At 43.1% G+C, this 120,501-nt stretch overlaps 3 protein-coding genes across 5 annotated transcripts; 1 reads left to right on the top strand and 2 right to left on the bottom strand.

The window, feature by feature from the left end:
* Positions 1 to 7,237: 7,237 nt before the first annotated feature.
* Positions 7,238 to 44,956, top strand: APH1B (aph-1 homolog B, gamma-secretase subunit). Of its 2 annotated transcripts, XR_010022898.1 has the most exons (7): positions 7,238 to 7,395; positions 8,882 to 9,052; positions 18,118 to 18,188; positions 18,982 to 19,104; positions 30,996 to 31,123; positions 34,507 to 35,716; positions 44,584 to 44,956. XR_010022898.1 is itself a non-coding variant. In XM_063089341.1 (6 exons), exons 1-6 carry the CDS (start codon positions 7,283 to 7,285, stop codon positions 34,672 to 34,674), a joined length of 774 nt encoding a protein of 257 aa, XP_062945411.1. In that variant the 5' UTR covers positions 7,238 to 7,282; the 3' UTR covers positions 34,675 to 38,022. The 2 variants fall into 2 exon arrangements, 1 of the variants encoding a protein (XP_062945411.1); XM_063089341.1 differs by lacking the exon at positions 44,584 to 44,956 and having other exon boundaries at positions 34,507 to 38,022.
* On the bottom strand, positions 25,174 to 25,864 carry LOC134373780 (securin). The gene has a single exon (XM_063091802.1). It carries the CDS (start codon positions 25,820 to 25,822, stop codon positions 25,214 to 25,216), a length of 609 nt encoding a protein of 202 aa, XP_062947872.1. The 5' UTR covers positions 25,823 to 25,864; the 3' UTR covers positions 25,174 to 25,213.
* Positions 44,957 to 51,738: 6,782 nt separating the features above from the next.
* CA12 (carbonic anhydrase 12) lies at positions 51,739 to 99,837 on the bottom strand. 2 transcript variants are annotated; one of them, XM_063091562.1, is made up of 11 exons: positions 99,654 to 99,837; positions 94,538 to 94,558; positions 68,814 to 68,993; positions 67,787 to 67,929; positions 65,736 to 65,831; positions 64,840 to 64,903; positions 64,445 to 64,602; positions 63,023 to 63,149; positions 53,810 to 53,842; positions 52,857 to 52,944; positions 51,739 to 52,096 (listed from the first exon to the last, which is right to left on the bottom strand). In XM_063091562.1, exons 1-11 carry the CDS (start codon positions 99,736 to 99,738, stop codon positions 52,024 to 52,026), a joined length of 1,068 nt encoding a protein of 355 aa, XP_062947632.1. In that variant the 5' UTR covers positions 99,739 to 99,837; the 3' UTR covers positions 51,739 to 52,023. The 2 variants fall into 2 exon arrangements, with proteins under 2 accessions (XP_062947632.1, XP_062947631.1); XM_063091561.1 differs by lacking the exon at positions 53,810 to 53,842.
* Positions 99,838 to 120,501: the final 20,664 nt, after the last annotated feature.

Genomic DNA, 120,501 nt, shown 5'->3' with positions numbered 1-120,501 from the left:
CTGCCACTTCACTTGTGCATATTCCCAGTTTCAGCCTTTCCCATTCATCCCACAACCATTTCATACCTTCACTATTCTTCTCAAGCTTCCTACCTCTTTCCTCTCATTCTTGGTAGTACAGATCTTTCACCTCCCATCTCCCAGAGAAAAGCATCTGTCTCAAACCACTTTAGCATCCTCTCCCTCCCTAATCTATAGTCCGTCTACCTTCATCCTCACCTCCTTCCTCACGGCGGCAGAGACATTCTTCCTACTTTGGGCTCTTCTCTGGACTCATCCTCCCACTCCTATCCTGCTTTTCAGGGAACTCACAGCTCTTTCTCTTAGGCCTTCAAACTCTTATCCTGTCTTATTCCTTTCCCCTCAGCATCTTTAACCTTCCCCACCCATTGTCTCATGTCTCTCTTTCACCTACTGCTCTTTTTCCTCTTCTTCCTGTTATAGTTAAGTTTTTTATAGTTATATTGCCTGTAGTTACTATCGTCATTCACTTTTTATTTTCCATTTATTTCTTAACCTCCAGTTTGGCTTCCACCCCCACCACTTCACTGACATTGTGCTTACAAAAGCCCAGTTGCTAAAAGTGGTGGGCAAGTTTCAGTCCTTACCTTGGCTAATAACTTCTTGGCAGTATTTGACCAGTGTATCTCTCCTTCCCAGAAATGTTCTCCTCCCTTGGCTCCTGTGACAATTTTTTCCTGATTCCCACTTTTCCTGAATAATTTCATCCTTTTTCATGGCTCTTTAAATGCTCATAACTTCTGTGGTAAGGCTGAATAATGTCTTCACCCCCAAGGATGTTCATGTCCTAATCCATGGAACCTGTGAATATTACTTTATATGGCAAAAGGGACTTTGTAGATGTGATTAAATTAAGGATCATGAGATGGGAGATTATCCTGGATGATCCAGGTGCGCCCCATGTAATTCCAAGGGTCCTTATGGGAGGGACACAGGAAGAGTCAGGAGAAAATGATATGATGACGGAAGCAGAGGGAGAAAAGGCAATATACCTAGGACCGTGAACCAAGAAATGTGGGCAGCCCCTAGGATCTGGAAAAGGTGAGGAAAGGGATTTTCCACTAAAGCCTCCAGAAGGAACCAGCCTGCCCAATGCCTTGATTTTAGCCCAGTAAGGCTCATTTTGTACTTATGACCTCCAGAACTATAAGAGAATAAATTTGTGCTGCTTTAAGCCACTAAATTTGGGGTAATTTGGAACAGCAGCAACAGGAAATACAGCTTTCAGGTGTGTCTCTAGCCCCAAACTCTGTGCAGAGGGCCAGTCTTCAAAGTTGGTCTGCCTACTGGTCATCTCCTCTTGAATCTACTACAGGTACATCAAAAACAACATGCCTGAAACTGAAACTCAACTCTATTTTTCCCCCTCCCTAGCAAACCCCAATCCCAGGAGGGGAAACCTGTTCTTTCTCCTGTTTTCTCCATCATAATAAATATCATCATCTATCTAGATCCCCAAACAGTCAGCCTGCAAGTCTTACAGATCCTTCCTCCTTCATCTCCTAATCTATACCCTTACCCATCGTTACTGCCACTGTCTTTGCTAAGGCCTCCTCTTCTTTTGCTTAGATTACTGCAACCCCTTCTATCCAGTCTCCCAGTCTCTAATCTTATTTTCCTCCAATCCAGTTTTCACAGATTTTTCCAGTTTGACAGACTTTTAAAACTAGAATCTTACCCTGTCACTGTCAGATGTAATGCTTCGATGGTACTGTAAAATCTTGAATAAAATCTAAACCCTTTTGCCCAGCAAACGAAGTCCTTTGCCATCCCATCTTTCTCCCTAGCCTTAAACCTTGTCATGCCTTAACTCAGCCTTCCTTTGATCCTCACTAGTAACTTCAGTTCCCAAACAAATCATGTTTCTTCATTTTATTTTATTTTTTGCTTCTGTTGCTCCCTCTGCTGACTTCCTACCTCTTCATCTGGCTAACTACCACTTACCTTTCAAGACTCAGTAAGGGTTTCTCTGGGAAGATTTCAGCCACAACCCATCCCTGGTTAGGAACCTCCTGTGTATGCCTAAAATATCACTCACCACACTGGTTCCTTCCCTACTAGGTGGACTTCAAGCTCCTGAAAGTTGGGGACCATGTCTAGTTTTCGTGCCTGCAGTACCCAGTAAGGAACCTGCCACATAGATGTTTTTTAAAAATGTTGAAAGAATCAGTGAATTTCAGTAGTCATCAAAATTAACATGCCTTTGAAGAAAATTAAGCGTAATTTAGGAGTTTGATTCTCCATTTACTTTTTAATTTAAAGAAAGATTTGAAGTAATCTATGAATGCCTCAGTAAGTGCAGTAATAAAAAGAGAATTCTCATTATCTGGTCTTTACCTTACACTATTTTCATCTTTGTTAAACACCTTATCTTATTTTAATCTGTTAGATATCTTATACTATTTTAATCTTTAATTATAGAAGAATTTCCTTTTAATAAGATAAATCACCCAGAATGCTGTTTAGGTGGTGATAAATTGAGTAAACCCTCTCTACCCCTTCATGTTTCCTATTATCAAGATTTAGGTTTTTCCAATATTAGTTCCAGGGATATGTGACAATGCTCTATAGCAAATAAATAAATCATAATGTAAATTAAAATGAATAACTATATATATTTACCTTTCTAAGGTAAAAGTGGTTGAATAATGATATGAAAGAAAAATAGGAATTGCTGTGGTTAAGAATGACAACTGCTGAATATCTATGAACTAAGTTTTTGTTCCTTATGAGTAAATATTGCTCTGAAATTTCAGGGAAAACAAATCTTTCACATAGGTAGCTACAGTAGTCAATAAATTATCAAAAACATCTCAGGCTTCAGTTGAGGCATCTGGATCTAATAAAAAGAGACCTGAACTAGAAATTAAGACCTTCAGATTCCAGGCTGGTTCTGCTGCAAACTAATGGGGCATTTTTAAGGCTTGTTTCATTATCTGTTTGCTTTTTTCCTTTTCTTTTTTAAAAACTATATTGGATGATCCCCAAGTCCTTTCCCAGCTCTAAAATTCTGTGAAACACTGGTAATTTTTCTCATGCAGATCATTTGATATTCTACCATCATTGTAATTTGTCTCTCTGATGTTTAAATAAATTTCCTTTTATGGTTTATAAATTTGGAATACAAATTAAATCAACTTCTTGGCATTATGACCATGGATACTTAGTATAAAGAAACTAGGTAGTTAAGTAATCGTTTATCAGACTTCTTATGACCAATTTTTCCCTCCTTTGTTTTCCTCTCTTATAGTTTCTTACTCTTATATTGCCTTAAAAAAAATTCAGTAGTGAGTATTATTTACAAGCTGGACTCTCGTAATATACCATCAACAAAACCAGTGGCCTTGTAAGATCTGGGTACTTGGGTTGACTCCTATAGAGCCAGTAGCTTCACTCTGTCCTACTACTGTAGACCTTCCTCATCCTGCCCAGCAGGATTAAAACTACATCACTTGTTACTAAGGAAACTAGGTGGGGTATTAGGCTGAATCCCTGCATCCTGTATCTTCCTCCAGCTAGTATCCTGTCTTCTTTCTTCCAAAGGCAAATTTCTCCTTTCTTTGTTTTCTCACCACACATTCATTCAAAAACACTTTTCAGAATGGCTTTTACCCCTACATTGGTTAGCGTCACTAATGACCTCCTTGTGGCTAAATCCAGTGGAGATATTTCACTAGTATTTCACTAGTGCCTTATTTAACCTCTCAATAGCCCTTCTTTCTGACACATTTTTTCCCTCTTGGCTTCCATGACATCATTCTGCCGGTTTTCTTGTTACCCTCTGGCTGCTTCCTCTTCTCTTCGTACCTTCAGTGTTAGTGCTCCGGCACAGGCCCTGCTCTTACTTTACGGACTGTCTAGGTGATGCTACCGTACTCTTAAGGCTTCAGGTGTTCTAAAGAGTCTCAATTCTGGATTTTCAGTCCAGGTCTCTTCTAATCTTGTACATCCAGTTGCCTACTAAACACCTCCATCAGGGATCCTACAAGCATCTCAATCTCAGGGCATCTAAATGGTTTCATTATCATGTCTACTTTCCCATCCTCTCTCCTCCTCATGACTCCACAGCCACCACTTAAGCCAGAAACATCTAGAAGCCATCAACTTGACTTCCTCTCTCTCACTCCATGAAGCTCATTAGTCACCAGATTCTGTCTGCACAATTACTAAATTTCTTAAATTAGTCTGTTTATTCAGACTCCTGTTATTCCCTGATTCCAGCCACCATCATCTTATGCCTGCATTATGCCAAGGACCCCCTATCTGCAATCCCATTTTCCATATCTTTACAAAGCAGATCTGATCATGTCACTCCCCTGGTTAAATCCCATGACCTTAAGTAAACTCTGAAATACATAAAATTGCTTATAATGTCCTTTGTGATCTGGTTCCTGCTGGCCTTTCCAGTCTTATCCTTTGTCCCTTTCCTCACACACCCAGGCCATCCATCTCTGTCCCTCAGAAGTGCCCTGTTTTCTTTCACTTTGAGGACGTTCCCCCTCTCCTTATTCCTATTCCTAGCTTTGCTAACTCCTAAGATGAGAATGGGTGGTGTTATCTTCTTTAGCAAAATCTCACAAATATGAATTGGGTGCCCTTCCCCCTTCCTGTATATTCTCCTAACACCCTATACTTGCCTGTCTGGATTCCCCACTAGCCTGTAAGCTCCACAGAGACAGGAACACATCTATTTCATTGATATATTTCCAATGCCTATCATCGTACCTAATACTTAGTAGGCATTCACCATATATTGTGAATGAATGAATGGTTGAATAAATATAAATCTATCAGAACTACCAGAACACAAACAAAGCTCAAGTTCACTCGTTAGTATATATCAAGTTTGGAGGAATTCTCAGCAGTCTATAGCCATATCCATAGTGGATGCCTGACTCCTCCCCCCATCACCTTTTAAGGATTTAACTCCCAACACCACTTAGTACTTGTTATTTTCAGGTTAACCTCAAATTCCTCACTTGTAAACAGGATTGCTGAAATCAGTATAAAAGTGATTTTTAAAGAGCAATGAATGTATTATATAAATGTAAGATGCTGTTATTATTCAGAGAAAGCTTAAAATAAACATGAATGCTGAAGATGACTATTTTACTGGTGATTTTGACAGTTTTCTAGTTGCTTTCCTCTCTTCTGCTCCAGCAGACATCAGATAAAGATGTCTTCATAGATGGAGGGTCAAACTCATTACATTTTGCTTTGCCTTCCCATATTTCAACTGGACTTGAAGACTAAAATTGAACTGAAATATGGTCAAGATACCATGAATGCAAATTCCCCCAACTAGTAGTTCTGCATGTTGGGGGTGGGGTAAGGATGTTGTTATAGATTATTTTACTTATTACTCATTACCTCGCTTACTTCCAATGTGTTTGAGGCAGCTTTAACGAAGACACACAGATCTTGGTTAAACAGGGGTAATCAAATTAAAATAGAGGTAAAAGAATAATTCTGAAGTTATGGCAGTAATTATAATTTTTTTAAAGCTCAGAAGAATAGTTGTTATAAATGAGTGTTAAATTTAGCTCCCAGCTTTCTGGGAGTCAAGGAAAAGCCTGAATGAGTTAGCTCTTAGTCTGAGCATATAAATTTGTCAGGAGAAACAAAACATTTTTTAGTCCTGAACTCAGTCAGAGTAAAGCATGGATCTGCTCGGAATAGTGAACAATGATAACAAAACAGTTTTATAAAATATGCAGGATAAATGTACATGGCCATTTCTTGTAAATTTCTTAATTTACACCAAAGATACAAGTACATTATGCTTCTGTGAAGGAATTTCTGCCTGGAGCTGAAGTAATGGCACTGCATTTGATAACTTTGATTCAGGACAGAACCAAAAGAATCTAGCTAATGGTGAGTTATCCTATCACTCTGAATTGTTTCCAACTGAGTTTTGATAGGTGCTGGATAAGACAATCTAAAATAGCAGTCACTGGTATCTGAAGAAGTATTCTGTAGAGCAAATGGAAAATATATATAACTGTTTTAAATGGACAAAGGCAACATTTTCCCCTAAGAATTAAATAGCTGTAGTTGTATTATTTGAAGGCCTATTTTCAGAGGTGACCTGGAAAACATCTTCAGTCAGGTCCCAACTTTCGTCTACCAGTTTTTGTCTTTTCAGTGCAGATTTCCAAGAGCTTTATTCATGACTGACATTTAAAAATGGATACATTTGCCTGTGCCAGGCAGTCCTCAAAATAACCCGTAAGGTAAGTATTATTAGTATTCTCTTTCAACATGAAGAAAAATTAATCCTAGATGTGAATGATCAGGAAACTTAACTTTCTGGCTTTAATTTTTAAACCTCTTAGAAATTGTCAAATTAATATAGAATAGAAGTTTATAAGTTCCACTTTTAAAACTATTTCATTCATTTAACAGTTATCTGGTGAGCTCCTTCTAGGAGCTGAGGAAATAAAGAACAGCAAAAATGTCAATGTTAGTTGGAAGTTAAACGGACGTCTGTCAGAGGAGGGAGCAGGGAGATGTTACTATTGCTATAGGGTGGTCAGAGAATGTCTTAGAAAACAACCTTTTTGACGATTTGGGGGGAAAAACTAAAACCTGCTCGCCAAAACAACCCTGAGAAATATAGCTTCCTCCACCACTATTTCATCATTTTACCATCTGTGAGTTATCGTCTGGGTAACTGTTTTCCCAGTCTAGGTTTTATATGATGGAACACCAAGTTCCCGCAACTATGCAAACAGAAAAACGTGCTTTTAAAAAGGAATCCTGCCTCTGTCCTTTATTTGAAAAGGAATCCTGCCTGTGTCCTATGCTATGATTTTCTTCAGGTGATCTGGAATCTTTCCCCGTTCTCGGCGCATGCAGCTCCAAAGTGGGCTGGAGACCTCTTCTCTTAGCCACCTCGCGGCCCGCACCAGTGACCTATCAAGGTGTAACTGTGGTGGCAGAGGCTACAACACGGGCCCTAAAGTCGCCAGCGACCCCCACCTTGAGATCAACACCGGAGGCGCGGACGTCACCAGCCTCCTTTTAGGGCGGAGGAGCGGGTGGTGAGTTCCGGGATCCCAGCCTTGAGCCTTGAGTGCCGCCCCCCGCCGCCCTGCCCCGCCTCCGCCCGCCGTGCCCCCGCACCCCGTCCCCGCCGCGCCCCGCCCCGCCCCCGCCGCGCGCCCCGCCCCCCGCCGTGCCCCGCCCCGCCCCCGGCTCTGACTGCGCGGGGAGCCGCCTGCGTTAGCTCCGGGCCTCAGAGCCGGCTTCCGCGGTCGCCATGACGGCGGCCGTGTTCTTCGGCTGCACCTTCATTGCCTTCGGTCCTGCGCTCGCCCTCTACGTCTTCACCATCGCCACCGAGCCGTTGCGCATCATCTTTCTCATCGCCGGGTGAGGCGGTTGCGCCGGGAAACCCGGACGCTCGGGCTCCCCTCCCCCGCCGGGGGCACCCGCGACCTCTGGCGTCCCCTTCTAACGGCTCCACCTTGTTGGGTTTTGGACAGGAGGAGGGTTGAGGGGGGACAGCGCGACCCCGCTCACTCGAGGATCCTCGCCCTCTTCCGAGGGTCTGCGGGAAAAGAACAAGAGCCCCGGGACCACAGCGGCGGGCTCAGAGGAAGGGGCTCCCATAGTGGGTCAGAGCCCCTGGTGCCTGACTCCTCAGCCCCATTCCTGAGGGTCCGTGAGTGGGCTTCAGTGGGCCGTGAAGCCAGTAACATTGTGTGAAAAAATTAGGATACGTTCATATATGCATCCTTCATTTTTCTGAAGAGGGAGCCCCTCATTTCCCTCAGATTCGCGAAGGCATCTGTAATCCCCAAAGGGTAAAGAACCATTAGAGTCTAGGACAGTAGTTGTCGCCCTGTGCCAATTGGAATCACCTGGCGACCAGGTGCTTTAAAACGTACTGATGCCCCCCCCCCCCCACCATCATCAGCTGAGTCAGAAGGCCTAGGGGGTGGAATTCGGGCTTCAGATTTTTTCTAAAGCTCCCTAGGTGTTCCAGGCATGCAGCCGAAAGGTGGAAACCTGTGAAAACACCGAAGCACCTGACCGTGCATCTCCTCCCGGGAGCTTGGTAAATACCGAACTCTGGCGGCTAATGTCATACTCCCAGTTTTCACCTGTCTGGCAGCTCTTACTGGGACATACCACGTACCCCCGCCCTCCACGAGTCTCACTTGGCACCAGACTAGGCCAGTGATTCCCACTTTCTTGAGCTTCTTCACCTACCACAGCTGTATTGAAAATGCTGCATCGCATGTGTCATTTTAAAAGCAATAGAGCTTCTGGGCTAAAGGTTTGTAAAGCTTGCTGTAGTCATTAGAATCCACTGGAGTGTTGTAAGAACTGGACCTGGAAAACTGATCTCCATCCGAGCACAAGTTTTCAAGCTCTGGATTTGATACCAATCACTCTTTTCATAGAGATGTGGACATTTTTCTGGAAAAGACACTTATCTTTGCAGATATCTGACCATTAAATCCATAATTTCTGGTAACTTTTGAAGATATGAAAATTATAATGGTCGCAGATTGTATATTTTGTTGTTTTGGCACATCAGTGGGCAAAGCATTGAGTAGGAAAAGCAGCAAATAACCGAGTTTCCAACTAGAAAGTCCTGGCAGATGCACTTGCAGATAGCAAGGGCAATGAAAAAGTGATTGTTCGGAAAGCCTCACCAGGGAAAATGCACCATTGGTTAAAAATAACTGATCCAGAATATCAATTTATGAGGGTTTTGTGAGGTTTTTTTTAACATTATTAAAAAGTCAGGAAATCTTTTCCTTCTCGAGCAGGGTTTTTTTTTGCTTTTGAGTCATTATTAATCCTGTACCTATGTTCATTTGTAACTTTGTGTTTTCCTAATTTTCAGAGCTTTCTTCTGGTTGGTTTCTCTACTAATTTCATCCCTTGTTTGGTTCATGGCAAGAGTCATTATTGGCAACAAAGATGGTCCAATACAGAAATACATGCTGATCTTTGGAGTGTTGATCTCAGTTTTTATCCAAGAAGGATTCCGGTTTGCATATTATAGACTTTTAAAGTAAGTTAAATGTTTGCTTTACCTTTTTTACCTAGTTAGATTTGAATTATGATTTGGTAATTTGAAACATTAATATAGTGTGGTAACTGAGGGTCCTTGCCTTCCTACATAGTTCTAAGCCAAGGGATTGGTACATTTCTAGACTGAAAATACAGTATTCTGTTAACTTGTGGTCCTTCCTTCCTTCCTTCCTTCCTTCCTTTCCTTCCTAAAATATTTATGGAGAATTTACTCAGTGCCAGACACTTTCCTAGGCATTGGGAATACATCAGTGATTAAAGACAGAGGCTCTGGCCTCATGAAGCTTATATTATAGTAGGAAGAGACAGACAACAAATGAATGAACAAGAAAATACCAAATAAGAAATGCCATGGAGAAAAATAAGCTAGGGAAATAGTCATTGAAACAACGGCAAGAAAAACTGTTCTAGTTTAGATTTTATATGTGCTTCTCTTTGCGACCACCTAAGGTACATAATTCTTATGGAGATTATGCTTTGCATTATTTTGACTGTATTAGGGAAGATGGGTTTACTGTGTGACAGTTCCTGTAGTTTCAAATCTATAATAGAAAAACATATTTAGAAAAAAAAAGAAAACTTGAACAGGAGCTCCCTTTTTGGACCAGAAGGCCAGTCATCTGTAGGACCCATGGGGGTCTTGCCTGAAACATAGCTTGAACTTGGAACCATATTTTCTTTTTTTTTTCATTTGAGGTTTACAACAAGATGTTATGGGATACGTATAAATAGTAAAATGGTTACTATAGTGAAGCAGATGAACGTATCTATAATCTCAGTTACTTTTTTTTTTTTTTTGCTCTGTGACAAGAGCAGCTGAAATATATTTAAGTAAAATCCCTAATACAATATAATTTTATTAACTTTAGTCCTCATGTTATACATGAGATCTCTAAACTTGTTCATTCTCTGTATCTGCTTTTTTATATCCTTTGACCTGCATCTTCCTATTCCCTCTCCCTCTCTCCCCAACCCCCATGGTCTCTGGTAACTATTATTTCATTCTCTGTCTTTGTATTTGAGCTCGTGTGTGTGTGTGTGTGTGTGTGTGTGTGTGTGTGTGTGTGTGTGTGTGTGTTTTCCTTAATTAACTCAAACTTTTATCATTTCTTTGTGTTGCGAACATTTAAAATCCTCTCTTCTAGGTAATTTAATGTATACAATAAATTGTGAATTATAGTCACCCTACAGTGCTGTGGAACACTAGATCTTATTCCTCCTATCTAGCTGTAATTTTGTATCCGTTAGTCAACCTCTCACTATTCCTCCTCCCCTGCTCCCTTCCCAGCCTCTGGTAATCACCATTCTACTCTCCACTATGGTATCAACTTTCTTAGCTTCCACATATGAGAACATGTGGTATTTCTCTGTTCCTGTCTTATTTCACTTAACATAATGTCCTCTAAGCTCATGTATATTGCCACAAATGACAGAATTTCATTCTTTTTTTTTTTTTTTAGTCAGTTACTGATTCAATTTTTATTTATTTATTTATTTATTTTTTAAATTTTATTTTGTCGATATACATTGTAGCTGATTATTGCTCCCCATCACCAAAACCTCCCTCCCTTCTCCTTCCCCCCTCCCCCCCAACAATATCCTTTCTGTTTGCTTGTTGTATCAACTTCAAATAATTGTGGTTGTTATATCTTCTTCCCCCCCCCCCGGTTTGTGTGTGTGTGTATGTGTGTGTGTGAATTTATATATTAATTTTTAGCTCCCTCCAATAAGTGAGAACATGTGGTATTTCTCTTTCTGTGCCTGACTTGTTTCACTTAATATAATTCTCTCAAGGTCCATCCATGTTGTTGCAAATGGCAGTATTTCATTCGTTTTTATAGCTGAGTAGTATTCCATTGTGTAGATGTACCACATTTTCCGTATCCACTCATCTGATGATGGGCATTTGGGCTGGTTCCAACTCTTGGCTATTGTAAAGAGTGCTGCGATGAACATTGGGGAACAGGTATACCTTCGACTTGACGATTTCCATTCCTCTGGGTATATTCCCAACAGTGGGATGGCTGGGTCGTATGGTAGATCTATTTGCAATTGTTTAAGGAACCTCCATACCATTTTCCATAGAGGCTGCACCATTTTGCAGTCCCACCAACAATGTATGAGAGTTCCTTTTTCTCCGCAGCCTCGCCAGCATTTATCGTTCATAGTCTTTTGGATTTTAGCCATCCTAACTGGGGTTAGATGGTATCTCAATGTGGTTTTGATTTGCATTTCCCGGATGCTGAGTGATGTTGAGCATTTTTTCATATGTCTGTTGGCCATTTGTATATCTTCCTTAGAGAAATGCCTACTTAGCTCTTTTGCCCATTTTTTAATTGGGTTGCTTGTTTTCTTCTTGTAAAGTTGTTTGAGTTCCTTATATATTCTGGATATTAATCCTTTGTCAGATGTATATTTTGCAAATATTTTCTCCCACTCTGTTGGTTGTCTTTTAACTCTTTTAATTGTTTCTTTTGCTGTGCAGAAGCTTTTTAGTTTGATATAATCCCATTTGTTTATTTTTCCTTTGGTTGCCTGTGCTTTTGGGGTCGTATTCATGAAGTCTGTGCCCAGTCCTATTTCCTGAAGTGTTTCTCCTATGTTTTCTTTAAGAAGTTTTATTGTCTCAGGGTGTATATTTAAATCCTTAATCCATTTTGAGTTGATTTTAGTATACGGTGAGAGGTATGGATCTAGTTTCATTCTCCTGCATATCGATATCCAGTTATCCCAGCACCACTTGCTGAAGAGGCAGTCCCTTCCCCAGTGAATAGGCTTGGTGCCTTTGTCAAAGATCAGATGGCAGTAAGTGTGTGGGTTGATTTCTGGATTCTCTATTCTATTCCATTGGTCAGTGTGTCTGTTTTTATGCCAGTACCATACTGTTTTGGTTATTATAGCTTTCTAGTATAGCTTAAAGTCAGGTAGTGTTATGCCTCCAGCTTTATTTTTTTTGCTGAGCATTGCTTTGGCTATTCGTGGTCTTTTATTGTTCCATATAAATGTCTGAATAGTTTTTTCCATTTCTGAGAAAAATGTCTTTGGAATTTTGATGGGGATTGCATTGAATTTGTATATCACTTTGGGTAGTATGGACATTTTCACTATGTTGATTCTTCCAATCCAAGAGCATGGAATATCTTTCCATCTTCTTGTATCTTCTCTAATTTCTCTCAGCAGTGGTTTGTAGTTCTCATTATAGAGATTTTTCACCTCCTTGGTTAACTCAATTCCTAAGTATTTTATTTTTTTGATGGCTATTGTAAATGGGCAGGCTTTCTTGATTTCTCCTTCTGCATGTTCACTATTGGAGAAAAGAAATGCTACTGATTTTTGTGTGTTGATTTTGTATCCTGCTACTGTGCTGAAATCATTTATCAATTCCAACAGTTTTTTTGTAGAGGTTTTAGGCTGTTCGATATATAGGATCATGTCATCTGCAAACAGGGACAGTTTGACTTCATCTTTTCCAATCTGGATGCCCTTTATTTCCTTCTCTTCTCTGATTGCTCTGGCTAGTACTTCCAACACTATGTTGAATAGGAGTGGTGAGAGTGGGCATCCTTGTCTAGTGCCTGTTCTTAAAGGAAAAGCTTTCAGCTTTTCCCCATTCAGGATGATATTGGCAGTGGGTTTGTCATATATGGCTTTAATTATGTTGAGATACTTTCCCTCTATACCTAACTTATAGAGGGTCTTTGTCATGAATGAGTGCTGAACTTTATCAAATGCTTTTTCAGCATCTATAGAGATGATCATATGGTCCTTGTGTTTGAATTTATTAATATGGTGTATCACATTTATTGATTTGCGTATGTTGAACCAACCTTGCATCCCTGGGATGAATCCCACTTGATCGTGATGAATAATTTTTCGTATGTGTTGCTGTATTCTGTTTGCTAGTATTTTAGTGAGGATTTTTGCATCTATATTCATCAAGGATATCGGCCTGTAGTTTTCTTTTTTGGTTATATCTTTACCTGGTTTTGGTATCAGGATGATGTTTGCTTCATAGAATGAGTTTGGGAGATTTGCGTCCGTTTCAATCTTTTGGAATAGTTTGTAAAGAATCGGTGTCCATTCCTCTTTGAATGTTTGGTAAAATTCTGCTGTGAATCCATCTGGTCCTGGGCTTTTCTTTGTTGGGAGCCTTCGATAACAGCTTCAATCTCCTTTATTGTTATTGGTCTGTTCAAATTTTCTACGTCTTCACGGTTCAGTTTTGGGAGCTTGTGTGTGTCCAGAAATTTATCCATTTCCTCCAGATTTTCAAATTTGTTGGCGTATAGTTGTTTATAGTAGTCTCGAATGATTCCTTGTATTTCAGATGAATCAGTTGTAATATCGCCTTTTTCATTTCTAATTTTTGTTATTTGAGTCTTCTCTCTTCTTTTTTTTGTTAGCCATGCTAATGGTTTGTCAATTTTATTTATCTTTTCAAAAAACCAACTTTTTGATTCGTTGATCTTTTGAATTGTTTTTTGGTTTTCAATTTCATTCAGTTCTGCTCTGATCTTAATGATTTCTTTCCGTCTGCTAACTTTAGGATTGGATTGTTCTTGTTTTTCTAGTTCTTTAAGGTGAAGTGTTAGGTTGTTCACTTGCCATCTTTCCATTCTTCTGAAGTGAGCATTTAATGCAATAAATTTTCCCCTCAATACTGCTTTTGCAGTATCCCACAGGTTTTGGTATGATGTATCATTGTTTTCATTAGTTTCAATAAACTTTTTGATTTCCTGCTTGATTTCTTCTTGGACCCATATGTCATTAAGTAGAATGCTGTTTAATTTCCATGTGTTTGTATAGTTTCCAGAGTTTTGTTTGTTATTAATTTCTAGTTTTAATCCATTGTGGTCTGAGAAGATACATGGGATAATTCCAATATTTTTGAATTTATTGAGACTTGATTTGTGACCTAATATGTGATCTATCCTGGAGAATGATCCATGTGCTGATGAGAAGAATGAATATTCTGAGGTTGTTGGGTGGAATGTTCTGTAGATATCTGCCAATTCCAATTGGTCTAGAGTCTTGTTTAGATCTTGTGTTTCTCTACTGATTCTTTGCCTAGATGATCTGTCTAATATTGACAGTGGAGTGTTCAGGTCCCCTGCTATTATGGTATTAGTGTCTATTTCCTTCTTTAGGTCTAATAGAGTTTGTTTTATAAATCTGGCTGCTCCAACATTGGGTGCGTACATATTTATGATTGTTATGTCTTCTTGATGGATCAGTCCTTTTATCATTAAGTAGTGTCCCTCATTGTCTCTTTTGATGGTTTTTAGTTTAAAGTCTATTTTGTCAGAAATAAGGATAGCTACTCCAGCTCGTTTTTCTTTTCTGTTTGCATGGTAAATCTTTTTCCATCCTTTCACTCTTAGTCTGTGTGAATCTTTATGGGTGAGGTGGGTCTCTTGTAGGCAGCATATAGTTGGGTCCTGCTTTTTGATCCAGTCAGCCAGTCTGTGTCTTTTAATTGGGGAATTTAAGCCTTTTACATTAAGAGTTGTTATTGAAAGGTGTTGATTTATTCCTAGCATTTTATTGGTTGTTTGGTTGTCTTAGGTGTCTTTTGTTCCTTGCTTTCTGATTTACTGTTTGTTTTCTGTGTTTGTTGGTTCCTTAGGTTGTAGATAGTGCTTTTGTTAGCTTGTTTTCTCTTCATGAATGCCATTTTTATTATACTAGCGGGTTTAGATTTTTCTTGGGTTTTTATGGCAGTGGTAGTTATTTTTCAGGAACCAAACCCAGTACTCCCTTGAGGATTTCTTGTAGGGGTGGTCGTGTGGTAGTGAAATCCCGCAGTTTTTGTTTGTCTGAGAAATATACTATTTGCCCCTCATTTCGGAAGGATAGCCTTGCAGGGTAGAGTATTCTTGGCTGGCAATCTTTGTCTTTTAGTATTTTGAAAATATCATCCCATTCCTTTCTAGCTTTTAGGGTTTGTGATGAAAAGTCTGATGTTAACCTGATTGGGGCTCCCCTATAGGTGATTTGACGCTTCTCTCTTGCAGCTTTTAAGATTCTCTCTTTGTCTCTGAGTTTTGCCAATTTGACTATGACATGTCTTGGAGAAGGTCTTTTTGGGTTGAATACATTTGGAGATCGTTGAGCTTCCTGGATCTGAAGATCTGTGATTTTTCCTATACCTGGGAAGTTTTCTGCCACTATTTTGTTGAATATGTTTTCAATGGAATCTCCATTTTCCTCCCCTTCTGGAATACCCATGACTCGGATATTTGAGCGCTTATGGTTGTCTGATATCTCTCTCAGATTTTCTTCCATGTCCTTGATTCTTTTTTCTTTCTTTTTGTCTGCTTGTGTTATTTCAAACAGCCCATCTTCAAGTTCAGAGGTTCTCTCTTCAACTTCGACAAGCCTGCTGGTTAAACTCTCCGTTGTGTTTTTTATTTCGTTGAATAACTTCTTCAGTTCAGCAAGTTCTGCTACATTTTTTTTCAGGACATTGATTTCCTTGTACATTTCCTCTTTCAGATCCTATATACTTTTCCTCATTTCATCATGATGTCTAGCTGAGTTTTCTTGTATCTCATTCAGTTTCCTTAGAATTATCACTCGAAATTCCTTATCAGTTATTTCAAGGGCTTCTTGTTCTATAGGATCTAGAGTTTGAGATTTATTAACTTTTGGTGGTGTACTTTCTTGATTTTTTGTATTTCTGGTATCTTTTTTTTGGTGTTTATTCATTGTGGCCGGGGGTTTCACAGTCCACCGGTTTGAGACTAATGACTAACTAGGATGTTGCTGTGGTTGCCAATTTCGTATGGCTCCCTCCGTGACTGCTCAGTTGGCCTCTAGTGCCTTGTGTGTGTGGTTGCCTCGGATCTTGGGCTTCTCCGGGGAGCTACCTTTCTGGTCAGCTTGTACTCTGCTGGGCTGGTGGATCACGTACCACAGGGTGTGTGATCTCTGTTGAGCTTTCACTTCCTGTGCAGGACTTCTCCCTGTTCCGTGTGCTCTGGCCCAGGCTGTTAGATCGTGCAGTGGCGACCCCACCGGGTGTGTGGTTTCTGTCAAGTCTCCGCCTCCCTGGCCGCACGTCTCCCCACTCTGTGCGCACTGTGCTGGGCTGGGGTGTGTCTTCTGCACCCCTCGTCTATCAGCTGGGCCTTCAAGACCCTGCTCGGCACCGCCTCGCCCAGGAAGTCTACCAGGTTTCTGCTAGGCACAGACGACCGGTCTCTCTGGGTGCCTTTGTAACACTATGTAGATCTTTCTCGGGTCTTGTTCACCTTTGTATCCCCCCGGTATAAACCGAGTCTAGCGCCCACCTGCAGCCTGGTCTCCGGCAGGTTCAAGCGGACCTGGGAACTCTCCTACCACACTATTCCCAACCAGAAATTCGTTAGGCTTTTTTCCAAACTGGTGGCCGCATAGATGGTATCTGCCTCCCAGTAACAGGGAGTTTACCTGGGGCCGGAGTCCAGGGTGTGGTGGAGTGACAGTTGGCCCGCCCGTACTTCCTTGCCCTCCTGACACTGGCCGGGGACGCCCCCCCCCCCACCAGCCCCGCCAGAGAACAGTGGAGGGAGTGGGAGCGGAGGCCGGTCCGCAGGCTCTGGAAAGCCCCGCGCCAGGCCAAGCAAGTGGGAGGGCTCAGTGATGGCCGAGCTGGGCGGGGCTGCCCGCACCTGGGAAAATGGAGGTAGCACCGGGGTGGTGAGTGGCCTGGTGGTGCAGGCGGGAGCCGCGTGGGCATCCACCCCCCGAACAGAGCTGTGCTAGGGGTCACTCACAGTGCTGTGCCAGGTCGGGCGCTCGCTCTGTCTCTGGTTTGCCGCATTTCCCAGTTCTCGGCCGCTGCCGCCTCGGGCTGTTCAGTCGCGGCGCGGCTCGGGCGCTCCCAGGAATCTTCTTTAATGCCGGCCTGAAACCTCGAATCCTGAATAGGGCAGCTGGCCGCCTTCAGCGCGGCCCCGGCCTCTGGGGTCCTGTCTGCATCCACAGCAGCCCTGGCGCCGTGTTCCCTGTTTCGAGACTCGCTTTTGCAGCTAAGAAACAGTTCTTTTCTTGCTCCACACTTCAAAGCTGTTGCCTGTAAATGAGGCAGCCTTTCCTGCCGGGGGTAAAGTGGCGGTCACCCCCCACGACCGGTCAGCAGCAGCGGTCCTCCCTTAAGAGATGGCGAGAGGAAGGTCCACAAGTTTCCCGGCTGCCTGAGGCCCAGTGGCCACCTTTTCCACCTCAGCTACTCCGTGCCGCAGCCGCTGCCATCTTGAACTGAAGATCATTTCTTATTGAGCAGTGTTCTTTTCTTTCATTCAGGTATTCATTTATCTGCTGTACTGAGAGTAGCATTTTATTCTGCAAGATATAATAAAAGTATAGACTGCTTTCTCCCCTGAAGCCTGATTGGAATATAAAATAAATGCATAAAATATTTTAGAATCGGAAGATTATATGGTTCGGTACCTTTGTGAGACTTCAGACCATCAGTATTGCAGGAATTAAGAGTAAGGAGAGATTAATGATTACCAACCATTGGTGAGAGGCAGCTTCTTTAAGAAATTGCTGCCTGACCTGGACTTTGAAGGATGAGTACAATTTATGTTCTGTGGAGCGGAAGTTACAGGTAGGGTGGCAGAATAAGTATAGCCCTGGTGGAAGGTACAACATGCCAATAAGGTGGGCATGAAGATATAGTACTTTGGGAAGAGAAAAGTTTCAGAATGGTAGATCTCATACAATATTGAATTAAATATTTGCTGAGCTCAGTAGGTCAGAAGTGTCACTTTTTTCTTTATTAAACTCAATCACTGATGGCTTGTTTACTCATATTTTTCTTTTTTTTTTTTTCTTTCATATGAAAGTCAGATAAAAGGAAAAAGTTAGTTGGAAATTTTGGTTGATTTTAGTTCACTGAAAATTTGTTGCATTTTATTGTTTAAACGGATTCTAAATTTAGAGTATAACCTGATCCAAAGCCTCAGTTAGTGACTGGATTTGAGTATCTTGTGTACTGTACTTTCCTGATATACTGCTTTTTCTTTTTTTAAAAAAATTAAATGTGTGGTTTTATTTTAGAAAAGCCAATAAGGGTTTGAAGAGTATAAACCCAGCTGAGACAGCACCCTCTATGCGATTGCTGGCCTATGGTAAGTTAGAACCACATGGTGTCATTAAGAAAAAAATTAGACTTGGCATAAAAGCCATAATTCTCTTTTGTAACTTTTTAGATTTCAAATAATATTTTATTACTGCATTGGCTTGTTGGTGTATACTATTTGTTTATTTTTCCAGCTTCCTTATGTAAAGGAAAGTGATTACAGGTGACCCTTATCTGTATGTCTGTTAAATATTAGCCAGGTTTGAAAGTTCGGTTTTAACATGTATACACTGTAGCTAACAATTTCTAAGTGTTGTAACTGTTACTTTCTCTTCATGTTTACCATGACTTTGGCTGTACTAGGAGGACTCTTCATATTAATGCAGTTAATACCTCTGCATATTATTTTTTCAGAATTATGTTTAAGGATTAGATCGAGGTCCCTAAGTCAAGTCACCTCAATTTGGCCCAAGAATGATGCCTTACAATACACAGTCACCTCTCAAGCTCAACTCCAGTTCTAAGCCTTAACTCTATAGACTCTGTTATCATAAATGCCAGAGCTTTAGCATCGTATCCTCCTCTGTCCCGCCTATTGTGCCTTTCTAGATCTTCGTTTTCTCTCCTTGTTCATTTCTCTGCTGCATTCCACTATTTGTTTCCTTTCCTCTTCCCCCTTCTCTCATCATTGAGCCAAGCACATGCCTTTCCAGAGCCAGCTGTCCACTACTTCAGCAACAGCATATACACCCTTCCCCTTCAACGAAATAGTCTTTAGAAATTTAATTTGAAGAGAAATCACAGCAGGAAAAGGGTTTAACTGTGTTTTTCTTCCTCTTTAGTTTCTGGCTTGGGCTTTGGAATTATGAGTGGAGTGTTTTCCTTTGTGAATACCCTGTCTGACTCCTTGGGGCCAGGCACAGTGGGCATTCATGGAGATTCTCCTCAGTTCTTCCTTAATTCAGGTATGTGTCTGGTAGCTATGAATGTTCAGGCTTCTAATCTAAATGGTCATTGTTACTGGAGTTCACTGGCTTAGAAATTCCAATGAATAGGAATTTACGTTATGCCTTTTAAAGGCAAAATACTCTTAGGCACTACAAAATGAAGGACCTAAGAAAATAAAAATTATGGTTAGAGTGTTTTAGAATTTTAGAGTGGAACATAGCTTGCATAAAATTTATTTTTATTTTGCTATAGTAATAATATTGCTATATAGTTGAAATATTAAAGTCAATTTTCATAGACTATATAATCTTTTTGTTTTTTATAATTTTATATTTATGTTCAGTATAAACCCTAATCTTTAGTTAATTTGTCATATTGGTGCCTCTTGGGGATAGGCAGTATAAGTTAGTCTTGAAATCAAGAGAAAAAAAAATAATAGATGAGTTTTTTTATTCAAAGATGTGGCATTAAAGAACCAACCCATTTCAAATTGCCTTTTCATCCACCAGCTAAAAATTGTCATCATGATGTAATGATCACAAATTTGAGAGTTGGTAATGTACATATTTAACATAAGATTTCTCCTAAATTCCACAAGAAGACCCTTTAAAAAGTAGAGGGTAAACACACACTGTATTCTTTATCTCAACAACATTTATACCATTGAAATAAGTGAACCCATGTGCACATTCATTTAATTACATCATTATTTGTTTAATATCTTTGCTAACCTCCTTAAGGAGTTTGCCCTCTAGTAGGTGGAATAAAAAAAAAGCAAATAAGCATTTCAGTAACAGTGTAAGGTAGTAATAGAAAAGATATAGAGGTACGGCCTATTTAAAAAAAAAAAAAATTGTTGCAGTAGTTTAGAGATATCCTGCATGCTATTGTGATCTCCAAACTACTCATTCACCATTCTCAGTGGACCCTCTGTTTCCATTTCAGTTCAGGCCTTGACATCTTTTTTTTTTTTTTTTTTTTTTTTAATTTAATTGAAACATGATTGTGCATATCTGTGGGGTACTGCATTGAATATTGACAACCATGTGAATCCATTCTGTATGCAGCCACCGAACTAACCTTCCCTGTTTCAAAAATGTTTCGGTTTTCCAAGGTCTACAGGTTAAAGTCAAGGCCCTTTAAATATGGCTACAAATTAGAGGACAGGAAAGTGTGTTAATGGATCATACTTATTTAATGATGCTTCTGACATAGCAAATTATCTTTTTAAACATTCCATAATTATAATATTTCTGGCAAGCTTTTTCATGGTTATACTGAATGTGTTAAGATTTAAAAACAATTGTAATACTAATAGCAAAAGTCTATTAGAGTCTAATATAAATTAATAAAACATAATCATTGGGGGGATCTGTTAGTGTTACAGTTTTCTATATGTTCTTATACAGACTGTTAAACTGCTCTCTTACACTGCTACAGACCAATTTTCTATTGATCCTCGTTTGCCAGCTTCTTTCACTAGATGGTGCTAATTCCCTTTAGTGAAGTAGGCTGTTTTCATAAAACTAGCTTAAAATTATTCTTTTGGAAGAAAGTAAAAGAAAGATTTGCTAGCAAATTGGGAGTTGTATTTTTAATTTCTATGCATTTAAGGGAAAAAATCAAGATTTAATAAGATATCTTAGTGTCTTTAGCCAGGTTAGGATGGCAGACCCACCATGTTGTGAATATGTACCCATAGAATGAAAGAACAGCTGTTACTTGATCATGTGCAAGTTTCTTATTGTTATAATATCACTCTTTGAAGCATAAACTTTGAATTATACATTTAAGAAATAAATTTGTATTACATTTGAAAATAACCCCAAATTTATATGTATTTGTATTTGTTATATATTACTTGTAACTGCTGTTTTATCATTTATTTAGACACAAGCTCATTTTTAATTTGTCTGTTAAATTTATAAATTTATGTTTACATATTCTATTACAAATGCCTAAATAATAATCAGAATAAGTAAGGAATATGGGGTTACTAATTAGTATATCTATGTTAGTGTGTGTTAGTAAGATATACACTATATGAGAACTATGTGTACATAGGTTTTTATTAGACAGGCATAGTTTATAAATAATGTGTACGTATAAGTAAATTCTTTTTTATTTGTAGTTGTGTAGTAGGCTAGCATTAAATTTTATGAGAATCATTGTCGTTTCTTGCTAATGCTGTATTGAGGTGAAAGTATAGGAATTGAAGTCTTATCCTGTCTTATTAATTTAGTATGTTGGGCAAGTCCATTTGATTATTTAATTAGTCATTCCACAAATAATTATTAAGTGTTTTCATTCAACAAGAGTCATTCCAAGCTTTGAAAATACAGTCCAGTTAATGCTCATACCTTCCACTCATAGTGGGGAATAAAGACAAGCAGCTAATTACAGTAAAGCGTGAGAAATACTGTAGTGAGGAAGAGCCATGAGAGCACAAAGAACAGGCTCTAAGCCATGCTTGAATGGTATTGTCCTTTGCTTTGGAGCATTTATTACAGTTGTGATTAATTGGCTAATGATATAGTTATTTGTTTAACATCTTTCTCTCCGGTAGTGCTAAGCCAAGTAAGTACAAGGACCACATCTGTCTATTCACTGCTGTGTCCGCAGTGCCTTGTGGAGTCCTTTGTTTCTATATGGCACTCAATAAATATTTACTGAGAAATGAAAACTACCACAGTTCATGGAGGAAATGCCATTTGAGTAGAGATTTACTTAAAGGATGAATAATAGCGATGCAGGCAAAGGAAGGGAGTTGTCAAGAAAGGATGTTCCAGGCAGAGGGAGGAGGCTTTTTCCCTCCAGGCCTGGAGGTAAGAGAGACATTGTTGACTGGGCAAAGGAAATACTATACTTCCCTCTAACCCTCAATTTCCTGATCTTTCATGAAGGCCAAAAATAATGCCTAGCTCAGAGTTGTTAAGAATTAAATAAAATTAATTTAGATAATATATATTTAAGTGCTTTATAAACCCTAAAATGGCCTAAAAATATTATCAAGTTAAGAATTTGGTTCTTGGGATGAAAAAACAGGATTTAGAGAGAGTAATTTCTCTAATATTATGTGGAATCTGGGTTTATCACTCTAAATTACCTCCCTATGCTTTAGAAGAAAAATGTCTAACTCAGGAAAAAAGGACAGCTAATATTTTATTTTAAAACTTCCCCAAACCATTTCATTTCTGTTACATTTTCTAGGCAGTGCTCTTATCTAGGTAAGGTTTTAAACTTTTTAGCCACTAAACCTTTCATTAGGCAAAATCAGTATGGGTCAGACCACATGTGGAGTGTTGTGTTCAGTTCTGAGCATTGTGATTTCATAGGAATGCTGAAGAACTAAAATTCATGTAGAAGAACATTGTCAGCATGGTGAAAAGGTCTAGAAGCTGGGTCCTCTGGGATATAATTGAAGAAAGAGGAATATCACGCTTATAGAAAAATAAAAATAAGAGGAATGTGGGAGATGCAATTTCTTGTCCCAATTTGTCATTTCTTGTAATAGAATTACATCCACAAACTTGCATGGCCTCATGGTGGCCAGAGTGTACTTTCCTGCCCTTTGACTTTGAGTTCAGTCATGTATCTTGACTTGGCCAATTACTGCAGATGATGTAAGTCAGAGGCTTAGAAAGCACTTGCATGGTTGGACCTGCCTTCTTGGACCGTGATCATGTGCCATGAGGAGAACATGCCCTGGATAATTAATGTCCACTTTGCCTGTATCCCTGAATGAACACATATGAAGCAGACCTTAGGCCCTCCTGCAGTGAGGAGCCAAATCCAATAGCCTGCAGCAAAGCTGCCCAGCTGAGACCAATGTTAGTCAGCCAAAGCACAGTCAGCCTTTAGACCTGTGAGCATGAGAATAAATCCTTGTTATTGTAACCCAGTGAGTTTCTTTTTTCATTCATTCATGTTTTTGTTCACAATATTTTAAGAATAATCTCTATAATGTAGCAGTTTGTTAAAGGTTTGGACTTTTAAATGAAAGCTCTTTGCAAGCCAGACTGTCTCAATACCTACATTACCAAATTCCAAAGTAGTAGCGAAATGATCGACAATAGAGCTTAATCCGCAATTCTTTTCCTTTTCTGGATTGATTAGAATCTTAATTATCATAAATTATCACAACTAACTGCCACTGTTTATGATACAGTGACATTCCATTTGCTGTATATGTTGTCAATTTTGTCATCAAATATATATTTTTCATTATCTGTTTTCATTATATCAATAGTGTAACTGTCTTTCAAGCTGTTGAAATAACTGATAACAGACAATTGTACATCTTTTCACTAGACCTTGGACTATCATGGAATCTAGTAGCCTGTGGAACATCATAAAGTGTGCACATCACAGGCGTCAGTCTTCAGGCAATGTGTAAATGGGCAGCTCACTGTATTGCTTCACAGTTCTTCCCTGAAAGAATAACACAGACTGTGGCTCTAAGCCTTGATGGCTCTTCTAGATATGTTCGAGGCCACCCTCTGAGTCACTGATGTGCTTTTCTTTGCCTGGGTGAGTGGCTAGCCTCTGCTGACTACCTTTTGGTTCGGGCAGTCAAATGCCTTCTGTTTCTCCATCCTCTGTAGGCCTTGTTTCTTTTTCATATGTGAAATGGTCCTTATTTCTTCATCCACTGCTGCCTTTAATTTTTGGTGTTTTTTGGGTTTTGTTTCTTTTTCTTCAGTGAATTGTACAAAGATTTTTTTCATAGCCTTGATGAACAGAATACTACCCTGTAAAGATGATTTGCGTTGGACAAAAGTCATGTTTTTTGAACATTATCCAGTATGGTATCTTTCTTCATTCAGCCCCAAAGGAATATATGTTTTGTCCACTATATCCAGTATTTATTACTTGAAAGGGAAAAAAACCACCCTGTTTTCAACTTTATTGTTCAGTCTAGTCTTCCTCAGCAGCCTCACCTTTATCCCACACAGCTCCATGACTGTGTTGGGAAGGTGTGCTGGGAATCCTGGCATTTACCAACCTGCCCTATGCCCACTTCTCACTGAGGATGTTCTTCATTACTGGGACCACCTGCACCAGTTCACTCTTCTACCTCTCCACAGCTCTGCTAAACAGAGTCATAATGTTCACATCAGGGCCCTTGCACTGCACAACTTCAGTGAAAATTGTTCACATTGTAACATGTTTCATTGGTGTACTGGAGGTTTTCCAACTCTATTCCTGGAACAGGTTTTAGCCAGATTTTCCAGGACCAAATTTTTATTATGCTATGTTTAAATAGAAATCTTGGTGATTCTTTTGAGGAAATAATCAACCTTGAGGTTTACTTTAAGGGGTAGATCTATTGGATTTTATCACCTTTTTCATTATTCTGAAGTCCTTGCCAAAGACTTATACTTGAATTTTTGTCTGAGATTGAAGTCCCTTGTTTCAGGTGGTAAGCTGCTTTTCCATCTCAGGGACTTTCTCCTTACATTAAGTGGAACAACAACTTGAAATATTGCTGACTTTTCATCAGAAGTTCTGAAGGAGAGAAGACAGTGGTATGACATCTTTAAAGTGGTGTACCCCTGCAGTCTTCCTTGTCTCAGTTGATGCAATTGATGCAATTCCATCCTTCTGGTTGCCCAGGCCAATTATTTCATTGGAGTAATTCCCGATTCTTCCTTTTTTCTCATAACTCACATCCAATCCAACTGCAAATCTTATCTCCAATTTCCATTTAAATATCCATCTAAGTTCTTATGGTCTTGGTTTTGCTTTAAAATGGCATCAGGAATAGATTGGATTGAGAACTGGTTTGAAGCAAACTTAAAGAAAAGGTAAATCTGATGGTGTTGAAACTATTGTAGGCCAGAGACAAATACAGGAAGGTCCTAATTAATTTCACAAAGTCAAGGAAGCATTAATAGAAAGTAATAGAACCCTGAGAGTCCACATTCACTGCCTGAAGCTGAGCCCCCCATTAGGGAATTGTACCCCAGTCTCCTGGGAGCACTTCCTTGGACCCCATGCTCCCAGTGGCAGCTCCAGCCAATGAGTTTTGATGTGGTATGTTATGCAGCATTTTTTTTTTTTTTAATCTGTCAAAGAAATGCTTTATTAATACAAACACACACAAACTATAAAGCACTAAGGAATTTAAGTATCTATGTCATAGCAAACAGGTGGCAATTCAACATCCAGGCTCGACAGAATGCTTGAAGGAGACTGCAACAGATTAGACTCCCATGGCCGAGGGACCATCTTCACAGGTGAAGGGGGGCCCAGCTGAAACAGCTTTTCGAGTTCTCTGTCCTCATCAAGGATCATGAGAGGCACTCCATTCAAGGGGAGGTGTGCAATCTGGTGCTCTTCGGGCAGATCAAAACTTTCAAAATCTAGAGGATTGAAGGGAAAGAATTTTTCAATTTCTGGATAGGTGTCATCTGAGGCAGGAACAGAGCTTTTTGCTTTAACAGTCTTCTCAGTCATGTTTTTGGCAGAGATGGTTGGCTGTTTAAGTTTGAGGGGTCGATTAGTTTTTACCGACTTTTCTGTAGCTCTGTTGACAGTTCCCAAAGCCTTTCTAGCAGTTTTAGGTAAGGCTGGTGGAGCATCAAACATTTTGCCAACACGTGGTGTTGAAACCTGAGATTTCCCATCTAAGGCTTTGACTGAAGGCCCAGACCCCAGCTTCAGCCCATCCTTAGGCGCCACGCGGATGCCTGGTTCTCCGTTTTCCTTATCAACAAAGATCAGAGTAGCCATTCTGGATTACTCGTTCACTCGCGTTGCTCTCAACAGCCAGACCCAACCAGCACTCCGCCGTTATGCAGCATTTTTGCAAGAGTAGCTGACTAATACGTGGAGTTTTAGTTTACCACATATGGGAAAAAAAGGGTTGACTTGTATTTCTACAAAGAGCCTTCTTAGTATCATACAAGCAGGATTTCGAGAAGGATTTCTCAACCTCGGCACTGTCAACATTTCTTTGTCGAGGTACTTTCTTGCATATTGTTGAGTGTTTAACAGCATCCCTGGCTTGTACTCACTATATGCCAGAAGCACCCCTCTCCCATAGCTGTGGCAACCAAAAATGTCTGCAGACATTGACTAATGCTCCTTGGGGACAAAATCACCCCAGTTGAGAATCATGAGTTAGAGGAAGACAGATTTAGGTTCAGTTTGAGAAGGAATTATCCCACAGTGGCCCTTTAATGAAGTAAGCTCATAAACTGGAAGTATTTGAAGTGGGCCCTGTGAAATTGATTTTTTCACTGCGTAGAGGACTGGATCGGACAACTTCTAATGGGACTCCCAATGTTAACTCTCCGCAGTGATGAGCTAATTTTAGGAGAGTGTTTCATCATTCTTCAGCATTTTCTGGGAGAACTTTAAACACAATCATATCCATGGCAATCCATTCAGCTTATAACAATGCTTCAGTAATATTTTCATAAATATGAAATGCTAAATGTATTTGAATAGTCATTTAAGTTGCTTTTGGGATATCTCCGTTATGATCTTGTTGGTATTATGGGACAATATTACACTTTCCTTGCTGCCATGTAATATGAGATGGTTTCAAATGTATTTAATCTTGGAGGATGTAATTTATTAGTAATATATATACATTTATATTACAAACCAGGTCACAGAATTCTCTTATTTTTTGAAGTGAAAATTCTAAGTTAAATCCCTATTAGGGAAAGGCATTTTCAAAAACATTAATTTACTTTTGTGGCCTGACTCCTACTTGTGCTAAGTGATTGAGGATCTCTCAAGAATCTAGAGTTTCTGCAATCAGCATGGCTGGAGTAGAATATCCCACTGCACAGAACTCTGATACTCCAGGCCCTTCTAATACTTAGAAAGAGAAGCCAAAAGTCCATTTGTGTTTTCATCCTGCCTCTGGGCCACTGAGGCTAAGCCTTGTCTTTGGGGAGTCCTCCTCTATTACTGCCACTACAGGCAGTAGACCTTGGCTCTCTCTGACCTAGTTAGAGGTATCCTGACATTGTCTGGGGAAGCCAGATGACAGCAGTTTCTGTGCTGGCAAGAATCCAGTATTAGCATCAGTTGCTATCTTAGGCCATTTTCTTTCCAAGGACAGAAAAGTAGATATTAGGAATGAGGGAGAGAGGGACAAGTGTGCAAATGAGGATATTTATGCATCTGTGTGCTAGAGCAATAGGGGTATATTCAGGAAGGGTAAGAGAGCCAAATGCTAAATGTTGCCTCTCAAAGATAACATTGGAACATTTTGCTTAGAATTGGTTAGATTGAAGCATTCTCTACCAAGAGATTTGACTTAGAAGATTATTAGAAGAGGAAATCCATTATCAAACTAGACAGCTATAGTTGTCACAAATAGATGAATAGTACTTGTTAGAATTATTCAACTTTCTGATTAGGGTTCCAAAAACATTAGAAATTATGGAAGATCCTTTCATTAATCTGGATTATAAACTAATTTTAATATTCTTATGGTTAACTTAGAGAATTTTTTTCTACTTTTAAGACTATTAGAACAAAGCAAATTTTAGGATTAGATTCATTGAAGGACTTTTAGAATTTTACATTTAGGAACATGAACTGAAAAAGATTTAGTAATTAAAAGGTAGTACGCTAGAGATACTATTAGCGCATCTTCATTTCTAGTTGGAATTAATTTCATTTATTAATGAGAAATATCAAAATACGTGATACATGAATACATGAAAAGTATCAAAGTACATGTATGTGGCAGAATGGTTTAGATATCTCAGTCTGGTTTCTCTTGGACCTCTTACCAATTCCAAAGGGAATAAACAATAAATCCTAGTATTCTAACATAGCACATTGTGATAGTAAAGGCTAATGATGACCATTGAAGCCAGCCAGAAACTAGTACAAGCTGTATAAATAAGCAGTAAAGTAGGAATGTAGAGTGTTTTAGTAAGTGTCTGAGAGATCCCCTTTAGATTTTGTGTTAATAAAACAGTAAACTGAAAGGATGGGGCAAGGTTTCATGAGACTGTGTTTTGTGTGTTGTGATAGCCCCAGTGCCTGGCCCATAGTGGGCACTGAATAAATGCTTGTGTGGATTAATGATAAAGGGGAGGAAGAAAATAAATGTAAGAGTAAACAAAGTAAGAGGAAGAAATAATCTGCAAGAGTGAAGACAAGTGCATTTTGGAAACAAAGATACCCAGGAAACTTGGATAAATGTGGTAATTACTTGCTGTTTTACCTCACTCTCTCACCTGATAGTACAACTCAGTAAGGACCCTGGCACATTCATCTTTGAATCTACAGACCCTAGCATATAGGAGCTGCAATTTATTGAAAAGCTATGGTTTGCCAAGCACTGTTCTTCCTTACAGCAACCCTGTGAGGTATGTTATCCCCAAAGCTGCATAGTGGAGCTGGGATTTCAACTCAGAATTGTCTGACTTCAAAGATAATGTACATAATAATTTTTAGGGCAGACTGGGTACTCAGTAAGTGTGTTGAGTGTAAAAGAAAAAGGCAGGGCAGGAAGGAGAAGGGTAGGTATCAGGAAAGAATTCATTGAGGAGGTGGCATTTGAGTTGGATCTTAAATAAAAGTAAGATTTGGGTATGGTGAAATGGGGCAGGATGGTGAGGAGGAGTTTTCAGGCAAAAGAGGTAATCTGTTCAAAAAGAAAAAAGAAACACACACACACACACACACACACACACACACACACACACAGAGAAGTATAGACAAAGTAAAGAAGAGTTCTGTTTTTCCGTCATAAGGATGCATTTGAAGACTAGTAGAGGATATGTCAAGGCAATTTGCGTCCAGATTGTGGAGGGTCTTGAATGCTAGTCTGAGATGTTTGGACTTAACTTTAGCAGCAGAGAAGTCCATGAAAGACTTTAGCAGGGAGAACCAAGAAATATGGACCTAAAATTTGGGAGCAAGGTCAGTGCTATTGATGTCTTGAAGATGCTTGCCTGAAACTCCCAGAATAATGGTCTTTTGGACAAGAATGAACTGAAAATTCCATTAGTAAGAGCATTTTCCAAGTAGTTGAACTCTCGGAGTTGACCATAAGAGCATAATTGGCTAGTCTCAATATTCATGGTAATGCATGAAGAGAAAGGCAAACAAAAGCTGCCAAACAGATGACACATTAATGATGTCATTACTTTCCCTTGCCATTTGATTGACATCAAAGTGGAGAGGAACGGGTAAAGGGGCATGAAAGTCAACTGCAGTGTATATTGAGAAGTAAAATTTAAAAAAGAAAAAAGAAAACAAGAAAAAAAAGAAAAATGGGGAAAAAATTAAATTAAAAAAAAGAAGAAGAAGAAAGAAAACCCTTAGAGCATGAACGCTTTATGAATTAGAAAAAAATCAGTGTTTGCATTTGTGTCAGTTTCTGTCTTGGTCTTTTCTGACATAGAGAAACTTTAAAACTTAATTCCTGGGCAACCTTCTCCAGGCATCTGTCACCAGGGGAGCTTCCCTTTCCAGGATCCCCACTGGAAATAAAATCATCATTTTAGTTTAGTCTGCCATAGGCTCAAAGTTTTAAAAATTATTCCTCTTCTTCCTCTTTCGTTAAAATTTTTACTGTCACTTACTGAAATGATGACACTGTTGCACTAGATGTAACAGCTTGCTTTCTTCTAACCACAATAGTTATGTCTTTTTAATATTGTTTTGCATGTTTTTTACTTCTAGTATATGAAATAATGTGCATGTTTTCCCTGTATTTGTTTTCACTTCACATTATATTCTTGAGATCATTTATATTGTAGATAATATAGTATTCCATTGTGTGAATACACTGTGATTTATTTATACATTCAGGTAACAATGGACATTTTTTGTTAATACAAATGGTGCTGATACAGATATTCTTGTACATATCCCCATATGAAGATGTGCAGGAGTTTCTCTAGAGCAGTGGTTCTCAAATTTGATATGCATCAGAATCACCTGGGAGGGCTGTTGAAACATGATTGCTGGGCTCCCACTGCTATTGTTTCCGATTCTGGAGGTATGGGGTGGGTTCCAGTAATCTGCATTTCTTATAAGTTCTCAGGTGCTGGTGATCTATTGATTTGAGAACTAACTGCTTTGTGGTATAGATATAGTTGTGGAATTACTGGAGTGAAATAAAGAATGGAAGTTTTCCACTTTTATTGGTAATGCTAGATTGTTTTCCTGCCAGCAGTGTGAAAGAAAATTGTCAGATTGAATGTTTGCCTGTCTGATGGGTGTTAGTGTACCTTCTTATGTGGCTGAAAAAGGAAATCTGTATCTCTTTTTTTCCATGTTACAACTTGCAGAATATATGGAATTTGCTCACTTTAAAGAATGTTATCCAGGACATAGGACTTAAACACACACACACACACGCCTCACACACGTAGAAGCAGTATCCCGCAGAAAAACCTGTGGGTGCTGATCAAACTTAGTGCCAGTTGCTTAATAAGAATCTTAGATAATATTGTGATTTTTAATATTTTGTTCTTCCATTGACCTTTTTGAAAAAGCTCTGAAAGGAAATTTTACTTATGTGAGAAGAGAAGACTGGTCTGAGCAGAAGATATTCCTTTTAATTGCAAAAGATCTCCTTAATTAGTGTGGAAGGCTAATGGGGAAAAGCTGGCTAGATTTTACAATAGTCTTATTGCTTCCTCAGGGAAACTGCTTGAAAGCCAGATCCAAGTTGACTTTTTGTTGAACACATTCACTTTCTAGACAAGAAGCTGCTGAGCAGATCCCTCATTCAGAAATCTTTCTTTTCAAGTTGCTGTTAAAGCAAATGGGTGTCAAGGTCCTGTTCTGTCAGATGGTGGTTAAACTGTCTAACTGCAGCACAGTAGACCCCAAGAGCCTGTGTACAGTGACAGGGCACTCAGTGGGCTTTAGTGTCTGTTGTCTTTATGAGTGGCACTAATGGTTGACTATCTTTCAGCTTTCATGACGCTGGTTATCATATTGCTGCACGTGTTCTGGGGCATTGTATTTTTTGATGGCTGTGAGAAGAAAAAGTGGTACACCCTTTTTATAGTTCTCGTAACCCATCTACTGATGTCAGCCCAGGTGAGTATTGCCACCGTGCTCAAACTGTTTTTTGAAGCTCAAGTCCATACATCTAAAATGGTAGATTCTAGGGCTGGCCCGTGGCTCACTTGGGAGAATGTGGTGCTGACAACACCAAGTCAAGGGTTAAGATCCCCTTACCAGTCATCTTTTTAAAAATAAATAAATAAATAAAATAAAATGGTAGATTCTACTGTAAATGAAATACATATTCATGGGAAAATTAGGAAATTTAGAAAAGTCATTTAAATAAATGAATGAGTCCTCTAAGTTTTACCACAGAAAAACAACCACAATTTTTGGTGGGTATAGTCAAACCTAAAACAGTCTTGCATTATGCTTATGTTATGGAGCACATCTGAAGCAATTTTCATCTTATTACAAGTCTGTTAATATAAATTTCTTTAGTTATCGTAATGCTGTCTTGAATATCTTTGTGCATGAAACTTTTTCCATCCATTGTTTAGATTTCAAGCCATGGAATTATGAAGTCAAAGGGCATGAATTTTTTTTAAGCACTTGATGAAAATTGCTAAAATACTCTCCATAAGGGTTGTACCATTTTTACTCATTCTGATCAACACCAAGAGCATCTATTTCACTCCCTCCTCACTGACATTATAATAATGCCAGTTTTCAAAATAAAATTTAAAAAAAACCTTGAGGGCTGGCCCCGTGGCTCACTTGGGAGAGTGTGGTGCTGGTAGCACCAAGGCCACGGGTTTGGATCCTATATAGGGATGGCCAGTGCGCTCACTGGCTGAGCGTGGTGCAGACCACACTGTGCTGAGGGTTGTGATCCCCTTATCGGTCAAAAAAAAAAAAATAAAAAAAATAAAAATAAAAATAAATATATATATATATATATATATATAAGCTGTGTTTATCTCTGGGTATTGGGATTGTGGATTCTTTTATTCTTTATAGTTTTTGTCATATTCCAAATTGTCTACAACATAGCACTTTTTTTTTTTTTTTTAATTTTGTCGATATACATTGTGGGTGATTATTGTTGCCTACAACATAGCACTTTTATAATCACAAAGAAAGTTATATGATAAAGCACATTTCCTTCTTATGGATCCAATTGGCTATTCATTCATTCAACAAATATTCTATTGAGTGCCTTCTGTGTTCCAGACACTGTTCTCGGTGAACAAAACAAAGATTCCTGCCTTTTCAATCCAGTAATCTAGGGGAGAGACAGACAATAAACAATAGACATAATAAATACAAAATTAGTATGTTACAAAGTGATTGGTTTTATGAAAAAAGGAAAAGTAGGGCAGAATAAAGGGATGGAGCTGGGGGAAGAGGATGTCACATTTCTTAATTAGGTGATCAGAGTAGGCTTCATTATGAAGATGACATTTGAACAAAGAAATGAAGTACAGGTGAGGGAGTTGGTTATCTAGCTGTCTGTAGAAGGAGCATCCCGGACTGAACAGCCAGTGCCAATGTTCTAAGACTAAAGAATGTGCTTGGCATGTTTGCAGAAGCCAGGGTGGCCAGAGCAGAGTGAGAAAGGTGGAGATGAGTAGGAAATACTGTCAGGGAATTGATGGTGGTAGGGAAATAGGAGGTTGGAAGAGAGATCCACATCTAGATAATGTAAGACTTTGGCTTTTACTCTCAGCAAAATAAGGAGTCATTGTAGGATGTTGAGAGGGACATGGTCTGGCTCACATTTTGAAAGGCTCACTTTGCTGTGTTGAGAGTAGACTATAGTGGGGGAAGAGATTACAGTCCTCAAGGGAAGGATGGTGAAGACTTGGGTGAGATAACAGTGGAAATTAGGAGAAATGATCATATTCAGGACATATTTTTGAAAGTAGAGCCAACAGTATTTCCTGACAGATTAGGTGAGGCAAATAATGTATAGATGTTGGAATTTCTCAGGGCTTAGTCTTGACTTTTCCATTCTCTCTAAATAGCTCCCTGAGAAATCACATTCATGGCCATGACTTTAAATTCTGTCTATAGGCTGTGCGTCCACATTTTTTTTCTAGCCTAGTCCTCTCCTCTGAGCCCCACACTCATATATCCAGCTGCTTATTTTGAAATCTGCCTTTTGAATTCTCCCTGTGGACTTGATTCCCATTCATCATCTTGAGCTTGGTCTTCCTCAAGTCTTTGTCATCTCATTGAATGGCACCACCGTTTACCTAAAGCCAGAAACATGAGAGTCGTTCTTGTCTTCTTCCCTTCCCTCACATTCAGTCAATCAGCAAGTCCTGTCATTTCATGTTATCCACTCTCCATCTCCACCACGACCACCACCACCCTGGTCTAAGTCACCATCCAGTACAATATCTTCCTAACCCTGCTTTCACCGTAGCCTCTTTTAATCCATACTCTGCAGTTTTAGAAATCTAAATCAAGTCATTCAGGTCCCCTACTTAAAACCCTTCTATGAGCCTCCATTGCACTGAGGATAAAATCCACATTCCTTAGCAACACATTGTGTAGGTGACTCTGTCTTCCTCTCTGACTTCATCTTGTAGGCTTCTCCCTCCATCCCCGTACATCATCAATATTGACTCTTCTCAGGTTCGTAGCCTCACCGAGCTCTTTGCCCTCTCGTGGCCTACACAGACAGGGTTGGCTCACTCCTCCTACTATATGTCTCCATTTAAATGCCAGTTTCTTAGGGCCTTCCTGGACCACACTAAGTAGATCACTTTGTTCTTACATATCCTAGTATCATCACAATTATAATTACTCTGTCTTAATACTCATCACAATTTATAATTAATTTGTTTCTTTGTTCATTATCTTCCTTATTAGCATACAAGGGTTCTTCAAAAAGTTTGTGGAAAAATAGAATTAAAAGGTAATACAGATCTTTCCATGAACTTTCTGAAGTACCCTTGTATAAGTTCCATTAAAGTAGAGACTTTGGTTTTCGCTATTGCCCAACACAGTACCTCTCAGCATTCCATTAGAGCTTTTTAAGTGAATAAACTTCTGGAACCCACAGCAATTGTGCAGCTGAAAGACAGACTCTCTTCCCTCATGTTCCCTTCAATACTATAGACTCATACTAAAGTAATTTGGACTTGTCTCACTTTCTTGCAAATTCTAAGAGCCAGTTAACACAGAAAAGAATATAAACAGGGCCAAGATTTTATAATATGCATCTTCTATTGGGTATTTTATTAGGTTCTGACTAATGACTACCTTCTAGTGTTGCCATTTGAATAGAGCAAAGCACAGGACCTAGAGGCCACTCTCTGTTGAGCAGATTAGTTCTACTCTACTACTTTGCAGGTCCTTAACATATGACATGCATTATGTGTTTGGTGAAAGTATTCTATATTTTCCTTTACTTTTGGTTATTCCACATGTTTAATTACCCAGGCTGATTTATTTTTCCTTTGCAGACCTTCCTCAGTCCTTATAATTCAGTAAATCTGGTGTCAGCATATGTAACCATGGTGCTTATGGGCACCTGGGCATTCTTTGTTGCTGGAGGCAGCTGCCGAAGCCTGAAACTCTGCCTGCTCTGCCAAGACAAGGACTTTCTTCTTTACAGCCAGCGCTCCAGATAACATCTGGGAACCAGTACCTCCCAAACAACAGGCTGCGTCTTTAGAGGAAGCACAACTGTGCCTTTTTTTAAAAATCCCTTCTTATGGTAGAATTTAGAAAAACTCAGACTATCTAGATGCAAGTCTCATTCATATGGCTTTCATGCAATAGCTCTCCGAAAGGGAGACATCAGTGGTGCACATTCGAATCACCTGGGTAAACATAACAAATATTGGTTCTGGGCTCCACCCTCCAGATTTAACTGGCCTGGGCATCTGCTAATGTTTAAAACTTCCCAGGTGGTTATGTACAGCCAGGCTGAGAACCATTGGTGTCCAAATGCAAACTTCCTGAGAACCACAAGTGAATGAGAATCTGGTGTTTAGCTGTCTCCTAACTGAACTTGTGCTGAGCAAGTAAATGTCTAAATGTCAAATCCTGGTTAGCCTTTATCTTTTTAAGTTCTGAAGTCACTAAAGGGCTACTGCCTCTGTGAGCCATTTCCATGTGCTTCATTAGTACCATCTTCTGAGAACATGGTAGGCCGTGCTTCTCAATGCAATAATAAATTGCACTGATTTACTATGCTAACTTAGCCAAAGTAAGATATTGATTAATAAGCTGTATTTTTCTGAAGCTTTCCCATTCTAGGTTTTGCTTTTTGAAGCATTACATTGTTTTTGAGTATAATTCAGTTTCTTTAACTAAAAATGATGATTTCTGACTTCCTTGGTGGGAAGGCATTATAAAAATCAAGAATTTTTTTTTTTAATCGAGAATTTTTGTGCAACTTCTATGAGTCTTCCCTCAGTTTAAAGCTTTTCATAGGCTCTGCCCCGAGGCCACTGGCTTGTTTACCATCCGAGTGCAGTTGCTGAGCTAGTTGAGATGAAACCCATTGTTTACCTCTGAGTGGCTGTGCAGGGAGCTGAGCGATGTGCTCCAGGACAGGCTTCACTGGAGCTGGCGGAACTGCAAGCAAAAGCATGAGGAAAACAGCCAAAAGAGTGATGTTGACACTTTTGACTTGTTCCTGTGATACTAAACAGCACTTTCACCCAGGTGGGTACAGTGTAAGATTGGAAATACATCTTAAATCGACAAATTTTGTGCTATTACATAATCCATATAATCTTCAGATCTAGTAAATGTCTCTGGGTTTTGGTAGCAGATACAGCCTTCCCTTTATAGGAATATCCAAGGTGTTCATTCAGCTTCTAAACAACCCTTTTGATTTCTTTTATAAAGAAGAAATGCCAGTGAATCATGCCTTTACTAACTAGAAATTGTTCCCAGTTGATGTCTTTGGGGGAGCTGATAGAATGAAATGGAAATTACCTGTACATTAAAGTGATACCTCAGTGAATCCCACATGTGCAGTAGAAGATCCAAAAGTAATAGGAGCAGCAGTGAGAGGGCTCAACAGTGACATGACAGATGGATGAATTTGGCAGTACTGTGATGGGAAAGAATAATGAGCATGTTTAAGACAGACACGTGATCAGTGTTTTGGGCTAGCCATATATCATTCCAGAGACCAGAACCTTGCATGTGAACTAGACCTTTATCAATATTAGTGAAACTCCCTCCCACACTTAAAATATTAGAATATCTCAATTTAGAGATACAAGATGAGTAGGGCTTTTAGGAAGGCTGCAGACAGTCTGATAAGCAATTACAGTTACTCTCCTAAAGCTTAATTCAGCACTACTACCAGTGCTTATGCTGGAGTTTGCAGTTTTCCAGCTTTAAACAAGACTTTCCTTAGACTAGAAGAATCAAGGGCATAGAGACTGAACAGTTAAATTTACTGTGCTGAGTCAAGGGGAATGAGTACCTATCAAAACAGGATTTATTCTTATCATAACGTGTTATTCCTTGATGAATAAAATAAGAAAAATATATAGTTGGTTATTGCTATTGACTTACACATCTCTTAAATGGATATTTAGATAAAATATTTGCTGGTTTGTAAAGTGTAGACAATTTGAGAATGTTAATACTACTCATACTTGAGCTCTGAGAATGTTCCCTGTACACTAATAATGTTACACTTAATGTTAAGTAAGGAAGCTGGGATATTGTAAAATCTCATTTATAAAAACTCAGACAAGAAGAAATTTATCTTTGATAGTGAGACTGTTGTCTTACTGCAGGAAATTATTTAATAATCCTTGGTTACCTATGAATAAAGGTAATCCTGATTTCTCTTAGAATGTATTGCCATAGTCAGCTTTGGCAGTGTTGTTTCAAATAGCCTTGCTTTGCCTCATGCCAAGGAAGCCCAGATGAGGAGGGTATAGTCTTCTTCTATTGCTGTGTGTATATTGAAATACTATTTTTTTTTTTTTTGCATTTGTTATCTATAATGAACTTTCTGAGCCCTGATAATATTTGGAGAGGAGGAGATAGTGTTCGGTGTTGATGGTGTATGCTGTCCTTCATGCAGGATTTTCTCAGTTTGGAAGGAAATGTGGATATAGTTAAAGTTGACCTTGGGATACTGAATATCATTGCAGCACTTGAACATGTTGCCATGTGAACAATAGAGATTGATTTTGTTGCTCTCTAATATAAGTTGTATTCATTTTTAATTCATTTGAAGAATGAACTGGAGAAGTTTTGTTACCTCTGTCCCAGCCTGCCTGACTGGCAATATGGTAGCGACAGACTCTTATAGAGCATCTTAATGAAAACATGGCTGAAAGGAATTAATGATGATATCTGTAGACCGCATAGAAAATGGCTTTTGTTCCCAGTGTTAATATTTTTATTCTCAAGCACATTTCAGTGTTTGCCGAGAGTGGCAGATTCACACCAGGAATGCTAGGTGTTCTTATCCATAGAGTGGATGCAGTATAAGCAGTTGTAACAGAAGCTTTCTCCGACCTGGTACACTTCCTGCTTGCCTCAGTCCATCCCCAAAACAGGCAATAGCAGTCAGTGTCGGCTCCAGGGCGACACTGAAGGCTTGTTGGCTGACCAGGCAGAGTGGCAGTCTGTCATGGGCATCAGCAGCCCGCTTCCTGAGAAGAGCTCCTTGAGGGTGTTGCCTTTTTTTGGCTAGGGTTTTTCGGGGCACTTCTATTCCTAACTTCAGGTAGACAAGATATATGTCATACAAAACAATTTTAAATTGCTTTGCTTAGAGCATTTTGTTTATGATTGCAATGTTTACATTTCTTATTTAGTAAGAGGCTTTACTTAATTTTGTTACATTTTAGTGTTTAGGAGAGGAGGGTACTGTCTCTATGTAAAATAAGTAACACTTTATGTACTTTATACTGTTATGCCATACGTACTTGCAATATCAGACCTTGCATTCAGTACACGATGCAATAGACTCTTTCCAGGCCTGTATTTTTCAATGAACAATAAAAAGATTGTTTGGCACTGCTCATTTCCCATGTTTCCTCTTCTTTGGGATAGTGTATCCTTCAGTGTCTGCTACTACAGTTTTTGTCTCTTGTAAAACTTGGCTGTACATTCTGTTGTTTATGACATCAGTTGGGAGACTTTTATCAAAGAGAAATTCTTTATCTGATTTAAAATTCATAACGCCTATTTCATATCTGTGTGTTCAGAAACACTTTGGTTCAGAGAAGTTCCTTGAGGTGTCTTAAACTGAGAAGAGGAAAATCCTCAAAGATCCTGGAACCTCACTTTGAAAAACCTCCTAAATAATTGTAAAGTAGTGAGTTTATAAAATATCACATAATAGTGGCTGAAGATTGGAGTCAGGTGAAGAGGAGAGCACAATTTAGTTCCTACCTGGTGACCCTGCGTAGCTTATAGAATCTTTTTGCTTTTCCTCCCCTTGGTGAGGTGACAGTGCAGCGAGGGGGTCAAGCTTGGCCTTCGCCATCGGACAGGATATGTAGGGAATCATTTTGACCTGAAACTCAGAACCATCTGATGCTGGTTCACTCTGGTTTGAAATGAGGCCATTCTAAGTTCATGCTGATTTTATCATTGGATGAAATATCCTCAGGGACCAAGGGCTCTTTGCTCTTAACGTGTAAGCCAGTGGAAGAGGCACACATTTCTCAGGTATCAGCCTAGATTCGTGTACAGTTTTATTGGCTTTTCCACATTGAAACTGTGCCTCTAGTTCAATTATTATTTGTTTGGCATTTAGTTGCAATGGATATTTCCCTGTAACCAGCCTCAACATATGAGAAATCTCCAGTGGAAAGAAGTACATATTTTACTTTCACCTCACTGAAAATACTGAATGGAAGTAACCACTCAACTGGCTTATGGTTCCAGTTTCAGTAGAATTGGGGGTTCAGTACATCCTAAAGTGGCTATAATAGATTATGAGCCTCAACCAGGTCCTGACTTTCAGGCTTAATAAGTTGTAGTTGGTGCTTGTTGCTTAAGTGTGTATCACTATAAATCTTCCTTCTACCTGGTAGTAAAACTATACAATTTTTAGTGCTTGCACAAAATCAGAGATTGAGTTTACTGTGATTACTCAGGGCTTACCACACACAGAACACTGCTTTAAATGCTTAAAAAGGATGGAAAGGAATAAAATGGTAGGGATCTTTGTCCTTGGAGAACATATAATCTAACTGCACAGATTAAAACACATAAATATTATTTTAAGGCAACTACAAAATGCACTGCAAATTATGAAATATAGAATAGCTTGAATACATAGATGATGCTTAAAATCTTAGGAGTGGAGGAAGGGTATCTGTGTAGGGGATGCAGATCAAGAAGAAAAGGTGATGGCTGAGGACTGAACCCTGGGACACTGGAATTGAGAGGTTGAAAAGGGGAAGAGGAGGAGTCAGTGAGGAAGGAAGGAAAACCAGGGAATGTGGTGGCTTGAGAGCCAGGAGAAAAGGATATCAAATGCTGCTGAAAAATGAGTAAGGACAGGAGAGAGAATTGGTTGCGTATGGGGAGAGGGAACTTGCTGATGACCTTGGTAAAAACAGTTTCAACGTAAAAAGTAAGGTGAACAAATGAAGTGGATTGCAAAGAATGGGAGATAAGAAAATAGAAACAGTATATAGAGGACAGATATGGCAGAGGGATGAGGTGATAGCCTAAGGAGGATGTGGAGACCAGAGAGGGTATTTTTCTTGTTTTCTTATGATATGGACTATAACAGCATGTTTGTATGAAGATGGGAATGATTCAGTCAGTAGAAAGAGAAAAACTGAGGATGCAAGAGAGAGGTAGGATAGTTGTTGAAGCAAAGTCCCTAAGGAAGGAATAGAGAGGGAAATTTTTAGCATTAAATGCTTAAATAGGTAAATATTCAAAATCAATGACTTAAGATTGCACTTAAGAAACTAGAAAAAGAAGAGCAAATTAAAGCTAAAGTAGGCAAAGAAAGGAAAAATAAAGAGCAGAAATCAAAGAAATAGCAGTAAAACAATGCAGAAAATGAAACAAAAATCTAGTTCTTTGAGAAAATCAATAAAATTCATTAAGTTCTGGCCAGGTTGGTAATGAAAAAAGAGAGAAGGGACAAATATCAGTAATGAGAAAAGACATCACTATAGATCCTACATTATTAAATAATAAAGGAACATTATGGACAATTTAATGCTAATTTAAAAACTTAGATGAAACAGACAAATTTAAAAAATAACACAAAGCTCACTCAAGAATTAGACAATCTGAATATCCCTATATATCTTAAGACTATTTTTTCTTGCCGCTTAACATGCCTTGTAATTATTTATTGAAAGCTGTACATCACCTATTTGGTAATAGAACCTGAATTAAATAAGCCTTTAGTGTAAATTTTATGTTAATCTGGGGAGAAGTTGGACTATATTTAATGTTTGCTGCAGCTGTAAGTGCCAGAGGCTTTAAATTCCTCTAGTGGTCTTGTTTTTGCCTCTCCTCTTGCTTTGGGCTTCCCTCAGTGCTCCTTTTCAGACAAAGTCTGTCTTCCAGCTCATTGAGCTGTAATCCACTGTTATCATACTGGAGCCCTGTTGATGTGGCAGTAAAATGTGGGGGAGGGGACATATCCTATAATCTTAAAATTAAATCTCAGTTTTTTAGTGGGCCTGCATTCGTGGGCTAAGTATCTCTTAGCATCCCCTCCTTCCACCCCCCAGATGAGACAAGAAGGCTAGAGGGGCTGGAGTGGAAGAAATGCCCTTCCGCCAGGTGAGATAAGGCTCTGATGAAGTCTTTTTCCTTGGAGAGTAGGCCTTCGTTGTAGAGAACACTCTGGGTGTATTTTACAGTGATGACACTATTTCTCACTCCAGTCCACACTCAAGACTCCAGCAATTTGTCAAAACTAAAAAGTGTTCCTCCAGTTTATGTCTCCAGCAGCTTCTGTTCCAGATGAGCACATCTCATCTGTGACTCTCTGGATTCACCTGTCTCCAGATTTCAGGGTGGTAGTTTGTCCTGAGACTGTAGTTATCTGATCAGTCCAAAAAAATTGTTGATTTTCAGTTTGCTTAGATTTTTCGTGTTGTAAGGATGGGAGTGATGACTTCCAGGCTCTTTTCATGTTGGAGCTAACCAGAAATCTTCTATGTCTATTAAAGAAATTGAATTTGTAGATTTTAAAAAGAAAACTAGAAGGCTTTACTGGAAAGCTCTACCAAAGACGTTTTTTAAGAAAAGAAAAAGAAACAATACCAATTCTACACAAACTCTTCTAGAAAATAGAAGTGATAACACACCTTCCAATCATTCTATGAGACAGCATTACCTTGATAACAAAACCAAAGACATTATAAGACAAAAACACCTGCAGACCAATATCTATCATAAACATAGACATAAAAATCTTCAACAATATTTTAGCAAATTAAATCTAGTAAAATATAAAAAACACAATACACTTGACCACATGGAATTTATCCCAGTGATACAAAATTGATTTAACATACAAATATCAATCAGTTCACCATATTAACAGACTAAAACAAGCACGATCACATCAATAGATACAGAAAAAGCTTCTGACAATAACTAACATCTATTCCTGATAAAAAAAACTCTCAGCAAAACAAAGAATACAATAAAGTAGAAAGGAATTTCCTCTAACCTGAAAAGGGGGTATGTATGTAAAATCTTCAGTCTTTCATATTTAATGATGAAAGACTGAATGCTTTTTCCACTAAGATTGGAAACAAGGCAAGGATGTATAGTCACCACTTTTATTCAGCATTGTCCTAGAGAACCTAGCTAGTGCAAAAAGACAAACAAAAGAAACAAAAGTCTTATAGATGGAAAGAAAAAAATAGCACTCTTTATTTGCTGATATGATCATCTGTAGAGAATTCTGAGAAAGCTACAAAAAAAGGTTACTAGAACTAATTAGTGAATTTAGCAAGGTAATAGGATATAAAGTCAATATACAAAAGTGAATTATGTCTTTAAACTAGCAGCAAACTTTTGGAAATTGAAATTGGTTGGCTGTTTAGAACTAATTTGCTTCTCAAGCTGTCTATAGTGAAGGGCCATTTAAAATATTTTTGGATCTACCATAGATCAATACTTTTAAAAAAGACAATAAAAATGAATTATAAAAATGTGATACAGCAGGCATTCATATTTCAAACCCAAAATTGTTATTATTAGATTCAACAGATATAAAATTAAATTTCAGTAAATATAATAAGAACAAACGGAAAAGAATTTTACAAAAATGTACATATTTATAGGCAATTAATATGGAATCACTATTACACTCATAACTTTTTGTTGTTCTGTAATAACTGAACAAAATGTTATGAATGAAATGGCAATTCTCCACATTAAGTGCCTATACACACACTGTGAAAGAATACCTAGTATTATATCAATATTTAAAATTTTTTGATAACTTAACAAGTAATAAATGAACTTTACTGTTGGTTCATTTACCTAAACTAGATTGTATTGATAACAATGCTACTCTTAGAGAATGAAGCATATCTAAAATATTTCTATGTTTACCCTACTAGATGCCAAAATATACATAAATCTACAATAATGGATATGAATGGAGTTCCAAGACAGGCCCACGTATAAGAATTTAGTGTATAATAAAATTGGTACTTAAATCAGTGGGGAAATGATCAGCTATTCAATAAATGGGCCTGTTTGATTATTTATTTGATTATATTTGGGGGGGAAAAAGTAAAGTTAGGTCCTTACCTCACTTTCACTATAAAACAATTTAGAGATAATAAAGATTCAAATGCAAAAAATGAAACCATAAAAGAATTAGAAAAAACTAGTATAATTTTATAATCTTAAGGTGGAGTCTTTCTCAGCATTGCACCAAGGCTACAAACCACAGAGAGAAAAATGAACATATTTGACTACATAAATCTTATTTACTAATTGTACATTTTTATAGGGTACAGTTTGTTGTTTCAATACATGCATATATTGTATAATGATCCAATCAGAATAGTTAGCATATCTATCACCTAAACATTTATCATCTCTGTGGTTATAATTTTTTTTTTTTTTATTATTATTATTACCTTTTTGGCAGCTGGCTGGTCCAGGGAACCAAACCCTTGACCTTCTGTTACAAGGCCACACTCTAGCCAATTGAACTAACTGGCCAGCCCAACATTCAAGATCCTCTTTACTGGCTATCTTGATATATACAATACAATATTATTAGCTATTGTCACCCTAGAGGATCAGAACTTATTTTTCTTATATAACTGTAACTTTTTTTTTTTCCCCTGACCAGTAAGGGGATCGCAACCTTCGGCACGGTGTGGTCCGCACCATGCTCAGCCAGTGAGCGCACCGGCCATCCCTTATATAACTGTAACTTTTGACTACATAAAGTTTAAAACTGCTCAGTAAAAAACATTCTAAACAAAATTAGAAGATTAGGAGAAATGTTTCTGACATACATCACAGAGGGCTGCCACCTATTACAGTTATATAAGAAGCTTATATAATTAAAAAAAGATGAATGATACAGTAAAGTGATCAAATGACATAAACAGATAATTCACAGAAAAAATGCAAATAGCCAATAAACATAAGACAAAATGCTAAACCACTAATAAAAAAAGCAAGACAAGCAAATAATGTTTGGACTCTCAAATTGTCAAAGATGAAAAAGATTTATAATACCAAGAATTGTTGAGCATATGGTGGAAACAACATATTGTGAGAAAGCAAATTAGAACAGACCTTTTGGTGGTAATTTAGCAAAATCTATTATATCTAAACAATTTTCATATATGTATGTTTTGAACTAGCAATTCCTTTTCTAGGAATTTAGCTTATAGAAATACATCCAAATATACGAGGATCTTGTAATAGTCTTGTAACAGTAAGGAATTTTCAAGAAGTGTCTATCAATAGGGCATTGCATCAAAGAGCAGAACACTGCTGTACAGCCCTTAAAAAGAATGATGACATCCAGAATATGTTAGAAAACAAAAGCAAGATATAGACCATTCTTCCATTCAACAAACACTTATGTCAGACTATTGTGCTAGATACTGAGAATACAACAGTGAAAATAGGCATGATCCTAGCCCTTACACAGCATATAATATATAACCCTATTATTCCATTTTATTCAAAATTTAAGAATGAAAATAAAAATACATATGCACATAAAGTCAGGAATGATAAAACACTAAATTGTTAGGAATGACTATTTCGGGAGTGAGGATTATGAGTGAATTTCTGCTTTATACATAATTTAATTATTTGTCTTTTTCAAAAAATGAGCATGTATTATTTATGTAATCAGACAAAACCATAATCCAAGCACTTCTATGATTTCTTGCTGTCCTTGGTAGAAAGTGTATATCATTCAAGGTCTTTTACAGTCTATCCCAACTGTTTTTTCCTGCTTCCCACCATTTCCTACTCTCCTTCCTGGACATTCTCAAACACATTCCTGAGGTCTCCTCTACTTAGAGGCTCCATGGACTCTCACATCTCCATATCTTTGTTCTTGTTTTTAGCTCCAACCAGAAGACATCCTATTGCTCCAGCAAGGTCCTGCTGAAAAGTCACTTCGTTTGTGAAGTCTCCTGAGTAGACTCAGAAAAGCCAGTGACTTTCCCCAGTGATCCCTCACACTTTTTTAAAAATGACGGAATAATTTACATACAATAAAGTACACAGGTCTGATGTGTACATGTTGGATGAGTTTTGACAAATGTGTACACCTGTGTAACTGCCACCCCAATCAAGACACAGAACGTTTCCTTTCCCATCAATCCACACCAACTTCCACAGAAGCAATGGCTGGTTCCCACTTCTATCACCATAGATTAGTTTCACTTGTTTTTGAAATTCATATAAATGGAGTATCATGAAATGTACTCTTTTGTTTCTGGCTACTTTCACTCAACATAATTTTCTGAGATTCATCCATGTTTTTGTGTATATTGATAATTCATGCAACTTTCTATTTTGCTGAATGGTATTCTATTTTATGGATATAACCACAATTTGGCCACTCTTCTGTTGATGGACACAGCATCCTGTACCTACTTCTCTTCTATTATGTTTAGTCGTTTCTGTTTGTCTGCTTGCATGAGACTGTGAGCTTATTGAATATAAGGCCCTGTGTAAATCATGCTTGAATCCCCACCATGTAATAGGTGCTTAGCGGACAGTAGTTCATTAAATATTTGCTTTTGAATGAGAAGTTATAAGAAAGAAAGTAAGCTGGAAATTACCTTGAATGATAGAAGGGAGATTAATCCAGATTTCACCTGTGCTTAAGAGGGAGTGATAAGTTCCTGAGCTGTGCCTATTAATGGCTGCATGGTCCTATAAGGGAAGGATGTACCATATTCAGGAAAGCTTTTCAATGAATGTGTGTTGGGTGATTGGGAAGGAGACACACTAAGATGCATGAAATCTGTTGGAATCTAGGTAGCCTGGCAAACTAGTTTCAGCAGATGAACTAATGGGTTATTTACCTACCTCACCAGAAAAGTCTTTGCTACTTCCAGAGAAGGCTAGTTGACTGTGTCATCACTGACACAGATTTGCCTCAGTCCGCCCTTGAACCCAAGAGCCCTGTGTTTGTTCTCTTCATTGCAGGTAATTAAAAGTTAATATTTGAAGTGAGTGAACTCAAGCAGAAATAATGACTTTGACTTACAATATTGCAAGGTCATAGCTGGCCATGTGAATAGAAATCACACTCTTTCCTGGGCTCCCACCCACAGGGGAGTCTGAGGAAAGTGCTATGCCAGCCCTAGCCAAACTTCTCCTTCCAAGTGGGCCAAGAGGAGATAAGCTCTCAGTGGAAATGGCAGGATGGGACCAGGTGTCATTTGGCTGTGTGGGTTTTTTTCCTTTCCTTTCTTTTCTTTTCTTTTTTAAAAACAGATTGATTGTGGTATAATGATATAAGATAAATGTCACATATCTAAAGTGTAAAATTTGGACAATTTTGACATATGTGGAGAAACCAGCACCATCACCACAATTGAGATAATGAACACATCCATCCCCTCAACCATTTCTCATACACCTTAGTAATCCCTCCATCCCCCCACTCCATCTCATCCCCACACAACCACTGATCTACTTTCTGTCACTATAGTTTAGTTTGCATTTTTTAGGCTTTTCCATATTAAATGGAATATATATTCACTATATATAAATGCACTACATAAACACACACACACTACGCGTGTGTGTATGCGTTCTCTCCAGTTCAGCTGTAACGAAAGAGAAAGCTTAATGAATGTGTCCTTAGGAATTTGGTTTGCTGAATTAAGAGGTGAGGGTAACGTCCCAGGAGCTAAGTGGACTCCTCTGCCTAATTGCAGTGGGTGAGTCTTGGTCAGACTTTTCCTGAGAAGAGGCCAGAGTTTAATGTTACCAGCAGATTGCAGGCAGAAAGTTTTTGTTGACATTTTGGAAATCATTGGCACAAATGCTTTTAGTGCCTTTAGCCTGTGGTTTTTATGAGGTTACTGCATGACTGGAAGAAGCATGGTAAATCCCATTACGGGAAGGTATTTCCAGATCACTGGAGCTGTGGAGGGTGGCCACTGTTGCTAAAAAGCCCAGCGCTGCGGGTGCTGTGTGGGCTTGGCTTAGCCGCTGGCCAGAGCCACCATCTCCCACTTGGAAGATAGGGCAGTGCTTCGCCAGCGCCTGGGGTGTTGCATAACGGAGTGAAGGTGCTTCGAAGCAGTCAAGAGTGTACAAGAGGCATTACTGAATGCCTGGTTGACCTGCAGTCATAATGATACGCTGACTTGCTTGCAGTCATTTTTTATGGCGAATTATTCAGTACAGCAAAGTACTTTGGCCCTTATCGCTGCCCAGTCTTTGGCCTTTACACTGCCGGGGCCTGGGCGGAGCACGTGGACCTCCCTCCACGGCGTTGTTGGGCCTCACACCTTCCCCCAACACCTTGGCACAGTTGATTCCGAGCCGGAGGACCAGGCGCCCCGGCCAGGCCATCTCCAGTGCGGGTGTTGGCGCCAAGGCGGCCCGGCGCGGGTGGTGCCCCCGCTTCCCGGCAGGTGGCCCCAGAAGTCACGTTTCCTCTCGTCACCAGGCCCAGGACAGTACTTCTCCCGACACCTCGGAGGAAGGCTACCCCTTGTAACGTGAGGGGCGGGCAGAGCTAACAAATCAAACGACTTGGGTTTCAGACCTGCACGACTTCGTCAGGATCTAACCCCTTCGGGCTGGCCAGGTCGGGAAGAAAGTGTGTGCGTGTGTGTCTGTGTCTGTCTGTCGCAGTTAGCACCCGGCAGCTGGCCAGAGTCCCGCAGCAAGGGCCTGCAGCGGCTCACCAGGATCGCACGTGCCCGAGCTCTTGCCCACCGGGACCCCTGGGCGTGGCCGAGGGGCGTGGCCAGGGCCGGGAGCGCCGAGAAGCCCACGCCGGGCAGGAGGAAGAGGTGGGAGGCGGAGGGAGCCCAGTGTAAGGTCTCTTGGTCTGTGCTTCTTGGCTCGGTTTTCCTCCTGCCCTCTTGTCTTGCTCCCTCCCTCCGTAGACTAACCCCCTACCATTCCCCATCTCTGCCCCGCCCCCCGTCTGGCTTTCTTCCAGGGTTTCTTTTTAAGTCCTCTAGGCTTAATCCTTGCAAAGAGTGTCTGAAAGGAGGTTATCTTCCACATCTGCGCCGTCCACTGCAGTGGCCAGTGGCCGCAGGTGGCTATTGAACGCTTGGAAGGAGGCTAGTGTAACGCTATTTTATTTTAACACATTTAAATTCAAAAGCTGATAATTGATTCAGTTATTTGGGAAAAAGTGTGTTTGGAGCAACTTGGGTATATGAATCTATTTCAACTGTAAATTTTATGTAATCTAAATACAGAAAATATTTACAAGGAAAATTTAGCATCTGAGTGAAGATGTGCTGTGAGTGTAAAATACACAATAGATTTTGAGAATTTACGATGGAAAAATTAAAATATATTTAAATATTGATTACATGTTGAAATTATAGTATTTGGGATCTATTGGGTTATATAAAATTATATTATTAAAATTAATGTCACTTGTTTCTTTTACCTTTTTTTTAGTGTGGCTTCAATAAAGTTTAAAATTTCCTGTGTGTCTTGCATTATATTTTATTATGTTTCTCTTGGCCTGTGTGCTCTGGAATGTCAGTGTAGCTGGATGTAGATGAGGTAATGGCTAAGCCGAAGGGGGGGGGTGTAAGTCCCCTCTGCCAACCTGTGGCTCTCACCACGATGCCTCCCTGTCATCAACGCAGATGAATCTTGAGTTCAGGGAAGGGGGAGAAAGGCTATGGAGAGGGAAGGGAGGTGCTCACTGCCTACTCCAGCAAGTGCTCCCCCCAGTGGAATGGGAGCAAGCCCAAGGAATGAGCATTTCATGGGAGCTCTGTGTCTTCATCACTGCAAGTGACTGTGACACCTGGAAGGATGCCAAAGGGGAAGAACTGAAGAATCCTTGTCCAACTGAAGAGACCATCAGAACCTGGAGGGTTTTGTAATGTTTCTATTCCAAAGCTGGGCCAGCTGCTATATCACCTACTGGAGCAAAATTACCCTTGAACAGTACACCCATCTCGGTCCTAGGGTAATCAATGTGAGAATCAGAGGGTTTCTAAATGACTCAAAGAATGATGGTGTCTATCTGTAACCTTTACACGACTGCCTCTTTTAGCAAACCAGAATGTGAAATCTGGTTTTAGACAAAAGAATGTATAGAGGATGATAGCATGTTTTATGAAAAAGATCCAAAATAAGGCAACAGGCAATATACAAGAGGTACAGTAGTCTCAGGAATAAAAAGAGACATAGGACCTGTTCTCTATGTTCATGTCCCTTTGGTCAGGAACCTCTCCCTCTTTTCCATCCATCTGTTCAAAACTGATTTGTTCATCAAGGCCCAGCTCCAATCCCACCTCCTCCCTGAGCCTCTTCCTGATTACCCTAGACTTCCCAGCTCCACTAAGCAGCCGTGTGATCCAGGGCTACACATGCCATAGGCCTCCATCTTCAGTAAGTGATTAAGTCCATCAGTGTATTCTCCTTTGGATCCCAGGTCTAAGACCTGGATGCATATGACATTATTATTTGTTTTCATTAGTGATCTGTCACCAGGCAGGGGGCAACAAAGTGCTTTGCAAATAGCAATGCTTTAACCTCGCCTCCAAAAAATCAGTCGACGTGAAAAACATTTTATTTATAATTTCTTATATTTACAGTGTATGTCTTCATTACAATCATTCTTACAATAAATAGATATGCTAAACAGACCATCATCACAGTGGCCTATGGTCCAAGGCACAGGTCCAAGTACAGCAGTCCGAAGCCTCCCAACAGTGGGTCAGGAGGCCTTCAGAGAGTTTAGTGAAGGGCAGAGGACTTGAGAATCTGAACTTGAAATGAGATTAGAGAGTCAATGCAGCAAATTCTAGAATGTCTGTTAAGGAAACAGATACAGGCTTTTACCATGTGTACGGGTAACACTAAAGAAACAGAATAAAGAGACTTGATATCTCCCATTGGTGAGAGGCAAATAAAGGCCGGAGAAGCTGGAGGCTTTGCCATGGCCTTTGTCCCAGTCTGTGCCTTGTTTTTGTCCAGTACACAGCCAAGCTTCACACACCACAGCACTGGTTTCCTTTGGAGGCGGCTGGTGTCAATGGAATGAGCGAGAACCTGGAAACAGTTTTCCTAATTCAGGAAGTCCCATAAGGGTGAGCAAAAAAGTTACAGCATTGGTTCTTGGAGCATTCTTTGTGCTCCCCCCAGCTTTGTTTTGTCTCAGCCACCAGGGCTGCAAGCCTGGGCTGTGCTGCGGGGAAGAGGCAAGGAGAATGCCACTGTTTTTCACCTCCTAGTAAGTCTTCCTTTATATGAACAGCCCTTGTGCCAGGCACAGTGATCTCTGTTTTCTCTCACAAAACTCATCCACAATAGGTCTACAGAGTTTTTTGAAAGACAGCCCCACTGCTCTGGATTGGTTTATGTTGGTTTCTGACTGGCAGTTTGGAACCAAGCCCAAGAAAACACCTAATTCATGTTGCTGTGTCCTGAGGATTGTCCCTATTGCCATTTGATGATGCATCAGGCATGCTGATGGCAAGTGGGATGCCACCCCAGGCTCCAAGGCTGTCAGAAGTCTCATGCATGCACGCACACAGAAATACAGACAGACACACACACGTGTGATGCCCCATCAGGTCACAAAACATAGGACTTGCCATCGTTACGAAAAGTTGTGATAGTGGAGAAGAGAGAAGAATTCTCAGCATCGGAAGGAGAAGTAGAAGGAAAAAGATATTATAAAGAAACCTGTGCTTCAAGAGGACATTCCATGCTGTCAAAATGAGATTGTGAATCAGCAAATTCTCTGTGAACCGCAAAGCACTAGCAATTAGGGGTCAGTGGTAGAGGTTCCTTCTCGAGGGCCGGCCCATGGCTCACTCGTGAGAGTGTGTTGCTGATAACACCAAGCCACAGGTTAGGATCCTATATAGGGATGGCCGGTTCGCTCACTGGATGAGCGTGGTGCTGACAACACCAAGTCAAGGGTTAAGATCCCCTTACTGGTCATCTTTTATTTAAAAAAAAAAAAAAGAGATTCCTTCTCAGTCATGAACCTAACTGACCTCTACGGGGCTCCCACTTCTACAGGAGGAAAATGAAAAAGGAGTTAAGTCTTCTCAGAAACTGCTGGTGTGACTTGAGGGGAAGAACATGGAGAATCTTAGTAATGCCCCATTATTATTGGTCCTTAAATACCACGATAATGCCAGCCCTGACACAGGTAACTTCCTGATTTTACAGCATGAAAATATATTTTAACTAAACCACAATTCGACATCCTCAAAGTCAAAGGAGTAGATAAGTCCCAATTCCAGGTTGGCAGTAGGGACACTGCAGAAGTGGCAGGAATGAATTTGGGCAAAGAAGACGAAGCTCTACAATCATTTTGCCTCTGTCTGTTTCCTCTACATTCAAAAGCGGATTGGGTCATCTCAGACCTCACGTCTACTCTAGGAGATTGAAAGCAACGGCACATTCTCAAGGAATAGCCTAATTATTTATAAAATCTGTAGAGTACCAAACCTATCTACCACACTGACAGGAGACTGGGTTTGGACTTAATATTCTGTCCTCACATTATGTTCTGATAAACAGCTTATGATTATTCCAATTCTGATTCCAAAGCAGACTCTCCCAGACCATTTGTGTCCTCTCCTCTCTCTCCCAGACCCTCCCTTCTCCTCTCTCTCTCTCTGTCTCTCTCTCACTCTTTCTGTCTCTGTCTCCCTTCTCATCCCCACCAAGAAATGGAACTTGAAACTGTCTTTCTGTAAGTCTGTGAAAATGCTCCTAATATAATATATTAAAATGTGTATCTCTTGTTTTTCCTTTTCTATCACTTGACCTGCTCTGTCTCAATTCTAACCCCTGAGTTGTGAAGTCAGATTAAAGGTTTTGTCATAGCAGAAGGAAATCAGAGGGAGATGACCCCTCCTCTGAGGAAAGAAGCTGAGTTTCAAAATCAAAACCTAAGCAGAGAGTGCACAATCTGGTGTGAAAAGCTTGGAGAATAAGCAGAATTGCCAGGACACTTGAAAGCACACCCGAGTGAAGCTCTGGATGAAAGCGTTTCCAACCAGTAATACCTCACCAGCAGGCAGCTTGCTTTGTGACCCCAGAGTCCAAACCACCTTACAATCTCACACAGATACATCAAACAGCTCAGAGTTTCTGCCTCTTGGTCTGAGAGTTCATCCCATCCACAGATCGCACTGGGGGTGGCCATGGCACCAGGGCAGGAGGATGCCCAACTGGAGGCTCCCTGAGGGTCTGGGGTGTTGCAGGTTGAGCTCCAGAGAACACCTGGAGGTGTTTCAACTGTCCAGAGAGCCAAACTGTGTAGTGTCCAAAGCAAGGTCCTTCCCTGAACATGCCTGGGAGTGCCAGGTACTTCAGGCATGGGCCTCAGTCTCTTTCTTGATGGCTGGTTTGTAAATGACTCCCTTGCTGCTGTCACCTTTTTTGCTACTGGAACAACAAGAAAACGTAAGTCTCGTTAGTAAAAGAGGAGAGAGGGAGAGCCGGAAAGCAGCCCAACTCAGCTACCGAATGAGGCAAGTTTTAGAAGTCAGATTCCTCTCTTTAGGACCTATCCCTAATTTTGTCAGCCTTGGGAGGGAATACCCCCAAGGGTAAAGCATTAACCAAAACGGGACCTGTTCTTTTAACAGCCGACAATACTAGACCTGCATTTTGAAGAAGGTCTTATCATCACCCCTATTTCAAACCTTTGATTCCATAACAGGGTTCCTGGCAACCTTTTTATTTTTCATACCAGGAAAAATAAATTAGGTTTTCAGAAAAGCTAAACGTGACAGTAAAAACACAGGAAAAAGGCATTGATAGCTAATATGATTGGGAAACCAGATTTTCCTTCATTTTTCTTTTTGGATTCCCAGAAGAAAAACCAGATGGAAAGATCTTAGTAAGGCAGCCTTGTTGCTCGTGTTTAGGCACAAGCCCCAAATCAAGAGTCTTGTCCGAGGTCAGACAGGTAATTAGCAGTGGCAGTAAGGCTGGCTTGTACACCTCCAAATATGAGCACAGTGACCCCTACACAAACAGTGTCCCATGCAAAGCAGGTCTGGGCACTGGTGTTTTGGGAATAGCATTTCTCGGATAAGTGTTGGTCCAGGTGACATTCTGCAAGGCTGTCTTCCCAGACAGATCAATTGCTGTGGACACATAAGCCACCCAGTCCCATTTCAGACCCTAACCAGCTCACCTCTTCTTCCTTCTGAAAAGCCAAATGGACACTGCCAGGACAACACAGATGCTGAGCACACCAGCCAGGGCCACCGAAAGGATGATGCCTGGTGAAGAGGCAGGGCACACATTACATTCCCCCTTCCCCTTCCTTTCATCCCATGGCACACGGGTGTGAAATCACATCCAGCTGCATAATCACCCACAGAAAGGTATGATTTCCCCATCTCTGTTCTCAGAGTCTGGTCTTTGGCTTGGTGGGACTTGCTGGAGTACTTTAGAGGGGGGCATTTGCAAATTGTGGTGGTTTTCTAGCAGGGGCTCTCAAATTTGTACAAGTATCAACAGAGGAGCTTGTTCAAAATGTAGATTTTTGTTTTAGCCCAACCCTCCAAGACTGAGATTCAATCAGTTTGGTGTAGGGCCCAGCAATCTGCCTTTTACCAAACTGTTCCAGCTGATGCTGGTGATGTGGTCCATAAACCACACTTTGAGAAACCCTGTGCTACAGAATAAGAACTACTCCATCTTTGCTTGCTGGATTTAAGGCCCATTGGGATGTCTATCAGTTTCACCACCAACTTCTAATGCACAGTCCTAAGAAGTTCCAAACAACCAGTAGCCCATTGTCAAGGTCACAGCCAGCCACCTGACCTCCACACTGGGCTCAGGTATGTTTTCAGGCAATGACCTCCCACCATGACCAACAGGAGACCTTAGATGGGCTCTCTGAATGTACACATGCTGAAGAGTGATTAGGCCTTTCATTAGAGAAACACTTGATTGGCACTTCATCTTTGAATTGGAGAGAGACTTGAGGGTAAAACCCATAGCAAGGAGGGAGCCAGGAGCCAGAGCGACAGCACAAAGAAGCAGAGAGGATGGGCTAGAAGTGTCACAGGCCCAGGTCACACCGAGAATCACAGTGATCACCCAGCTGCAGCATGCACAGCTGGCCAGCCGGCCACATACCCAGACTCAGTCCTGTGTTGGGAAGGATTTGCGCTTAACAGGGGGAAGGAAAAGATTGGAAATTAGTCTAAGTCAATCCACGCTGTATTTGACCAGTGTGTCAAGAACAGCTCCACCTTTGGTTTGCTTGGTGGTGCGGGGCTTATGCAGATCTTCTGGGGCTGTTCACCCTCGGCTGATGGAGGGAGGGAACTGCCCACCTGGGGCATACAGTGATCCCGCTTCCTCATGCTCTTTTATCACAGTGTCTCTGCCAGGGCAGGACTTCAGCTTTTAATACAATGTAGCTAAAGAAAGAAGGTGAGGAAGGGTAAGAATCAGAGGCCATTGGGCAGGCTATTGTCTATTTCTCTGGTACCTGCCCCTCTTCCTCAACAAGGAACCTGCATCAGACCTCTCCCCTACCCCATCCAGTCTGTCATCGTGGTTTAGTTCTATTTGCTTCAGCTCTACTGGACAAACTCCTCCACCATACCAGCCTACCTCCTCTGCTACATGGAAGCAGAGGATTACACTTTCTCCCAGCAAGTTTCTGTTGGGGATAAATGGGGTGTTAGTAGTCCTCAGTGGGGCTGAACTAGTGCTTTTCTATCTAAGGTGAAATCGCACACAGTCGGCCTATTAGGGACCTCCCCGGGGGGGGGGGGTCAGGTGTGAATCCGGCTTCTTGAGTGAGCAGAGGAACCCAGTCATGAGGTCTACCCTGGGCCACCCCTAGCCTGCTTCTTTCAGGTTTTTACAACTATTTCCCATTCTCCCAGTCAGGGCATCCATCTGAAGAAAGTTTATTTCCACATACCTTCTTATCTGGTGGTTTTCTGATCTTAGTAGAAACTTCTAGTGTCAGGGGAAAGTTGGTTAGAGGGAATGGTTCTAACTCACACTGGAAGCCAGAGCTATACAGACAGTGGCCACCCAGCCTGACACACAGAAGTGCTTGTGCCCATAGAGCTCACTGTGGCAACTGAGACCCCAGGGAGCCCTGGCCAGGTGTGAGGTGCCAGCAGAGGGTCAGCAACTCCCCCTAGGGCACTTGACACTCAGGGAATCAGACCTGAGGCTGCAGGGTGAGGTTTTGCTCCCACCTCTGCTGTGCTGTGGCTGGAGGCTGGCTGATTCCCCAGGAGCCACCAGCCATGTGTTTTTCCTACTGTTCTCTTCTGCAATCTCACAAGGAGGCTGCAAAGCCTCCCTGGTCCAAGGCTAGCCCCAGGTGGCCCCAGGCTGCTGTGAGGGTGAGCAGAGCAGGCATGGAGAAGAGCCATCCCCAAGGACAGGGTGGCCTGTTCTCCCTGCTCTTGCTGGCCACCGCCAGCAGCTCATGGCCTCCCAAGTGGCAGAGAGAGGGGTTCCCCTGGCCAGATTTCCCGCTCCAGGCCTTTTCGTGTAACCTGAACACAAGGACCAGTCTGTGGCCTGGGGAGGCGCTCAGGACACGAGTCTCCACCTGGAGAGAGCTTCAAGAGTTTGTACAGCACACGCTCTTGTCCCTGCCTGGCCTGTGGCCTCTGCACAGTGTAACCTGGTATTTGTGTTTGTTGGTTTTTTTAAAAAGGTACCCAGAGACCTTGTTCCTTGGGATCTAAGAAAACCTAGTTGTGGTTTCTTTTCCAAGCCTTTGATGAAATACACTTTTGTTCTTTGTTCTTAAAGCTCCAGATGCTTGTGGTGCCAAACCAGTTCTTGCCACATAAAGACTATTACTAGTAAGCCTAACTATTTGGCTAAGCCATCCAAGCGGGACACTTTCTAAAGTCATGTCTATCTCAGTCATCTCAAACATCCTGAGAGCCACACAGGCCCCCCAAATAGCTGAGCAGCCCCAGTGTGTGGCTGGAGGAGATGCCCTTCATGTCATGGCCTTAGGGAGCTGAACAAAGTCTAGGGAGAGCAAGGCCCCAGGATGAGACTTTTTGCAAGAGCACATGACCCAGCTTGGTGGCTTCTCTGGAGGGAGTCTGGCTTCCCCCATTCACTGTGCAGTGCTCCTGACTGTAATTAGCCCTGGAAACATCAGCATAATTTAATTCATTGTTCAAACCCGAGCTCTTTGCCTCTAGATACCCACTTGTCAGGGCCTAAATTGCCCCTTCTCGGACACAATGAAATGAGACCAAACAGCCATGAAGAAAAGACAAGGAAGGCCCCAGAGACTGGGACTTTGATGCAGCAAAAACAAAATAGCTTGACTGAGCAAGCAAAGAGCATAAGCCACTAAAGACGAAGAATGCTGGCAAGGATGTCACCTAAGAGTTCTACTACCTCCTGAAGCCCATGGCAGAAAGATGCTGGTGGAATGCTGTCCCTGCCCATCGAGATAGCACCAACCATCACCAAGGCACAGCTTCTCTGCAGAGATGGACCAAGCTCACAGGGCTTCGGTTCCATTGCTAACTAAAGGAAGGGGGAAAATCAGCAGGACTTTCAAGGCACAGGGAGAACCATCAGGGCGATTGGAGAACTAAAGGCCAGAGAGAGAGAAGCCAAAGCCTGTTTAACACAGAGCCTCAGCTGGGTGCGAGTCCAGCTTCTGGGGCGTTGTAGAAAACAGGCATCAAAGATGGTGCAGGGAGGGGCAGAGCCAGAGAAATCTATCTTCAGACTTAACAAAAAAATGGCTTGTTTCTGAACAGAGAATAAGAAAGGCAGTTCTCACTGAAGAACAATGGGACAGACAGTAGACACGGAGATAGGCTGGGTCAGAGAGATGGCCTTCAGGAGCCACCAATGAGAACTCAAGAGGAGGGACTCCTGAGCTGGCTGGTAAGAGGGCGAGCCTGCAGTTGTGGGGGAGCTGCCTGCTCTGCACAAAGTGCTCTGGTGCAAGTCAGGGGAACAGAGACAGGGCAGCGTGACACACAGAAGGAAGTCACACAGATACAGAAGAGTTTGATGGTCACACGCCTCCTCCAGGAAGACAGAGACACCTGGAGAAGGTCAGCGGGTGGCTTGCCACGAGGGCCTTGCTACCTGTTCTGGCTGGCTCAGGAGCTGCATCTTCCACTGGCATCTTGCTGGACGAGGGATGCTGGTTAACTGCTTTTGAGGTCTTCTGAAGACTCAAAGGTAAACACAGAAAAGACCAGCGGGAGGAACAAGCACCTCATTTACACATCCTGGGGTTCCTGGAACAAAGGTCTAGTATTTTCTAGCTCTATTTGCAGTCCTGTTTGATTGTGAAATACAATACTTTTCCTTTCAAATGATTATTTTAAAGTATGGACTGTTTTTGTAGGTGACATATTACATAGTGATAACATATATACATATATGGGCCTTTAGCAGTGTCCAGTCTTGTAAAAGAGGCCAGGAGAGTTTAGTTTTACCAGGGGTTTGATAATTTAAATACATATAATCCAGTTGAGGATAGTAAAAATTCCCCTTATTACACTTAATAAAAGTCACAGAGTCAAGGAACTTACAATACTAGTATTTTCTCTGGATGATGCTTTGGTAAGAAAAGCAAGGAAGAGGCCCTTAATAACCACACAGCATAACTATATTTGGAGTACTTATTAAGTGGGAAGTTTTCTTTATTAACACTATGAAACCCAATAAATAAATAATATCTTCAAAGAAATCTGTCAAAAATATTTCACCAGATTACACAAGAGCACTGGGTTCATATAACCATGATAAGGAGTGAAGGCTTTGCCTTCCAGATTGCAGGAATGCATGCCCAGAGCAAAAAGCCATATTGCTCTAAGGGGCCTAAGTCCTGGAGCAGCAGGGATGGTTACAATGCCCAGCACTGGGTGCTTAGCACTCCAAGCTGCCTTTGGTGGCGCAGGCTCTCGGGTGCTGAAGAAATGACAGAACCAGGGGCTTGTATTCCTGTCAAGCCAGAGCCACAGAAACATGACAGCATCTCTAGGCGACTTCCTCCCATACCTTCAAAACTTGACAGTAAATTCTGATCTTTAGTTTTTCTTAAACAAATGGGTTGATTTTAACATTGTTGGCAAATTGAGAACAGAGCAAAATAAGACTTCATAAAACTCAAATTTGACAACTGGCCAGGCTTATGTGTAAATAGTTCTGCAGAGAAGACACTAGTGAGGGGATGGGATAAGAGAGGGCTGGTTACAGTCTTTCAACAAGCTTATCATGAGCACCAGCTACAAGGCCAGGCATAAAAAATGAGTTGGACGTCAATTATCCCTGTCCTTAATGAGCTTGTAGTGTGCGTATATCATATACATTTTACATTTTTTCCGTTTTCTTTGTTTTTACTGTATGATAATAAATAATTATTCTGTGGTATGCCAAGTACCATAACAGAGCTAAATAGGTTGTTCTGGCCTTACTGAAGAAGGAGACTGTACGTCACCTCCAGGAGAATGGGGAAGACTTCCAGGAGGATGTGATCAGAGTGGGGTCTTGAAAGAATTTTCCAGGTGGACGAGGGAGCGGGGCATCCCAGACAAAGGGAATAGTGTGTACACTTGAAAGCACCTGCCGTGTTAAGGGAGACCCTACAGTTTGGTGGCACAGAGGCTGAGAGGGCAGGGGCAGGTGCCATGGGGAGACAATATGAAGAGATCAGCTGGGGCCACCTCAACAAGGGGGAATCCAGTCTTCGGTCCGACCCCTTTTTCCACTGTCTTTCCTGAACACGGTCTGCTCTGTGCCAGAGACTTGCTGTTAAGAGCCAGATGACATCCACAGTGGGGTTTTCCATTCCCCACAGTGCATGACTCAGGCTACACCCAGGAAACACGTGATGTGTTGAAGGGACTAGGACTTCACTTGTTAGCACCTGTGACCATTGCTCCTGCCTGTTCAGTCCCCGATTTAGGGATTTGACAGTGGGAACGCCCCTGGTTATTCATTTGGATACTTTGGAAGGATTGATGATACTCTTCCATATAATAGCTTTTATTTATAAATAAATAGAAACTTAAAGAAACAGAGGTCAATAACCACCGTGCATACATTCTGGTATTAAAAAATAATTAGCCATCTTAGCTGTGTAAGATTTCTATCTCTCCTTTTAAGGTTTTATAAGACTACCCAGGTCACCTGGGGTCAAGCAGATTCTAACTGCACTACTCCACAGATTTGCTGTGGTGACAGCCCTCCTCCTTGGCCATCCAGCTCTCTGGTCTCAGTGTGCCTCAGCGGGCTCTGGGCTCTGCAGCTGGTGACATGCAATTGCTCAGAGCAAGCCCACTAAAGACATGATTATAGAAACTTTTTGGCTTCCTTTTGTCCCTCAAGTTTCCCTTGCTGTGACTTGTTGAAGCTAGGGTTAGATGATACTCAATATTTAGGTTTGATGGCCTCTGACTTTATTACCCATCACCATATGGACCCAGTGTTGGTGTCATTGGCTGTGAAGAGGTCAACTTGAAGGAACCAAGAAGGCAGGAATGTACATCTGCCTCTGCCCTCTTTCCCCTTTCCTCACTTAGAGCTCTGACTTCTCGTGAAGCCTGAACTGGTCCCACGATGCAATCCCCCCTTCAGGAGGCTTGTTTCCCCTTCCACTCAAGTCTTCCATCTGTGCCATTTGAAATAGACATTTAAGACCTGAAAAAAGTGCCTGCCATGACTTTCACCTTGCCATAAAGAGCAGGCATTTTAACCAAAGGCAACAAGAAATAGAACATGCAAGAGAGAAAAATGTGTACGAAGGGGAGGGAGGATAAGAACGATGAGGGGATTCCGGGGAAAGTTGCTACTTGTATTCCAGAGGTACCTGGACCCCCAAAAAAGACAAAAAAAAAGAAAGAAAGAGAAAAGAAAGAAAAAAAAAGCGTTGGCCTGTGGCTCACTTGGGAGAGTGTGGTGCTGACAACACCAAGTCAAGGGTTAAGATCCCCTTACTGGTCATCTTTTATAAAAAAAAAAGAAAAAGAAAGAAAGATAAAAAAAGAGGCACCTGGACCCCTGAGGAAGGGGTTTGTACACTTCTTCTAAGCAGGAGTGGTTCTCTCTCATGCCATTTCCCTTAGCCTTACCCAATTATATAAAAAGAATATAAACTCAAATTCTAAAGGAAAATAGGGAATAAGGCTTCTCTTGGGTTTGTTTGTTCTACCTCAGTAACTTAAATCTTATTGTTTTAGGGGTAACCATCACCAGATTGAAATATTCATGCCATAAAAGAATAAAGACTAGGGCATGGGTTATGAAACTCTAGAACCCTATGACATCAGTGGAAAAATCAGCTCTGGGCCTTGTAAAGTCACTGTACAACCTCCAGGGTAGTGATCCTCAATCAAGGGCAACTCTGTCTCTCCTTCCCTGGAGACACTTGGCAACGTCCAGAGACAGTTTTGGCTGTCACAACCAGGGCATGCCACTGGCATCTAGTGGGTAGAGGTCACGGGTGCTGCTAATGCTACAAGGCACAGGATTGCTCCCCACACAAGAACTGTCCTGCCCAAAGTATCAGTAGTGCCAAGGCTGTGAAACTGCCCTATGGCTAGGTTAGCTAAGTTGTAGCTAGACTGTGAACCCCTTAACGACAGAAACCAGGTCCTGGACTCCTTTTCTAAGCAGTCTTGGAAAATAGCAGGGTCAAATTAAATGATTCTGTCCCAATTGTCCCAATCAGATTAAACTGCAGATCTTCCCCCAAAGTCTATGTACTTTCTCTCCTAGAGGACTTCCTTGACATTACTTTTCTCTCCTGGCAGAATTTTCTGACTCCAGAGTTCTTGTTAACTTCCAGAGAAAACCCTGAGTAAACCAGACTCAAATTACAAACGTGCTTCAGTGGAAGCCTCTACAAATAATTGAGTCCAAATTGCTCTAGGTTTGTGCTGACAAGCAGGCTCTCCATAAACCTGCAATGGCATGTTACAGTCTGAGGCCCACTCTAAGAGTCAGAGGCCCTCGTGAAGGCAGGCATCCCTGGGCAGATGAGTTTGGGCTTCACTCCTCTGAGCCCGCCTCCTCATTGCCCCTTGGGAAGCAGCCACATTTGCTACCTGAGTCTTTGGGAAGTGAGAGGGAGGGGGGAATTCTGGCCAAGTTTCTATAATCAGCCTCCAAATGAACAGTTTTGCCTTGGGCTGCCACAGAGACTGTCACTCCAGGGAGAAAGCTGGGCCCAGCCTGGACTCATGGGAGCAGCAGCTCTGGGTAGGCCATGCAGGAGGGGCAGCGGCAAAGCTGCATTTGGGCTTTGATCTTGAAGCCCTAAGCCAGGAGCTGGTCTGCAGGCTTCTGCTTAGAGGCCCCTCACACTCCCCCAGCCCAACTGGGAGAAATCTACTGAAGCACTCTGTTACAAACCTGCCTGCACTGCCCACTCTGCAAGCGGCTGCTTAGACCTGAGCCGGTCTAAGAAGATGGCTAATTACGCCCAGTACCACAGTCCATCATTACAAGTGGGGGTTACTTTTGGAAGTCAGACTCAAGTTCCTGCATGGTTTCTTCTGATCCTCTGTAACTGCCCTCAAACTCTGTCCCTGCAATGTAAAGTCAGGATTGGCAGTTGTTAGTGTTTACTTAGAATCATAACATTAACACTGAAAGGACTTTAGGTCACCTAGTTCAACCTGGCATTTTATGGCTGAGGAAACCAGGGCCAAAGAAGGTACACAATCTGTCCATATCATACAGCCAGGAGAAAACAACACAAGGCCTTGAACCTAGGTCATCTGACCATAGGGAGAGTATCTGTTACCCTATTCCCTGGGGCGTGCATAGACTAGCTCAGAGAACAGAGCTGATAAGAGAATCCTAGGATTACAAGCAAAATTCTACCTGATCTGTGTGGGCAAAGTCCCTTATTCGCTGGCAGAGTTTTTATATTTTTAATTCCATTTAACCCTGGAATACTACATTCTCCATTTAACAGAATAGGAAAAGAGAATGGTGTATCCAGAATGGATCACAAATGGGTAATTCTGTGCATTTGGGTCAATTTCTAGAAAAGAAGTTGGTAGTTATGTATCATATAGATTCTCAATTTTCAGTAAGGGTCATAATTCACATATTCTGTTTTCAGATTGAGAAATGTAGGAAAAGAGCAAAATTACCTTAACTAGTGGTATCTGGAGAAGAGAACACAAAAGAAAAATTGTTGGGCAGTTTTTAATTAAGTAACTGACAGAGGACATAATTCTGGTCTTGCGTAAGTTTCTAAAGCTTTCTAGCAAGGGCCTTGAAACACAATCTTCATATGTTCAGCTAAGTTTAGTAAATGACAGTTATAATCTCACATAATAAGAAAGGAACAAAAAAAACGTGCACCAGGAGAGACGAGGAGAGTGGATTCTCTGAGAAGTGGGTTAATGTGGTCATCTTTCACTATGAACTCCTGGCCCAGCTCCACACACAAGTGATGGAAGGGAATGAAGTGGAACTGCCACGGACCTGCCCCATCTCTGACCGCCCACGATCCCCAAGCTGGGAGCAGCTTGAGAATCTACTATGAGAAAGTGAACTTGGAGTTTTGAAGAAGGATATAGGCCCCATGGAGGCTCCTGTACACCTTTTCCCTCGCCCTCGGCTTCCATCAGGATTGATATAGGCAACCGAGCAAGGAAAAATGTGAATGCCCTTCTGCGGAATTACTGTTATAGATTTAAAAGGAAGAATCGAGCCCTCATAGCATTAGGCCTAAGCCAAACTCTTAAGCTTCATTCAGTGTGGACCATGTGTCCTGTGCTTATGCAGGCTCCAAGGCGATTAGACAAAAAGGCAGTGAACAAAGGCGCTTTCTGGCCTGATGCACCCTACTCCTGTGGCACAAGCTGCTGTGGCACAAACATGGGTTATGCCCACTGCTTTACATCTAGCAAAGGAGCATCCCCAGATGGTGGTGGTGCGTGAACCACCTGGCCAGGCCTAAGATGGGTGGCTGTAGCCTTTGATGCCAAGAAAGCCTAAGGTGAGATGCTAGAAGTCTGGTCTTATGAAAAGAGTCCTATCATGTGTCTTAGGAGAAGGGATCGTTCTCCAGAACAAAGTCCCCAAGAACTTTCCCCATCTGTGGGAGACTCCCAGGCTTAATAAGCATTCTAGCCCATGGAGGCCCCAGCTTATGCTTCTCTACAAGGACTCAGAGAAGTAGAGAGCAGGAGAGGGAGACCTAAATAACTTCCCACCCCCACCAGAGCTCCTCCATGCACCCTGGTTCCTGTGACAGCCAGGTGCTGGTGACCCATCTCCTACGGGCACCAATGGCAGAGATCGACTTCCTACCAAACGCATGTCTTGGCACCACACTCCCCCACAAACGCTGCACCTCCTCACCTTGTTGGAAGGAGACGTACACCAGTCCCTCATCAAACTTCTGGACCTGCCGGAAGTTGTTGACCATTTCTCTGGGTGAAGGGTCGTCCTGCTGTGTGCAGTACAGAGCTGTCTCCAAAGCCAGCAGCTGAGGGGAAAAGCAGAAACACACCCGCGGGCAGAGTGATGCCGCCTGCCTGGCCTCCCTGGGGAGGAGCACTGCAAGCTCTCTCCTCACATCTGGGAGAAGCCTCTGGAACCAACCCCTGTGGTGCTTGGTGAGAGACATAATGAAGCAGCAAGAAAGCCAGAGAACTGCCCCCACCACGGGTATGGGAAACTGGGAGCCTGCTGGTCTATCTTCCCAGCTCCCGAGGCTCCAGGGCCGGGCAGTACTGTCAGCTCCTGATTACACCTGGAATCTGTCCTGCGTGGAGAAGAGCCTGTGGACATAGAGGCTCCTGAGCCTCTCATGGACTGTGTTCTTCTCATGAACCTGAACTGGAGCCCAGCTCTAAGCCAGAGGGGCTCCAGGATGGTTCTGATGGTCACATCACAAGGAATAAAAGGAGGTAAGTAAGTTTCACAGGTCATTTGCATACACCCACCCAGATTATATAATCAGTGTCCAGGACAGTTCCTCTGTTAGGATGTTGCTGCTTCCCCACATTTCATCTCTCGACTCATCACATCCTCATTCCTGTCTGCCTACCTGCTGCCATTGATCTAGGTGACTCAGCTCCGAAGCTCACAGTAAAGAGAAGGAGCAACTGGGAGAGCTGTCCCGGGCTCCTGAGGCTGGGCACGGGCAGCATCGGCCCCACCCCCCCTCCTGGGGGCCGTCTTTCTTCTTTGAGAATTTTGGGATGAGTAGAGAGAGGGATGAAAGATGACCTGACTTTGGGACTCAGCTTTGTCACTAACCAGAGGGTGATCCCACAAGCTCACTTCCATCACCTATAACATGAGTGGTTTGTAGATGATGGCTAAGGATTTTGTTCCCCAGTTTGCACTACACTGTGAGCTTCTTGAGGGCAGGGACCCTCACTCACTCACTGCTGCAATCCCGGCTCCCTCATTTGTGAAATGATTTAACCTGATCCTGTCTTTATTCTGCCCCATACAGGAACCAGGCTCTTTCCCGCCTGGGAAGTGAACACCATCCAGCCACTGATGGATAGATTAGCAAACACAGCTTTAAAGCTCTTTTTTAAAGAACCATGGAGACGTGTATTCATTTTCCTCCCTTGACTTGATAGCTCCTCTTTTGAGGCTCGGCCTGGAATTTCTGCCATGCTTTCAGGCACTTGTGATATTTGGAGAGGTTTTGAACAGCTGCCAATGAAACTCTGAGTGAGGAAATCAAGTTATTGATTACAATGCGGGTTAGAATAGGGACTGAGGTGCCACGTGAACTCTGGCTCAGACAGGCACAGTGGTTACCTGCTCCTGGGAAATTTGCACAGGGTTTCGGAAAACCGTCCAGATCACAGTGGGGTGGCAAGGAGGTGTGGTCAGGGACCCTCTGTAGCGGTAGTATTCAGCAGGCCTCTCAGGAAGCAGTTCTTCAACGTTGAAGCCTGGGATGTGCACTTCCTGGCCTGGAGAGACACGTTGGGGGCGCTGGCGTCAGCCTTGCTCCCTATGGCAGAGGTGCAGCTGAGCATAGCGATGGCCGTCCAAACCGAGGACCTGCTCACAACACTGCTCAACAACCTGCCACCCTTAACCTGGTGAATGCAGACTGCACCCACCTCTTACATTTGTTTTTCTTAAAGTCACATGGGGGTGACTACATCCTCCATCAGAGAGTCAATAAGCATCCAAGGACCCCTCACCTTTGTACTTTACATGTTGAAGATGACTGAAGATCTTGTCATATGATGGATTGAAGGAGCCCACCTGCAACAGAGACCAGGCAGGTTGAACTGGGACAGAATACTATAGACTGAGTCCAGATAGACAATTGCTATCAGAAGGGCTGGGCTGGGGGTGTGTAGCCACCACTACCGAGCTCCTCCCTAAGGAATCCACTTTAATAGGACAATTAAGATAGGTCATAGGCTGTTGAGAGTTAATGGGGATAGTCCTGCTCTCTTGCATCTCAGGATGTCCTATTTTCAGATTAAAGCATCAAGCTTGAGTGTCCCAGGGTATGGGGTACTGTGTGTCCTCCTGATTATCTGGATATGAGCCTGAAGGCCACAACTACTACATTCATCTAACCCAGGACTTAGGGGAGCTCTGAGTTCACAAAAGCCAAGTCAGAAAAGTAAACATGTTGGGTAATGATGTACTTGCTGCCTCATTAGGGGAAAAGAATGTAAGCAAATCAGAAGATATTCCCATTTTCTGGGATTAAAGAAAGCATTCATTCCAGGGTCCATATATAGGTTGGAGCTTGGACACCAGGAGGTGCATCAGGGGTGCAGACATCTGATGGGGCAGCGTCACGATCCCCTTTCCCCACAGGTCCTCTCCAGCTGGCCGATCCCACGCCTCACGCAACAAGGCTTGTGACTCATTTTTCCAGCATCACAAAGGACGTGCCCATTTCTGCTGTCCAGCCACAGAAAGTGCTGCCTTCAGGCCAAGAGAGTAGGAACCCTAGGCGGGAATGCCCCCTGCTCTGGAGGCATTCTTATTACCAACAGGTGTGCAGGAAACAAAAGTTTGAATCCCAATCTCATCCCTGCTTTAAATTTCATGTCAGAATCTTTTAAATATCTCTTACCTCAATGAGAACAGCTAGGACAGCGAGGCCTTCTGACTTGTTACTGGCAGTCATGGCATCAGGATACAGGTCTGAGTTATAATGGACAATGTGCATCTGCCATGCAAGAGAAGCCACCCATCAGAGGACCAGTGACTCACGGGAGCCTTTGCTTCTGTGGCAGACTTGAGTCCAACTGGGAGGACAGATCCCTGTCTCCCCACCCCTCCACAAACTACATAAGGCCTCTCAGACCCTCCCCTCTTGGCACCCCCATTTTTCTCTTTTCCCTCAGTCCTCTCTAAACTGCAAACTCCACCACAGCAAACTGTCTGTCTTATTCACTCATTGTACCCCCAGTGTCTGATAATGATGCCTGGAAACTACCAGGCGCGCAACACATATGAATGAATGAATGGATTTTTCATACTAGCCATGCGAAAGCTTGGGTACTATGGAGCAAAAAAAACCTCCCTTCTGATTTTTCCTACTTATTCTGGAGCCTGGGGCAAAATGGTCTCTTGTGGCTTGCCCAGCCTCAGCCCTGGCCTGTCTGCACTCGATCTGGAAGCAGTGGGTGCTGGGGCAGGAAACCTCCAGCTGTAGCCTAATTGTAATGATATTCAGCACAGGGCTCGTATTTATCCCCCAAGAGGAAAAAATCATTGCATGGCTTTTATAAAGATTTTATCAACCGTCTTTCAAGAGGCCATGAAATAGGAATATTACTCCATGAATATAGACTTTTATCTTTACAAAATAAACCTCTAAACTTTTTTTTTTCAGAGCAGAAATTACTTGTCATTATTAAGGTGAGGAAAAGAGAAGTTTTTAAGAAATCCTGGGTTTAAGAAGTCTGGGTATTAGTAAGACCAGTGTTTAATATTTAATCTGGTTTTTAATCCTAAAGGTGGTATCACCTGGCCTTCGAAAAGCTTTATTAACAGATAGATCTACATATACAACATGTGTTTTTGCTGATTCTTTACCCTTGAGACTATGACAAATTGAGATTCTTATCTCTATTTCTTTACTTTCTTTTCATTTATCTGTTTTATGGGGAAGTGGAAACCTCAACATTGCAATTAGCCTGGAGGAAATTGAAGCTCTTGAGCTTCAGGGAAGGGCTTGCTCTGAAATATGTGAACCTCCAATAGCACATCCTATTGGGCCAGAATCATATTCCCTCCACACTTGTAACTAGACCTATATTTAGCCGAGACATTAATCAGTTCAGCAGTTATGGACAGAGGAGAATGGGTACATCATTATTCACCATGCACTCTCCAGGCTAACCAGGAGCACGTATTTCCTTGTAGTTCCCTGTAAACATTCAGAGTCACCCCTGGCCCCCAGGTTCAGTGCTATGGGAGCTCTGGAATGGAGCAGCTCAACCCCCTCCCCCCGCCCCATGCCTTCATACACTGTGGTACAGGAAGAACACTCTGCCCCTCTTCTTATTTCTTTTTGGCATTTTGGGTAGCACCTCAGGATGACATAACACAATGCTGTGCTGCCACCCCAGGCTATCCTCAGCGAGTCTCTAATTGCTATGATGTCCTACACATTATAATGCAAGTCATCCCTTAATTTGTGACCAGGCACAAGAGTGGCCCTGGACCTGTGTCCCCACATTCCAAAACACAGCCTTGCCCAGGAAAGGAAAGATGGGATGGTAATGACATAGGCAAACAGCATGGCATGTAAAGAAAGACCAGGAAGTTTGGGGGAGCAATCAGCCCAGTGTGATTCGGAGTGAACTGCAGCAGCCAGACCAGCTGATGAGATCTTTGTCTGCGCAGACAGGAGGGTGATGGCTAGAAAAGGGGCCCATGCATTCCACTGTGCCTCCCTGGGAGGCAGCATCACTCAGCAAGAGAGAGACAACCTCAGCGTGTTCAGAAGAAGAAAGGGATTGGGACACCACAGAAGAGCGGCAGGTTGGGTGGAGTGACTACACCTTCCTGAGCCACTGACAGGCCAGAGGTGGGCATGAGGGCAGCCTGCCCAGGCACTGATCTGGTCTGCAAACCGGCCATGGGCAGCCTCTGCCAGACTGGCACCCCACTCACCTCGGCGGCGAAGTGCTTCCCACTGACAGTGTGCTCGGAGCCGTGGGGGTCATTCTGGTCCCCCCAGTGCAGATGCAGTTGCGTGGCACTGTAGCGGGACTGGAGGCCCCGGATGTGCATGTCCGGGGACAGGTTCAGCTTCACTGTGGGGAGGGGAGGGGCAGCCTCAGAGCCCTGGCCAGCTAAGCACTGCACAGAGCAGTCGGGTAGGAAACCTCTCTCTGGGGCCCAGACAGCAGGCAGTAGATGCAGCAAGGGGCAGACCAGAGAGATGCAGCCTGCAGCTCAGAAACTTGGGCTCTCTCCCTGAGAACATTTCCATTTTCCTAAAGCAGCTGCAGTGGCACCAGCAACTTCTTGGTTCCCTTTGGAAAATGATGCCAGGAGTGCTAACACTAGACCAGTGGATGGATGTTTATTTACATACCCATGTATCAGGCACCCGGCTATGACGCTAGAAACTTTACTGAAGTACCTTTCAAGCTTTAGAATTATATAACAACAATAATTGCTGTTTATGAAGCATCTACTATATACCACACCCCAACATACATAATCTCTAGTCTTCACAGTACCCATCAATGGATATGTCCATTTTCCAGAGGAAAGCTCAAAGAGGTTAAAATTCTTACTCAGAGTCTCATGGTTCAGAAGTAGTCAAGCCAGGATTCAAATTCCAGTTTATCTGACTCCAAAGCCTGGGTCCCCCCTCCCACACACACACTGAACTGCGTGGTCCCTGGATTAGTTCATGATGGCTCAGAATTCACTCCAGCAGCACAGCCAAAGGACCGAGGGGCTCAGACCTGTGACCTCCCCCATCCTGAGATGTGCAGCTTCTGAGAGGCGCTGCCCCAGCAGAACTGCCTCCAGCATGTGCTGGAGAGGGTGGTCCAGGCATCCCTCAAGGCCCCCCTCTTCCTGGGTACCTCAGCAGAGGCCCCTCCCTGCCAGATGGAAAAGGACAGGCCAGGGAGCCCAGGGACGCTCAGACACAGCCCTTCAGGGCTCTGAGGTCTTTCCTCACCTGAATGGCCATTATTGGTCAGGATAAACTGCTTGCTGGCAGACACATTGTAGCCGTGGAACCCAAGGGGCACGAGGCTGGCATCGTACTGGAGGATGCTGCTGTGCAGGTCTATGGGGGACTGTAGCAGGCCCCCACATGATGGGTACTTCCTGGGCCAGCTCTTCTCCCCATCAGGACCTAGAAGGAGAGATTCAAGCCCAAGAAGCAGTCAGTTCTCCACAAAAGGTTTTTCCTCACCTTCTAATTGTGTTCAATAGTTACTCCTTTTCTCCTCTTAATCCCCATAGGTAAATTCTTCAAGGCCCAGAGATCTTGGCCTACAGAATCAGGTCCAGCAAACACCTCAAGACCACCTGCTCTTATCGTGATATGGGGAAAGAAGGACTAGAGGAGCCCATGCCAGAGACTAGAGCCCACCAAACTCTGCTTCATCTGGTCCATGGTTCATAGGTTGACACAATACACATCCTCTCCATGTGAAGTCTGGTTGACTTTCCACAATTTGGCATCTGCTCAGTGAGCATCTGTTATGAGTCAGGAATTTTTCTGGGTCTTGGGGCCACCAGGATGAGCACAGCAGAGTCCCTGCTCACCCACATTGGCATTCTAGTGGGAAAGAATTGAATGAATCTGCTAGGCTGCCCCAGGTTGGAAAAAATGGTGTCCAACTGACTACAGCTCCAAGTAGTTCTTTGAGGCTTGTGGATTTGCAAGTATGATCTTTCTAACAGGAAACCCTTGAGAACATTGACTCTTGATATCCACACATAAATTAAGAACAGAACCCAAGCTGAGCGGGATGCTTGAAAAGTGTCAAATAATTATAGGTCCAGAGTCACAGAGTGAAGCACAGGGTTTAAGCAAGGGGAAAAAAATGACAATAATAAAATAAACTAATTAACAATAAATGAATTATTACAATATAATTGACAAATTATCAGTGACGAGGAACAGACTTAAAAAAAAAAATCCTCCAGGGCTCAAGCTTCTTGCTAACTACCAGACAGCAGTCTCTCCTCCGGAAATGAAAATAAACATCCCATGTTCAGATAAGCTTTCTTACTCCCACAGGGAAAAGTCTTGAAAGAATGTAAATCTCTGTTTAAAAGATTATCTCCCATGGTAATTAAACGGATTTCCAGGCTGCAGTTTCTCCAGAAAAGCAAATGGTTGGCATGTCATGGCTAGTTACAGTAAAACCACGGTGCTCTGTGGCTCTATCAGAGTCGAGTGAGAACCAGGCTCTGCCATCTGGGCTCCATTCATCAGTATTTCGACACAGGGAAGGGTGTCAACTAGAGCAAAGGGGGAAGGAACACCACTTCTTCTGAGAATCCTTCCATAGGCAGCAGCACTGTCTCACAGGAGTGTGACTGCGTATGCTAGCCCCACAGAATCCCGACCCCTGAGCTGGTTCTCTAACTAGGGGCTGCATATGAGAGTGGGGAGAATCAGAAGTAATACTCAGCACCTATGTTCATTTTAAATGCTATGAGGAGTTGGTCTCAGGCTTAGTTCTTCCAGGTCTGGACATGCACGGTGGAACTCTACTGATTTTTCAGGCTGTTTTGGATAAGCCTTTTCAGAAATGTTAGAGCATGAAAAGATTTCAGAATCTCCAGTCCAACCTTTCACTGGATCCCAGTTCTGTCACTTTGTGCATGCCAAAGTCTCCACCATGCTATACTATTTTTATTGTCAAAGCCTCAAAGCCCCAGACTCAAAGCAACTCAACAACACCAAGATGGTGACTGGGGGAGCGGGAGGCTGGAGGACACCAGAGCAACCACTCCAGGGGCAGACTGGAGGAAGGCACTTACTCAGCTGGGGGCAAAACCGAGTTCTTCAGGGACAGCAGGGGCAGACTGATGCAATCATGAGGCATCATGCAACCCCAAGAGTCAGGCAGAGGCACAGCACAGGCTGGCAAGACCTCGCCAGTGAGTCTGCCAGCACCACCGTACTGACAATCCGCCTGGGCCCACAGCCAGGGTGGTGCAAGCTGCCAGCCAGGCACGAATGGAAAAACTCAGCAAGTGAAGAGATGAAGCAGTGAGATTTCTCCTCACACACATGACTAAAGGGAACTGAGTTAGAAGGACTTTCTTTTCCCAGAGTGGAAGTTCAAAAAGGTTTCATCAAGAGGGCATTTTAGTGACAACTGAACTAGAGCTCCCTGAAGACACGGACATCTATTTTCATCTCTGTGACCCCATGTTATGAGTAGGGTCACATGCCTGATAGGCATTTGGTAAACATTTTCCCAAAGAATGAAAGACCCAAAAGGACAGAGAGCTTGGGAAAAAGTTATTGGGGGGAATTTTTCTTTTTTATTTTGCCCTAAATACTATTTATTGGAAGTTAGTACCAAATTAGGTATTGGGGGGCAGAAAAGACGAAGTATATTAAAGACACTAGAGTCAGTGTTGGCAAAACCTTCCTGGAAAAGAGAAGCAGCTATCTTGGACCAGGAGAGTCCAGAGAACAAGATTCCAGCACCAGCTGTGCCACCACCTCAGTGAACAACCTCATGCAGGCCATGTTCCCTGATGGAGCTTCCAATGCCCTTTGTACAAATGGGAGGGTTGGATACTATACTCTGGAAGGTCCCTTCTGGCTCTCAAGCTCTGAGATTCATTAAGAATACTAGGACTAAGCAGCTTCACCCTCTGCATTGGGCGAGTTTGAACGAGTTGGAGAAGGTTGCTCACACCAAGGCAGCCCCTGGGCATATGACGAAGTCCCAGTGGGAGCCAGCTTCGAGAATGAGGGCACAGAGTACTGGTGCTGCTGGTGCTGGCTGGGAGGTGGACAGCCACCTGCATCAGGAACCTGCCACCGTCTCAGCTGCCGTCCACAGGGGAGCTTGTCCTTGGGCACCAGTCACAGGCCCTTATAGCAGCAGTGTCTAAAAAAGTCTTTCCTGGTCCTCCTCCTGCTTAGTCGTCGTCGTCGTCGTCATCATCATCATCATCATCATCATCATCATCATCATCATCATCGTTATTATTTTACTTTAGCAATTTTGATCCTTACAACTCTATGAAGTAAGCAAGACAAGAATTGCTCCATCTTATAGAAGAAAAATTGAGATTAAGTGATTTTCCCAAAGTTAGACTTTGGCCCAGTAACAGAATTACCCTGCCAAAGGTAACTCTGTGTCCTTCTGTTTGAGTATTTCTCGAGGAGATTTTGTGCACCCGCTCCCCCCCTCTCCCCTGCTCTCCTTGAAGGCGAGGACCAGGGCTCATTCATTCCTGCATTCCCCACAATTCCAGGCACAGAGCAGGCCCTCACATGTTTAATGGGCTAAACTCTCACGCCTGTTCTGAGCTTGTTCCTTTCCAGGAAAAGGAAGCACACACCTTCATTTTCCCATATGTTTTTACTCCTCAAAAAAGAGTAGGAAAATGGATCACTTGCTCAGATTCAAAATGTACCCTCCTAGCTTTCTAGTTTATCTATGTTCTGTGTGGCCCCACTCGTTGAAAAAGAAATATGGTGGTGGGCCAGCCCCATAGCTCACTAGGGAGAGTGCGGCACTGGTAGCGCCGAAACCACGGGTTCGGATCCTATATAGGGATGGCTGGTGCGCTCACTGGCTGAGCATTGTGCAGACCATACTGTGCCCGTGCCAAGGGTTACGACCCCGTACCAGTCAGAGAAAAAAAAAGAAAAAGAAATCTGGTGTTTGGCCTGTAGCCTGGGAGATGGCCTGCCAAGTATGTGGCTTCGTAGAAGTTCATAGGACCTTCCACAGCGTGTGATGGCTACTGTCCCCTTCTTGCACAGCTGCGGACACTATCAGAGCAGACTCCTGTGTTTGTGGCTTGTGAGTGGGAGATAAGGTGCCATGGGGGTGGTGGGCACAGGACAGCCTGGGGGATGTGTGACATGTGGCCACGGTAGTGTTGGCCTTGCTGGCAGCTGCACCCCGAGCTGCAATCTCTCAACTTGGTTTCGGCTTTCACGCTCATGTCAAGAACTCTGCTTCCAGAGAAACTCTGTTGGGAGTAACTCTTCCAAAAAGCATCTATTTCCAGCTACTGTAAAAACTTGACTTCACTCATCTGAGTTTTGACTTTGACTCTTCAGTTGGCTGGATTCCTCCATGATTATGATAAAGGAGATCATGTGTCTCTCACAGTTTGTTTTTCCAAAGAAAATCAAGGCAGTATCTCCAGTTCATAAATTTTCCTGTTCTAGGCAAAATGGTCAGAATTCCTGTTTTGAAATGTAACAAGAGATCAACATGGCACAGCTCAAAATGCCTCTCATGATTTCTGATTGGGATTTATGCAGTTCAGGGTGCAGGTCCTGCACCAACTGAAGACTAGAACATTTGTATGGAAAATTTCAAGTGTATACAACAGCACGGAGAGGAGCAAAATGAGCCCAGGCCCCAGCTTTGGCAGTTTACCATTCACAGCCAACCCTCCTTCATCTATACCATGCACACTCTCCCCCATCTACCAGATAACATTGAAACAAATCCAGATATATTTCATTTGTACTTATTCCAGTATGTGTCTCTAAAACATCAGGACTCTTAAAACAATAGCACAATACCATTATGATACCTAAAAAGTTATCCATTAATACCTTAATATTGTCAAATCCAGTCAGAATTTAAATTTTTCCAAATATGTCATAACTATTTAATGCCTTGTTTGTGAAATTCAGGATTCAAATAAGGTCCCCATATTGCAATTAGTTGATGTGTTATGGCCTAGATGACAGTTTGATGGTGCGATGACTCATCAGAGAGCAACTGGGCCCCACTCCTCCAAGGCTCAAAGTCTCAGAGCCAGGCTAGCTCAGTCCATCCTTTGCCCTCAGTGGGTCATGGAGTCCCAAGGTTCCATCATCCCCACCACCACCACCCTGGGTTAGGCCCTCACCACGTCACACTGCAGAAGCTCCCCACAGGCGACCAGCCTCAGCCATTTTTGTTACACTGTCAGACTCGCTCTCCTGCTATAACCAGATGAGTCTCGCAGTTGCCCAGCTTGGGTGGCGTTGCCCCATCTGTACACTCTCTTTCTCCCTAGCACACCCCAGCAGGACAGAGTAGAACCATAGGGGGTTTTCCTGGCCTCAAAATGCCCCAAACTGTCAAGGTCTTCAAAGGCACTTGTACCCCCCACCCCCAGCCCACCCCACGGTCAGGCCGGCTCCCCCACCAATGCTCACCAACCTTCCCAAATGACCTTATGCTACAAATCTGCTTACAATGCCACCTTCTTTCCTCTGCACCATTCCAATCTTGTCCACTCTTCAAAGTCCATCTCAAGTCCTGCCAAAGCTCCTCCAGTGCCTTCTCCCCCATGACTCACACTTCTTGGCGAGCACTCAGTGTTGCCACACCAGAAAGGTGACATGAGCCATCATGTGCCAGTCTCACCTGTGACCATGATCTCCAAGACTAGCACATAGGCCTGTTCCAGGCTAGATGTCTGTCTATACCTTTCAGAGACCTTTTAAAGACTGGAACTTTCTGCCATATCCCTCCTTCATTTCTGAACACAAAGTGGCACTTAGTAGGCACTGAAAGAGTTGATTTAGAGGGTTTCTTAAGCTCCTTCCAGAAGTGCAGCCATAAAGGAAAAAGAAGAGAGTGTGTGAGTGGTGGTTGTGGGAAGATGAGGGTAATGAGAAGGGTGTGGTTTTGTTTTTTAATGGAGACTTGAGCATACTTCTGTGCACAGGGCAAAAGAGAGCAGAGAAGGAAGTCTGCATGCAGAAGGCAGTGGATCTCGTTAGAGGAGTGTAGCTCTGAGAAGACAGCAGGGAGAGGATCCATCCCAGGTGGAAGGAGGCACTCAGTGAATGTTTGTTGAATTGTGCAGAGCAGAACACTGCAGCCTGCCTGGAAATGACATCCATAGAGTGAAAACCCAATCAGAAATCCTGGAACTCAGCAGGCCTGCAAAGGTGACCAGAGAGAAGAATTAGTTATGGGAAGACAAGCAGTCTAAATTTCTCACATATACCAGTGAGCCTAACAAAGTTGGTGTGTTTTCTAAAAATGCACTAATATTTGGCAATTTTCTTAATACACTTTGTGTCTTATTTTAAAATCCGATTATGAAAAACTTCAAAGCAGGTACAAAAGTAGAGAGTATATATAACATTCCCATGTACCCATCTTTTCACGGCTAGTCTTGTTTCGTCTGTTACCCCCCTTCCATCCTGCCCCCTCTGGATTATTTAGAAGAAAGTCTATTGATGCATACACACACACACACACACACACACACACACACACACACACACACACACACACCCACACCCACACACCCACACACACACACACACACACACACACACACACACACACACACACACAACTAAAGAAAAAGACTCTTTAAAAATAACCATAATATCATTTTCACATCTGAAAACTGTAAACAAGAATTCCTTAATGTCATCAAATATCCAGTGAATGTTCAAATTTCCTTGATTGTATCATAAATTTAAGTTTATTTGAATCAGGGTCCAAATAAAGTCCATATATTGTGACTGGTTATGTCTCTTAAGTTTCTTTTATCTCACGTACGCTTTCATCTCTCTTCAACGTGGGTGTAGCTAGTCTGTACATATATGTGTACAGACTCATTTTGACTTGGGCAAATAACTTATACAAGTAAATGAAGGATAACTTTATTTTATAACCTGTTTGCAGACATGGTACAGGGGTAAGTAAAAAAAATTATGGATTAAGTAATTTCTTATATTTATATACCTGGTATATATGCATTACAGCATTTATTATAATAATAAAAGCATGTAGAGTTCCTTAGAAGATACGAAGTATGTAATTACTGGTACAGTTTGATTACTGTTTCTCACTATGTGCTCAAGAATAATAAAAATTTTAGTAAAAATAAATATTGTTTGTGACTCGGGCTGGATCTGACAGAGTCTGGACCAATAATAACAAGAAAAATGTGCATTAATTATTATCCAATTTTGAAGTTGGCCTTTCAGGGCTTTTTAAAGTCAGTCCCTTAGAGCTGCCAACTGCCCCATGACATTTCTTGGAGGTCATACTCTGAGGTATACCATGCCCCCTTGGTATCCATGAAAATGCTCACGGCAGGCAGCTGTCTGGGGGGCCTGTCCGGGCCCTGGCTTTAAGGCACATCTCTTTGGGCTAGCTACCAAATCGCATCCAGATCAAAACTTGACCCAGTGGATAATACTGTAGTGGCAAGGTTTACACATTCTAAATGTCGACGCACCTTTCTTTTTCAACAAATAGTCAATATTTCAGTGCAATAAAAGCTTTTGGTTAGCCCCCCAACTTTGTTTTATAAGGGGATCTGATCATAGTAAAAATGTACCTAGTCCTGGTACGTATATTTATATGAAAGTGATCAAAGATTGCACACCAAATTTGAATACACGTTTAATAAAATAAATAGATTATATTTGCAATAAAAAATGAGTATTCAAATGTTGAACAAAGGAGAAAAATCTCTAAATACTCTTCTTCTTGGGGTGCCATTTAATTTTGAAGGTAATTAATTCATTTCTTCAACAAAGGTGCCTACTATGTGTCAGACACTGAACTTGGTGCTGAAGACACAATGGAGAACAAAACAGATCTAGTCTCTATTCTTGTGGAGCTCACATGCCAGTGGAAGAAACTGATAATAAATAACAAATAAGCAAACAAGTAAACCAGTATACAAATAAAATAATTACAATCTATAATCAGTGCCATGATGGAATTAAGCTAGGGCTATGATAGAAAAACAGAGGGACCACTGTAGAGAGGGTTGTGCAGGCAGGCTTCCTGGAGGAGGTGCCATTAAAGTTGAGAGTTAAAGGATGGGATGGAGCCAACCATGGGTGAAACCTGAAGAACGCCATTTCAGATAGAGGGCCCAGCAAGCTCAGAGGCCCTGCTGCAGCAAAGAGCTGGTACATTTTAGGTGTATGTGATGCATTGACTCAGAAAGAACATGGGGTCCCTCTAGCTTCCCCCTCTCAGGACTGGGCCCTGCTCTATGACAAGGCTGAGCAGGAAGCATTCGGCACCTGCTCATATATATATTCCTCCATCTGTTAGAAAGGTCTTCCTTTCATGGGGCTGGCACTCACCTCTCTCTGGAAGTCATCCATCTGTCCTGGTCCTGGGGCTAGAGCCACAGAGAACACAGCTAAGCCACAGGACCCCATCCAGAGGGGAGACAGCCTTCATGTACCCTCTGAATGCATCTCAAAACCACACAACCTCAGGATGTTATTTGGATGTAGAAGCCACACTTAAAAAATACATTTAAAATACATTTATAGTTCCTGTGGTTCACTTCTAAAGTTGATTTATATGGCTTCTCATAAAAATCCAGTGGGATCAGCCAGTCAGTAGTATGGAGTTTCCATAGCATCCACCTTGGCTGGATTCTGATCTCCCAAGCAGAAGGCCTCAATTTCTAGACTCTGTTTTCCCGCCCAGTAAGTGGAGAGACATAGCCATAAGCCCAAGATCCTACCCAGAAAGAAAGGAGGCTACCAGGGGTGTGGATTAATGATTGATTGATTTTATTATTTACAAACAGAGGGCAAGGAATCAAACTGGCATCAAAGCTTTTCCTTTGTTAATGTCACAGATGAATCAGACATGGGCCTGGACAGTGAGCAAGGACAGTGAGAAGGTTACTTATAAAGCTTAAAGTTGGGGCCGACCCCGTGGCTCACTCGGGAGAGTGCAGCACTGGGAGTGCAGCAGCGCTCCCGCCGCGGGTTCGGATCCTATATAGGGATGGCCGGTTTGCTCACTGGCTAAGCACGGTCACAAAAAAAGGACAAAAAAAAAAAAGCTTAAAGTTGGATGGCCATAGCAGGCCCACTCTTTTTCCTTGGATTTTATATTACAGATCAATAAAAATAGACATGTTTTCTAAAGATGATTTAATCTATATTTTATATCAAACTTTTCTCTTTATTATTCCAATTTTTGTTTGGGTCAGCTTGAGAAGGAGGCTTGAGACTTGGGCTTAGTAAAATCTCCCCAAACCACTCCTTGGCATCATTTCTGGTTCAGCCATGGCAGTGGGAGCCAACAGTGCAGGCTGGAGGTGAGAGGAGGTGAGATGTAAGGCAGGGGCTGCCAACTCAGCTCTCTGCTAGCCCTTGGGAAACCCTTCCCCTCTACCCTGCCTGTATCCTCTCCAATATTGCTGGGTGGGGACAAAAAGGCTCCACAGTCATTTACACATCAGCTGGTGTCAGGGCCTCTGTCAAGTTCTTTCTTGAGGGAAGAGGGTGGGGTCTCCAGGCTGCCAAAGGTGGGAACATAAAATGGTTTGGTGGCTCCTCAAAAAGTTAAACTTACCATATGATCCAGCAATTCTACTCATAGGTATACACCCCAAAGAATGGAAAGCAGGGACTCAGAAACTTGTACAACACCGATGTTCATAGCAGCATTATTCATAGTAGCCAAAAGGTGGAAGCAACCCAAGTGTCCATCAGCAGATGAATGGATAAACGAAATGTGGTATAGACATACGATGGACTATTATTCAACCATCAAAAGGCTCATCCCATTTTAATATGCAAATTCTTTTCCAAGAATCTAACCCACCAGATGCTCGAAGAGAGCTGGAATAGGTCTTTATAGTTTTGCAACATCCATTATAAAACCAAACTTATGACCGATGCTCAGTTAACACTCACTGGATGAGGAAAGCTCTCTGTAGGTTACTTGGTCTAGACTCAGAACAGTGGTCACCAAACTTGAGTATCATCAGAATCTCCTAGAAGGCTTGTTAAAACACAGATTGCTGGGCCCCACCCTCAGAATTTCGGATTGAGTAGTCTGGGAATGGAGCTCCAGAATCTGCTTGTTCCCAGGTAAGGTTGCCACTGCTGGTCCGGGAACCACATTGCCAGAACCACTGATCTAGAGCAGTATTTCTCAACCATGCTGCACACTGGAATCTCCAAGAACTTCCAGCTGCCCTGGGCCCCAGCCAGAGATCTGGTTAAATTGGTCTTGAGTGAGTGGGGAGACTTTAAAAAGCCGCCCAGATGATTCTAATGTGCATCCAAAGTTGGAAAGAACTGGTGTCAAGCCCTTATCAGGCTGAAGGCCTTTTGGTTGCAGCAGGGACCGAGGTTGTCAGGGCAAGGTTGCTTTCTTGTTTTTTGGTTTTCTAATTAATTAATTTTTTCTTGTGGTAAAATACACACAAGATGAAACTCTACTGTCAGTGACATTTAGTGTATTCACAGTGTTGTGTGACCATCACCACTATTTGGTTGCAGAACATTTTCATCACCCCAAAAGGAAACCCCAGACCTATTAAGTGGTCTCCCATTCCCCCTCCCAGCCCCTGGCAACCACTAATATTTTTGTCTCTATGGATTTGCCTATTCTGGATATTTCAGATAAACAGAATCACACAATATGTGGCATTTTGTGACTGGCTTCTTTTACTTAGTATGTTTTCAAGGTTCATCCATGCTGTAGCATGGATCCGTACTTCATTCCTTGTCATGGCTGAATAATATGCCATTCTATGGATATAGCACAGTTTGTTTATCCATTCATAGGGTTGTATTTTACTGTAGTTTAATATTTGACATTGGTTGAATTGCTATCTATTCTCTAGTGTAAATTAGTTGTTGTCTGATATAATACACCGGGGTTTCTGTTTAGGTTTTAGAAAATCAGCTGTGCATAGAGCTGGGGGATAGTTGGCAGGAAAGGAAGAGGTGAAATTACAGCCCAGCTTCCAGGAAATGAGGGTCTAGGGCTCAACAAGGCTATTATTTGTAACAAGCTCTGAATGAAAAGGAAACACTTCATGTAATCTTGATCATAAAGGCACTTTCCATACAAGGTGACATAACTACATTCCCTGGCACTGAAAGGAAAGTGGTGGGAGAGCAAATGCCATGGGTAGAGGCTGCCTTTGTGCCGGGCGCCTTCCCTGGCAAAGACGGGTCTGAAAATGTCACAGATGCTTTTCATCGTTGCAATACCTGTCTTCCCTGGCCCACAAATGCTGCTCCTCTCTTCCTCTCCCCACTCACCTTCTCAGCACTTACGTCTGTGAGAAGTGTGAAGCTGTGGGTGAGAAGCCACCACTTGACTTGGCATTTAGACGGCAGGTCAGGGGAAACTCTAGATATCTAAATTGAATATAGCTTTGAACTAATTGCTTAGTTGTGGACTTTCAATGTCTATCTACTCGTGCAAGCACTTTCCCTTCTGTTCCTGGTCTGATTTCTCTCCTCTTCACAGCCAAGCATCTTATAAGCAATCCCACTACTGGGTATATACCCAAAGCAATGGAAACCATCATGTCGAAGGGATATCTGCACTCCCACGTTCATCGCAGCTCTATTTATAATAGCCAAGATATGGAACCAACTTAAATGTCCATCGACAGACGATTGGATAAAGGAAATGTGGTATATATACACAATAGAATACCACTCTGCCATAAAAAAGAATGGAATTCTGCCATTCACAGCAACATGGATGAACTTGGAAAAAATTGTTAAGTGAAATAAGCCAGACACAGAAAATAAATACCACACATCCTCACTCATAAGTGGGAGCTAAATAAATAAATAAGAAAGCAAGGAAGAAACAATAATCACATAATACGCTGACCTTTCAGAAGGAGAGAACAGAACTGTGGTTACCAGAGGTGGGACAGCGGTTGGGGGGTTAGTGAGAAATTGATTAATAGTCACAAAGAATGATCACGTTTTCTAATAATGAATATACTAATTATCCTGATTTGATCATCACATACTGTACACAGCTATTGACATTCAACTCCACACCCCACAAATACATGAAGTCAGTTGTTTCCATAAAACAGAATCACCTCCACGCACGCCTCTGCATCTTCACTCCGCATTCAGTCTCTCTGCCGTGACGCTGACTTCCACGCCCACATCCCCCTGAATCTAGATTCTTCAGCTTCCTTTTTCTTGCAGCCCTCGACTATGGATAACTGTCTGCCAACACCACCCCTCACACACTAGGCTGCTGCCACCAATGTCCTAACTGTGCCACGTGCTGTCACCTGCTTTAGTGGGCCTCTGCTGCCCGCGATGGGATGCCATCCTCAGCCCTAGAGCATGCGCCACCTGTGCACGCGAACTCACACTCCCCTTGCCTTGCTCACTCCTGTCTCCTCAGGCAGGCCTTGGCTCCCCACCCCCCCATACCAAGGCTCTGTGTCCCCCCCTGTTCCACACCAGCACATGCGATCACATGCACTTGACTTGCTGCTTCGGAATGACCTGTTCACCTGTCTGCTTCCCCCTCAGCTACCAGCCCATCGGAGGTAAAAGCTCTGTCCCAGATCAACCCACAAAGGGAGTCATTAAGGACTGGTCGAAAGAAAAAGTCAACCAGTGAAGAAACTATTATTTTAAAGCTGCCAACAGTGTCTTCCTGTCACTTGAGGTGGAGTTGGATATAAAAATGATAAAGCTGGAAAACTGGCAGGGGCCAAGGGGTGGGGATTCATAAGCATTTTCCACACTCTGGGGGAGGCCTTCCCTGTGTTGTGGGAGACAGCACTGTGACAAGCTGGCTTAGTGACACAGATGCGGGGCAGATGGCTGCCCAGGGTTTCTGCAGATGGTGCAGCCCCAGCTGCAGCAATCCAAACACTGGTGCTTGAGGCTGAGATGCTCAGTGTTCTGCGTAATGATCCAATGGTATAAATTGGGTCTGTAACCTTGCAGAGAACACCGATTTTCTAAATATGAATTTAAGGTGTCCTGGACTGGATTATTGTTGCCCCACCTGTGATGTCATTTTAGACTAAGCCAGTGCTTTTCAACTGGGGCAATTTTGCCCCTCAGGGAACATTTAGCAATGTCTGGAGACATTTTCACCTGTCACAACTGTGGAGTACTACTGGCATCTAGTGGGTAGAGGCTAGGGAGGCTGCTAAACATCCTGCAATGCCCAGGACAGTCCCCCTCTCCCCCCAACAAAGAATTATCTTGCCCAAAACGTGCACAATGCAGAGACTGAGAAGCCCTGGGCTAGACTACTGTGGTTTTCCTGTCTGGGCCACATGGAGGGAGAGACCAGGTCACACCTTATGGAGGAGGTTTTTCTTCAAGGAATTAGATATTCTCACTGTCATTGTCACAAGGGAGGAAAGAAGAGCTCAGCCTCAGGGAAGGGAGAACATAGGAGGAACTCCAGTCCCTGAGAGCAAGGCTGGTGCCTACAACCCGGTGGCACCATCAATGATCATGCCCTCAGGGACTACTGATAATAGATCCATCTGTTTGGATTTTCTTTCTAGATTGTAACTGGCTTGTGTCACCCCAGAACCTCAATCATTTTGTTAAATGCCAAGGCCTAGTGAGTTTAAGTTTTTTCTTTTTCTTTTTAAAGTTACCATTTAACGAGTACTTACTATGGGCCAGGCATTATTCTAACTTTTTCTGCAAAAGGCCGGAAAGTAAATGTTGCAGGCCATACGGTCTCTGTCACTACTACCCAACTCTGTTGTGGGAGCGCAAAATCAGCCACAGAGAATATGCCCGCGAGTGAGCACAGCTGTGTCCCAACGAAATTTATTTACAGAACAGGTGGTGGGCTGGATTTGGCCCATGAGCCATAATTTGCTAACTCTATACACTTAACATGTATTAATTACTTCAATCTGCACAACAATCTTATGACATAGGTACTCTGCTCTCATTTAACACGTGAGGCACAGAGAGATTGAGTAACATGCCCAATGTCACATTGCCAGTCAGTAGCAAGGCTGAGCTCTGAGCTATGGCAGCTCACATTCTCCACCACAGCAGCCTCCCGACACACTGCGGAGACTTCAGAGCCTGGCAGCGGTAGCGGTCATGATTATGACATAGTGACAGGTGCCCAGCAGATAAGCCCCGGGCAATGATCCAGAGCTGGAGGGGAGAAGCAGCAATGGAGGGATTTGTGACTTTGTAAACATTCCTGGGGAGTCTAAAAATAAACAAAAGAGGGGATGTGATCAAAGACAGGGTCTTCCTGCAGGTCCGCACGCTGGAGCCTGAACCACAGCGAAGGCTGGCGAGCCCCTGAAGGTTGCCTGATGTTGTCCCAATGCTTCACTTGACAGCTTTCACAATGAGGAAGACCTTTCTGATATCTAACCTAAAGCACTCTTGCTGTCATTTAAAGTTTTCCCTCCTAGCAAAAAACCTTTCTTTTTGATGGTTCCTCTCACACATGAAGACCTTCACCGAGGCTACTTCTGTCTCTTTTCCAGAGAGGCATGAAGTGCAATGGGCTTTGGTGCCATCCAACCAAGTTGTCAGTCACAGCTCTGCCACAGCTCTTAGATTCTCTGAGCTTCACTTACAAAGTGGAAGTGGCAATACCTGTCTCAGAGGGCTGCCATGAGGAGTCAATGTCATAGCATAAGAACAGTGTCTAGACAGGGCGGACGCTCATACATGCTGGTTCCCAGGCCCTTCCAAGCTCAATAGTCTTGATTCTTCCCTTTTTTCTTAGAGCCTGGTCGCCAAACTTTTAGAGCAAGTTCTCCCTTTCACTTCACCAAAAACAAATCTCAGGTTCCCTGGGTGTCTCCTTTCACTTCTAATGAGATATGTGTGGTGATATGGCATTTTGTTTCAGACTAGCTTTGCCTCTGAAATCCTACCATCCCAGATCAAATGTCACCTTCTCCCTGGTGCCTTCCCTGACTCCTAGAGCCAAAAATAAATAAATAAACCATTCTTTACCCATTCATCAACACGTTTCCTGAGCACCTCCCCTGGGCCAGCTGTGTGCATCTGCCTGTTCAGTCCCCCCATGCTGCACAGTCACATCCCCCTTGTGAGGGTAGAAATGGTTCCTTGCTCACCCCCTTCACCCCTCAGAGGCCCTAGAACACTGCATGCGGCAGCCTCAAGCTGGAAAATCATCATGGAGGGAAAAAATCCCCAGTGATGATTTGACAAGTTAGCCTTCGCTGGAAAGCAAGCATTTGGTATTCACCAAGAATCACCTGTGCTCTGCGGGGCGATCATGTGGAAGGACAGTGCTCAGTTCCTGCAGTTCTCAGATCCTCCCAGGGCATAACAAGTTTTCTGACCAGATGTGCCTTGCACACTCGGTCCTGCTCGGTGATGGGGGCATGCCCCATTCACCCTTGCCGATGGACAAGTTCAGCATTACACCAAAAGGCTTACCAAGGGCCAGGGACTCTTAGGGGACTGCCCACAGAAAGCACAGAGGAGTCGCCCTAAGACTTCACCTAAGCACAGCTTCAAGCCGTGAGAGGTAAATGCATGCACGTGTAACTCAGAAACAAGCTGAGAGGCTCACCCCGAGTAAACGGTACGGGACATGGAGGTGTAAATGTGTGCGGGCCTAGACGCATGAAGAACACAGATACAACTGTGAACACAGACGAGAGCCTGCAAGTGTTTCTCTTCAATCAGTCCTTGCAGCCTGGGCCCTTGTCACTCACGGTGCTGCTTTCACACACATTGGCTCAATAGATCACGACTTCCTGTCCCTGCAGCCCAGCCCCACTCACTTGGATACACTTGAACCGCCGAACTCCAACAGCTATCCATCCTCTTCCAAAGACTACAGATAGGGTATTGATGCAGGATTGTTCCTAGAGGAACATCTCTCCCAGCTGTGTGCTGCCGATGGTAATGATGACTGGATCACATTGATTTTTTTCCCTAGCAACCACACTGGTCTTTGATCCACATTTCCCATGAGTGTGTCACAGCAAACCTTATAAATGTTTACTTATGTCAACAGGTATTAAGTGTAAGCCTTTCATCCTGATGACGGGAAGAAAAGCAAGTTAATTTGGCGTAATTTGTTTCTGGCAAATCTACTTTACATATTTTTGTAAAAATCCCTGCATTTCCCCAATGACACGAGTGTAGTGTGGGGCATACATCGTCCAGCATAAAAGCTGCACCTGCCAAATGACGGGGAAAGCGCATCAGGTGGAAATGAGGAGACCCAGGCTCTCTGGCTCTGCTCTTCATGCGGTTTGGGCCACTCGGCAGCTGGAAGTTTTCGTGGCCTCTGATGGGGCAGGGAGGGCTTGCCTACATCAGCATCCCCTCCCCCAGCCAGGACCCAGGCAGTGTGGGTGCCTGTTTGAATACTCTGTGAAGCCCAGCAGAGATGAGCACCTGTCCACAATCAAGTGCACCAGCCAAGACGGTGCTAGGTGTCTACATTTCTGGCCGAATTATATCAACAGGGCAGAACCCCCATTTCTTCTCCCTTAGTTCAGACCTCTCTCCCTTTCCCAATATCCCTCTGGTCTCCCTTCCTCCAGTGTTTCACATTCAACCCATTCTCTGCTCTGCAGCCAGGATGATCCTTTTAAACTCTTATCTAATGTTATCAGTTTTCTACTAGAACATACCAGTTGTTCCTGCTGCTTCCTCAGCTGGCTCCTGAGCTCCTTCCCTCCTTATTGAGGTCCTTGCTAATCCCCAGGACATACCAGCTTCCTAACTGATCATTGAACCCCTTTGTCCCAAGTGCCCTTTCATACCCTGCCCTTTGCCCTGCTAGCTCTTATGTGTCCTTCAGGTCTCAGCTTAAACATCTCCTTCTCCAGGCAGCCTCCTCTAATCCTTTTCCCAAAACACTGGGTGAGGTCTCTCTCACCTGCATTGTAAGGCCCTACTTAATTGCTGCATCCCCCAGATTCCCAGTCCCATAATGGTGGGGACCATGCCTTGGTCATCATTTCCTTAGTCCCATATTTGACACTTAGTATTCATTCAATAAATATTTGTAAAATGAGCACGAACCGGTTATCTCAGGTGAATGGAAAACTTTCATTGGTTTTTACTTCTGCCTTTGACTAATAACAATGGAAAGCTTTAACTATTTCATTAATATATCAATCTGTTAAAAACAAACATTTTAAACTATAGTAGCCATGCTGGTGGGGGAGAGGCAGAATAAAAGACTGGTGAAAATGCAAGATACCACTATTCTAAGGTCCCTTCTAGATAAAAATCCCAGAAATCTATTTATTACAACATTTTGGTTCAGGATCCCAAAAAAATATCCATAAACCAGAAGGGCGACACCAATGGGGATTTTTTCAGATGTGCAGATCATAGAAGAACAGACATTTACTCAAGTTGGAGTCACCAATTTGCCTCTGGGCTTCCTGGTGGCCAGAGCCAAAAAGGGAAACAGTTGTTTGCGTGACTGCCTCAGACTTAAAACAAAGCTGGAGAGTCACTTTTTTTCCTTTCTCCGCTTCTCGCACAGTTTCCAGAAGATGGAATGCCAAGGAAGGGACACCCAGCAAAAGCACCAGGTCCCATTTGCCAATGTCACTGTGACCTGCTGTAAGTAAATCTCATTATCATCATGACCAAGGAGCTGTGGGTGGAACCACATGTCCCGGAAGGAGGGGCAGCTTGAACCACTTGTCCTGAATCTGCAGGCATCCTCAAGAGCACTGGATGGCTCTCCCCCATTTCACTTAGAAGTCATGGAGCTGATCTACTCACAAGTTAAGGATTGCAAAGTCATTTAAAGAGTTAAAATGAGCTAAAGAGCCATTTTATTGAGAGCTATAGCAGTTGTGAGTCAACCTTTATAGACACAAGGAGGTGGTAGCTAGAATTTGTTCCTTCCTGGTTGGCATAAATCGAATGCCTGTCTGGTAATTGGAAAGCTTGCTCCTTAAAACACATTCTTTTGTTAACTTTTGTTTAACTTTTTGTTAAAAAAAATAGCTTCTAAATTACTTTGTTTATAAATACTTGTAATACTTATGCAATACCACAAAAAAAGTACATGAAAAAATGCTCAAAATCACTACTCATCAGGGAAATGCAAATTAAAACCACAATGAGATATCACCTCAGTCTGTTAGAATGGCTATTATCAATGAGACAAAAATAACGAATGCTGGTGAGGATGTGGAGAAAAGAGAACTCTCCTACATTGTTGGTGAGAATGTAAATTGGTACAGCCACTGTGGAAAACAGTATGGGGCTTCCTCATAGAGGTAAAAATAGATCTACCTTATGACCCAGCTATCCCACTACTGGGTATATACCCAAAGGAAATGAAATCAATATATCAAAGAGACATCTGCAGGGCTGGCCAGTTAGCTCAGTTGGTTAGAGAGCAGCCTTGAAACAACAAGGTCACAGGTTCGGATCCCTGTCCCAGCCAGCTGCAAAAAAATGTCATCTGCACTCCCATGTTCATTGCAACCCTATCTGCAATAGCAAAGAGATGGAATCAAACTAAATTCCATCAGCAAATGAATGGATAAAAAAAAGCAAAACTGTGGTATATATACACAATGGAATACTATTCAGCTATAAAATGAAGTGATATCCTATCATTTGCAGCAACATGGATGGAACTGGAAACCATCATGTTAAGTGAAGAAAAGTCCTGCACAGAAAGACAAATACCACATGATCTCACTCACATGTGGAATCTAAAAAAAAAAAAAAATGAAAGTGGTTCTCGTATTAGTAGAGAGTAGAATAATGGTTACCAGAGGCTGGGAGGGGAGTGGGTGGGTGGACTAATGGGTACAAAACTATGCTGTCTATCCTGAGTGAATCCCTGGGCAGTACATGCATGTATTGAAACAACACACTGTACCTCACAAACATGTACAAGTAAATGTTAAAATAAATAAAAACAAATAATCTTTTAAAAGTATATGTGACCTGTCGGGCCAACCCGTGTGGCTCACTTGGGAGAGCGTGGTGCTGACAACACCAAGTCAAGGGTTAAGATCCCCTTACTGGTCATCTTAAAAAAAAAAAAAAAAAAGTATATGTGACCTGTGAATTGACTGAAAGTTGGAAAAAGCTATAGATTAAAATCTAATATGATGCCTCATCATCCCTTCACACTATGATCAACAGGGTACATACTAGCCATTATTTGTACACCTTCTTCCTCCACTCTCTTCACTATTTAATAGTTGAGATTAATCATTTCAGCCCCTTTCCGTGTGTTCTTAGCATCTAACAGGATGCTTCTCAGTATTTGTGGAACTAAAATATTTCATTGTTCCTAGATGCCATTGTTATAATATATCCCAATTTCAGAGATGCTAAAGGTGGGAAAAGTGGGCCTCTTAGAACCAACAAAATAGGGTATTTGACTGCAGCAGGTGCCATCTCTCTTTCTTGGCCCCCTGGTGTGGCCCCAGAAAGAGTGTGGCTGGGGCTCCCGGGCTCCACAGTGGTGCCTGCCCCCTTCACCCCGCAGCTGTCCCTGCAGAGGAAGATGGTCACAGACCAGGAAAGAGGACCCCTGCTCCCTCTGAGATTGTGGGATCCTGCTGACACATTCTCTGATTCATTCTCTTCCTCATGGAACCACTTTCTAGTCCCTGCCCGGAGTGGCCTTCATACACCTGCTTTGGATTCAGTCTTTTTGCTTCAAAGTTTTCTTTTGAGCAGTTCACAGGAAGCCTCCTCCCCATGCTGGGATGGGCTGTCAAGGGCTTTGACAGGCTCTTGGAGGGGCTGTGCCCTGCCCTTACCTGAATGCCTGGGGCTGCAGAACAGCAGGAAGCAGAAAGGTCAAGTTTGAACACAGCCGAAAGCCTGATGGGCTCCCCGGTTCCTTCCTCACTTGCCAGCCAGCTCACGCCCTACAGTTCCAAAGCTTGGCTCTGCCTCCGGTGGGTGAGGGGCCCAGCATTGGGCTAGCTTATGTAGCTCAGAGCCCTAACAGCCCAGCCCCAAGTTTCTTCCCAGGCTCAGGCCTCCACCCCTGAACCTTAAACCACAGCTTGGTCCCCATGGTCCTTGGGAGACTTTGGCTGCATGGCTGAGGTGGCCGCAGTTACAGAACCATACATCTGGTCCCTAGATACCAGGAAAGCTCCAGGGAGATTAGATCTGACTTCACCCTGGTCTGAAGGACAAGGCTAGAAAGAACATTCTGGCCTGTGAGGCACTTGGAAAGAGCATAGAGCCCTTGTGTTTTTTGTTTAATCCCCTTCTCAAAAGGAAACATCCTTTGTGTATCCAGAATATAAAGGGAGTACCTCCTGGCTGTAAAAACTCACAACTCAGAGAAGTGTAAAGAAGCAAAACCTTTCCTAACAAGAACAGAACTCAGGGGCGCTGGTCATGTCGCTTACAGGGCGCTTGCCCACGTGGTAGCTCATCTCACCCGCCCGCAGGTGCAGCTCGGAGGCAGGGGAAGGAGGCCTCTTTCCAGGCGCAGATGCTCCCCAACTTAGGACGGGGTTATGCCCGATAAACCCTCTGAAAATTGAAAATACCATAAACCGAAAGGGCTTTAATACCCTGATAAACCCGTTGTAAAGTCAAAAACTCGTAAATTGAACCATCTTAAGTCAGGGACCGTCTGAACTATCTTATTCAATCCTCACCACAACCCTGGGAAGCAGAGCGGCGGTGCTCACCTGGAGGGCTTGCTAACAGACTGGGTGGGCGGCCACCCCCAGTTTCTGATTAGGGGGATAGGCCGGGGTGGAGCAGAGAATTTGCATTTCTAACAGTCACATGTGGAGTCGCAGGCGATGCTGCTGCTGCTGGCCCAGGGACCACACTGAGAATCACTGAGGTGGATGCTATTACTCCTGCTTTATAGTTAAGGAACTGAGGCTCAGAGAGGTAAAGTTACTTTCTTAAGGCCATCCAGCCAGAAAGTGGCCTAGCAGATATTTCCACAGAGGTCTGCCTGGTTCTGGGGTCTGTACACTTTTACTTCTTCCTCCTGGTTTTCTGCTTCACCCCTCCCAGGCCACCATGCCTGCCTTTAGGAACTAATGCTAGCTTCCCTGTCTTCCCACTCAGCTGGAAGGCCAGCTGTGAACATGAAAATGCAGACATTTTGGCAGCTCCAGGCCAAGATCCTCCAGGACACATGCAAACTCCAATTTTGCAACTCAGGAAGATGAGAAATCATTACAAGTGAGCAGACCACACCACACCCAAATGCCCTGGATGTCACAACTTCAATTAGAATTAACTGGAACTCTAGCTCAGATTTAATAAACCACTGGGGGTTGGATTGCTAGCCTCAAGGGAAACCCCTGGGACATGTGGCTAGGGATTCAGTTCCCTGGTATGAAGAACATGCCTGGCCTTTTCTTGTTCTCCTAAGACACTTTGTGCCTCTTACTCATCCTCAGCATCCAGCTGGGAGCTGGGGTGGTGGGAGTGGGGATGGTGATCGCTGGGGTGTTTGAGTTGGCTAAGCCTCTCTACCTTTGATAAAGACAAGAGCTCCCCTTAATTAAATCAGACTTTACAGTGTATGTGCTCCCTAACTGCATTTTACGTTCTCCCTTTAGCATTCACTAAAGCCTGCTTTTTACACTGCAATTCAAGTGTGAGGTCACGTGGTGCCCTTAGCACTGCTAAAGAATAGAAAGTAGAATCTACTTCCTAGCCTCCTTCCATGTGTTCCATTTCTAGTTCTTAGTGTTTGGGAAAGGGTTGGGAAGAGCATCCAGAGCCCCAGGAAAAGTTCATTGACAGTAACTTAATATTCCAGCAGACGCAGGATGGAGGCAGGGGCGTGGATGACCTGAGGGACATGAGGATGAGGTTGGCCCCAGTGGAGGATCCCATCCTAATTCCCAAAGGAAATTATTGAAGACTGAGAATCTATTGTCTGGGACAGGACCCAAGGAGTGGAGAAAAGATGGCAGCGTAAGGAATGCATGACAGTGCTGGGGTCACACCAAGTCCTGCCAGAGCCAAGGGCTGTCCAGCCACGGTGGAGAAGCTGGGCAGGAGGACCTGTGAGTGGCCATAGCCAGCCACCCAGCACCCCAGCCAAGGCACTGTCTTTCCAGAGTTCTTTGCGCCAGGATGGAGGGGCTTGTCTCCTGGATGCCCGTGGGGCTGTGACTCAGGGAGAGGTGGTACTCACCTGCCAGGAGGGGGCTTGGCATTCCTGTTCCCCTGCCATCCCATCTCCTTTACAGTTGGTCTTGTCTGTCCCTGATTTCTAGCAAACAGTGGTATTTGTCTATTTCTGAACGAGCTCACATCCAAGTAGCACTAAACCAATAGTCACATGGTCAGGGACGGAGCACTGTGCTCATTCTCTGTTCACATGATGTGTTCCTGGGTTGTTAGTTCCAACACAGTCATTCTTTTTGCTTGCTCTGTTGTTTTGAACACATTGGTTTGGTTTGGTTTTTTCTCTTGGGAGAGAGCTTAAAAACTGTCAGAGTAAGGATGACTCTCCCAGCCAGCTGGAATTTCACTCTTTATTGAATGTAATATATGTACAGAAAAGTGCATGTATCATAAGTGAACAGCTTGATGAATTTTCACAAACTGAACACAGCAGCCTCATCAAGGAACTGAACATGACCAGCACCCCTTCAATCCTCCTTCTGGTCACCTCCACCCACAAGGGCACCTGCTATTTTGACTTTTAGCAGCACAGTTTCGCTTTAGCAGGCTGGAGTTTGTCCTCAGCTCACATGCCAACCTGACCTGCAGCTGCCCTCCAGTTCAGAGCAGGTGAAACTGACGGAGATCAGCAGGATTGATTTGGGACTGATCTCTAGCAGGGAGGGCCCATGTCACATCACCCCCATCCTCTGTCCAGTGATCAAGCCTCAGCAATTCTAAACCCAGCAGATACCCAACAGCTGCTTCAGCCAACCAGGAGGAACCCAAAGGGGGCAGAGCTGGCCCCATCTTGGCTATCAGATGGTCCCCTCCTCTCCAGGGGACCACCCGTGAGGTCACCCTGGTGACTCAGTGCTGGGGGAATGGGGGTAGAGTTCCCTTTCCGTGTACTTCCAGAAGTCCTACCATGTACGCCAGGCAGCAGGAGGACTTGGAGCAGATGACTCAGCAGTGTCTACGTGCAAAGAAGCCAAGTCCTGCATTCTGGGAAAACCAACACATAGCATTTGGTTGGACTTGCCCCATTCATCGCGGCCCTTACTGTTTGGAAAGGACTTCTCCCCATCATCTATGTTGGGCCCTCTGTTTACCTGTGCGACCCTGAACACAGGTGCCAGCTGCCAGCCTGGACCTGCCTGCCCCCTTAGCTGCCCTCCTATACTCGTCTCCACTGAGAGCTCACTCCACACCACATGAGCCCATTTCACACCACGTGAGCCCGTTTCACTAATAAAAAACCAGGTTTGCCTTTATGCTTACCCCATGCACGTCTGTGCATCATTAGACTCTGCCCTCTGCTTCCTCAGCAGACAGCTTCTCTAATTGTGCAGGCCAAGAGGGACAGACGGCTGGTCAGAGCTAGTGGTCACGAAGAGATGCTTTTAGACCAGTTGATATGGCTGCACAGAGAAGCCCTCACTCAGGTAACATCATGCCATGACCAAGTGGCAGTTAAGATTTTCTTCCCACACCTTAACACAATGTCTCTCTTCCCTGTAACCACCTCATTCTGCCCAGGGCAGTGTAACAGAGAGGCAGGGGGCCCTGTAGAGACCTGATTTATTTTCCAGTGTACCTGAAAGGCCAGCAGAAGAGTCGGGGCAAGTTACTGCTGACTCTTAGGCTAAAAAGATCTTGGGAACCATCTGGTGAATGGTATTCTTTTATTTTATTTTTTTTAAAAGATGACCGGTATGGGGATCTTAACCCTTGACTTGGTGTTGTCAGCACCACACTCTCCCAAGTGAGCTAACCAGCCATCCCTATATAGGGATCTGAACCTGTGGCCTTGGTGTTATCAGCACCACACTCTCCCAAGTGAGCCACAGGCCGGCCCTAGGTGGTGAATGGTTTTCTAACAGAGCATTTTCTAAGAATCACTTGTGGAGTGCATTAAAGATACAGGTTTTTCAGGCTCGCTCCCTCCCTCCTCCAGGTCCAGGCTAAGGCCCAGAATTCTGCATTTTTGGAAAGCATTCCAGATTATTCTTATGTAGGTGACCCCAAACCACAGTTTGAGGAACACTGATCTAGACAGCTCCTTCGCAGGTTACATAGGGGGAAAGTGAGACCCAGGAAGCTCAGATGGCTCTCTGAGGGGCATACGAACCCAAGTGCTGCCTTCTTCTCACGACTGCCATTGCTCCTGACACCTCCCACCCACAGAACAGGCCTGGGGGCCCCAAGGCCCAGACCCTGTCAACTCTTCTTTGTCAGGGCCCCTGCTCTTTCCTTCCCTCTTACTGCCCTCACTGTAAATTGGATGTGAAGACTTAGAATGGGGTTTCTCCAACGGCCAAACACCTTCCTGCCTCCCTCCCAGCCCTCCCCCTGCACCCCCTGTCACAGCCTTACTCTTCCTGAAACGCAGATTTACTCCCAGCCCTGCCCCTGCACGTACAGGACTAAGTGGGAAAGGCCTGGCCTGCCCCTCTCACCGCCCCTGTTTGAGCCAACTTAACCTTCTTAATTTACAGCCCACCACTCCCCTATAGACCCTCTCCTCAGCTTCCCTCAATACCACTTTGCTCCTTCTTGCCGCTGCTCATGTGATGCCATCATCACCTTGACCAACAGCACTTCCACCCTCCTCACTGAATCCTCCCCATCTTCAAATGCCCAAGTGAAAGCCCGCCTCCTCCAGGAAGCCCTCCTGAACCATCCAACCCTAGCTTTCTCGTCCTCCTCTGACCAATCAGAGCGCTGAACCATTTATTATCTGTTGTTGTTATCTGTTATATTCTGCTTTGAATTGTGAGCTTTAAGTGATTCCCAGCTACAGACCACAGCCTACCCTTCTAATACCCATCCACTTAGCAATGTCTGCCTCATGCACATAAGTTCATGAGGGATGTTAGTAATAATGCAGCCACGGAGTGCTAGAGCTGAGGGGACCTTGACCCATAGGTAGCTGGTTGTTCAGTTCAGTGATCTTCCATGCCTCTGGGGCCAGAGAACCTCCAAAGGCCAACCTCTGCAAATCAAAGTCAGATCTTCCTGTAGCAATCAGCTTCCCTGCTATCAGCACTTTGGTGGCACATCTTTGTTTGCTCCAGATGCCTCCTGTGTCAGTGAGGTCAGTTCCAGCCTCCTGCTTACCAAGACAATCTCTCTTGTGCACCTTCTGTGACTCCATCCCTATCAAGACGTTATTAATATTCCCGCACTTGCTAAAAGACCCAGGTACTTGGCTTCCCATTCCCACTCCAGCCAATGACCAAATTTCCAATTCACTGCAGCACTCTAGCTGGGCCAATTTAAAGCTGCTTACTTCGCAGGTCTGCTAGTGACTAACATGTTCTTTACCAAGTCCCACAGAAATCCCAGGGCACACTTAATGCTCCTCTCTCTCCATTTAAGACAAGCATCCTCCTTCACTAAGGACTGGCCATCACCTCTTCTTCCATTACTTGCTTACAAACATGGCAACAAGAAGTTAATTCTAGATACACTGACAGTTTAAGTTCTGGGGCATGAGCCAAACTTTCAGAAAGGAGCCCTTTATTCTTTGTTTATTGGAGGATAAATGTCCTGTGAAGGAGAAAGACTCTCTCCTGCCCAGGGCCCTTGCAGTCTGCAGTACCTGGAGGTGAGCTAGAAATCCTTGCATGAATGTGGAAGCCTTAACTTTAACATTAAGACTCACAGTTCAAGTGCACAAAGCAGGTGCAGTTTGCAACCCACATGGAACTGTTCTTTAGAGAAGATTTTGTGCCCTCTTTCAATGATACTAGAACTGACCCCCCAAAATAGCCTCCACAGAGCATGAAGTTTCTGGGTTTCTCATTAAATACAGCCATTTCATCAAAAAAGTACTTAAAATTTCTACTTACCAAAATAGGTCCACTTGGATCCTGCAAAGAACAAAAACAAAGCAAGTAAGTACAGTTAAAGTGAATGAGTTGGGAAAAAAACACTACAGTTCTTAGTTTGAAATGGGTGACATTGAGAAGGAGGTGGATGTCCAGAAATTAAAACTTTTTCGGAGTCTATGTCAGAACAACGGCTTCTCAGAGCAACTCTGCTCAGACAGTGGCACAGGACAGTGAGTTCCCACAGGGGCTCATGGATTTGGGGGCAGAGAACTTCTTAAGAAGACACCTCCCAGACATCTTAGAGAAGCCAAACTTTATTATCTGAATAGGTGATAACTTCATGTGGCTCAAAACCCAAAGGCTGTCAAAGGGTGTATACAGCGATGGCTCTTCCACCCTGTCTCTCTGCTTCCATTAGACAACCAGTTGGTCAGTTTATATGAGCCCTTCGACAGTACGGTTACACACACAGGAGTATTTACATCCCCTCCTTGTCCTACATAAATGTTGGCATGCTGAAGATTGTCGTGCATCTTGCTTTTTCACACTGAACATGTCCTGGAGAACAGTTCACATCAGAACATACAGAGGAGAAAACTAATCCCAAAACGAAAAAGTTTTTCTTTGAGGAAGCTGCCAACCTCATCTGAATTAGAATTCCAGAGGTGGTAGGAATGTGTAGGAGAAGTTGTGCCAGGAACATAATGAAAGTCACCTACCGCCTCCCACTCCACACCCTTCACTCATAAAGGTCCTTCGTTCATACGTAAAAACATGTATTTAAGAAGTCATTGCAGGGCTGTGCTCCTGCTACCCTGCCTACCCACCTCCCTCTTCACCTCCGGAAGGAGATGGAGACCCTGGGTCGAGACACATCCCCCCATGTGTCTCAGGGGACACAGCCAATGAGGGGACTGTGCAACTCCTAAATCTCTCTCTCCTGGCTTCTCCCAGTGCCTGTATGATTGGGAAGGTACAGCTGGAAGAGAAAGATTCTCACATCCCCTTTCTCTCTTGGGAATCGGTTTGTAGTAAAACTTAACTGACAAGCGATCTGGTCACTTATCACAACGGCATTTCCTACTCAAGCCAATGGTGGTTTTTAAAAGAGGGTATTGCTTTGTTTTTGTTCTTGTTTTTTTAATCTGGTTTAATCCCACTTTGCTGTTGTTCTGTTTCATTTCTCTGCCTTAGTGGTTTCCATTAATTTTATTTTCAATTTTCACATTTAATTGATAATTTTATCAAATTGCACTTGCACATAATCTAAAGAATCACATGGTCCTGCAAGAGTTTTTAACAAAAATATCAGTTCCCTCACACCCCCTAGCCATTTATTGCTCTCTAGGGCAGCCACTTTGAGTCTTTTTAAAATTATTCCTTTGGAATTATATCCATATCTCTATAAAACATGCTTATACTGTTCCTTCTTGATTTTTTTAGGTTTAGGCATCATTGATTGACATTTCACCCAGAAGAGAAGGATTTAAGGTCTCATTCACGCACCCGCAGCCCATCACCTTGTTTTATAGGAGAGGAAAGGAAAATCCACTGGGGTGAAGTGAACTGCCCGATACCAGGTGCCTGCTAAAAAGAGACTCTCCACATTCACCATTCATTTCCATGAACTTAGGGAATCTTTGCGTCTCCTCAATCTTTGGAGTAACCAGCCAGTTGCTGGTTACTCCAAAAAAATTAAAAATTAAAAATATTTGGCGTAGCAGGCAGAGTAGTCAGAGCCCTTGGAGTATCTGATGATACTATGGATCTTTTCCCCATAAAAATGCCTGTACACAAAATTTCATGTACAATTAACTTCAGAAGGTCCACCCTGAAATCTGCTATGTACCCCACGGGAGTTAACAGTCCCATGATTAACCTCTTAACCTCCCCTGAATTAGCAATTGGATGAAGACATTCAGAACCATGGGGAAACAAAACTTGCATGTGACCCCCAAGTTTACTACTAGCCCTTTTACTGAAACAATAGTGAAAAGAAACAATGAAAGCATTGCCTTGGAACCAAGCTATAGAAGACATCAAACCTCTTTTCTGGACATTTTTCTTTAGCATTGTGTTTGAGGGTTCACTATTAAAATCCAGTCATTGATTTCAGAGACATAGGAAGCCAGATTATGGCCACTTAGCCAGGCAGAGCACTTGAAGGCCCAGTATGTAAAATTCCATACGTAACAGAGGAATTCATCCTCACATGTTTCCTGGAGCAGCACAGACCACTCCAGTGATCCTGGAAGCCTCCAGAAAAACATCTGCTGCCTCTGAGGAGTCCTGCTTTGGCCAGGAGTTTTCATTGCACCTGTCCCCAAATCAAACTATAGCCCTAGTACCCTAAATCTTCTGTTATCCTCCCAAAACTCACTAAGCTGAAGTTTCCCCTATTATTATAGAGCTCTCATCCTCAGATGAGGCATCAGCATAATACTCTGGAAAGCTCGGAGATAAATGTTATAGAGTGAACATCTGGGACTGCAGAGCCTCAGGTGGTGACACAGGACTGGGAACTTATTGAAAAGCAGCAGCATCCAGAGCAACCTTTTCTGCCCTCCTGTCTCTGAGCAAAAGGGCTTGGTCCTCAAGACGTGGAGCTTTGGGTATAAGAGGCAGTGTCAGGAGGAGCTCAGGAGCTGGAGGGCTGGGAGAAGTAGACCATAAAATGAAGGAGAGAATGGTGAGTCAAGAGGGTTCATCAGGTGAAGATTGAGGCCCACCCTGGTTCATCAGCAGCTCAGATCTGACCTCAGGAAGACTTTCTAAAAATGTGTGTGTGTGTATGTGCGCGTGCACGTGCGCGCAAGTGTGTTTGCTTTATATGGGAATGGCACTTCCTGGTCCCCCTCTCCAGTATAAAGCAAACATGCCTGCCACCTCTAGCTTAGGGGCAGGAGTCTTAACAGAATTTAAATGACCCCATGACAGGTCAAGGCCTTGGTGGCTTCTTGAGGGAGCAGGCCCTTTCCAGACAGGAATGGTTCCCTTCCTAAAAAGGTCATCTATTCTATTTGGGAGGCTCAGCTCCATGCCTTTAGAACCTACAAATACAGCTGGCCCTGGGCAGGGAGAATGCCCTGGAGGGCATGCCCTGAGGAAACGTATTTACCAAGATCCAGGCCAGGGGTTCAGGGCCCTGCCTGCTTCCTGTCCTGGGTGCTAGAACCTTCCTTGAGTAACCATCATCCAGGCATCTGAGACTCTGCAGAATTCATTGAAATGACCCCCTTTTCAAGGTTTTCTCTGGAAGACACTCGAGTGAACCTTATTATGCACCCTCCTTCCCTGACACCAGATCTTTTTCTTGGACATTCACAGGCTGGAAGTTTAAATGCTCTAGGCAGAGGGCAGGCCACATTTTGACCCCATTACACAGCTTAACCCCCCTCCACCCTCAACCTTGGGTAAATACTGACATTCACCTCAGTGAATTTTGCTTTGACCTTGTCCCTGGGGCAGATAAAAAGCCAAGAAACCCACGGGAGAAATAACAATAAAAACTATGTTCTTAGAATCTAGGGGTAGGCAGGCTGGCTACTCAGTGGGGTTTTTACAGCAAGCTTCCCTCTCCCCAACTTGGAGAACGGGGAGGGGAGGGGGGCCCGGGAGGGGGGCCCAGGTGGAGGGAAAGAGGAAGGAGCAGGAGAGGGGAGGAGGGGGCAGGGGGAGGGAGAGCAGAGGGAGGGAGAGAGAGAAGAGAGGGGGAACTGCCCCAGAGTGAGGGGAGTAACAGGCTTTCAGGAAAAAGGGCGGATGAATGGCTGTTTCTCTCTTTTGTCTTGGAGCAGCTTAGGACTAAAAAGGATATTTCTAGAGAGACTTTGGTCTCAGAGCAGCTTTCTTGAGAGGGGAACACACGTCAAAGTTCGCAGTTTCAAAATCGGTTTCCACTTTCATAGCTCCTTTCTCCCACCTACCTTCTGTTTCTCCCTGACCACATGAGGGAGATAATATCAAGCATATCATGCCAAACAGTAGATTAGAATTTAATTAAGAGCAGTCCCATAGCTACTCACAGCCTGGCTCCCTGCCCTCCCCATGGGTACAATGACCCCCAAGAGAGAAGGAGGCTCAGAGCTTTGAGGCTGCTGAGCAGGACCAATTTCCCACCACCACAACCTACCCAGGGAGAATCGATTTTCAGCCATTATAGTCACTTTTGGTCCTTCTATAAATATTTCAACCTGACCTTGGTCCAGGAACTGTAGCACTCTCAAATGTCTCTACAACTTGGGGCAACTCTGTGGAACGCAGGAGCCACCAGCAGTTACGTAGGAAGCTTTTGTCAAAGTCACTACCCCAGGAAAGTGTTCACCCAGCTCTTGGAGAGGCAGGTAAAAACTGGGCATCCTTTTCTTGATCCAAAAGATTAATCAGCCTGGCCTTGGCTGTTCACGATAACCCACTGGCCCACCTGAGACCGCAGTTCAGGTGGCACCCCCTCCTTGTCCTGCCATCCCACTCAGCACCCTCAGCCTCCAGCCCTTCGGAGCTGAGAACCCTAATTACAATCAGAAATAAGGGGTGTGTGTGTGTGTGTGTGTGTGCATGTGCACACACATGCAGTCAGAGCCATTCTGGAGAAAACAATGATTAAGGATGGGATGCATCATCCCTTTGACTTGGAGGTAAAAACTTATGGTAAAGAGTCTCTCCCCCAGAGAATAGCACCTACCACTGTCTGAGGGTTCTGCATTGGGGCGCTACAACCCTCACGGTGACCACACCACTGAGAATGTCACAGTCACTTCACTACTATCTGCATGTGGATGGAGGGCAAAATATTTTAAATCCTGGTACCATTTCTCCTCCCTGGTGAGCAAGTTCCCAAGCCACATCTCCAGAGTTCGGGGTTTTCAGAGACCTCACAAACATTTTAACACCAAATCTAAGACACTCACCGTTAGAAAGACAACGTGCTACCAGCCCCAACCACAGCAGCTTGTGCATTCCAAAAGAAAATGAAGCATCCCTTCTTTGAAAATGTGCGAGTTCATAACTACGCCTTCCCTGCTCCCCCATTAATTATTTTGCCGTATCATTAAAGAGCCTCGAAGGAAAGCCTTCCGCCAACGTGTGGCTGAGCGCCCAGGACTGTTGAGAAAGAAACAGGCAGAAACTTTACCGTTCAGTGGGGCTGGGCTGGATGGCTGCTCCTGTAAGATCACAAGCAGGAGGACGGCCGCCGCGTGCAGGCTGCAGAGGGGCATCCTCGGGCGGTCCCGCGGGGCAGGCGCCGGCTGTCCGGGCGGCTCCCGGCTCCCTCTCGCTCTCGGGGCGCGCGGCGCAGCTCCTGGAGCCGGCGGGGTGCGCACCAGGACGGCGCGCCTGCAGCCCGCGTGCGGTGGCGAGCACGTGCACTCTTCGGGCTTCTGGCTCCCCAGGCTGCTTTTATGGAGCGACTCAGCCCCAGACACGTGATGTCATCGTGCGCGGGGTGGGGGAAAGAACGCCCTGCCTACCGGAGAGCTGGCGCCCCAGTTCCGAGGTGAGCTCTAGCCCTGGCTTCAGCGGCGCTGCGGGGCCTCAGGGCCGACCTGGGAACGCAGTTCCCCGCCCGTGGGAGCGGCCGGCAGGCCTGAGTGAGATCCGCCTGCCTCTGCCCAATCCAGAGGGTGCGTCTCGAGATGGCTGCGGTGGCCACGGCCCTGGTCTGTCACTGCCCCTGCTTAGAAGCCCCCCAAGTACAATCGCCAGGTGCAGGCAAAAGCCTCCTTCAGGGACCCAATCGTGTGCCTGCCTGGACTGGACACAGGTTAGGGACTGGACGAGACAGCTGAGTGGCTGTATTCACATTCAGAATTTCCGAGAATTGTACAGTGCATTCTGATTACTTTCTAACCTTCAAAGTTTAGACACAAATAAATTAATTGAGAATAGGAAAATAGCACAGTGGAGGACACGTTGACACCTTTACTAAGAGTTAGAATTTCCCCTAATAACAGGTAAGTAGACAAGGCTCATGCTAGTTCATAGTATCAGTCCATTCTCACTAGGAAGCTGAGGGAGAAGGTCCCTTCTCTGGGGTAGCAGTGGAAGAAAGAGACTTACATTATTCACTGAGCACTTACTGTGTGTCAGGTACTTGTTGGGGTTCAGAACATGATGCCCCAAAGTATAGTGCCTTGGCATGCTGAGTACTTTAAACTGAAGGAAGTTGGAAAGGCCTCAGAACCAGGTCTTTCTCACTTTCTCCTCCCTTTTTTCTCCCACCCCTTTTTCTCCCGGAAGCATGTCACAGAAACCAGAATCCCTCTTTTCCAAGTTAAGTCCTTGAAACTAGAAGCCCTCTTCCCCAAAGCAAGCCATAAAACCTAGAGAGGCCACTCTCCCTTCTCCCTTAAAGACTCTCATTCCAGAGGAGTCCTGTCCCATACCCCGGAGGAAGGAGTGCTGCAAAGAGAGGCCAGGAAGAATCTGAACAGACAGGCCTTGTGGGTTTCCCCCTCAGTCTATCACCATTAGATCCTACTCTTTTGTCCAGTCACATTTCTACACGCTGTCCATTCTTCATCGACCCTAAGCCTTAAAAATACAGTTTTCCCTGGTCTTTGGGTCTTCATTTCTGAAGGCTCCCGTGTCATGTACGACTTTGATTAATTAAATCCATTATGCTTTCTTGCATTAACCCATCTTTTGTTATGAGAGTGTTGGTTGTGACCCTTATGATGGGTGAGGCGAGGTATCACGCCCTTTCGCACCTACACACTATACTGGGCATTGTGCATCTTGGTCTACATCAGTGTCTCTGTGTTTCCAGTGCATATGAACATCCCCTCTTGCTCATTTCTCCCTTCTTTTCTCACACATCTATATTCTTTGAAATATGTGCATATATACATGGTTCTGATCCTCTTTGTATTTAGCCCATGTCTGGTTGTTAAGTCAAAGGTCTGGTTAACCTGCTGCCCCCAATACTCCCTAAATCTTCCTGCTGCTGTTACTGCCACTTGATATTCCCACCACTGAGGTCATCTGTGCCTCTGGCTCCCCTGGTCTCTCCTATTGACTCTGCACTCCTTCCGGTGCTAGACTCTGTTTCCTTCCCCCTCTGTGACCCTACCCCCTGCTGCTTACACACGTTGTTCAGACCACATGGGCTGCAGAAGGGTGCCCGCCCCTAGCCCTGGTACATGACCCCTGAGTTGTGGTCTGGCCCAGCATTCTCTCTTCTCTTGGCCACAGCAGCCAGACCAGCCCTCACCAATCTCTCATCTGTACTGACCCTCAGTCTAAGCAGTCTTTCAGGCTGGCCACTTTCAGTGGAGTGGTCTTTTGGTGAAGCCACTTGTCCATGATGGTTTTGGAGGGATGGATCAGCTTCTCTGCTGAGAGTCACCCGGAAGCAGATGCCACCCACATTTCAAGGGGTGTTACTGCTCTGTCCCTATCAGCTGAGCTAGTCTCTTTAAGGAAGTTATTACAAAGACAATCTTGTTATAAGCACTTCCAGACCGCAGTGGGCTTAAGGATGACCTTTTCTGCCTAATAAAGAGCCTCTAGTGAGCTCTGGAGTGGTGAAGGAGACTTTCACCGTGGTTCTTGAGATGTTCTTCTGTGTCTCTGATTTGTCATCAAGAGCACAAACAAGGGTTTAGAAGATGAAATGAACTAGAGGAACACAAGAGCTTGGGGAGGAACCAGAGCAGGTTCAGAGATGCAGATACTGAACCCATGAAGGTGAGATCACTTGCCCCACATCGCACAACTAGTTAAAGGTAAATGGGGCCCCCCACACACATTTTGTTACTCCCACTCCAGGTGTTTTCCCATTATGTCTGGCTAAACATTTAGTTTAATTTCTCCCTAGCATGCATCTCTAAGTGTTCTCCAGGGATCCCCAGAGACAGAGAGGTTAAAAAGAGAAAGAAAGGGGGAGATTTAATAGACCAGTAAGGCTAGATTGTGAACTGGGTTTCATAGTGATAAAGAAGAGGGTTGGGATATTTACTGCATGTGAATATCAGAAACCTGGTTAATTAGTAAAGAATAGATAGCAATTAAAAGGGAATTGAGAATATAAACTGAGACCCAATTGTCCTAAGTGCTTTGTGTGGATTTTTAAAATCATTCTTAGGGCATCAGAGGGAGAAAAAAATAAACAAAAATGGATGGAATAACCAAACTTCAAAAGTATTTAAGCTGAATGTCAAGGGTCCCCCCAACAAACAACACAAACCTAACCAGCTTAAGTTCTCAACTCTGGGAATCTATTCCCTGCTTCCTGAGGCTTGTGTGGATGAACCTATAAGAACTTGCTTTGCCATCATCAGACCGGGCTATTGTCAGCCAGTAAATATCCATTACTCAGTGAGTTAGGGTAGAAAGTGGACCTTCTACACACAAAATGTGGCAACTTGCCACCAAATGACACACCCAGACATAAGCTCCAGGAAACAGTGGTCCTGTAGTATGTTACCATCTGAATAGACATGAGGGTGAGGCTGGTGAGTCAAAGGGCAGAGGAGTGTGGAGGAAAGAACATGGGTTTGTTGTCAGGAGGGCTGAAATAAATGCCTGCCCCACCACTTACTCACTGGATGACCTTGACAGTGATGCAAGCTTTCCTCATCTGTAACGTGCAGGTGGTTAACTGTGGACCCTGAATCCCTAATTGTAGTGGATTGAATTGTCTCCCCCCCAAGCTCTCTGAAACTTGAATTATGTCCCCCAAGTTTTATGTATTAGGAACTTAGCCCCCACTGTGACTGTTAAGAGGGTGGGAAATCCTAATATGGTAATTGAAAGGTGGAGGCTTGAAGAGGTGATTGGATTGTAGGACTGTGCAGTAGGGAATGGATTAAAAATCATGGTCAGGGGTGTGGTTCTGAGGGCTTTAAAAGAAGAGGAGAGTCTGTCTTTCTCTCTCTCTGCTCTCTCTGCTTCCACCATCTTGCAATATGAGACCCCTGGGTCACTGTCACCACCACCACATAGACTTTGGACTTGCTAGCCTCTGAAACTGTAAGCAATAAATTTCATTTTCTTTGTAAGTTACCCAGTTTCAAGTATTTTGTTATAAACAACAAGAATGGGCTAATACACTAATAGAATTGATATATGGCTGGTAGGAGATAAAGCAAGTAAAAATTTCTTTGTTCATTCATTCATTCATCTTCTATGTGCCAGGCACTGTGCTAGGCATAGTCTTTGCTCTTGGAGAGTGCACAAACAAAAATAATCTCATGAGTACTATATAATTACAATTGTAAGAAAATGGAAAGTTGATGTATAACTGAGAGGGGCGCACTCTGTCCTGGAGCAGTGAGGGAAGACATCATCAGCGTAAGTATTAGATTCTATGACTTCATAAAACCTTTGAACCCGAGGCATGGAGCCAGGGACCAGACCCCCCTCCCACAACCAGGCACACCATGCCAGCACCTCGGGGCCCACCCAGGGACCCAAGGCATGGAGCCAGGACTGGACACTCCCCACAACCAGGCACACTGCCAGCACAAAGGAGCATGCCAAAAACATCACCTCCATGTGGGTGGCTCACCACAGCCACCACAATAACTGTGGCTGCCGCAAAAGTGGCTAGACACCACAACCACCACGCAGATGGTCTGCCAGCCACTGGAGTGCATTGACACAAGCAGAGTCACCAGCAGAGATAAGAAAAGAAAAGGACATCTCTTTCCACAAAGCCCATTTCAGAGTGACAGAAGAAGTATCTGCTCTATGATAATATTGGGGGACCTAAACAAACCTCTCAGCATTGAACAGATCATCTAGGCAACAAATCAACAGAATAACCATTATTCTTTCAGAGGGAGAGAAGAAATATAGGGTAATTAGAGGGGGGAGAGGGAGGGAGATGTGGATAGGGAGAGATTGGAGAAGGGGCATAAAGAATAATTATGATTTGTTACAATATATATGCTAGTAATGTTGTTCTGATCAACATATCTCAATGTTGAACCCCCAAAATATGTATAATCAATTTCGATTCAATAAAAAATTTTTAAAAAATCCTTTGAAATGCACAGCTAATACCAGCCTCTTCTTTCTCAAAGCTGGTGCCATTTAGTGACATTTGCCCATTACATAAACTCATCATTTGCCTTTCAGGCCTAAAGGCTAGGGCATAGAGAATTTTATTTCTTAAAGTAATAGCTCTTCAAATAGTGTTACTCAGTTGGGGATGCACCTTTGTATGGAGCTAAAGAAAGGACTGTTGAGAGGAATACTAACATTTATTGAGCACCTACTCTTTGCCTGGCAGTGTGCTTGGCACCTTATTCTTATAACAACCTGTGGGGATAATGTTAGGCTCACCATTTTACAGATGACAATCTGAGGCTTGGAAAAGTTAAAGTCTTTCCTAGCACAAGTTCATGAGGATTTTGAATGGCAGATACTGAATTTTCAACCCAGAAGATTCTGTCTCCAAGGCCCAGACAGGATCTTTCTGTGGCTGTCCCACAATTGCCTCAAATGGAGACGTTTTATTACTGTATCCCTCTGAGATGTGGATTATTCAGTTTTCTAGAGGCTGTGATCATTTATTTGTTGATCAGAGGCACAATGTGCCAATTCTGGCAATCAAATAATGCTCAGCAGGGAACATGGCTGTGTGCTCCTCTCCAAGCCCCATGGGGTTACTGAGGGACCCTGCACTCTGATCAGTGCATAGAGCATCTGCCAAAATGAGACCTCAGAGCTTTGCTTCCACACAGTTCTACAAAGGAGGAGAATGTGAGCCCTACCACATAGCTCCTTGTTGCATTGATGAGCTCTGCTTTGGCAGGGGTGAAGCAGACAGATGGAGAGAGGGAAGGGTGGGGGGAGAGAAGAGGGAAGGAGAGGAAGCAAAAGGCCAAGCAGTATCCTCTGACTGGGCGGTGGCTGAGAGAACCTCAGGACAAGACCTCAGGACAAATTGATCAGGTGCAAATATCCAGTCTTTGAAAATATAGTCCGTTTTGTAGCTTTGTTCACATCTGCTTCACCTTTGCGGTGGCCGCCTGGAGTCCTAACCTCTGTGTGAACCCTAACTATCCTGCTCAGTTTCAGGCAGGATCAGTTGGAGGACAGCGTGACCCGCAGGAAAGAATGCCAGACTCCTGGCTCTGCCGAGAACCAGCTCTGGCCCTTAGCAAGTCTCTTGCCCTGTAAGTGCCTCCATTTTCTGATCCGTAAGTCGGAATAAGAATGTCACCCCACACAGAGTTGGGGTGTTGGATGAGGCCATATATGTGAAAGTGCTTTGCAAAAAAAAAACAGTGCTTGACATATATAAGATATTACTTCTGAGAGTGGACTTGAAACAAAAGAAGGGAAGTTTGATCTCAGCCTTGTTACTAATCTAAGAAAATGACAACTGGATTCCAACAAGGGACTGTAAATTCTCACCCCACCCCTACCACCAGTTATCATGGTCACTCTGGTCCAGTTACTTGTTTGCTGAATCTTTTGACTGCTACTTCTGTTGAGTGGGAAATAATGGCTCTTTTATAGAGCACTTTTATAAAGCATTCTGTATGATTAATTTTAAAATGATAATAATTCAAAACTCTATGTACAGGGAAAGTTAACATTTTAAATGAAGTAACCTTGGTGCAATAGGTTTTACCTCTTTCCAGGTAAATTTATTGGGAAAACCATGGTTAGCTGACACCAAGTTGGCTTAGGAGATGTAATTAGAATATAAGAGCTTAAGGCTTCTCACAGCCATCTCTCCTTTCACACCTGCTGGTTGGATCCACTCTCCCCTAACCTCGGGGATTTGGTGTAGATCCTGTTCTTGTCCTCAGTCTGAAGCACTATCCTCTCTCACCCCTGTCTTGCAACCACAGTGCAGTCGCAGGCCACATTCCAGCAAGCTCACGAGTGTCAACCTAAAGTGAACAGTCCTATCAAATCTGAAAACTCCCACTCAGCGTCAGGTAGGCAGAATGGTGTAGGGGAAAGAGCTTTTGCATCACATGAACCTGGGTTTTGAAACTCAACCCCACCACTCACTACCCTGTGTGACCTTGGGCAAGTCACACAACTTCTCTGAGTCTCAGTTTCCTCCTGGTTGAAGAGATGAGGGCCATAGCGTAAGAAAACCCCAAAGGGAGACAGGGAGGAATAAAACTAATAAGCTAGGCCCGGGAAGAATTTAGCACAGTGGCACATCACAAGAACTATGTAAGGGGCTAGTTCTCTCGTGTAGAAGCGTCCTGGCTGGCTGGAGGGGGGCTCTTTTGCCCCATAGTTCCAATCCTAGTTTGAGCAATTCCACCAACTTTCGTGAACCCTCGGGGAAGAATGAGTGGAGATTTCCAGATATCACTTCCCCCATAATTCTACAAATTGGCCTCTCAAAGAATGTAGTTTTGGCCATAACAACCTAATCTTCCTGGTGAAATAAGATGCCTTTTAAACAAGCAGATTTAGAACCACTTTACTACAGGAAATGCCAGGTGGTGGAATTTTGGACCTGGGAGGTATTCCTGATCTCAGAGATGCCACATAATATTGGAATAGGCTGGTAATTTCCTCTTGCTTAGAAACTTTAGTTCTGTACAATTACAAGAAGATATGAGCTGACCCCTCATTTCAGGTGCTTTCAAAAACTGGCAAGCAACCCCAGTTGCCTGCATTTCAGTTTGCCTTCATCTCCACCGGTTGTGGAGTGCTGGGAACAAGTGGTGGGATTCTTCTGCTTGTCTTCCAGCTGGAGCTTGTACACATACCTGATAAAGAGCTCAGTGGGCTGGGAGCCTGGTGCAGTTCACATTGCTAACTTTATGGCAGGAACAGGTGCAGGCCAGCGAGCTTCCCAACAGACCAATAGAGTCGAGTGGCCTCTCTGGCCAGAGGCCAGCCCTGGCAGGGATCCTGCTTCCTCTCAAGCCCTGACAAAGGGCTCAGGTGTATCTGGTGGCTGGCAGAGCAGGTAGACAGCCGAGGCTGCTCAGCCAGTGAACTAGAGATACTTCTCTAAGGAGACACTATATGGCAAGTCCACTGAGATGAGTAAAGAAATCTTATTTACAGAGCCACTTCTTTATGCCCACCCCATTTGAAATAAGAGTTTGGGGCTCACTTTCGAGTGATTATAACCGGTTTACTTATGCCTGCTTCTCAGTTTTTTTTAACACTGACATACAAAACCTGTTTTGGGTATAACATATCTCTGTTTTCTCTCCTGACCAGGATTTTGTGGATGGTAGAAATGATGGCAAGATAAACTTAGAACACTTAAGGAATGTTCAAAGAATCAGAAAATTTGAACCCCAGAAACTTGGGCTTCCTCCAAATTCTGTTTCCCCTAAAAGGAATGGGGAAGAGGAAATACCTCAGTCACTTCATTTTTATGGTAGGGACTGTGCCACTAAATCCCAGTGAAAATTTGTAAAATTCTTCTGAGACACGTAGGAAGGACAATCATAGTCCATAATTACAAAATTTCTTGATGCTTGTAAGTAGAGTTTGTTTTTAGTGGAGGCATCAGACCTGTCTGTGATAAGAAGCCTCCCTGGGTTCATTTCACCTGTGAGAGAAAAGCGAACACAGGCCCAGTTCATAGGAAAGAAATCAACGCACAGACAGCGAATGAGAGAAATCCCATTATAATAGGTCTTATACGAGGGTACTTCAAAAAGTTTGTGGAAAAATAGTATTAAAAGATAACATGAATCTTTCTATGAACCTTTTGAAGACTCCTCATGTATCTAGTTGTCAGCGGAGGGGAAATAGCAAGAACTGGGGAAGGGGCAGAGAAGTAATGGAAGAGGCAGCACTAACTTGTAGCCATTGTCCAGACAAAAGGGGAGGTGCGAGGAAAAGAAAGATAACTCCGTGGTCCTTCCCCAGGGGAGGAACGACATGGTGATTTTGTGAAGATTCAGCAAGAGAGCCCGATGCCCAACAAAGCATGCCTGGCCGAAACTGGAAACAGAACTTTTAAACGTTGAACTGGAACAGGGAAACGTGATTTTTATAAACAAAGTTATTTAGAGGGAATTTTTAAAAGAAAAAAGTGCCCAATAATCCATCCTACCTGACACTAACTTTATTCTTGCATGTTCCATTCTTCTTCCTGTCCACGTCAACAAAATATCTACCTGGCTACTGTGGAGAAAACATACCATGTCATGTATCCTACATTTTTGTAAACTAACATTGGGTTATAAACACTTTCCCACATTTCTACATAGTCTTAATCATTTTAACATTGACAAAATCTGAAGACAAGTTTAAGAAGTTATGAAGCCTGCAATGATTTAGAACAGGGAGTCAAGCTTCTTGGGTGACTTAGAAGGTCGGGGAAGTTCTAGAAGAGCAGCAAAGGTACAATTTGAAGGATCCAGATAAATATGACAATGGGTAGACTGTTGGTAATTCAGCGGCTTGATGGGGACAACAGGAAGTGAGTGCACACACAGTGCTGGCCACATAGGGCATGGGTCTGCGTCCACAGCCTAGAGCAGGTGATCACAGAGCATGTCACTGAGTCTTCATTCTAAGTTCACATGATGAAGCGTTTCATCAGTAGGCTCTCTAAAGAAGCTTCTGGACCTCAGAGCTCCTAAAAGAGTTCAAGAGCCATGACCAAGAACCAAGGACACTCCATTGATGGACGAGGTTGGGGGAGCTGCAGGTCCACAAAGGACATTTAATTCCCTGTCCCACTTCCAGGCAGCTGCTAACTGTCCTCCTCCCACTCACTCCTGCCGCTCCCTTCACTCTCTTCTTCTCTATTTCATTTACTCCTCTGCCTTTAACCTTCTCCATACTCAGCCTGAAGAATCCACGGGCTGTGATCTTCCTGTTCCACGGAGTAAGAGCTGTCCTGGGGAACCTAAGGCAGAAATGAGAGGAGGAATGAACTCAGACCTCAGGGATGGATTAGCAAGAGTAGTAGGTGGTTAACAATAAAGATAAATGTCCCAGGAAAAAAGGTAACATTCTTACTTTTTCCACTTCTGTATTGTTTGGGATTTTTTTTAATGGCAAATATGTTACAAATTAAAACAATCACGCACATTTTTTTAATTGAAAGAGGCAAATGTTTTCCTTTTTAGGAGAAAGAAAAGCAGCTGTCAATAATGCCAACAAAAGTAGCAGAGATATTGCACCACACCCTGCAAAGACAAGGTCTTGGGGGACAGTTTCGACAAACAGAATGAACGGAAACTAGAGGAAGTCTAGGGAAAGAACGCTGAGCGGAGAGAGATGTTGACCGAATCAGGGGAGTCATCAGAAAACTTGAGCAGAGAGGACAAGGAAAGAGGGCAAGAGCAGAAGGCACCCCTAAGATTTGGAAAACTTGAGGCAAGTAAAGGAAATCAGGAGAGTAGCCATTTCAGAATCCAGGAGGGAATGTTCCAGAGGGAGGGCAGCTGGGAAAGAAGAGGAAGAAGAGTGAGGAGAAGGCAATTGAGGGCACTGTTGAGAAAACAGTTTGGATTTTTGAAAACTTGTATTATGGAAAACTTTCAAACACAAAAATAGAGAGTATAGTGAGAATGAGCCCTCACGTGCCCTTCACCCAGCTCCGGCGCTGACCAACTCTAACGTCGTTTCATCTGTACCCCTGTCAACCCATCGCCCCCTCCCCAGATTACTGTGAAACAAATTCAAGACATCACATTATTGTGGAGGTTCTCAAACTTTACTGTCATCAAAATCACCTGGAGGGCTGGTTTAAACACAGATCGCCGAGCTCTATCTCCTGGTTTCCGATTCAGGTCTGGAGAATTTGCACTTCTAACAAGTTCCCGGATGATGCCTGTGCTGCTGACTGGAGGCCACACTTTGAGGACCACTGCAGTATTTCGTCCGTACGCGTTTCTCTTTTTAAAAGGATCGCCCTATTTAAACATAACCACAATGTTACCACCACACACGAAAATCAATGACAATACTTTAATGTCATGATTCCCCAGTGATCCTCTATGTGGTTTTATTACCATTTGTTTGAATTGGGATCCAAAGTCCATACATTGTAGTTGGTTAATATGTCTCTTTAGATTCTTTTCATGTTTAAGTTGAGTTTGAATTAGTAGCATGAGAAATAGTTTGAGCAGTACTATATAGAGAGACGTGCAGATGCATATCATGAAAAGAGCCCACACTGAGTTGGGATCCCAGCTCTACAACTCACTAGCCGAGAGATGCTGGACAAGTTATCTAAGTGCTGGGCCTCTTTGCTCATTTGTAAAATGAAGAAAATGAAGATAAGCCTATTCACAGAATACTTGTGAGAATTATATGAAAATTAAGCCTATGGAATAATATCTGATACATATGAGAGCACTTCAAATAGTTCGTGGAAAATGGAATTTAAAGATAAAGTGAATCTTTCCATGCACTTTTTGAAGACTCCTCATCTTAGGGCTAAGGAATCAGAAGACATGGATCCGTGTAGCCAGTTCTGCTGCTCCAAACCTCTGTGACTTTGGACAAGTACTTAACTTCTCTAAGCTCCGGTTTCCTAATCAATAAAAGTAGAGATAATAGTGGCACCTATTTTATAGGGTTTTGAAAAAGATAATGGATATAAACATCTTAAGCACAGTATCTAACAGATAAGAATCACTCAAACTTTTTTGTTGTTAAGAAAATAAGTTATTATAAGGAGCACAATGAATGTTACTTCTCTTCCCCCTGAGTAGGAATGCCTTCTTAGGATCTTTATTCTCAAAGTGATGGATTGGGAAGTCCCAAGCCATGAATATGAATTCGTGTGTTTCCCTTCCTACTAATTTCTTAGTTCAGTTAATGGCACCATCATCTTTCCAGTTGCCCAGGTTAGCAACTTTGCAGTCAACCTGGAATCCATCCTATATTTAGTATATCATCTGCTATGGGTTAAATGCGTCCCCCCAAAAGTTCACATATTAGAAACTTAATCTACATTGTAACAGTGTTAAGAAGATGGGAAATCCTATTATGGTAATTGAAAGGTGGGGGCCTTAAAGAGGTGATTAGATTGTGAGGACTGTTCCCTTGTGAATGGAGTAACCCATTCCTGGAGTAATGGGTGTGGCTCTGATGGCTTTATAAGGAGAGCAAGTGAGGAGGTTAGCTCTGCATTGCTGTTGAGTCACCACCAAGAACAAGGCCCTCACCAGATGTGTTTCTTGGACCTTGGACTTCCCAGCCTCCAAAACTGTAAGAAATAAATTTTATTTCTTTATGAATTACCCAGTTTCAGGTATTTTATTATAAGCAACAGAAACAGACTAATATAGCCTTTATTACAAATGTTTCCATCTTCAGGGAGCTTCTGGGATCTTTTCCCAGACATGGTAGGATCAGCCCTGATTCTTTGTTGTATTCCCATTTGTCTCTGCTCTCCTTCTGACCACTACCATCGCCCACCCACACTGCCCGTCTGGCCTCTTTCACCCTGGCTTCTCATTCTTTGTCCATCCTGCCAGCATGCCACATTTTCTGCCTATTCCTCCTTCTCCTCCTTTCTTTCCCTCTCTCCTTCTCTCTCGTTCTGACTTCAAGTGCAGTGTGTGTAGTTTATGGCTCACTCACATCCGTCTGTGTAAGGAGTTGCTCTTGTTTTATTTTTTTTCCCTCTTCATCCCTGATACTCATTCTTCTCCCTTCATAAGCCATCACACTAATGTTTTTGATAACATGTTCTTGGGTATGTGTATGAATTTATAAAATATGTTATTTTGTGTGGTTTCTGTATTTAAACGTACCTACTGCATTTACTTATCCATTCCCCTGGTAAAAGCCCCCAACTTCCTGCTACCCATGCAACAGTGAGGTGAAGATCTTTGTTCATGACTCTTTAGGACCTGTGTAAGATGTTCACTGAAGCACATGCCCAGGAGTAGAATTGCTGAGTCATACATCTTTGCATATTTACTTTTACAACCTACTGCTAGGTTGTGCCTGAGAACTGCAGAACTCTCAGCCTACACTGACTCTGTCTAAACCTTTGCACGAAGAGACTTGACCAAACTCTAGCATGGCTTCCAGTATGTTCCTAGGATGACCCCAGTCCCCCTTAATATGTCTGCCTGGAAGCTCAGTGTTGCCAGGAGAACTGACTGTCCCAGCCAAAACCTGGTGATAGGCAGATAGGCCCCTGAGCCCCTCTTAGAGCTGTTCCTTCAGAAAGCTTGCAGTTATAAATCTTTCTGTATGCATATATTTGTTTTTTAGGGTTGCCTTTCACATTTATATCATTAACTCATCTCAGGTTCACTTTTGTTTATGGTGTTAGGGATCTAACTTCATTTTTCTCCATGTAATGAGCCAATTTTCCCTACACTATGTATTAAGCAACCCATTCTTTCCCCTTGATTTGTTTTTCATACATCAGATGCACGCACACCCACACACATAAATACACAAGTATGGATTTTGGAGCACTTTCTCACCCAGGCTCTATTTGCCTTCTTCTGCACCAGAACCATAGTGTTTTGTCATGTGGCATTGGAGTATACTAGGATAAGTCCTTCCTTTTTGCCCTTCTTTCAAGATTGACTCAACTAATTGTGGACCTTGGTTTTATTCTTATATATAAGTTTTGAATATGTTTTTTCATTCCCTCAAAAACTTCTCTTGGGAATATATTGAAATTGCCTTGAAATTCTAGATTAATTTTGGGAGAATTCATATCTTTACATGTTAAGTAGTCTTGTCCACCAACGTGGCATATCTCTTTGCTTATTTAAATCTTGTTATATCCTTTAATAGTTTTACATTTTCTCAAAACATTTATTTTGAATATTTTGTTAAGTTGATTTTTAGGTAATTTATAGTTTTGTTGCTCTTATAAAAGTTATCTTATTTTCTGTTGTATTTTCTGGTTGAATATTGCTGATGTAGAATAATGCTATGGATTCTTATCTGAAGATAGTGTTTCTGGCATCCTTGTTGAACATGAATACTAGTTCAAAAAGTTTTTCTATAATTCTGTAAGCTTTTCTATGTAGATAATCAGATCACCTGTAGATAATGACAGTTTTGCTACTTCCTTTCAAATTCTTATATGTATTACTTCTTTTTCTTGTCTTATCACATTGACCAGGACCTCTAGTACTATGTTGAGTAGTAGCAGTTCTTAGAAGAAATGTAGATCTATCTGCACCATTATCTCCTTCCTCTCTCCAGGGATTAAGCCTGCCCAATGTACTCACAAGCACATCTCCTGCTGATGCAGGACGGGTGATTCTGTTCTGTCTTGCAGTGGAGCTGGGAATATGGGGGAGGAAAAGAGCCCAAGATAAAAGCTTCCCCACCTGTGGCACTTTCCCTCTGCCATTGTAGTCTGCAGTTACTTACACACATACTCTGAAAACCAGCCATTTGCTATCGCTCTAGAGGCTTCTCACAGTTACTACATTAGATTATCAGATCCACCAACTGCCCCATTTCCAAGGCATTTCCAGGACTGGGTTGAGGGAAACAGCAAGTAGCCCCTGTTGGGCTGCCATTTTGTCAGGATCCAGAAGCCAGAGTGACATTTCTAAAACAGTTATAGTCATGAGAATGTTTTAATCCAAGCCCTTTGAAGTACCTCATGTAAGCTCTGTAATATACCATTCAAAGGTCTTGACAAGCTGGTATCACTTCCTTTTCCACTTCCCATGACATACCCCACACTCAAACTACCCTGGGGGATCTCCTTTTCCTGAACATGCTGTGCACTTTAAACCTCTAACTGATTACTCTACCGTTCTCTCTCCATGGAATTCTCTTGCCCCTTCTTCATACTGAGAAATCTTATTTGTTCTTCAAAGCTCATAACAAAAGTTGTCGTCATTATGAAGTGTTCTCAATTCATCCACCTGGTGTAAATCATTCCTTCCTCAAAGCTCCCCAGAGCACTTAACTGTCAGATTTGGCTTACAGTCTGTTGTTTTCTAACTGTCCCATTAGATGGTGACCTCCAGGAGAACAAGGACTGTGTTTTATCCATACCCCTATCTTTGTTCAGTTCTTAACATATAGTAGATGCTCAATAAATGTTTATTTATCAAATTAAATCATAAGATCACAAATTATAGGAAAGAGAAGTTATTAGAAAGGATGAAGTAATGCTCTTGGCTAATCTTGGTTCCAGCAGGATTTAATGTGAATTTACAGAGGTTGTGTTATCTTCAGTAATACTCAGCAACATGCAAATAGGAATGAGAACATATACTGTAAATTCCTAGTCATTCTGTGTCTGATTAGATCATTGGAGTGCTATGGTAATAGGTGTTCAACCTGTTCAGTGCTGAGCAATTATTTAGAACAAAATGCATCTGCAAAGTCTAACATGCAGGGACAATTGTGGAAGTTAGCATGTGGCTGGCTAACACTTTTAGGTGTGCTCTGAACACTTCTCCTAGTTACACCCGTAGGTGGGTATTCTTATACACAACCTATAAATTGTATCTATTTACAAGTGAAAATTATGAAAACAAATAGAAATTTAAAAAAACCAAACTCTTTACCTTTACTTTTTATAGGAATTTCCTCTAAGTTGGATTATTATTTGCCTCTAAGTGAAAATTATGAAAACAAATGGAAATTAAAAAAAACAAACTCTTTACCTTTATTTTTTATAGGAATTTCCTCTAATTTGGATTATTAGATTCGCCACATTGTGGAGGAGACATGAAAAAGGTAGATGAGTTAACTGAAGTAAAATTAATCATGTTTATGTTTTCCCTTTTCTTTTAATGATATACAGTTTCTTCCGTGTGTTTATTCTTTTTTCATCCCTGGGCAGTAGGTTAATAAGGTATTATTATCATTTTGGTAAAACCTGAGATAAGGAGAAATTAAATTAATTATCTTCAGTAGATCGTTGCAGCAACAGCCTTCAATTTGCTCAGACTTCTCTGTATCCACCTCCTTGGGTGATACCTTTCACACTGACTTCGGGCTTGGCTATGTAACTTGCTTTGGCCAGTGGGACAAGAGCAAACAGGACACAAGAAAAAAGTTAAAAGAAGAACTGCCCAAATGACTTGCCAAATTATGAAAAATAGAAAATGTTTGTTGTTTTAAGCCACTAAGCTTTGGGGTGGTTCGTTACACAGCAAAACCTAACTGGTACATTCCTTAAGAAAGCCTAGGCAGGCCAGACTCTGGGGTTCTTGGTCCCCAGGTTCATATTCAATTGCTCTTACTCCTATTCAAAGTTCAGATTTAGATATGCAAAACCTAAGGATATTATTTTGGATCTTGGGTGTGATTCAGCCTCTTCTTGAATTTCTCAAGGGCAGAGGTCATGACTTGACTTTTCCAGCTGGCTTAGTACATTGCTTTATTCATAAAATATGCTCAATGACGGGTATTACTTTTCTGAAAAGGAACTAAACTTTAGTTGTTCTTATAGAATGGAAAGGAAAGCTACCTGTAGTGTGTATAACTCTCAAAATTTATATAGGACAGAGTTATTTCTAGTTAAAAAGGTTTTAGACTAATGAACTTTCCTAAAATACAGAACAGAGAGGACAAAAAAAGCAAGGACCTTGTCTTATGCTTTTGTTCTCATGGTCCAGACCAGAGTCTTGCAGAGCTGCTGAGTTGCACAATTTCAAGGAGCATCATTCACACTGAGGTCTATCTAAACGGTGTCCCCCTGGAGTTGTGCAGTGCACAACTTATGCAGCTGTGCATGGTCCCCAAAGTATAATTTTAAGAATGAATGAGCACACACATTTGTGGTATTCAGCAGAGTTTTAAATGGAAAGAAAAATAAACTCAATTAGAATGAGTATCCCTGTTGAGTAGGCTCTCAGAGAACAAACCACTTTGTTTTTGGTGTGAAAAGTGAGAAAATACCTAAATAAATTGTATAGATCCACTATAGACTCAAAGAAGAAACCAAATCCTGCAAGTTAAAACAATAAAAAACAAAAATTCATTCTGGTTAATGGTGACACCTAGTGGTGTACCAAAACTGGGTTTTCTTTGGCATAAATTATTTTATCTTATACTTTAGGGTGGAGGAGTCCTTAGGATCATGGGCTCCCTTCACAGATAAGGTAGTTCAGGCCCTCAGGTCTCCCAGAGTCAGCGGATGGGGTGGTGCTCCAGCAGGAAGCCCTTCAGAGACCATTCCTGTGCTGCTGTTGCAGAAGACCTCAGAGTAATGCCAGAGGGGGTGAGGGGTCCCTGCCAGTGATACATGAGTCCCTCACCATCACTTAAGACAATTGCTCTTAGCCATCTGTACCTTTCAACTTGCCTCTTTCTCTTTCCCCCTCTCCTTCTCTTCCTTCTTTCCTCTCCTGCTTGTTTACTTACCCATCATTTATCCTCTCCCCCTGTTTGTTCTCTGTGCTCAATTGATGCATCCCAAACACATTGCAAACCCCAGAGCTACACTATCCAGTATGGTAACCACCACACCATGTGGCTTTTAAATTTTAAATTAATTAAAACAAAATCCAATCCCTCAGTCACACCCGTCCCATTTCAAGTGCACAGTAGCACTTGTGGCTACTATACTGGACAGTGGCTACCACACTGGACAGTGCAGACACGATCATTTCCACCACTGCAGAAAATCCTTGTGGAAAGCACTGGCCTGGAGCTTTGTTTGCCTTCCTCTTTTTGTCTCTTTTCCTTCTCAACACCCCTTCTCTACGTGGCAGTTCTTGAGACAGTCTGCTTTCTGCTCCTTCCTCTCCCTCCCCGCTCACTCCCATTTTTGGGGGGTAGCTTTCTGTTTGCTGTATATGATTAGGTAAACTCATTAAGGTGACCTTGCTACAGTGAACACAAAAATATGTAATCATATTGGACAGTTTATTCAAGACAGTCAGTGATTCATAGCATCTTGTTTTCCATGCACTGGAATGCATCAAAATATTTTTAAACTCAAGACATCAACACATCACTTAAAACAATTATACCCCAGGTCTTTTTTTTTTTTTTAATCCACAGGTTTCTACCTTTTTACCTTGTCCTGAGTTAAAGTAGCTTTAAAATTAAACAGTACACATTTTTAAATACCCCAAAATATACATTTGATGCATAGAATAACTCTGAAATGATACACAGGAAATGTAACAGACTGGTGTTTGGCTGGGATGGATGGATGTTTACTTTTTGTGGAATGCCCTTTCAGAGTATTTGAATTTATACCAGATGTGTGTGTGTACCAATGTATATATGTGTATATATATAAAACTTTTTAAGCTAAATTGAATTGTAAAATACTTTTGAAATTAAAAATAATAGCTGAAAATAAATCTCACAACCCTGAAAGGGTCAAACCAAAAATATTCCAGGAAAATGAACTCTAAGAAAGAAGGTAATTTCTGAATGAGCTTGCATGGTTTGGATGATGATGTCTCTATTTAAAGAGATAATGTGAAGAGATGTAGCACTGTATTAAATTTAGACTTGTCCAATGACAATTTGCCAAGAATCAGAATGCCCTGACACGTGTCCCCTCCTGACTGTTGAGATTTACATTAGAGAACCTTCCTTTGAGCCTGTCCCTTTGGTGCCCACCACAAAAGGAACTTTGGGAAATGCTGAGAGCTGGGTGGATCCCCCCTTCCTGGGTCACCTCTCTTTCAACAAAGACTTGAGGAACAAAACGAAAGTAACTATTTCTCTTCCTTGTCCTCAGCTCTCCCCGGCTAGTCAGGGCTGCATGTCCTCCTTGGTACCTCTAGATCTTCAAGGAAGAAAAGAGAATAAAGCCTGAGTTCTTGTCTGACTTCAAGGCTGGTTTGAGCCCAAAGGCACTTCAAACCTTGGATTTATGCAGTATTTATAGTAAAGGCCCATGTTTCTTTAAAAAGGGATTTGGGGGCCAGGATAGAACCATCATACCTACAAGGTAAGTATTAGCTACACTGCCGATTTGAGAAAAGGGGAAACTGAGGCAGGGCACAGTAGATTTGGTATGAGCTGGGATTCCCAGTCAGCACTCTTGTAAGGCTGCATAGCACCAAAACCATATAATCATATGCCCAGACCGAACCATAGCATCTCTGTGTGGATTCATCTAAATAAAGCACTGCCTGGACTGTGCCACCCAGGGGAGTTGGTTTGTGGTTCTTCCCGACTGTGCACTTCTAGGTGCCAACCTGGCCTTGGGTGGAATCATGGTCTTCCTAAAAGAACAAAGGTTTACACTTAAGCTCCCTGGGTTGTGCAGAAGTTTAATGAAAGGCTCTCTGGTGCTCTATGTTGGGAAGGCAAATGGCAGCCCATCCCCTCAGCAGAGCATTGGCCGCTGTCCTTAACCCCAAGGCAGACTGGCCATGGGAGATGGAGCACTCAGGATCATCAATGCTACAAGGCTCTTAAAAAGCTTCTAGTCCACCCTCACATTTTATAGACAGGGATACTGAGGCCCAAAGAGGTTAGGAGGTTAAGTGGCCTTCCAAAGATTACACAAAAAGACCATAGTGCTGGAGCCTCCTTGCCAGACTTGCCAACCCAGTTGGGGCTGCTTCTGTTACACCATCCCAGCAGCCCTGGAGACCCCTGTGCACAGACTCTCCTAGTCTCATGGAAAGATACAGACACCTTCACAGTGTTCACTTATAAATGTGAAGACTGAAACGCCAAGGATTGCTCAGTGTGCATTTTCAGATCAGATTTTAAAGGTACATTTGTGCTAATACAGTAGCTACTAGCCACATGTGGCAACTGAGCTCTTGAAACATCAAAATTTATATGTGCTATAAATGTAAAATGCATATCAGATTTTAAATACTTGGTATGAAAAAATGTAAACTCTCATTAATAATTTTTATACTGATTACATAATGAAAGTATAATGTTTTAGACATATTAGGTTAAATAAATATACTGTTCAAATTAACCTGTTTCTTTTTACTTTTCAAAATGTGACCAGTAGAACATTTAAAATTACACATGTGGCTCACATTGCATTTCAACTGGACAACATTGAGCTATCAAATATAGACTCTGCCTTCTGCTTTGCAACCTGAGACATCATTACAGTGAAATCAACATGTACATACATTTAACACACTTGCACTGGAGGGAGAGAGGGAGGAAGGGGGAGAAAAAGGAAGAAGCAGAGGGGTAAGCAAGGCAGGTGACTTTGTGTCTGCCCTGGAGTGAGTGTGAAATGGTACATAATGATTTCACTGTCCCCTTGGGTGGTCCCGATTCCTATGCTTGATTCTCACAAGGTGAGCATTGCACGTTTCCAAGGGTAGAGTCTAGTGTTCCAACTGCACTAACATGGATAAACCTCAAAAATCTGATATTGAGCAAGGAAAGCAAGTTATAGATGCATACAGATAATTCACTTTACAAAAAATTGTAAAACTGCAAGACAGTGGGTGGAAGGGTTTCTGCCTCTGCCTGAGTGTAGGTGGGTATTAATTAGATATTAGCGTTACTTGTGTTGAGAGACAAAAAAAAAAAAGGCCACAACTAGAGTAGGAGAAAATTAAATTTAAAAAGTGCAATTTGTGAAAAAGCTTTACTTCCAAGAAAATTAGCATCATTTTAGGAGAAACTGTTCTGGAACAACTGCTGCTTTAATCCCTGTCTTAGTCCATTTGTGCTGCCGTAACAAAATACCACAGACTGGGTAATTTGAAAGAACAGAAATTTATTTCTCATCATTCTGGGAAGTCCTGCCAAGGCACTGGCAGCTTGGTTGTCTGGTGAGGGTCTGGTCTCTGCTTCTAAGGTGGTGCCTTGAACGCTGTGTGCTCTGGAGGAGACGAGCGTGATGTCCTCACGTGGCAGAAGGTGGAAGGGCAAAAGTGGCAAACTCCCTCCAACATGCCCTTTTATAAGGGCATCTAATTCCATTCATTGGCACAGAGCCTTCAGGGCCTAATCCCCTCATAAAGATCCCTCCTCTTAGTCTATCACATTGGCAATCCCTGAATTTTGGAGGGGACACATTTGAACCATAGCAATCCCCAAACCTTATCCTCAGTATGTGAGACTGTATGTATTCAGTTAAAGAAAGCATGTCCCAGAAGTGATTTATACATTCAGGCCTCTCTGATAAAAGGAGGGTGTGATTTAATTGAGGAGAAGATAACGGATGA

Source organism: Cynocephalus volans, chromosome 3 (genome assembly GCF_027409185.1).
Source record: "Cynocephalus volans isolate mCynVol1 chromosome 3, mCynVol1.pri, whole genome shotgun sequence".
Taxonomy (NCBI): domain Eukaryota; kingdom Metazoa; phylum Chordata; class Mammalia; order Dermoptera; family Cynocephalidae; genus Cynocephalus; species Cynocephalus volans.
Note: the sequence above shows the minus strand (reverse complement) of the source record. Positions and strands in the feature narration are given on the sequence as shown.

Excerpts from the sequence above, each read along its gene's own strand:
- LOC134373780 (XM_063091802.1), bottom strand. The coding sequence starts at position 25,822 with ATGGCTACTCTGATCTTTGTTGATAAGGAAAACGGAGAACCAGGCATC.
- CA12 (XM_063091562.1), bottom strand. The coding sequence starts at position 99,738 with ATGCCCCTCTGCAGCCTGCACGCGGCGGCCGTCCTCCTGCTTGTGATC. Across the intron at positions 67,930-68,813 it reads GACCAATAATGGCCATTCAG|TGAAGCTGAACCTGTCCCCG; the intron begins GTGAGGAAAGAC and ends CCCTCCCCACAG. Across the intron at positions 53,843-63,022 it reads GTACGTCTCCTTCCAACAAG|CGCAAATCCTTCCCAACACA; the intron begins GTGAGGAGGTGC and ends CCCCCTGTTAAG.
- APH1B (XM_063089341.1), top strand. The coding sequence starts at position 7,283 with ATGACGGCGGCCGTGTTCTTCGGCTGCACCTTCATTGCCTTCGGTCCT. Across the intron at positions 7,396-8,881 it reads ATCATCTTTCTCATCGCCGG|AGCTTTCTTCTGGTTGGTTT; the intron begins GTGAGGCGGTTG and ends CCTAATTTTCAG. Across the intron at positions 18,189-18,981 it reads TATGCGATTGCTGGCCTATG|TTTCTGGCTTGGGCTTTGGA; the intron begins GTAAGTTAGAAC and ends CTTCCTCTTTAG.